This window comes from Oryctolagus cuniculus, chromosome X (assembly GCF_964237555.1).
Source record: "Oryctolagus cuniculus chromosome X, mOryCun1.1, whole genome shotgun sequence".
In the NCBI taxonomy this organism is placed as follows: Eukaryota; Metazoa; Chordata; class Mammalia; order Lagomorpha; family Leporidae; genus Oryctolagus; species Oryctolagus cuniculus.
In genome coordinates, this window is record NC_091453.1 from 91,977,581 (window position 1) to 92,120,499 (window position 142,919).

At 43.0% G+C, this 142,919-nt stretch overlaps 4 protein-coding genes across 7 annotated transcripts in view; 2 read left to right on the forward strand and 2 right to left on the reverse strand.

The window, feature by feature from the left end:
* Positions 1-4,639: 4,639 nt before the first annotated feature.
* SYTL4 (synaptotagmin like 4) lies at positions 4,640-65,007 on the forward strand. Of its 2 annotated transcripts, none has more exons than XM_002720353.5 (17): positions 4,640-4,786; positions 38,738-38,924; positions 39,177-39,392; positions 39,530-39,639; positions 39,878-39,977; positions 49,209-49,310; positions 50,060-50,135; positions 50,812-50,902; positions 51,019-51,122; positions 52,402-52,497; positions 53,632-53,810; positions 54,095-54,197; positions 54,679-54,840; positions 58,402-58,510; positions 60,346-60,445; positions 61,200-61,408; positions 63,374-65,007. In XM_002720353.5, the coding sequence occupies exons 2-17, from the start codon at positions 38,815-38,817 to the stop codon at positions 63,520-63,522; spliced, it is 2,016 nt and encodes a 671-aa protein (XP_002720399.1). In that variant the 5' UTR covers positions 4,640-4,786; positions 38,738-38,814; the 3' UTR covers positions 63,523-65,007. The 2 variants fall into 2 exon arrangements, with proteins under 2 accessions (XP_002720399.1, XP_069922454.1); XM_070066353.1 differs by having other exon boundaries at positions 4,655-4,786; positions 38,724-38,924.
* Positions 65,008-65,772: 765 nt separating this feature from the next.
* Positions 65,773-93,928, reverse strand: SRPX2 (sushi repeat containing protein X-linked 2). Of its 2 annotated transcripts, none has more exons than XM_008273146.4 (12): positions 93,559-93,928; positions 92,868-92,951; positions 91,710-91,919; positions 87,357-87,437; positions 78,903-79,094; positions 76,821-76,997; positions 76,383-76,509; positions 76,090-76,211; positions 74,747-74,926; positions 74,274-74,407; positions 70,712-70,833; positions 65,773-69,639 (listed from the first exon to the last, which is right to left on the reverse strand). In XM_008273146.4, the coding sequence occupies exons 3-12, from the start codon at positions 91,789-91,791 to the stop codon at positions 69,459-69,461; spliced, it is 1,398 nt and encodes a 465-aa protein (XP_008271368.1). In that variant the 5' UTR covers positions 91,792-91,919; positions 92,868-92,951; positions 93,559-93,928; the 3' UTR covers positions 65,773-69,458. The 2 variants fall into 2 exon arrangements, with proteins under 2 accessions (XP_008271368.1, XP_002720435.1); XM_002720389.5 differs by having other exon boundaries at positions 91,710-91,792; positions 93,559-93,915.
* A 5,997-nt stretch (positions 93,929-99,925) lies between these two features.
* On the forward strand, positions 99,926-105,496 carry TSPAN6 (tetraspanin 6). 2 transcript variants are annotated; one of them, XM_002720393.5, is made up of 8 exons: positions 99,926-100,418; positions 101,310-101,498; positions 101,774-101,848; positions 102,707-102,805; positions 103,177-103,311; positions 103,630-103,713; positions 103,805-103,912; positions 104,693-105,496. In XM_002720393.5, the coding sequence occupies exons 1-7, from the start codon at positions 100,332-100,334 to the stop codon at positions 103,871-103,873; spliced, it is 738 nt and encodes a 245-aa protein (XP_002720439.1). In that variant the 5' UTR covers positions 99,926-100,331; the 3' UTR covers positions 103,874-103,912; positions 104,693-105,496. The 2 variants fall into 2 exon arrangements, with proteins under 2 accessions (XP_002720439.1, XP_017205451.1); XM_017349962.3 differs by lacking the exon at positions 101,310-101,498 and having other exon boundaries at positions 100,133-100,418.
* Positions 105,497-133,317: 27,821 nt separating this feature from the next.
* The window catches only part of TNMD (tenomodulin), an 18,697-nt gene continuing 9,095 nt past the window's right edge, over positions 133,318-142,919 (reverse strand). Inside the window, 4 exon segments of the mRNA NM_001109818.1 lie at positions 133,318-133,527; positions 133,837-134,003; positions 135,345-135,498; positions 142,679-142,780. Coding sequence (NP_001103288.1) covers positions 133,318-133,527; positions 133,837-134,003; positions 135,345-135,498; positions 142,679-142,780 — 633 coding nt within the window.

The following is a 142,919-nucleotide window of genomic DNA, read 5'->3' on the forward strand; positions in this document are numbered from 1 at the left end:
ATCGGATCAACGTGGTGTGCCGGCCGCAGCACGCTGGCCACGGCGGCCATTGGAGGGTGAACCAACAGCAAAGGAAGACCTTTCTCTCTGTCTCTCTCTCTCACTGTCCACTCTGCCTGTCAAAAAAAAAAAAAAGTTGTATCTACCAATAAGGCTAGCTCTCATTAGCATAATGTTGAGTGAGGAAAGCAAACTGCAGAAGGTACAGAGTGACAATATTTACATAAGATACTACATATTATTTAGAGACAGACACTATGTAGTAAATGTAAATAGACATACATGGAAGTGATCAAGAACAAATTAAGATTGTACAAACCTTGTGATGGAGGAGTATGCAGAGGGCTTCAATTGTTTTGATGTCCTTACTAAACTGGGTAGTGGGAATATCCTGGTTGTTATATTATCATATACATGCCTATGTAGTTTTGTAATACTTCATACTTTTTTTTATTTGACAAGTAGAAATATAGACAGTGAGAGAGAAACAGAGAGAAAGGTCTTCCTTCCGCTGGTTCACTCCCCAAATGGCCGCTATGGCTAGCAGTGTGCCGATCCGAAGCCAGGAGCCAGGTGCTTCTTCCTGGTCTCCCATGCGGGTGCAGGAGCCCAAGCACTTGGTCCATCCTCCACTGCCTTCCCAGGCCACAGCAGAGAGCTGGACTGGAAGAGGAGCAACCAGGACTATAACTGGCGCCCATATGGGATGCCAGTGCCATAGGCACTGCAGATTAACCAAGTGAGCCACGGCGCCGGCCCCTCACACTTTTTAAAGAGTAATTACCCAATCCTGAGGCATCCTGTCACTGGTGCTGATGAAAATTCCCATGTTTTTAAGTTTGCACTAGTCAGAATTCTTTGAATGTGGCCAAGTTGAACAACTCATTGAATCTAGTCATTCAGTATGGGACAGTAGATTATTCACTATACATAGGATGATAATCCGTAAGTTCCTATTTACATTTATGTACAGGATATTGCTTGCATTGGACCTTTCACAATATTTTGTATAAGAATTTCAGCACAAAACCCTTGTGGCAAGCAAGTGGGATCAACAGAAATGGATCAGAGTTTGCAAAGCATAGGATATGTGCTATCACGCCATTGGCTCACTCTGCCTGGTTTCATTGTTTATGTTGGTCTGCCTCTATATTTGCAGCTGGGTCAGTGAGCCTTTCTTAGAGAGGAGGGGTCAGGCCCTCATATCCTCTTCAATGGGGTGGGCCTTGGAGAGGGAGCAGCTGTACATAAGGAAAGAAGTGAACGCTTACCATTTTGCCCCAGGAAGAAGGGGGTTGGACCAAATGTTTCCTGATGTTATTTCTGGCTGAAGGCATTTCCAGCTCTTGCCCAGAACTACCTGCAAAGAAGAAGGAGAACAGAGCTTGGTGTGACTTCTCATAGGTTAGATTTGGGGGGCTAGAACACATTCAAAGTCCGGAAATGAGTGATGGTCCCTGGGGCAGGGCTGAGTTGGAAAAGCTCGATAGAAGAAAAGGATTTCCTTTTTGAAGTGACTTCTTCACATTTCAGGGTAGAGGAGAGATATGAAAGGTTAAAGAATGGAAAAAACTCTGGGTTCTCCAGACTTAAGAGCCTGGGAGCTGAAGTTTTTACTGTTTTGTCTGCTAGGATTAAACTGATTTTTTCCCTTTGAAAGACCTTCAAAAATATTTTTATATTAACAAAGCCATATATACTCATTGTAAGAAAGCTGAAAAATACAGAAAAGCAGGAAGAAAACAAAATTCATTTAGTTCCACTATCTAGAGACATCTTTCCTTTTAATGTTTTTTCTATGCATATCCCATTTTCACATGTTGTTATTATCATTCTATATTGAATGTTGTATCCTACTTTCAGTTAATATTATGGCAAAACATTCCCTGTCATTATAAACTATGTGTAAATATCAGTAGGCTATATAATATTTCATTGTATGAATATACTATAATTTGCTTAACCATTGAGCCATTTTCCCCCTAGTATTTTTTTAAAGAGGATTAATTTTTCTCCTCCATTTTAATTCATACGCTCTTTTTTTTTTAAAAAAGATTTATTTATTTATTTGAAAGGCACAGTTACAGAGAGGCAGAGGCAGAGGCAGAGAGAGAGAGAAGTCTTCCATTTGCTGGTTCACTCCCCAGATGGCCACAATGTCAGGAGCTGCGCCAATCCAAAGCCAGGAGCCAGGAGCTTCTTCTGGGTCTCCCAGGTGGGTGTAGGGGCCCAAGGACCTGCGCCATCTTCCACTGCTTTCCCAGGCCATAGCAGAAAGCTGGATCAGAAGAGGAGCAGCTGGGACACGAACCAGAGCCCATATGAAATGCCCAGGCACTGCAGGCAGTGGCTTTAACCACTATGCCGCAGCACTGGCCCCTCCTCCCTAGTATTTTATTATTCTAAGTAATACCAGAGTTAACATAGTTGAACAAAAAATCTTTGTACATCTCTTTTTCCTTAGTACACATTCATTCATTATACAGATGTTACTGAGGGCCTACTGTATGCCATGTACTTGCTAGGTGCCATGTTTCTGCTTTGAGTGGCCTGTTGTTGTTTACTGATCTAGGAAACACTGGGGAAGGTGCAGCTTTGTATGTGTTGCATTTGAAAGACATTCCAGTGGAAATATCAAGAAAACAGAGTTCAGTGAAGTGGTCTGAGTAGAATTCTTGAATTACATTCGTGGCCATATATAGGTGGCAAAACCACGGGAGTGAAAGAGGTCATTTGGGGAGACAGTATATGTATCCTAGGCCTAAGAATGTGCATGTTTTAGTGTCAGTGAAAGAGTAAACTTATAAAGGAGACCGAAGAGAGGGCAAAGGAGTGGGAGGAAAAGCAAGAGAGCAATGTCTCCTCCAGAAGAATTTCTAGGAGGAGAAAATTGTTAACGCTGCTAAATGTAGGGGAGACGTCAAGGATGATAAGGACTGACAATATCCCATGTATTTATTTGAGGGATTTATTGACATGGAGGGCACTGGTTGGGTATTTTGGTGAGCACAATTTCAGTGGAGAAGGAAGCCAGATTGCTGAGGGTTCAGAAATGAATGAGAAGGGCTTGAAAATGGCAAATGTACTTGTAAGGTGCATTTTCAATGAATTTGCCCATCCAGAGGAGCTGGAAGGAATGTCATGAGTAGGCAGGACGCATTTTTTAAAAAAGATTTATTTACTTATTTGAAAGTCAGAGTTACAGAGAGGAAGGGAGATCTTCCATCTGCTGGTTCATTCCCTAGATTACTGTGATGGGACTGGCCCAGGCCAAAGCCTGAGAGCCAGGAGCTTCTTCTGGGTCTTCCATGTGAGTGGCAGAGCCCCAAGTACTGGAGTCATCTTGTGCTTTTTCCAGGCGCACTAACAGGGAGCTGGATTGGAAGCGGAGCAGCTGGAACTCCACCCAGCATCCATATGGGATGCCAGCGTGGCAGGCGGCAGTTTTACCTGCTATGCCACAGCACCAGTCCTGGCAGGATACGTTTTTTAAGATAGTAAAGAGCATGTTTAATTGCTGATGACAATTGAGAGAGACTTCAGCAAGTTTAATGGCTGATATGAAGAAGGGAGGGAGGAGGGCAAGGGGGCATCTGCAATTCTTAAACAGATATAAACATTTCAGAATCTATTGATATAGATTGTTCACATGGTTTCTAAAAGATTTTATTATTATTATTATTATTATTATTATTTTATTTGACATATGGAGTTAGTTAGAGAGAGAGAGACAGAGAGAAAGGTCTTCTTTCCATTGGTTCACCCCCGAAATGGCCGCTACGGCTGGAGCTGCGCCGATCTGAAGCCAGGAGCCAGATGCTTCCTCCTGGTCTCCCTTGCGGGTGCAGGGGCCAAAGCACTTGGGCCATCCTCCCCTGCCCTCTTGGGCTACAGCAGAGAGCTGGACTGGAAGAGGAGCGACTGGGACTAGAACCGGTGCCCAGATGGGATGCCGGCGCCATAGGCGGAGGATTAACCAAGTGAGCCTCGGCACCGGCCCCTCTAAAAGATTTTTAAACAACATACACTCCTACCAGCAATTATGAGAGAACTTGTTTGGTGGACACTTTGTCATCCTTAAGTGTTATTGAAAAAAATAAAAACCTCTTTGCTAAAGATTCTCATTATTGTTATAATTTACTCTTTGATTACCAGTGAGTCGATATTTTAACTGGTTGTGTTCTTTGAGTGTGCAGGTGTGAGTTAAGTCTGTGTCCTCTGCTCAAAACACTTCTGTTGTGGGTAAACACTGTTTTCTATAAAAAGTAAAAAGTCAAAGGATCAGAACAGTGTCATATGTTATCTTCCCAAATCACATAGTTTAGACTTCTTCTTGCAAGTACGTGACAGCTTGACAACTTTTGGCTCAGCTGAACAGAAGTAGGTGATTTTTACCATCTAAAGAGAGTGACCACAGATGGAAGTGAACGGCGCTGGGGACACGGGGTGTGTGTTGGCGGGATACATATACTCTTAGATCCCTATCCTCAGTCCCCAAATTCTCTTTTCTAACCTGGGAGGACATCCCTTCAGTGCGTTAAGGTTTTGGCTGCCGCAGCTCGCCTTTGGATTGGGCGACCCCTACTAAGGAGCTCAAGCGCTGTGCGGCCCCTTTAAGAGTCCAGCTCCTCCCCGCTCCAGGGAAAGTTGCAGCTTTTTCCGCCTGCCGGAGAGTGAGAAGGGCCGGCCGCAGAGTGGGCTTGAGATCTTCTCGGAGCCGGAGACCCCTCCCTGACTCTGGTCCTGGGACGTCTAGTCTTCTCGCGGCACCTGTTGCTGGTGACAGGTAGGGCCGCAGCTAGCGGCTGCCCGCCCTCTTGCTCTCGCTCTGGGACTCTTTTTGGTCCCATCCCCTTTTCACTGCTAAAGCGCTCCCACCCCCTTTTCGAGCACCTGCGCCCTTCCCTACCCCTTTTAGCTCTCCAGGTCTTTACTGCTGTCTCGCTGACGGTCAGTCCCCTTTCCTCTGCCTGCCTCTCTGGACCGCACCCCTACGCCTGGACGCCGTCTGCTTGGGGCGGTCCCTCCCTGCCACTTTTCTTTCTCCCGGGCTTCTTCTGGCCCGTTCCATGGCCCACGCGTCGTTAACGCGGACTGTGGCCATCTGGGCACTGTTCCCTCTCTGTCACCCCTCTTGCGGAGTCCCCAGCTTTTCCCGCCAGCCGGAGCCCAGGTTCCTCCAGAGAGCTGGCCCTGGGGGCGGGGGTGGGGCTGGGCTCCTAGCAGGGACGCACCCTCCGCGGCGGCCCGTCACGTTTCCGTCGGTTCCTCTCGCGCTGTCCCTTCACCTCGGACCTGGCGGCGTTGGCTGCCTTGGCCTGCCTGCCACAGTGAGGCCGGTTGGCCCAGAGTGCTGCCTCAGTGGGCTCCCCCTGCACTTGAGGCTGGGCTGCTTTCTTTGTGGCCCTTCAAGCAGGCCATGGGAGTTTACTCCTGCAGCAGGGTCCCCAGAGCGCTCAGAAGAGGCGCAGGATGCTTGTGTCTTCTGTGTTGGTTTGTAAAGGGACAAGAAAAAGTGTTCCTTTAGCCCTCAACATTGGATGGGATGGGGTTTTCGGGTTTGAAATCATTGGGTTAGAATTTTAGTGGCTTGAAAAAGTGGTGTTTTTATGAACCAACCAGTTTCCCCAAACCCTTGCTTTTTCAGGGCCAGAGGACCTTAGCATTCTCGAATAATGCTTTAGGCAGGGCTGACCTCGGAGACCTTGGACATGTGTGGCAGAAATTAGTCTTCAGTACATTTAGGACCTCCTGTTTTTAACTGGATTTTTTCTGCTCTTTCACCTCCCTACTCCCACCTCTCATAAATCCATTAATATCAAGAGGTTAATGACCTAAAATGTTTACCCTACTGTGGAGGGAACAGTGGTTTAATGCAGAGTTGTGGCCCTGATGGTGTTCTGGTTTTCTGTTTGGTTTTTTAATCATCAGCTGGAGATCCTAGTAGAAAAAGCCCATGAACTTGGCTTGGGTGACTTTTGTTTTGTTTTTGAGAGGTGACAGAATTTCAGGTATCTCTCTCTAGGTCAGAGCAGTGAAGTGGAGCTTTGAAGCCCTGTTCTGGGGTGAGTGGTGTGTGAGTGAATGAGACATTCTGCTTGATGCTCTCTGAGCTTTTCCCTTTAATGACTGCTACTAATAGTGGCTATTAAGAGTCTGCTGAGCTAGGCACTGTGATAAGTTCTTTGTGTAATTGTCTCATACAGTCCTCATGATAACTCTGTGCAGCACGCACTACACGTATAACCATGTTAGGATGAAAAGAAGACTCTGAGAGGGTAAGCGCCTTGGCCCAAATCACCCAACTGAGGGGGTCAGAGCTTGTGTTTCTATCCTATCACACCATATCTATTATCTCAGATGTTAGGAACACTAAATAGCTTGTACATGAGCACTAACTTATGAAGAACTTCCCTCCCAAGCTGAGACATAAGTTTGGATCCTTGATTTCACCTTAGATACACTGCATAGAATCTGGACCACTTTCCTCACTGATATCTTACCCACTTCATTTCCAACATGGGGCCAGCTGCCACGTTGCCACTATAAGCACCCCACTCCTGGAATGTACCCGGATGAAAGAAACCTCCTGGGCTGTTAGCTCAGGGCAGTTGTCCTGAAATTAGCAGAGAGTAACCCTGGAATCCAGGGGTATGTGCCAGACTACTTCTTCCCTACTGGCAAAAAGAGAGAATTGAGGACATGGTAAGTGATAAGGATTTCCCAACAGCCAGGCCAGAGAGCCTGAGGGTGATGGTGTGCTTTTTGTTATAGGATGGATGGAATATGTAGGCTGGGAGAGGGGGAGAAAATAAAAATCTCCTCTCTGATCCCACCTCTGGGACTTTGCTCAAATTGTCTCCCCCCCTTTTTTTTTCCTGAAAAGCCAACTTGCCACCCCTACCTGTTAATTCTTAGTCATCTGTCAACATTTAACTCTAAAGTCGCCTCCTTTGGAACAGCCTTACGTGCACTTTACTTTTGTCAAGAGGAATTACTAGTTATCCTGTGTCCTAAAGCACTTCTTGTTACACCTCAGTAAAGCCCTTACCATCACTCTTGCCTGTTTTTCCACCTGGAAGGTTGTAACCTCTCTAAGAGCAAGCTCTGGATCTTGGAGTTCCCTTTGTCTTAAACATAAAAGACTAACAAACATTCATTCTGGAAATGGAGGTAGTCATGCCTTTCAGGGGCTGAGGTCTGGTGATGGTGGAATGGAAGCACAGAATGTGATACAGTTTCCAGATCCGATCAGCAGGACTTCCTGATAAATTGAGTGTGAGGAGTAAAAGGGAGAAAACAAGGGTGACCCTTGTTTTTGGTCTGAGCAACTGAATGGCCGATGACATCATTTTACTGAGACAGGGGAGGTTGAGGAAAAACCTGAGGCATGCGAGAGTAGTCAGAAATCTCGTTTTGACCATGTTATATTTGAGATGTCTATTTGATAGACAAGTAGAAATGTGAAATGTCCCTGAATATATGAAGCTGTGGCTTAGAAGAAAGGCATAGATCAAAGACATAAATTTGGGAGTGATGAGTATCTAGACAGATGAAATTTAAAGCCATGGGGCTGGATGAGAGCCTCTAGGAAGATTCTAGGTGGAGAAAAGTCCACACTGAGCCGTAAGTCACTCTGATGTTCACAGTTGAGGAGATAAATTTAGAAGAGACTGAGACATTTTTTAAATACAAACTTGAGTTTTTAAAACAATGAATGTACACTAAATGGTAAGAATCTCGTACTTTTAAAAAAAGATTTATTTATTTACCCGAAAGGCAGAGTTACAGAGAGAGAGAGAGAGAGAAAGAGGTCTTCCATCGTTGGTTCACTCCCCAAATGGCCACAATGGCTGGAGCTGGGCCCATCTGGAACCAGGAGCTTTCTCTGGGTCCTCCATGTGGGTGCAAGGGCCCAAGCACTTGGGCCATCCTCTACTGCTTTCCCAGGCCATCAGCAGGGAGCTGTATTGGAAGTGGAACATTCAGGACTTAAATTGGAGCCCATATGGGATGCCTGTGCTGCAGGCGGGTGTGCTTAACCTGCTATACCACAGTGCTGGCCCCAATATCTACTACCTTAACAAGGGCCCAGGTCCTTCCAAGTCTGCCTTTAAATGGATTCTCGCCTTTTATTTCTTTCTGAACATTTCAAAACACATTGAAGTGGAATGACATTTTTTTGTTTTATGTCATATACTAGTTTTCTAATACTGCACAATCCTCCTGGTATCAAAGCAGTGCTCACATACGGCTCTTCCATAAATTTCACAAGCCAATAACTACCTCACACCTAAAAGGCTAAGGGTGACATGAGGCCAGATGCCTAATTGGTGGCATCTTTTATTCTTCTGAGCTGTTCACTTCCCTGTTGCACAGCAACTTTCTCCAGCCTCTGACTGAGCTTGCCAAATACCCAAGAGGCCTCAAGGCATCTGACAGTCCACACTCCTTCCCAGTGCAGCCCCCTTCCTACCACTAAGAAGCACAGCATCTTTGCAGTTCCCCTTCTAAACCTCAGAAGCTTCCATCCAAAGGGGGAGAGAGAGAGAGAGAGAGAGAGAGAGAGAGAGAAGGAGGGAGAGAGAGAATGTATTTCTAAAGGGCAAAGTTGTTATCAGAAATGTAATCTCAAAGCAAAACTCAGCAGACAGAAACCTCTGCAAAAACTGGCACTGGGGCAGCCTTACACCAGTAGGGCTACAAAGTGGATAGGCTTAGTTTAAGCTCCAGGAGAGCACAAAAGAGTGCCAATTCATACTTTGGGACTGTCAGTTTATTTATTTATTTAACAGATATGAGTATACCTATGACGTGCCAGTCTCAGGTCTGGGTCCTAGGGTCTACTGGTGAGTACAAAAGACAGCAATCTCTGTCCATACAGAGTTTATGTTGTGTTGGGGGCGAGGGTGAGCACAGGGTAGGGACAATAGACAATAAGCTAGAAAAATCTAGTAAGGTAGGGAAGAGGATGAAAGCTTACACTTGATTTTAGCCAAAAGGCCGAGAAGCGATGAGGATGAAAGTTTAAATAAAATGGTCAGAAAATGCCTGTACAAGATGACATTTAAGTCCAAACTCCTAGCTTTAGGATTTCATGTGCAATGAAGATCCTGGAACAATGCTTAAGCATCTACTTGAATATACACAAGTATTTCTGTGGCATAGTTTTTTTCTAGGAGAATTTCTGGGTCAGGGAGATGTTCATCAAAGAGTACAAAGTTTCAGTTAGGTTGGCGTAATAACTTTTAGCAATCCATTGCACTGCATGGTGACCACTGTTAATAAAAATGTATTGTGTATTTTAAAATTGCTCAAATACAGATTTTAAGCATTCTTACCACAAATATAGATATAAGTTGGTAGGGTTACATATAAGTTAATTAGCTTGATTGAGTCTTTTTAAAAAATTTATTTGACAGAATTATAGACAAAAAGAGAGACAGAGAGAAAGGTCTTCCTTCCGTTGGTTCACTCCCCAAATGGCCACTACAGACAGCGCTGTGCTGATCCGAAGCCAGGAGCCAGGTGCTTCTTCCTGGTTTCCCATGCGGGTGCAGGGCCTAAGCACTTGGGCCATCCTCCACTGCCTTCCCGGGCCACAGCAGAGAGCTGGACTGGAAGAGGAGCAACCAGGACTAGAACCAGCGCCCATATGGGATGCCGGCGCCGCAGGTGGAGGATTAATCAAGTGAGCTGCGGCGCCGGCCCCCTTGATTGGGTCTTTCTACAGTGTATACACAAATCAACATCATATCGTACATTATAAATATACACAATTCTCATTAATTAACAATACCAGATAAGGGGTATGCACATTAAAAAAAAATTGAATATGCGGGCCGGCACTATGGTGCAGCAGGTTAAAAACCTGGCCTGCAGTGCTGACATCCCATATGGGCACCAGTTCAAGTCCTGGCTGCTTCACTTCCAATCCAGCTCCCTGCTAATGCACCAGGGAAGGCAGTGGAGGATGGCCAAAAACCTTGGATCTCTGCACCCATGTGGGAGACCCAGAGGAAGCTCCTGGCTTTGGTGCGGCTCAGCTCCAGCCGTTGCAACCATTTGGGGAGTGAACTAGCACATGGAAGACCTCTCTCTCTCTCTCTCCCTCTCTCTCTCTCTCTCTGTAACTGTCTTTTCAAATAAATAAAAAATGTGAATATGCCAGGCCAAAGTGACATCCAAAGAGGTTTACACTTTCACCATTCAGAGTTTTTCCTCATGTCCATGCAGAGGACAGTCTATTCAATTTCTGCCAATCTGACAAGTAAAAAATAGTATTAAACTGATTTAATTTGGCATTTCTCTGATCACCAGTGAGGCTGAGTGACTTTTCTCATGTGTTGACTATTTTTGTTTTTTTTTTTTCTGAGATTTGTTCCTTCATATCCTTTGTACATTTTTCTTTTGGCTTATTTATTTATAAGAATATATGTTTATTATAGATATTTGCCCATTGCCTGCTATACAGTGCCATGGTTTTTTTTTTCTCTCTAGTCTGTCATATGTCATAATTTTGTTCATGGTGTGCACCCCTCTTGTAATCAGATAAACTCACTATAAAACGTTTTAAAAACATGTTCATTAGATTTGGCAATTAGGAGGTAAATGATGACATCAGTTCAGAAGGAGAGGAGGCAGATCATAAATCGTTGGGAACTGAAAACAGGACTGAAAACAGTACACACGTTGAAGAAGTTGTCTATGATGAGAAAGAGAGTATTTCTTATAGACAGTAGGGTACGGAGGGCCATATTAAATTGTTAGTTTTTTTTTATTTTTTTGTACCCAGACATATCTTTTTTTTTTTTGACAGGCAGAGTGGACAGTGAGAGAGAGAGTCAGAGAGAAAGGTCTTCCTTTTTCCGTTGGTTTACCCCCCAAGTGGCCGCCATGGCCAGCGTGTTGCGGCCGGCTGCGCCGATCCAAAGCCAGGAGCCAGGTGTTTCCTCCTGGTCTCCCATGCGGGTGCAGGGCCCAAGGACCTGGGCCATCCTCCACTGCCTTCCCGGGCCACAGCAGAGAGCTGGCCTGGAAGAGGGGCAACCGGGACAGAATCCAGTGCCCCGACTGGGACTAGAACCCAGGGTGCCAGCGCCGCAGGTGGAGGATTAGCCTAGTGAGCTGTGGCGCCGGCCAATTTTGTTTTAAATATAGGAGAAAGATGAGCACATTTGTGGGTAGATGGCATCAAGCTTGATGGTGCAAGATCCATGGAGAAGCTGGGGTACCAGAATGAAAGGGAGGGCGGTGAATATACTGACCTTAGAGATAGGGCAGTAGATAGGAGGCAAAGAGAGCAGGACTGCTGATGCTATGGAGATGAAAAGAGCTGTGGAAGGACAGGATTTTGAGGGAGGTAGCCCCTGACAAGACAGGGAAAAGCCCGGAATGGCATTTAAAATGATAGAGAAGTTCTTTATGATCTTATAATATTGTCCACATTATGCAGGTGTATATCAAAGAATCATGTTATAAACCACAAATATGTACAAGTGCACTTTGAGAAATTCATGAAGGGACTGGTGCTGTGGTAATGTGCGTAAAGCTGCCGCCTGCAGTGCCAACATCCTATATGGACACTGGTTCAAGTCCCCGCTGCTGTACTTCCAATCCAGCTCCCTGCTAATGCACCTGGGAAAGCAGCGGAAGATGGCCCAAGTGCTTGGACTTCTGTACCCATGCACGAAACCCCGAAGAAGCTCCCAGCTCCTGACTTTGGATCTGCTCAGCTCTGGCTGTTGCGGCCATTTGGGAATGAACCAGCAGATGGAAGAACTCCATCTCTGCCTCTGCCTCTCTGTAACTCTGCCTTTCAAATAAATAAATAAAGTTTTAAAAAATAAAAAAACTGAAAAGTAGAATTAAAAGCTAAATTTATTTTGGTGTAAAAAATGAAATTCATGCACATGAAGGATTTTTAAAAACTATGGAAAATGCATATTTTGGAAAAAAAACATACATGGCTTCCATTTTTTTGCATCAAAAAATAACCTTATCTTTTAATTCCATTTACCACAAACTTTTTAAAGTACCATTGCAGTCAACTATACTTCCATAAAGGTGGAGAAAAGTGAACCAAGAAAATAATAAGAGACAGGGCCAGCACTGTGGCGTAGCTGGTAAAGCCGCTGCCTGCAGGGCCAGCATCCCATATAGGTACCGATTCGAGTCCTGGCTGCTCCACTTCCTATCCCATTCTGTGCTATTGCCTGGGAAAGCAGTAGAAGATGGCTCAAGTCCTTGGGCCCTTGCACCTGTGTGGGAGACCTGAAAGAAACTCCTGGCTCCTGGCTCCTGGCTCCTAGCTTTGAATTGGCACAGCTCCAGCTGTTGTTGCCATCTGGGGAGTGAACCAGCAGATGCAGACCTTTCTCTCTCTCTCTCTCTCTCTCTCTCTCTCTCTGCCTCTGCCTCTGCTTCTCTGTAACTCTGCCTTTCAAATAAATAAATAAATAAATAAATCTTTAAAAAAATAATAAGAGGCTTGGATAACTTGAATTTGTGTCTGCCTCAAGTCACAGACCTCAGTATCCATTCTCTCCAGCAGCTCTCTTCAGCCCATGTATAGAAACAGAGTGTGAATGTTCTAGTTTGGAGGATTTTTCCTGGGGGGCTGTGACAGATATATGAGAGAGTGGGATGTTAGATGGTTCTGTCAGAAGAGTAGTTGAAATTAGGGACTATCGTGGCTTTCATATTTGTGATTAAACCTACCTTAAACTTGAATCTGTCAGTTTTCAGAGATGGAGAAATTTCATGGTATCTATGCTATTTCTATTTTTTAAAAAAGATTTATTTATTTGAAAGGGAGAAGAGAAGAGGGAGGGGGAGGGGGGAGAGGGGGAGAAGGAAGGGAGGGAGGGAGAGAGAGATTTTCCATCTGCTGGTTAACTCCCCACAATGGCTACAATAGCCAGGACTGGGCCAGGCAGGAGCCAGGACCTCCACCTGGGTTTGCCACATAGGTGCCAGGGCTCCAGACACTTGGGCCATCTTCCACTGCCTTTTCAGGCACATTAGCCAGATGCTGGATGGGAAGCAGAGCAATCAGGATTCAAATAAAACCAGCACTCAAATATGGGATGCTGACGTCACAAGTGGTGGCTTAACCTGCTGCCCCACACCAGCCACTGAAGTGCAATTTTCTAGGTATCAGACTGTCACATTGCTTTCTAACAGGTTTTTCCAGTTTACATTTTACCAACAAAGCATGAGAGCATCTCTTACATCCTCTTCTTAAAAAGTGAATGTTATTTTTCTAAAATTTGGCTGATTCAATAAGCAAACATAAAAAATCTTTATTGCCAGTAAGCGTGAAAATTGTTTTCTCATATATATTGGCCATTTAATTCTCTTCCTTTAAGAATGATCTGTTCATGGTCTCTATTGGATACTAATCTAACCTTGTTTTGAGTAGGTCTCTCTTTCCATGTTTGAAACCATTAACCACATTTTTCTCCCACCTCCCTTTGCCCTGGAGAACCTAAAAAGTTTTTTGCAAGTCCCTATGACCATTCCTATTTGATTTCTTTTAAACTTCTTTTTTACCTAGTTTGGAAATATTGGTGTGTTCAGGAATATAACTATATGTTTATTACTTGTCACAATAAAATTAACATATAAGTCTTCTGTTCTCTGCTTATCTCATTTCCCAGAAGTAACAATCTTAAATTTATATCTCTTTCCAGACATTTTTCCATGCTTATATATTTCCATCCATCCATCTATCCATCCAATCTGTTTACACTTACATGTAAAAAAATGTAAGTGGAATCATGTTTTGCAGGGTATTTTTGTTTACTTGATATGCTATGGCAAGCTGTCAGTCCCAGTATATCTAGAACTACCTCTCTCTATATTTTTAAAAATATTTATTTATTTGAAAAAGTTATACAGAGAAAGGAGAGGGAGAGGGGAGAGAGAGAGAGAGAGAGAGAGAGAGAGAGAGAGATCCTCCATCTGCTGGTTCACTCCCCAGATGGCCGCAACTGCAAGAGCTGCGCCAATCCGAAGCCAGGAGCCAGGAGCCTCCTCCAGGTCTCCCATGCAGGTGCAGGGGCCCAAGGACTTGGTCCATCTTCCACTGCTTTCCAAGGCCACAGCAGAGAGCCAGATCAGAAGTGAGGCAGCCGGGTCTCGGACCTGTGCCCATATGGGATGCCGGTGCCTCAGGCCAGGACATTAAACCGCTGTGCCACAGCACCAACCCCCACTCTCTATATTTTTTTAATTTTTTTTTTTGACAGGCAGAGTGGACAGTGAGAGAGAGAGAGACAGAGAGAAAGGTCTTCCTTTTTGCTGTTGGTTCACTCTCCAATGGCTGCCACGGCCGGCGTGCTGCGGCCGGCGCACCATGCTGATCCGATGGTAGGAGCCAGGTGCTTCTCCTGGTCTCCCATGGGGTGCAGGGCCCAAGCACCTGGGCCATCCTCCACTGCACTCCCTGGCCACAGTAGAGAGCTGGCCTGGAAGAGGGGCTACCGGGACAGAATCCGGCGCCCCGACCGGGACTAGAACCTGGCATGCCGGCGCTGCAAGGCGGAGGATTAGCCTAGTGAGCCGCGGTGCTGGCCCTATATATAATTTTTTTAAAGATTTATTTATTTATTTGAAATTCAGAGTTACACAGAGAATGGAGAGGCAGAGAGAGAGGTCTTCCATCTGCTGGTCCACTCCCCAGTTGGCCGCAATGGCTGGAGCTGCACTGATCCGAAACCAGGAGCCAGGAGCCTCCTCCGGGTCTCCCATGTGGATGCAGGGGCCCAAGGACTTGGGACATCTTCCACTGCTTTCCCAGGCAACAGCAGAGAGCTGGATCGGAAATAGAGCTGCTGGGACTCGAACTGGTGCCCAAATGGGATGCCGGCACTGCAGGCGGTGGCTTTACCCGCTATGCCACAGCGCCGGCCCCGAACTACTTCTATATATTTTTAAAAAGATTTATTTCTTTGAGACATAGAGTTACAGAGGGAAGGAGAGTGAGAAAGGTCTTCCATCTACTGGTTCACTCCCCAAATGGCCACACACAGATCTGAAGCCAGAGCCAGGAGCTTCTTCTGGGTCTCCAATACTGGTGCAAGGGCCCAAGCACTTGGCACATTTGCAGGGAGCTAGATCAGTAGAGGAGCAGCCGGGACAAGAACCAGTGACCATATGGGATGCTGCCGCTGCAGGCGGAGACTTAGTCTACTATGCCACAACGCTGGCCCCCAATATTAGTAACAGTAACACACTATTCCATTACATGTATAGACCATTAACTAATCCATTTCCTGTTGCTGTGTTCTTTAATTTCTTTTTTGCTTTTTCAGACATTGAGCATCTTCCTGATACATATTTGGAATCTACTTAAATATCAGTAGAATAAATTTTTCAAGATGGAATCAGTCCATCAACAAGTGGTCTGTGGTGCTAAAGACTCAGAGAGATCTGGGAAGATAAAGAACAAGAACTGCCCATTGGATTTAGGAGGTTCTTGGTGACCTTAGAGTGATTTAAGGGGATTGTGGCAGAAAGCTACACTATGGTAGATTGAGAAATGATTGGGGTGATGATGAAGTGAGGGAAGTGAATATGGACAATTCCTTAGATAAGTTTGTTCCTAAAGAGCAGAGAAAGAGTAGTATCCAGAGAAGGGTTGAAATCCAGGGAATATTTTTTTAATTCAGGAGGGACGTGAGTGTCTTTAAAAGCTGATAGGAAGGAGAGGATAATTGACAGAACACAGGCCTTATAGGGCAGAGTCCTTATGCCAGATGGGAGAGGATCCCGATGAGGAAGAGAGTTATCCTGAATAGGTATGGATGAAAATGGGTTTGTAGATTTGGCAGGAGGAACTTGTCTGATGTCATTTTTATTTCTCTGGTGTATGAGGTAAGGCCAGCCTCTAAGGCTAGGTTTGGATAGGATAAGGTTTGGGTTGGATATTTGAGGTATTTCAAAAAGATTTAAAGAGGTGTTATGGAGAACAGGAGAGCAAGCTAGGATCAGGGAAGCATAGTTGCAGTGCCAGGCAGTGTTGTAGTAAGCTTAGTGACCAAGAATTCATATGGATAATAATCTACCAGAATGTGATTTTTTTTTCTCTAGTAGATCTCAGAAGTCCTCGTGCAGGTATAAAGTGCAAGAGTTGGGCTTAGAAGGGTTACATTTTAAATCAGATATTTGCAATTAAATTACATATTGTGGAGGATATTGAGAAGAATCCAGTTGAAATAATACAATCCAACTGTCTAGGAAAGCAGTGAACACAGAAAGAAAATGACAAGGTGAAAGTAGCAGGCTCTACTGGAAACCCACTTACCGCTCATGAGATCAGAAACTAGATATGCAGCTGGGGAGATCATTGAGTGAACAGGCTAGAGGGATGGGAAGTTGTGGTCAGAAAGGAGGAGTGAATGAGTGATCTCAAAGGTGAAGTCCTGGATGATAAGTCCTTGGGCTTGACTGAATATGATTCATAATATTCTTCATGCCAGCTTATTCATTCAACAAATATTTATTGTATGCACGTTATGGGCCAGGCAGCATTCTAGGCACTGAAGTTTTAGAGATGAGCAAAAAAAAAAAAAAATCCTCTTCTCATACATCTGACAATCTAGTGGGGAATGTTATGTATTTTTATAAAATAAAAGATCATCTTCATTGATATGCTGATTCCTACTTATGTCATTCTATTTAGAAATAATAATACTTTCACGATCAAATATTTACTTATATGGTACTAGGAAAGTCCCTCTAGATGTTTTGAGTACTTTGCTTTTTTTTTAAGATTTTTTTATTTTTTTTTGAAAGAGTTACACAGAGAGAGGAGAGGCAGAGAGAGAGAGAGGTCTTCCATCTGCTGGTTCACTCCCCAGATGGCCACAACAGCCGGAACTGTGCCGATCTGAAGCCAGGAGCCAGGAGCTTCCTCTGGCTGGGCCAGAGGTGCAGGGGCAAGAGCCCAAAGACTTGGGCCATCTTCTATCACTTTCCCAGACCTAGCAGAGAGCTGGATCAGAAATGGAGCAGCCAGGACTAGAACCAGCACCCATATGGGATGCTGACTCTGTAGGTGGCGGCTTTACACACTACGCCACAGCACTGGCCCCAAGTACTTTGCTTTTTTAAAAAAACAATATTTATTTTATTTCAAAGGCAGAGTTACAGAGAGACAGACAGAGAGAGAGTGATCTTCTATCCACTGGTTTACTACCCAAATGGCCACAATGGCCGGGCCTGGGCCAGGCTGAATCCAGGAGCCAGGAACTTCGTCCAGGTCTCCCATGTAGGTGGCAGGAGCTCAAATACTTGGACCATCTTTTACTTCTTTCCCAGGTGCATCAGCAGGGAGCTGGATCAGAAGTGGAACAGCTGGGACTCAAACCTGTGCCTATATGGGATGCCAGTGGCTCACAGAACAGCTCAGCCTGCTATGCCACAATGCTGGGCTTGAGTACTTTCTTTTATGTTAAGTTATACTGAGTGAATTATGAGATTTCATACTCCTTTCCCCTTAGAACTTATTAAAATACGTTCATGAACTATGTCAGTGTTGAATATACACTTAATACAGATCTAATTTGAACATTTTAGTGGCTTTAATGTTTTATATTCTTTTTAAAAATATTAGGACACTGCTTCTAGCTGTAGACCAGATGTTGATAATACATGTACTAATTTTGCTCTAGGGATTTGATGTAATGTGTAAAGTAATTATGGTTAAGCAGTTAGGGAAAGGGGGCTTGCAGGAAGTTAATATTTTAAATTTATATCATCTTCAATTTATACTGCCTTTTATATATATATACACTGATATATATTTATTATTTTATTTGAAGGAAAATAGCATTTAACATCTCCTATGCCTTAAATAACACTTTGAAGTTATCTGCCACATAAACAGCTCAATTTAAGTTCAACTACAGGTTTTTTGATTGAGTTGAATGTTTCTGTGGCCATTGCTAGATCACAGCCTCCCTAAAATTAAAAAGAAACCAGATGCATGAAATCACGGTTATGTGTGAACCTGGGCCAGATTAGTCATGATACATCATGATTTCTCATTTAAGGGGACTGCATAGGTGATTTTTAGGTGATGTGGGCTGCAAGAAAGAGGCAGATGCTAGCTAGAGTTCAGTTTAGAAATCCCCACCATCTGTGGTCCTGGCAGGAGGAGCGGTCTTCTCTGCAGGGGGTGGTGCTTTATCAAAGCTTGTTGACTTAGGAGAGGTAATGGTGTTCTGTGTGGTAATGAGGCTTATTGAAAAACAACACCAGATTGGCTCTCAGAAGAGTTTTGAAAAATGTTTTACGCATATAATAGACCAATGTTTGTAAAGCATTCCATTCTTTGAGTTGTGGATTTTAGATCTTTTTAAGCTTTTGCCCTGTTAGGGAAAGGGACCTTTACAAAGAAGAAGATAAACTGGCCATCCTTCATCCATCAACCTCATGGGACTCTTGTAGCCTGCATGGTTAATGTAAAAGGAAGATTCTCATTTAGATTTTGAAAGGTGGAAAGCCAAATGGGATTTGTCTTAATATATGTATTTCCTTTGTTGTCAGGTAGAGTGTTTGGACACTTGGTCTCACTTTTGTGATATTTTATACTTCCATGTACCACATTTCTGGAAATCTGCCTCTGTGATTACTGACCTTAAGATTCTTGGAATTGGTAAAGAGCAGGAAAAAAGTGTGAAATTATGAAAATAATTAAACCATATTTTTATATATCCAAAACAACCATTCTGTAGGAGAAATGTATGAGGGAACTTTAAAAAGTTCATGGAGGGACTGGCGTTGTGGTGTAGCGGGATTTGTGTACAGAGACGAGACATCAAGGCCTTTAACAGGAAGTTATCTTTTATTGTGATTATGATTATAATTATGATTATGCTGGCATAAGACTCAATTGGATTCATATCCAAAAGACTGACCCTCGAACAAAGAGGGGTATTTTCTTAAAAATGGTTTTAGCTTCTTTGTCTCCCTTATATGGCTACATGCATACACTTGATTGGTTTGTCTAATGTTACATGGCAGCCACAGGAATTGATACAATACTGTGCATTTATACATAGTTACTGATGATTTTTTTTTTCTTACACACATACTGAACTTACTCTGTCCAGCAAAGCGTTAACACCATTGCTTGGTGCTAACAAGCAGGAACCCAAGCAGATAGTAACTTCACAGGCAAGCAGATAACAACTGCATTTCCTTCCTAGGACAGGTTCCTCCCATTTTCTTTTCTTTTTGTTTCCCTTCTGACCTTGGGAAGGCCTCTACCATGGTCTTCCTTTGCCATTGGTTCACCCTCCAATGGCCCCGCGGCCGGCCTGCGCGCTGCAGCCAGCGCACCGCGCTGATCCACTGCACTCCCGGGCCACAGCAGAGAGCTGGCCTGGAAGAGGGGCAACCGGGATAGAATCCGGCACCCCGACCGGGACTAGAACCCGGTGTGCCAGCGCTGCAAGGTGGAGGATTAGCCTAGTGAGCCACGGCGCCGGCCTCTACCATCACATTAATCTTGTTAGTTAGAAACAAGTTTAAAAGACAAACCCTTAGGGCCAGTGCAGTGGCGCAGTAGGCTGTGCCTCTGCCTGCAGCGCTGCCATCCCATATGGGTGCCGGTTCTAGTCCCGGCTGCTCCTCCTCCAATCCAGCTCTCTGCTTATGGCCTGGGAAAGCAGTGAAAGATGGCCCAAGTGCTTGGACCCCTGCCCCTACATGGGAGATCCATTGTGGCCATTTGGGGAGTGAACCAGCAGATGGAAGCCCTCTCTCTCTGTCTAACCCTCTCTCTGTCTGTAACTCTGCCTTTCAAATAAATAAATAAATAAATCTTTTTATAAAAAAGTTAATGGAAAGTGGGATGAAAAGGTATATTTATTTTGGCACAGAAGTTTTTGAAATCTGTGCATAGTTTTTTCTTAACTGATATTTTCCATTAACTTTTTAAACTGCCCGTGTATGTGTTAAGATATCCAGCTCCTTTCTGGTACTTATTTTGGAGAAATATATATTGTTTTAAGTGGGAATTTGTTTAAACCATTTATCAATTTTTATGGAATTCAAAGGTAATCATGAGGATTCCATCTAGAAGAAGTTGTCTCCACAGTGAGTCCAAGAGCCCAGTCACTCCCCTTTACTTTTTGCCGTTATGCTTCTGCAGTCCTTTGGAACGAGATGTCCAAAGGATGAGGAGAATGGGTCCTTTCTTGTGTGAAGAGAAGAAGGTCGGAGACTAGGAAAATAAACCGAAAAAAGGACTCTCAAACATTGACCTGTTCTTAGCTGAGTGTTAAAACAAACAACCCATCTCAAGTTCCTGAGGTTAAGATGTACCTTTTTCTAAATATTTCCATATAGGGCAAGATTGCTAGAATATGAAGAGATAGTATAGCATAATGAATAAGCTCAGAGTCCGGAGCTAGGCTGCCTGGGTTCCAAAATTAGACTCAGTTAGAGGGTGTGTGATCTTGGGCAACTTATTTGCTCAATCTCTGCCTTACTTTTCTCCTTTAGAAAGTGGACATAATATGGTACTTCTTTATAGTATGATTGTGAAGAGCAAATAACTATCATATGTAAAAAGTGCTTAGAAAAGTGCTGACTCCGTAGTAAGCATTATAGAAGGGTTAGCTATCATCATCATCTTCACTTCACTTTCACTTTTATTCGTTTGTGGGTATTTTAAATGGAGCTAAATCTGCAAAATGCCTCAGCACATATAAACCCCACTTTTGTTGAAGAAGATTGTAGAGTACCATAAGCTTAGTGCAAAACACAAATCAGAAGCTTGTAAAATCGGGAGTTACTTACAAATTTATTATTGTTAGAAAAAATAAATTACAGCTTTGCTACCCTAAAGATTTTGAGAATAGACCCAGTGAGCAACAGACATGCTTCATGGATGGGCTCATGGGGGTTAAGACCCCAGCTCACCACTGAGAAACCCCAGTTGCCCTTTGGTTTGGGAGCTTTGATTCTGACTCCTCCACTTTGTCTCCATTCTTGTTTTTTGTCTTTTTGATCCTATTTTTTTTTAAATTATGCTCTTCTGTTATGTTTTATGTATCTTTGTAAGTCACTTTAAATCCTGTCTGGAACAGTGTATAAATAAATATCTTTTAAACCGATCATATCTAATTACTAACATTGACTTAATATTTATGCTTGTCAGCCTACCTCCATGTGGAGAAGTGCAGCGACTTTCCATCTGGGCAAGAATACTGATTAGATTTCTCAAATTTCATAGAAAGATGTCAAAACAGCCATATGCTCATATATTTTTCCAAAGCATATGGTTAATAATTATGAAAATTAAATATCTACCAATATTGAGTTCTTCCTCTAGGCCAGGCACTATGCTCTGCCTTTTACTCATGCTGCGTAGTTGAATCCTCGTAGCCCTAGGCAAGAAATCCAATTGTTAATCACCGTTTGTTTTTGCAGATGGAGAACTGAGATTCAAAAACTGCCCCAAGTTCATACAGCTAAAAAGTAATGAAGCTGCATTTTGAATCCGCGAAACCTGACCCCAGATCCAGTTTTAAATACTATTCTATGCTATTCTGTCTTTAATTAGAAATCTGGTGCATCAGAACTCCATGTCCTAATAGAAGAGGCTGTTCCTGTGTTACATGAGTAGAACATTCACAGGTCCTGAAGATTTTACCTTAAAGTTACGTCTTCACTGTGTTCCTCTGCATCTCCTGACCTTGCCTTTTAGCTCTTGTCATCTTCCCCCTGGATTTATGCCACAGCCTCATCAAGTCTATATTGTGTTTAACTATCAGAATACTCTAACAAGTCCTTGCCTTACCTCAAACTTTTTGCTGGTTCCTTTTGTCACAAGCTAACTAGCCATGTTTCTGAGTATGGCATAGCAAGCTACTGCCTGCACTACATCATGTAATCCCCGCCTGCCTCTTCCACATCCTGCCTTAGCTTCTCTCTCAGCATCACTGCACTGCTTGCTCATAGCATGTTGCTTTATGCCTCCTGCTTTTTGTAAATGCTGTGCACTCTGCCTGGAAAGTGCTCTTTCTCCTGGTTAACTAACTGATATACACTAATCTGTAATCAGTTCACGTACTACTGCTGGATATCCTCTTTCTGGTTCCCTTTCTCCAAGCTGGATTAGATGCTTCTCCTTGGTAGTTTCATAATAATCTGTATGTGTATTTCTTTGCTTGCCATGTTCTTTTATGATTAACTACTTAAGTATCTCCTTCACTAGATTGTGAGCTCTTTGTGGGCATGGACTGTGTTTTATTTTATCCTTAAATAGCTAACACAGCACTTAGCACATAGTAGACTGTTGTAACTAGTGGAGAATTCTGTAAATAGTGCAGAATTTAGAGCTCCAGGCCAGGGAAAGAGGTAGGATTTTGAAGTCCTGAAACCATGCAAGCATTCAAAGATAACTACCACGACAGCGAGTGAGATCTCAAGAGGAAACTTGGGGGCCAGATACATTTTTATTACTTTATCCAGGAGCCCGATGGGCCTGGGTATGTGTGTGGGGGGCGATTATAGCGGTTTGTATCCAAAAGGAACTATGCAACTTCTGAGAAGGCAGACTTAGCAGCTTTGCAATTTGAGCTTATATTGAGACTGTTTTAGTAGCGTGGACTAGATATCTAAGATAACATTTTAATAAACATATTTCTAGTTTTCTAGGAAGAGCACCCTAAAATTGAAAAGGAAAATTGATGCAATAACCAACACAGCATTACAGTGCAAACATTTTATTGACTGTAAGCAATATTGCATGCTCACTCAGATGTTACCAATAAGATGTTATCGTCTACTGCCTTTGTGCATAGATGGCTGGATCCAGACAAGAGGGTTTCAGGAGGCCCTGCCTCCTGGGAAGCTTCCTTTCCTATGTGGAGGTTTATTTTTTCTTTAAATTCTGCAGACTCACTGCATAACCTGGACTTGGTCTCATTTTTTCATGTTCTAAAACTAACTCTCTTTTACCTTTAAGTTATCAAATAGCTGAAGTCCTCCTTCTCCCCGTGCCATGGGGTGGCTGCTGGATTTTGCTATCCTTTAGAGCTATGTTTTTTCACTTGTGTTTTGGAAACCCACACACATAATAGGTATTAATTCTGACAGTGCTTCAGATAGTGTCATTGTCTTAGTCACAAATAGATACTACAGTCCACTTTGGAATGTGCCTTATGACAGCATGAATCCTTATTCATTGTGCTGTACTACTCATATCTCAGGGGAACTGCTTTACAATCATCAGAAGGATTTATTCCTTCCTAATTAACATGTCATTTCTTTATGCAAGAACAATCATGAAAACATACAGCACTTTGTAAGAACAGTTTCCCTTGACACTCCTTTAAGCAAAGGGTTTCCCAACTTTTTTGATCACTTACCCTATCACCCAAAATTTGATCGCCTTTGCAATATGCATATTTATTTATAAGCTATATGGTTATCACTATAATATATTTGAAACTATTCACGAAAAATAGAGATTAGAAAGGATGAGAGGAAATGAACACTATTAAAATTAATTTTAGTATTTATTGATGGGGCAGTAATCTTTGCTCTCATTTTGATAAGAGCTGTGATGTTAAGTGTGTTTCACTTAAATAAAATTGTGATTTGTGCTACAGTTACTTAAGATTTTTTTTAACTTTTATTTAATGAATATAAATTTCCAAAGTACAGCTTATGGATTACAATGGCTTCCCCCCCATAACGTCCCTCCCACCCTCCCCTTTCCCACAACCTCTCCCCTTCCATTCACATCAAGATTCATTTTCGATTCTCTTTGTATACAGAAGATCAGTTTAGCATACATTAAGTAAAGATTTCAACAGTTTGCTGCCACACAGAAACATAAAGTGAAAAATACTGTTTGAGTACTAGTTATAGCATTAAATCTCAATGTACAGCACACTAAGGACAAAGATCCTACATGAGGAGTAAGTGCACAGTGACTCCTGTTGTTGACTTAACAAATTGACACTCTTGTTTATGGCATCAGTAATCACCCTAGGCTCTTGTCATGAGCTGCCAAGGCTATGGAAGCCCCCTGAGTTCACTGACTCTGATCATATTTAGACAAGGCGATGGTCAAAGTGGAAGTTCTCTCCTCCCTTCAGAGAAAGGTACCTCCTTCTTTGATGACCCGTTCTTTCCACTGGGATCTCACTCGCAGAGATCTTTCATTTAGGTTTTGTTGTTGTTGTGTGTGTGTGTGTGTGTTTTTTTTTTTTTTGTTTTTTTCCAGAGTGTCTTGGCTTTCCACGCCTGAAATACTCTCATGGGCTTTTCAGCCGGATCCGCATACCTTAAAGGCTGATTCTGAGGTCAGAGTGCTAAATAGGACATCTGCCATTCTATGGGTCTGCTGTGTATCTCACTTCCCATGTTGGATCTTTCTCTCCCTTTTTTATTCTATCAGCTAGTATTTGCAGACACTATTCTTGTTTATGTGATCCCTTTGGTTCTTAGTCCTATCATTATGATCAATTGTGAACAGAAATTGATCACTGGGACTAGTGAGATGGCATTGGTACATGCCACCTTCATGGGATTGAATTGGAATCCCCTGGTATGTTTCTAACTCTATCGTTTGAGGTAAGTCAGCTTGAGCATGTCCCGAATTGCACATCTCTTCCCTCTCTTATTCCCACTCTTATATTTAACAGCGATCACTTTTCAGTTAAGTTTCAGCACTTAAGAAGAATTGTGTATTGATTACAGTATTCAACCAAAAGTATTAACAAACAAACAAACAAAATACTAAGAGGGATAACATATCAAGTTGCTCATCAACAGTCAGGGTGAGAGCTGATCAAGTCACCGTTTCTCATAGTGTTCATTCACTTTAACAGGTTTCCTTTTTGGTGCTCAGTTAGTTGTCACCTATCAAGGAGAACAAGTGGTATTTGTCCCTTTGGGATTGGCTTATTTCACTCAGCATAATGTTTTCCAAATTCCTAACAGGGATCACTTTTCAGTTAAAATTTAAACACCTAAGAATAATTGTGTGTTAATTACAGAGTTCAACCAATGGTACTAGAGCAAAAAAAATACTAAAATGGATAAAGTATTACATTGTACATCAACCATCAGGACAAGAGCTGATCAAGTTACTTAAGATTTAATTCTAGTTTATTTTTATACTTGATTTTAATGATATATCTCAAATAGCTGAAGGATGTGCATTGTTAGATGCATTTATTAAATAATCATACTCAGGATAGTTCCAGGTATCAATTAGCAAACATTTTGTTGGTGTTTCATCTTTCCTGCTCTGAGCATATTGTTTGTTAGTTTTATACATTTTTTAAAAGTTTTATTTATTTATTAGAAAGGCAGAGTTACAGGGGTAGAGGGAGAGGGGGAGAGAGATCTTCCATCACTGGTTCACTCTCCAAATGGCCACAGGGTCTGGAGCTGGGCTGATCAGAAGCCAGGAGCCAGGGGCTTGTTCCGGGTCTCCCATGTGGGTGCAGGGTCCCAAGGACTTGAGCCATCCTCTGCTGCTTTCTCAGGTGCATTAGCAGGGAGCTGGGTAGGAGGTGGAGCATCTGGGACTCAAATCAGTGCTCATATGGGATGCTGGCACCACAGAACGTAGCTTTACCTGCTACACCATGCTATACCACATTGCTTTTTTTTTTTTTTTTTTTTTTACATTTTTAACAGTTGCACAATGCTGTGTAAAATTTTTCACTTGGAGGAATTGGATGGTAAAACGTATCTTTTAGGCAACAAAATTGTATAATAATGGAAACATTTCAAATTTACTTTGTATTGCTTGTTGTCTATTTAAAAAATTCATGACATAAAATATTTTACTGTTTCAATTGAGTTAAAGTTTTCTAGTGCCTTCTTAGTATTCTGGAATTATAAAATTTATGATTACAAGTAGAAAGTTTACTTGCCTTTAAACATAAAATTTTACCAAACAATTTTGTTGAGATAAAATTGTTACATAATAAAATATATGTATTTCAAATGTACAATTTAATAAATGTTGACATCTGTATATATGCATGAAATCATTGCCAAAATCAAGATAGTAAACATGTCCATTACTTCCTGCTATGGTTTAAATGTATCTGCTAAAGTTCATGTGTTTGAAACTTAATCCTCAATATGACAGTGTTAGGACTTCAGGCCTAATGGGAGGTGTTGGGAGTGGGTTTGTTATAAAAACAAAATAGGCTCTCTCGCTCTTACTCTATATTGGGATGACACAGCAAGAAGCTTCTCTCTAGATGTGGCCCCTAAGTCTTGTGGTTCCTGGTCTCTAGAGTCATAAGTCAAATCTCTGTTCTTTATCAGCTACCCAGTCTATGATATTTTGTTTTAGTAGTACTAAAGTACTAAGACACCTCAACAGTTTTCATGTACCGTGTTATAATCCTTCCTTCTTTCCCTTCTCTGTACTCTTTTTTAAAAAAAGATTTTTATTTATTTATTTGACAGGTAGAGATACAGACAGAGGGAAAGGTCTTCCTTCCATTGGTTCACTCCCCAAATGGCCGCTACGGCCGGAGCTGCGCTGATCCAAAGCCAGGAGCCAGGTGCCTCCTCCTGGTCTCCCATGCCAGTTTAGGGGCCCAAACACTTGGGCCATCCTCCACCACCCTCCCGGGCCACAGCAGAGAGCTGGACTGGAAGAGGAGCAGCCGGGACTAGAACCTGGTGCCCACATGGGATGCCGGCGCTGTAGGCAGAGGATTAACCTAGTGTGCTACCGCGCTGGCCCCCCTTCTCTGTACTCTTTCCCCTCCCCTATCTTCTGGTAACCACTGTCTATTTTCTGATACTATAGATTGATTTGCATTTCCTAGAGTTTTATACAAGTCAAATCATGCAATGTATGTTCTTTTTTACCTGGCTTATTTCAGTCAGCATAATTACTTTAAAATCCATCCATGTTGCTATGTATTCATTCCTTTCCATTGTGGAGTGGTATTCCATTTGTGGATATACCACGATTTATCAGTTCACATGTTAACGAACATTTGGATTTTTTTATAGGTCTTGCCTACTACAAATAATGCTTTTGTTAACATTCACATGCAATTCTTTGCATGGGCATATGCTTTTGCTTTTCTTGGGCAAATATGTAGAGGTGGAAAGGCTGAGTCATATAGGAAAGGTATGTTTAACTTTTGAAACTACTAAGCCATTTTCTAGTGCGGTTGCACCATTTTACATTCCCACTATAGTTTATGAGAGTTCCAGTTGTTTCAGTGCCTGGTCAACATTTGGCACATTTTTAATTTTAGCTATTCTGATAAGTGTAAAGTGATATCTCATTGTGGTTTTAGTCTGCATTTCCCTAATGATTAATGCTGATGAACTTTTTTTCATGTGGTTATTTGCTATTTGTATAAGTTCTTTGGTGATATGTTTGTTAATATATTTCGCCCATTTAAAATGTTTTCTTTTTTTAAAAGAGTTATTTATTTATTTGAAAGTTAGAGTTGCACACAGAGAAAAGGAGAGGCAGAGAGAGGGCGGCGGGGGGAGGTAGGTCTTCCATCTGCTGGTTCATTCCCCAATTGGCTGCAATGGCTGGAGCTGTGCCGATCTGGAGCCAGGAGCCAGGAGCTTCTTCCAGGTCTCCCATGTGGGTTCAGGGGCCCAAGGACTCAGGCCATCTTCTACTGCTTTCCCAGGCCAAATCAGAGAGCTGGATCAGAAGTGGATCAGCTGGGTCTCAAACAGGCACCCGTATGGGATGCTGGCACTGCAGGCAGGAGCTTAACCCGCTATGCCACAGCACCAGCCCCCAAAATTTGTTTTCCCTTGTGAAACAAACTATTTGCAAATATTTCTTCCATTATATGGCCCTTTTATTTTATTATTGTCTTTAAAAGAACAGAAGTTTCAAATGTTAATGAAGTCTAATTTATCAAATCTGGATCGTGTTTGAAGTGTCATATCAGAAACCTTTTCATTTTTACAATATCTAGTTTTTCCATCACTACTTGTGTTGCTTTCTCCAATGAACTCCCTGCCATGACTATAAAAATAAGGATTTATTGTTACATTCTCTATTCTGTTCTATTATGTATTTGTCTATCTTCATGCAAATATCACACTCACTTTGTTCTACATATGCTGAACCTCACAGTATATTGTTATTATTTTTCTTGAAATAATTATTTTACAGATATTTAAATAATAAGGAAAAAGTATCTTTACCATTTATGTTAACCATATAGTTAACATTACATGTGCTCTTCATTGTTTTTGTTAACCCATATCTCTATGTGGTGTTATTTTCCTTCTGCCTGAAGGACTTTTACCATTTTTTATAGAGTAGGTAGGTCTGCTTGTGATTAATTCTTTCAATTTTTGCATGTCTGAAAAACTATTTTACCTCTGTTTTTGAAAGATGTTTCCTTGGGTGTAGAATTCTATTATATCAGTATTTCTTTTTTTGTTTTCAGTATTTTAGAGATGTTGTTTACTGTCTTCACACTTGCATTGCATCAAATGATAAATTCATCATTATTCTTATTCATCTATATGTAACCTCTTCTTGCCTCCTTCTCTGTTTGCTTTTAAGGTATTCTCATTTCTGCTTTTAAGCAATTGATTATAGTGTGCCATATGATGTTTTTTTCTTTATGGTTCTTGTATTTGATGCTCATTGAGCTTTTTGGATCTGAGAGTTTGTAGTATTTGTCACATTTAGGCTATTATTTCTTTAAACAATTTTTAAGGGTTTCTACTTTATTTGATGACTGACTCCTCTCTGATCCACCACTGCAGCTTGAGCTTGAAGTTGTCCTGCAGCTCATTAATTCTATGTTCTTTGTTTTAATTATTTTCATCATTTTTTTCTTTTTGGAATTCATTTTGGATAGTTTCTTTTGCTATATCCTGCAAACTCACTAATCTTTTTTTATTCTAATGTCTAATCTACTATTAATTCCATCCAGTGTATTTTTCATATTAGACATTGTAATTTTATCTCTAGTTTTTTTGTCTTTGGTTTTGCTTTTTATTTATATAAAAGGAACAAATTTCATGTATTTCATATGTTTTAAGTTTTAAGAGCATAATGATACTTCCCACCCCCCCACCCTCCCTCCCTCTCTCCCATCCCCCCTCCTTCCCTCTCTCCCACCCCCCTCTTTCTTTTCTTATTTTTCTTTTAATTTTTACAATGACATACTTTCAGTTTACTTTATAATCAGAAGCTTAACCCTCCACTAAATAAATAATTCAACAAGTAGTACATAGAAAAGCCACTGTTCCTAAAGAGTATAGACAACAGCTATAAACAATAATCAATTCATAGGATATCAGTTTAACTCTTATACATTGCATTTTTTACTCTATATAATAGTTACCACAAATCAGGGAAAATGTATGATATTTGTCTTTTGGGGTCTGGCTTATTTCACTAAACACAATAGTCTCCAGTTGCATCTATTTTGTTGCAAAAGACAGGATTTCATTCTTTTTTATGGATGAATAATATTCCATTGTGTGTATATATCACAGTTTATCTAGTCATCAGTTGGTGGACATCTGGGTTGATTCTATATCTTAGCCATTATGAGTTGGGCTGCTATAAACATGGGGGTACAACATAATTTATATGCTGATTTCTTTTCTTTGGGTAAATTCCCAGGAGTGGGAGGGATAGCTGGGTCATATAGTAGATCTATTTTCAGATTTTTTGAGGAATCTCCATACTGTCTTCCATCATGGTTGTACTAGTTTACATCCTCGTGTCTCCATTAAGTTTGTGAACATTTGGAATGCAGTTACAATAACTGTTTTAATGAATGTTAATTCTAACATTTATGTCAGTTCTTGGGTCATTTTAAACTGATTTTTCTCTTTATTTTGGATCATAAATTCCTGCTCTTATTGATACGTAGCAACTTTGGGTGGGGGTACCAGACATTATGAACTTTACCTTGTTGGTGTTGCATATTTTTGTAATGCTGTAAATATTCTTCATCTCTTATTATGATGCATGTAAGTTACTTGGAAACAGATTTATCCTTTCAGACTTTGCTGTTTAAGTTTGTTAGATAGTACCACAACAATGAGCAGTCAAGGGCTAATTATTTCCCACTACTGAGGCAAAGACCTTCTGAGTACTGTAGCTAGAGTACCCTGTGAATCATGAGGTTTTGCGATTTGGCTATTGAGGATAGGCACTATTCCTGGCCCTGTGTGAGTGACAGGCAGTGTTCTTTTTCATTCTTTCAGGTGGTTCTTTCTTTGGCCTATAGTAGTTTTCTCACAGGTTTAGCATGCACTGATGTGTCATTCACTGATACTTAATGGAGATCGTCTGTAGGTCTCTGGAAGCTCTCTCAGGTTCTCTGCCCTCTGAACTCCAGGCACCAGAGTTTGCCCAGACTCTCAGCTCTGTCTCCTCAGCTCACCTGGCTCTGCCTAGATTCTTCCTTTTTGTGCCATGGCCTGGAAACTCTCAAACAGTAAGCTGGGAAAATCAAAGGGCTTACCTCATTTGTCTCTCATCTCTCAGAGATCATAGCTCTTTATTCCCCGATGTTCAGTGTCTTCAAACGACTGTTTCATATATTTTGTCTGTTTTTGTTTTTGTTTCAGGAAGGGTAGAGATTCATTCTTTGTTATTCTATATGTTGTCCTCTTTTTTAAAAAAGATTTATTTATTTGAAAGGCAGAGTTCACAGAGCGAGAGAAGGAAAGACAGAGAATCTTCCATCTGCTGGTTCACTCCCCCAAATGGCCACAATGGCTGGAACCTGGGCTGGTCCAAAACCAGGAACCAGGAGCTTCATCTGGGTCTCCTACGTGGGTGGCAGGGTCCCAAGGACTTGGGCCATCTTCTTCTGCCTTCTCAGGCACATTAGCAGGGAGCTGAAGCAGCTGGGACTTGAACCAGTGCCTATATGGGATGTTGGCATTGTAGGCAATGGCTTTACCTGCTATGCCACAGTGCTGGCCCCATGTCCACTGACATTTATCATCTCTGATTATTGCGATCAATTATAATTTGTAGTCCAATTTCAATTCTCATGTTTCAAGAATGTAAATACTGAGCCGGCGCCGTGGCTCAATAGGCTAATCCTCCACCTTGCGGCGCCGGCACACCGGGTTCTAGTCCCGGTTGGGGCGCCGGATTCTGTCCTGGTTGCCCCTCTTCCAGGCCAGCTCTCTGCTATGGCCAGGGAGTGCAGTGGAGGATGGCCCAGGTGCTTGGGCCCTGCACCCCATGGGAGACCAGGAAAAGCACCTGGCTCCTGGCTCCTGCCAGGATCAGCGCGGTGCGCCGGCTGCAGCGGCGGCCATTGGAGGGTGAACCAACGGCAAAAGGAAGACCTTTCTCTCTCTGTCTCTCTCTCTCACTGTCCACTCTGCCTGTCAAAAAAAAAAAAAAAAAGAAAAGAATGTAAATACTACCACATTCTTTGATATACCTAAATCAATTCTAAATATGTATGTTCAAAAGTATACAGAATTCTGCATGCAGCAGTGTAGCTATTACATTACTGATCAGTTTCTGTGAAAAACATAGTACCATTTGCTTAATAAGAGGAGTTTGATTCAGGATTTTTTTGGTTGAACTTTTATATATCCTTTGAGTGACTGGTTTACTTTTTCATATTCAGTGAGGTATAAGTTTTACTGACATTGTCTATTGTCCTTAGCCCAAGCAGTAAAATACTTTTGTCATATCACTTTGGTGAGATGTGACTAGTAAATCATTAGAATTCTTTGCAAATGCATCACATAATTACTACCTATAAGATTAGAAGAATAATTTAATACTTTTCTGCCTTTTAACCCTGAACATGGGTCAGTTTTGCAGAAATTCTTCTGTCATGTATCAGGTTGTCAGCATAGTCCTGCCCTTCACATTTTAAATGGTGTCTAGACACAGTTTAACTCACAATTCATCTATATTCCATAAAAGAAAATGAATGTCATTTTCTGAGACCACAGTGAAGTCTGAAAGCTTGAATACACATTTCCAAAGTTAAAATAGCAAACACTTGGAGAGCATTATCTATATTTGCATTACTTTAAGTCCTTTACATATTTAAAAGACTCATTTAATCTTTATAAAATAAACTCTAAAGGTAGGTATAATTATTACCTTCATTTTACAAATGAGAAAATTGAGACACTGAGAGGTTTAGTAGCTTGCTCAAGGTAACACAGTAAAGGTAAATTGAGATTCAGATTCAAGCAGTTTGTCTCCACAGTCCAAGCTTTTAACCACATCACACATACTGCCTCAGGGAAACATTTTTCTCTCAGTTCTGTTACCACTCGTCAGTTTCTGTGACCATAAGTTTAAATGTTTGTTTATTTTATTCGAAAAAGTTCAAGAGAGAGGGAAAGACAGGTCTTCCATCCACTGGCTCACTCCCCAAGTAGCCACAACAGCCAGGACTGAGTCAGGCCAAAACCAGGAGCTTCATCTCATCCAGTTCTCCCACATGAACTGCAGGGGCCCAAGTCCTTGGGCTGTTTTCCCCAGGCCATTAGCAGGGAACTAGATTGGAAGTGGAGCAGCTGGGACTTCAACTGATGCCCATGTGGGATGGCAGTGTCATAGGCAGGGGCTTTACCCACTAGGCCACAACACCAGCCCCTCTGTGGGCATAAGTTTAAACATATAAACACAAGTAGATTTCTGGGTGAAGGCATTCACTAAGCATTTATCAAACTCATCCTGTGTGTCAGACATTGTGCTAAGCTCCAGGGGGTATGAGGTTCAGTTATAGTACCTGCCCTCAAGGAGATCATATTTGGGAGAAATTTCTAGTTTGAACACAAGTATTATTATCTTCACATTTATATGTAGACTGCACATTTGGCAGAGAGAGGGATACCAGTGTGCTCAACAAATTTAACACAGCAAAATCTTTTTTTTGAAGATTTTATTTATGTATTTATTTGAGAGGTAGAGTTACAGATAATGAGAGGGAGAGACAGCCTTCCATCTGCTGGTTCACTTCCCAAATGTGTGCAATGGCCAGAGCTGAGCCAATCCAAAGCCAGGAGTCAGGAACCAGGAGCTTCTTACAGGTCTCCCACAAAGGTGTAGGAGCCCAAGTGCTTGGGCCATCTTCCACTGCTTTCTCAGGCCATAGCAGAGAGCTGGATGGGAAGAGGAGCAGCCAGGACTAGAACCGGCACTCATGGGATGCCGGAGCTGCACGCAGAGGATTAACCCACTGTGCCATAGCGACAGCCCCAAACTTTACTAGTGTTTTATCTGCTTGAATTATTAATTGCAACAGTAATTTAAAGAGATATTTACCTCTCATTTTAATGGTTGATTTTTTAATTTTTCTATTTATTTATTTTTATTTATTTTTTATTTTTTTATTTTTTGACAGGCGGAGTGGACAGTGAGAGAGAGAGAGAGAGACAGAGAGAAAGGTCTTCCTTTGCCGTTGGTTCACCCTCCAATGGCCGCCGTGGCCAGCGCGCTGTGGCCGGTGCACCACGCTGATCCGATGGCAGGAGCCAGGTACTTATCCTGGTCTCCCATGGGGTGCGGGGCCCAAGGACTTGGGCCATCCTCCACTGCACTCCCTGGCCACAGCAGAGAGCTGGCCTGGAAGAGGGGCAACCAGGACAGAATCCGGTGCCCTGACCGGGACTAGAACCCGGTGTGCTGGCGCCGCTAGGCGGAGGATTAGCCTAGTGAGCCGCGGCGCTGGCCTAATTTTTCTATTTAGTTACAGTTAACCTTCATTTATATAGGGGGTGTTTTATTAGTGAAAACAGGTTTATTATCTCTATGTAGTGATTTTCTCTATCCTTTATAATGCTTTTATTATCTTAATGTTTTAGATATTAATATAACTACCTCAACTTTCTTTTGGATAGCATTTACATGGTATATCTTTTTCCATCTTTTTTATATTCAATCTTTTCTTGAATTTATGTTTTATATGTGTCCCTTGTAAATGGAAAATAGCTATATTCTTTTCTTTTATCCAGTCTGTTCATCTGTATTTTAAAGGGTGAGTTTTGCTTGAATATGTGTTTTGTATTCATTGATATATAAAATAAACTTCTTTTTACTATCTTACCTTTCGTTTTTCCTTTGTCTCAGTTTTTTCTACACTTTGCTTTTCATCCTTGCCTTTTAATTTTTGTTTATATTCTGTTTTCTTCTCCCCACTACTGATTCTGTAAGATCCTATCTCAGTGGGCTGGCTGATAATAGATTTATTGTTGGAAACAGCAGTAGCCTGCAGAAGAAGGTGAGGGTGTGAGTGGAATATAGCTGGGCTGAAAGGAATCAGATTGTTAAGTGATGAGAGAGAGGAAGCAGGGAGCTGATAGCATTCATTGTTTGTATACTTAGAAATTGTTTTTATAAGTATGAGGTCTGATGATGGGGCTAGAGAGAAAGGAAGTGGGAATGTGAGATAATTGAAGGCTTAAAATAAAACCCTGGGATGAACATTGTGGCTCAGTGGGTTAAGCCACCCTTTGGGACGTCCATGTCATATTGGAGTGCATGGGGTTGAGTCCTGCCTCTGCTTCCAGTCCAACTTTCTGCTAATGTGCAACCTGGGAGGCAGCAGATTATGGCTCAACTGCTTGCGTCCCTGACACCCAAGTGGGAGACCTGGATGGAGTTCCAGATTCTTGCCTTTGACCTGGTCCAATCCTGGCTGTTGCGCACATTTTGGGAGTTAACCAGCAGACAGAAGACCTGTATCTCTTACTCTCACTCTTGCTCTCGCTCTGCCTTTCAAATACATAAAAATAAATAAAATTAAAAGAATAAAATAAAACCTGAAGGTACTATGTAAGGGAACTTAATAAATGCAAGTAACATGATTTATGGGTAACAACAAGAATCCAGTTGAGATTGTAGACCAAGAGTTGTGTAGCATTGGAGTATGGGAGCAAATGAGGCAGGCTATAGCATTGGCACAAGTTTGGGTTTACTTGAACAGTGTAGCAGAGTGATGAGGGCACGTGAATATGAAAGACACTAATGAGAATGGTTCAAATGTTGAGCCATCTGGAGTCCAGGATGAATAGGAAGACAAGATAAATCAGCAGGAAGTGAGTAGACCAAGAGAAAATGGAAAGCTCAGGAGACCGTGGTCTTGATGAAGTTGAAGAACAGGTATAGTGGGACTGAGTTGTGGTTGGAAAGTGGGGATTCTTGAATTTAAGATTTCAGGAGGGTACAGTTCTGCTTGGTCATGTACATGAATGAAAAATAAAGGAAAGGTGTATAATGTTAGCAGTTCCATTTTCTTATGATACTCTTCATTTCCCTGAAATATTCTTAGTTCCCTGGATTTTGATATTACTTAGTCTTATGATTGTGCCAATGTGCCTTTCTCATCACAGGACTCTGCTGCCTCTCTGTAAGAGCCAGTTTTCTAACAAATCTGGTGGTGGTCTCATTTGCTGTGTGCCTGTGCTCTGCTTGGTGTTTTGCTGCCAGGCAACTAGTTGTATCTCTTTTATATAGGAACTGCTGATTTTCCAGTGCTTCATCCATAATTATACATTTAGGAATTCATTTCCACAGTACTTTGATTATTTAATATTTTACAGCTGCCCTAGCCATGATCCTGCCTAGACAGAGTCAGTAGAGTACCAGCTCTAGAATCAGATTGCCTAGGCTTCCCTCCCAGCAACTTCTCTTAGTTGCTATTTCTTCCGTTACGTTAGGCTAACCTCTCCTGAATCCTCATCAATACAATGGGGATAGTAATAGTCACTCACCCTCAGTGTTGTTGGGAGGATTAAGTTAATCATTATATATATGCAAAGTACTTATTTAGCGTGTAGTAATATGTGGCACTGTTGGAATGGTGATGACAGTGATGGTGTTCATCTATATTGGCAGCATATGTGGCACCATTTGCCAGATAATGTGTGTTAGGTGCTGGGCCAGAGATGATATTGAAAAGGTCCTTGTTTCCGTTGCAAGTATACAAGGGTACATCAAAAAGATCACAGGAAATAGTTAAAAGATAAGTTTATTTTGTGGTAAAAATATTGAAATCTGGCCGGCGCTGCGACTCACTAGGCTAATCCTCCGCCTAGTGGCGCCGGCACACCGGGTTCTAGTCCCGGTTGGGGCGCCGGATTCTGTCCTGGTTGCCCCTCTTCCAGGCCAGCTCTCTGCTGTGGCCAGGGAGTGCAGTGGAGGATGGCCCAGGTGCTTGGGCCCTGCACCCCATGGGAGACCAGGAAAAGCACCTGGCTCCTGGCTCCTGGCTCCTGCCATCGGATCAGCGCGGTGCGCCGGCCGCAGCGCGCCAGCCACGGTGGCCATTGGAGGGTGAACCAACGGCAAAGGAAGACCTTTCTCTCTGTCTCTCTCTCTCACTGTCCACTCTGCCTGTCAAAAAATAAAAAAAAAATTGAAATCTATTCATAGTTTTTTCAGTAACATGCATTTTCATGAACTTTTTGCAGGACCCTTATATATTTTCCTTGAGGATAAGAACTAAGAAGATTTCCTGAAGATTATCTAATAAAGGACCTATGAAACATGATTACCTTCTTATAGTTCAATAAAGACCAAGAAATAGTCAAGTTGAGAACACACTGCAGTTTTAAGAACCTGGAATGCTTTGCTATCCTCTTTGTGCTCTTTATTGTCTTTCTTGTATTTAGTAAAACAAAATTAAAAAAAAACTGAAAGGATGTTGTTTAGTTTCAAGGTAGAACATGGAAGGGGAATACAATCCCTGTTTCCTTTCTCACTTTGTCTACCCTAGTCTCTTTGACACCCATGACTACCAAATCTCTGTCTTCAAATACAGTTTCTCTTCCTGAGGCCCAGCCCTGTGTTTCCAGCTACTCCCTGAGCCTAATTATCTGGCTATTCTGCATGCAACATAAACTCAATGTGGCTAAAATTAGACCCCTTGCCTGCTCTTAAGGCTAATTCTTCTCTTCTATTTCTTGTTCCTTTGAGGGCTAAACATCTTTGACTTCACCTCTTCATCTTCTCCACTCAGTCACTCCATTATGTCAATTTTACTTTTCAAACCTATTCTGTGTTTGGTTTTGCTGCCTTGGCTCACACCTTTATCATTTTAGCAGACACAAAAAGTATTTGTAATTCAAGCATGTGTTCCAGACATTGTGATTGGCCCTTTAACACACATTATTTTTCTTGACGACTTTGTGAGGTAGATCATTTTGAGGATGAGAAACCATAGGGAACAGAAATAAGATCACTCATCCAAGTGATTAGTGGCACAGGTAGTAATCTAGGTTGTTTGTTGCTTGGACGATTGCCATAATCTCCTTGTGTCCCTCGAAATGTATTTTTTTGAAATATAAAAGGAAGACGTGTAAAAACAAATCAGAACTATATAAAATAAAAAGTGAAAATTGCCCCATCCTAATTCTGCCCAAAGAGATACCAATGGTATATAATAGTTTTTTTCCTAGGCCTTTCTCTTTGCCTATACAAATGTTAAAATAAATACTTTATGAAATACGTCATTTGACATATCTATTTTTTAAAGATTTATGTATTTATTTGAAAGAGTTACAGAGAGAGGGAGAGAGAGAGGGAGGGGAGAGAGAGAGATCAATCGATCAATTGATCAATCTTCCATCCATTGGTTAACATCCTAAATGGTCACAATGGCAAGGATTGGGCAAGGATTGGGCAAGGCTGAAGCCAGGAACCAGGAATCCCATCCAGGTCTCCTAAATGGGTGGCAGGGGCCCAAGCTTGTGAGCCATCATGTACTGCTATTTCTGGCATTGCAGGTGGCAGCTTAACCTCTGAGCAATAACGCTGGCCCCTCTTAGATATTTTTAAAGATCTTTTGTTTATTTATTTAAAATGCAGAGCATCAGAGAGAGAGAGAGAGAGAGAGAGAATGAATATGAATCTTTCATCCTCCAGTTTACTCCCCAAACGGCTGTAACAGTCAGAACTGGGCCAGGCCAAAGTCAGGAGCCTTGAATTCCATCTGGGCCTACCATGTGAGTGGCAGGGGCCCAATCACTTGGGCCATCTTGTGATGCTTTCCTAGGGGCATTAACAGACTGCTGGACCAGAAATGGAGCATCCGGGACTTGAACTGGTGCTCATATGTGATGTCAGTGGCACAGGTGGTGGCCTAACCCACTGTGCTGGGAACTGTGTCTTAATAAGCTCTGTATTCAAAGAACTTTGCACAATACCTTTCATTTAATGGGGCTTGACAAATGTTTATGAAATGGGGCAGACTTTCTTGAGGTAGTGTGAGTGCAATAAAAACTTTGTGGCGCAGTAGGTGGTGAAAATTTTTGAAGTATAGTGGAAAGCTGACTGAATCCTGGGAGCATGGAAGCTGATCAGGAATGAGAAGTAGACCTAAATTGACAAGAGTTCTCCTGTGCTTTTCCCTTCTCCTACAGAGACCAGCTTCTTGATTATTTAGGTTAATAGACTTAGGAGTTGAGCATATTTAAAGAAATAAAAATTGGATGGTTGAGGATGCATTTAGTGGAGGGGGAGTTTGACTGAATTGTTCTTTGCTCTTTCCAGAATAAGATGCTTATAATGAAAGATCCAGTCCTTTCCCAGAGTCATAAATAGATTTTTTCTTCTTGAAAAATAAAAACCTTTTCATTTTCAGGGTATGATTCAAGTGAAGTCGGAATGCAAATACGTCTGATACTTCTAGTTTGTTTCTTTAGCCTATAGTCTACTGGAAGGTTCTAGGGCTGTGAGCCTGTTCTGGAGTAAGTCATTTGTGTGAAATTAGTTCTCTCGTTTCAGGCAACTCTGGTGCTCTCCCTGTCTGGTTGCTTTGAAGAAAGAAGAGTGAACAACAACAACAACAAACAGAATAAGTCATGTCAGAGATACTAGACCTGTCTTTTCTGTCTGAGATGGAAAGGGATTTGATCCTCAGTGTTCTACAGCGAGATGAGGAGCTCCGAAAAGCAGATGAGAAAAGGATTAGGTAAGAGTATCAGAAAAAGCATGGGGGCCTCAGGCCTTTCACCAATGATAGTTGGATTTTTCCTTACGCTACCCATCTGACTTTCAGAACCTGTATATACAACACTTACAACTCCTCATTGGGTCAGGTTGGAGCTCTGAGTTTGTTGCTTTAACAGAACCAAATAGTCTTACTCCGTTTACCCCTCAAACCCTACCCAGACAACCTGTGCAGATCCTGACCCACTTATGCTTCTCTTTTGGGTCTTGGCAGGCGACTGAAGAATGAGTTACTGGAGATAAAAAGGAAGGGGGCCAAGAGAGGCAGCCAACACTACAGTGATAGGACCTGCGCTCGGTGCCAGGAGAGCCTGGGCCGTTTGACTCCCAAGACCAACACTTGTCGGGGTTGTAATCACCTGGTGTGTCGGGACTGCCGCATCCAGGAAAGCAATGGTACCTGGAGGTGCAAGGTGTGCACCAAGGAAATGTGAGTGTCACGGATGGCTGACTAGAGATAGGACATGAGACCTCAGCTGTGATGAGAATTTCTCCCCTCAGCCTTTGTTGGTAGAATGACAAGAGCCATTCTTTATGCATTTGCTATTTTCTTTTATACCTTCCCAGCGAGCTGAAGAAAGCAACTGGAGACTGGTTTTATGACCAGAAAGTGAATCGTTTTGCTTACCGCACAGGCAGTGAGATAATCAGGATGTCCCTGCGTCGCAAACCTACAGGTACAAGGCCTGTCTAGAGATGGTTCCCAGCAGGGCTTAACCGTGATGCTGGATCCTCTGGTGTGGAATCTTAGTGTATCCCTGGGGGTGCCCTAACTCCATAGGCTCAGTGGCTCAAGGGGAATGTAAATGATTGTTTTACACATGTGTGGTGTGTCTCAGGGGAGATGTTATGAGGGTTGTTTCCCCTCCCTGCTGTCATCACCACCACCCCATCATGCTTTTGTTTCTGTTGAAGTGAATAAAAGAGAGACAGTGGAGCAGTCTGTCCATCAGACACAAATGAGTGATGTCTGGCCAGGAAGAAAGATCATTCAGGAGCAACAGAAGGAGCCCAGGTAAGAGCTGACTGTTTAAAGAAATGCCACTGCATCCTTTTAATTCTCTTATTATTGTTTTTACTTTCTTCTGTTTATAAAATGATAGATGTTCATTATGGAAAAACTTGAAAAGGACAGAAAGGAGTAAATAAGAATGAAACAGTTATTGCAAATCTCACTACCCACGTGTAAACTTTAACATTTTGGCTTATACTTGTTCTTTATAAGAATAATTTGAAGAGAAAGAAAAAGAACACAGACTCAATATTAAAACTTTGACCAATATAGGAAACAAGAAAGAAGAAAGCAACAAATCTCTAATTTCTACTGTTCCAGGTTTCACATGATATGAAAATCATTTCAGATGTCTGCTATGTGTATAAACAGAGAATGACTGGGTAGAGAGGCTGAAAAAATGTATATTGGTTTATAATATAATAAAAATCATTCTGTTAAATTTTGTTTTAATTTAACAAAGCACTGAAATAAAAAGGAAGAATTGCTAATCTTCAGAAAAATGTTTCTTTACTATCAAAGATACTAGTTATTAACATCCCTCTAAACATAAAAAAATTGAGTAGTTATTTTTAGGGTATTTTTTGGTAACAGCCTTATTGAGAGGTAATTCACATACCATACAGTTCATCCATTTGTGGTATAAAATGTAATGAGTGTTAGTGTATTCACAGAGTTGTATACTTACCACTTGTATTAATTTTAGAACATTTTCATCACCTTAGAAAGAAACCCTGTACCTTTTGGCAATCACTTTCTCCAAACCCTTTCACAACCCTAAGAAATCACTGATCTACTTATTTTCTTTTTTTTTTAAAGATTTATTTTATTTATTTGAAAGTCAGAGTTACACAGAGGAGAGGCAGAGAGAGAGAGAGAGAGAGGAAGAGAGAGAAAGAGAGAGAGGTCTTCCATCCGTTGGTTCACTCCCCAGATGGCCGCAATGGCTGGAGTTGCTCCAATCCGAAGCCAAGAGCCAAGAGCTTCTTCCAGGTCTCCCACGCAGGTGCAGGGGCCCAAGGACTTGGGCCATCTTCTGCTACCCCAGGCCATAGCAGAGAGCTGGATCAGAAGAGGAGCAGCTGGGATCAGAACCGGCGCCCATATGGGATGCCAGCACTTCAGGCGAGGGCTTTACCCCACTGCGCCACAGTGACAGCCCCTGATCTACTTATTTTCAAAAAGTTCATGAAAATGCATTTCATACTTTTTACAGCAAAATAAACTCATCTTTTATTTATTTTTTAAAGATTTATTTTATTTATTTGAAAGTCAGAGAGAAAGTTACACAGAGAGAGGAGAGAGAGAGAGAGGTCTTCCATCCGCTGGTTGGCCGCAACCAGCTGCCAATTGGCTGCAACAGCTGGACTGTGCAACAGCAGAGAGCTGGATTGGAGGTGGAACAGCCGGGACTCGAACTGGAGCCCATATGGGATGCTGGCACTGCAGGCAGCAGCTTAACCTGCTACACCACAGCGCCGGCCCCAAACTTATATTTTAATTCCATCATTTCATGGACTTTTTGAAGTATTTTTGTATTTGCCTATCCTAGATATTTCATGTAAACAGAACATGCGATGTATGGTCCTCTGTGATTGGCTTCTTTCACCTAGCATAATGTTTTCAAGGTTTATCTTTTTTATTAAAGATTTATTTATTTGAAAGGCAGAGTGAGAGTGAGGGGAGAGGTAGAGTGCCACAATGCCTGCCCCAGTTAGTCAGTTTTTAAACTATCAGTATTAAACATTATCAGTGGACTGTGCTACGAAAGAGGAAGTGGTTAGCTTTTTTATACTTTATCCCACTCCTTTTTCCCTATTCATAATATTTGCTACTCAAATTTATTTTATGAAGGTTCATAACATTTACATTCTGTTATATAACTGTAAATGATCAACTTTTTTTTAACCTGTGTAGTTTTGGTTGCATGTTTAAAAGGATTAGAAATTTACAACCAGACCTTGTACCATGGCTTCTCTACTCCTGAATTCTTAGATTTATTTCTCTGTTGTGTGTATTTCACCACTGAGAAGTTCTTTCAAGAATGGCTTGCAATATGCATTGCATTCTTTCATTTTAGGAACATCTGCCAAGTGCCTTTTTATACTTGAACAGTATCTTGGCTGCATATTATATTCTTGGGTCACATTTTCTTTCTTTCAGAATGTTGTAGACATTGCTCCATTGTCCTCTGCCACTGAGTGTAACTGTGAATATGTCTGAGGCCAGTTTGACTCCTGTTTTTCTCTCTTGTAGGTAATTTTGAGTGAGAGTGAGTGTGTGTGTGTGTGTGTGTGTGTGAGAGAGAGAGAGAGAGAGAGAGAGAGAGAGAGAATTTGCCTGAAAAATTCCTTTTCTTTTTCTTTGAAGTTTAGTAGCTTAACAAGAATATAATTCAGTGGTGATCATTCTGTATCATTCTGTATCGGTTTTTTTTTTCTGATATATGGGTTACCCCTGATGAATTCTTTCCTCATTGCTAGAAAACTTTCCTATATCATATCTGTGAATTATTTTTTCCCCATTAGTTAAGCTCTCTACCTCAGGGATATTGGATTTCCTTATCCTCTATTTCTGTCCTTTTCTTTTACTGTTTAATGCAATAGAAAAAGAGAACGATGATTGAACTTAACAATGATTAGCACAACCTGTTCCTCTGTGTAGCTAGTTTGGTTTTAGCCATTTTCTTTCTTTCTCTGCCCCCACTTCTCACCCTTTCTCCCTTCCTTTTTACTATTTCTGATTTAATTATTTGAATGAATTATCTTTTTCAGTTATAACTTTTTCTTTGTTCTCAGTCTTGCTTTTTTCTCTTATTGTTTTATCATCTAATGTTGAAGGTCTTGTCATTTATCAAATTTATATTCTTATTAAGTTCCCTTGTAGTATAAAGCATTCACAAGAAAGCCACTTACTTCTAAGGTTATATTCTTTTCCAGAATGGGTTCTTTGTCCTTTTTTTTTTTTTTTTTTTTTTTTTTTTTTTTTTTTTTTGACAGGCAGAGTGGACAGTGAGAGAGAGAGACAGAGAGAAAGGTCTTCCTTTGCCGTTGGTTCACCCTCCAATGGCTGCCGCGGCCGGCGCACCGCGCTGATCCGATGGCAGGAGCCAGGAGCCAGGTGCTTTTCCTGGTCTCCCATGGGGTGCAGGGCCCAAGCACCTGGGCCATCCTCCACTGCACTCCCTGGCCACAGCAGAGGGCTGGCCTGGAAGAGGGGCAACCGGGACAGAATCCGGCGCCCCAACCGGGACTAGAACCCGGTGTGCCGGCGCCGCTAGGCGGAGGATTAGCCTAGTGAGCCGCGGCGCCGGCCTCTTTGTCCATCTTGCAAGTTGTTTCCATCTTTCCGCGCTCTGTGTCTGCATATATATATATATATACATATATATATATATCAGTCAGACTATTTCATTTGATTTTGCTGATGTTAAATGTGGGAAGTTTGTCTATATCTTTTGTTTGCTATAAAGTAATATGGATGAGTTCTTCTGGACAGACTTCTCACTTCAAACTTGAAACAATTTCCTTCTTCCCCACACTCAGCTATATTTGACTTTAAAGACTACTTTAAAGACTATAAAAATAAAACTTTAAAAACACCTCAATGATATGGATAATCCCATAGAAAATGGGTAAAAAGATTTTAGCATGTTTCACTGAAGACAATATGCAGATGTCAAATAAGCACATGAAAAGATATTCAACCTCACTTACCATTAGATAAATGCAAATGAAAAAATCCCAATAATATACTACTGTATTCCCATTAGAATGGCTAAAATGAAAAAGACTGACCTCATCAATTGCTGGTGAGGATTTAGAACAACTAGAATTCTCATACACGTCTGATGGTGATATACAGTGGTGCATCCACTTTGAAAAATAAGTCAGTAGTATCTTGAAAAGTTCAGTGTGCATCTACCTTGTAGCCATTCTGTTCCTAGAGATTTACTCTATAGTTGTGAAATTACATGTCTGTACAAAGACAGATTGACTGTTCATGGAAGCTTTATTTGTAATAGCCTGAGCTTCTTCTGGGTCTCCCACGTGGGTGCAGGGGCCCAAGGACTTAGACCATCTTCTACTGCTATCCCAGGTCATAGCAGAGAGCTGGATCGGAAGAGGAGCAGCCAGGTCTTGAACTGGCACCCATAAGGGATGCTGGTGCTTCAGGTCAGGGCTTTAACCCACTGTGCCACAGTGCTGGCCCCCAGAAACCGAATTTTAAAAAACCAGTATTAGTCTGTATAGATACGTTCATTAACTTAATTGTGGTGATGGTTTCATGGATGTGTACGTATGTCAAGATTCATCAAGTTGTGCACTAAAACACATGCAGCTTATTTTTATCAGTTACAACTCAAAGTATAAGAAACAAATTGTGGGGAAAATATAATGTGAACACCTTTCCGTGTGAGCACCAAGGGTCTACTTCACTTTTGCTCTCTGTATGGTGTTTCATTGAATGTATGTACTGTGATTTTATGCACACAGCTTTGAGTGGGTGACTCATCTGTTCCAGGTGATGAGGCCCCCTTTTTCCTTTGTGGATAAGGATGGATTTTATTTGCTGAACCTGATTAACACATCTGACATCATGAGTCAAATGTAATTTCTGAAACGCACTGCTTCTGGCTGTCAGTGGCCTCTTGTTTCATTGGACCCAGAGGACTCTTATTTATCCTAAACATGAAAAGAGATTGGGTGAACATAAATTATCTTTCCCATAAAATTATGGGGCCTCAGAGATAATCTAATTCACCTTCTTTATTTTCAGAGAAAAGAAAGCAGGGTAAGTGATTTACCTGAGATCATACAGATAGTTAAAACCCAGAACTCCCATATCTTAGTCTCTTTTTTATTGCACAGATGTCAAATAATTGCTTTTTTGCCCTAGGGTTGTTTGTATCATCCCTGGATCAGCACGTATTAATCTTTAGGAAAAAATACAAGCATAAAACACTCTCCATGGGCCATCGTGAAACCACCTCTCTAGAGGAATGGTTCCACTTGGGGTTTATTTTTCTTTGGAGCAAAGGGGAAAACAGAATGACTGTAAAGTAAAAAAAATGAAATCAAGCTGCTTGCTGTGTCTTGTACCATAAAGCTAATACATCTCTCAAGGGAACACTTGATTTTTCACCTCTTTAGGCACTCTAAGATTTCAACTGCTGCTGTCTATTTTCACGAACTGTCTCAGCATCATGTGACCACTTGGAAAGTTTATTCTTTACTGGCTAAGGCACTATAGATTTTGATTACCTTATTCTTTGTTCATTTATTAACTTGTTGGTTTGCTTGACGAATATCTATGAATGCCAACTCTGTGCCAGGCACTGTTTTAGGCACTGGCATACACTGATGAATATACAAGGATTTGTTGCTTGTGGAACTTAGATTTGGGGAGTGGCAGACACAGAAAACAATCCAGTGAACATGTAGTATCAAATGTTGACAAGTGTAATGGAGAAAATTAAGTAGGCTAAAGGAATAGGGAGTGCCAGGAATGCATGTGTATACATACGCTGTTTTCTTTAGGATAGCCAGGCCAGTTCTTAATAATAAGGTGACATTTGAGAAAAGACATGAAGCAAATAAGAGAGCAAGCCCTGAGGGTATCCAACGGAAAATCATTGTAAGCAGAGAAAGCAGCCCGTGTAAAGAGTGTGTGCTTGGTGCTTTTGAGTAATCTGGAACTGAATGAGCGGGGGTGGGGGGCATGGGAGGAGATGATGCAAGACTTTGTTGACAGTTGTAAGGACTGTCTTGTACTCTGGGAAAGATAACTCTGATCAATGTGATCTTTTTTTTTTTCTTTTTTACAAATGAGATAAAATTCACATAATATAAAACTATCATTAAAAAATTTAAAGTGTATGATTTTTTAACATTCTTTTTAAGGTTTTTATTTAATGAATACAAAATTTCATATGTACAGCTTTTAGGAATATAGTGTTTCTTCCCCCCATTCCCGCCCTCCCACCCCCACTCCCATCCCACCTGCTGCTCCCTCCACCATTACATTTTTCATTAAGATTCATTTTTAATTCACCTTATATACAGAAGACCAACTCTATACTAAGTAGAGATTTCCACTGTTAGCACACAGAGAGACACACAAAGTATAAAGTACTATTTGAAGACAGGTTTTACCGTTAATTCTCATAGTACACCTCATTAAGGACAGAGGTCCAACATGGGGAGTAAGTGCAATGACTCCTGTTGTTGATTTAACAATTAACACTCTTGTTTATGACGTCAGTGACCACCTAAGGCTCTTGATGTGAGCTGCCAAGGCTATGGAAGCCTTTTGAGTCCACAAACTCCATTGGTATTTAGACAGGGCCATATGCAAAGTGGAAGTTCTCTCATCCCTTCAGAGAAAAGTACATCCTTCTTTGGTAACCTCTTCTTTCCACTGTGATCTCATAGAGATCCTTCATGTAGAACATTTTTGCCACAGTGTCTTGGCTTTCCATGCCTGAAATGCTCTCCTGGGCTTTTCAGCCAGATCCAAATGCTTTAAGGGCTGATTCTGAGGTCAGAGTGCTATTTAGGGTATTTGTCATTCTATGAGTCTGCTATGTGGCCTGCTTCCCATGTTGGATCATTTTCTCTTTTTCAATTCTATCTACTGTTATTACCAGACACTTGGTCTTATTTATGTGATCCTTTGACACTTAATCCTATATATATGATCAGTTATACACTTAATATGATTATAAAGTATACGATTTTGTGGCTGTTAATGCTCTCCGAATGTTATGCACTCATCACTACTATCTAATGCCAAAATATTTTCACCCTCAAAAGAAATTTCATACCCATGAAACAGTCAATACCAATTTCCCCAACACCATAATCTTCTTTCAGTTTCTGTGGATTTGCCTTTTCAGGACATGTCATATCAATGGGGTCAGATAAAATGTGGCATTCGTAACTGACTTTTTCACTTAGCATATTGTTTTTAAGATTTATCCATGAAAAAAGAAAGATTCATCCATGTTGTGGCACACATCAGAACTTCATTCCCTTATATGGATAGATAATTTTCCATTGTATAGGTATATACCCATTTTATCAGTCATCCACTGATAGACATTTGAGTTGTTTCTACCTTTTGGCTGTTACAAATAATGCTGTGAACATTCATTTGAAACTCTTATGTAAACACATGTTTTCAGTATATACCTAAAAGTGGAATTGCTGTGTCATTGGGTCATTTTCAGGTCTGAGTTATATTTTGAAAGCTCATTTTGTCTGTTACTAGATTGTATCTAAGAAACAAGGAAAGAAGCAGGAAGAGTTGTTGCTAGATGATGGTGATTTAGATCAGAGTAATGGCAATGGAGGCAGTGAGAACTGATTAGATGGCAGATATACATTAAAGACGATAGCCAAGAGGATTTGCTGACAGATTTGATTTTAAAGAAAGAGAAAGGGGGAAGGGAGGAAGAGAGGAGAGGGAGGGACAGAGTGAGAGGGAGGGAAGGTGAGGGTTAGGGAGGGAGAGAAAGGGAAGCCAAAGATGGTCCTTGAGATGGTTGGCTTGAGAAATAAAAAGGGTGCTGCCATTTGACAAGATTGAGGGAAAAGCTGGTTTGGGGGAGGATTAGGGCTTAGGTCTTAGACTTTTCTGTGTTTGAGATGTCCAACTGGAGATGTTGAGTAGAACATTGGAAAAATAAGGCTGGAGTTTGAATAAGAGATAAATATGAGTTACTAGTTTACAGAGGATATTTAAAGCCATGAGACTAGCTGAGATCATTTAGGGAGAATTCTATATAGAGAAGAGCAACAGCCCAAGGGAGAAACCTGGACATAGTCCAAAGATTAGCAGATTGGGAGAGCAGGTGAGAGCAGCAAAGGGAGACTGAAAAGGGGCTGCCAGTGAAGTTGGAGGAGGAAACCAGGAGAGTGTGGTGTCCTGGGAGTCAAGGAAAGTTACTTGAGATACTTGAGGGAGAATTTTTTTTCTCTCTCCCTGCTGCTCTCATTAATTCTTTGGGGTAAGGGGCCCAGGAACTGCGTCCTTCCCTTTAGAGATGAGGACTGCTGCTTTGAATGCTCAGGGTCCATCCTCACTGATGTTATTAAGATGCAAAAGATTCTGGTCTTCTGAATGCTATCTTTATGACATACTGCTAATCCGTGGATAAACCTAAGCCCCACTGAGGGTATTTGTTTATTATTCATTTTTTAAAGATGTATTTATTTATTTGAAAGGCAGAGTTACAGAGAGAGGGACACACACACACACAGAGAGAGAGAGAAATATTGAGATCTGTTGGTTCATCTCCCAAATGTCTGTAATGACTGGGGCTGGGCCACACCAAAGCCAGGAGTCTGGAATTCCATCCAGGTCCCTGACATGGGTGCAGGGTCCCAAGTAGTTGGACCATCTTCTACTGCTTTCCAGGGCATATTAGCAGGGTGCCAGATCAGAAGAGGGATGCTGGTGTCACAGGTGACAGCTTAACCCCCACCCCACAAAAGAACACCAGCCCCGTACTGAGGATATTAAATCAGGAATCAGGCCATAAAATCTTTGAATACCTACTCTACACTAGTCTCTCTTCTATGGATTGGGAACATAGCCCTGAACATAATGTGTGGTCACTGATATCTTAGGGTTTAGTCTAATGGAGAAGAAAGACATTAAATAGATTATTTGTTTAAATTACTGAACAAATTATTTGTATAAACGACATAGTCTAATAATTACATATGTAATTACTGGTACCGAGAAATCTGGGTGCTGCAGGAGCCACATAGGAAGGTTACTCATCTAGAGTTGGGGTGAGAGTGTGCTCAGAGAAATGGGAGGAATCAACATATAACAAAAGAGTTGAAGACAAAACAATTAGGGAGGTGAAGAAGGACGATCATTGTGACAAGAATATCCCATGCAGGGAAAACAGGGAAAGGGAGAGCTTGGGGATATTCAGGGAGTCAAAAGAACTTATCTTTGTGCAATATAAAGTGTGAGGAGGAATGGAGTGTCAAGGATGGGGCTGGAGAGGTGAACAGGGACGAACCGTAAGGACTATCATGCGAAGGAATTTGAACTCAATCTCAGTAGCAGTGAGGAGCTACTGGAGAGTTGTAAACGTGTACTCAGCTTTATTTTAGAAAGATCACTTGGGCTCACATTGTGACTGGGCTAGAAGGAGCCCAGAGTAGAGGCAGGAGACCTGCTTCCTCAAGCATTGGTTCTTGGTTTTTATTTCAGTGTGCCGCTTGAAGTGCCAAAGGCGAAAAGTGGGAAGAGTGCACTGGAGGCTGAGAGTGAGAGCCTGGATAGCTACACAGCTGACTCGGATAGCACCTCCAGGTGAGATTCTTTGATTTCCCCCACCTCTGTTCAACCCCAGAGTTCCCACTTTGTTCTCTAGCCTCAGGATGCACGGTTCCTTTGCTTCTGTGCTCCAGCTTTCTGTCCTCAGGAAACCAAATGAAGTAAGTATTTTCTCTGATCTCACCAGACGTGTTTCAGCAACACTTCTACTGATTTAGCTCTGGACACAGCTTCCTGGAGTAGGTTAATTTCCCCAGTCTGGAGCAGGGCTCTGGTGCAGTGGCTAAGATGCTCACATCTCTCAAAAAAGTGCCTGGGTTTGATTTCCTGCACCAGATGCTTACTCCAGGTTCCTGCTAATGTATACTCTGGGTGGCAGCAGTGGTGGCTCAAGTCAGTGGGTCCCTGCCATCCACACAGGAGTCAAATTGAGTTCCTGGTCCCTCACTTCGGCCTGCTCCAGCCTTGGCTGTTGTGATGAATGAATCAGCAGATGGGAGATCTCCATCTGTTTAATAAATTCAAAAAAATTTTAACATGATTCCAGGCTGCATAGCCCCAGCAGCAGCTGATTCTTTAGCATTTGTGGGCATGAATGTTTGTGTTTGAGAAAAATTGCCTATTTGATCTTTTGCGTTTTTTTTTTTTTTCAAGGAAATTAGAAGTGAAGTGGACCTTCTGGATTTGACCCCAAGCCAGTGCTCTCCCTCCATAGAATTTTGGGCCCCGGGTAGAAGGGGAAGGAGAAGGTGTAACTTAGTTATAACTTCTCAATCTATCTCCAGGACCGACTCTCTGGATAAATCTGGCCTCTTTCCAGAATGGAAGAAGATGTCTTCCCCCAGATCTCAAGTAGAAAAGGTAAGCCTCAGGTTACTGGCCTGCCTGCTTGCATGCCTCTTTCCTTCACTCCTTTCCCTCCCCCCCTTCTCTCTTTTCTTTTTTTTTAAGATTTTTTATTTATTTATTTGAGAGGTAGAGTTACAGACAGAGAGGGAGAGACAGAGAGAAAGGTCTCCCATCTTCTGGTTTACTTCCCAAATGGCCACAACGGCTGATCTGAAGCCAGGAGCCAGGAGCTTCTTCCAGGTCTCCCACGCGGGTGCAGGGCCCAAGGACTTGGGCCATCTTCTACTGCTTTCCCAGGCCACAGCAGACAGCTGGATTGGAAGAGGAGCAGCTTGGACTTGAACTGGTGCCCACATGGGATATTGGCACTGCAGGCAGAGGCTTAGCCTACAACACTATAGCACTGGCCTCCCTTTCTCTCTTTTCTCGGGCAGAATTTAAGTCAGGAAGTTCAAATAAACAAATTTCAGTTCAGATGCACTTGGAAACATTTTCTAAGGTTTTGGTTGAAATGTGAGAAAATAAGTTTTGTGCTGCTTCCAGGCATTTAATCTTTAAGTTTGTCATGGTTTAGCAAAAGACTGAGCCCAATTCTTCCTAAGGCTATCCTTCCTTACTCACTCCTTCTATCTGCCTCACTGTCTGCCCAATTGTCCTTTTCCATTTCCTTGCCCTTATTGCTTCCTAGGAAACTCAGCCTGGGGGTCAAAATGTGCTATCTGTTGATGAGAGTGAAATGATATTCAAGAAGAACACCAGAAAAATCCTCAGGCCTTCAGGTAGCTGCTTTCCCTTCATGTCCCTTTGGGGCAAAAGTTTTGAGTACCCTTGTTGTTATTTTGGTGTGAAGAAGAGTAGTTTCTCTTTTGATTTGAGTTTTTGGTCTTCCACTCAGAATACACTAAATCTGTGATAGATCTTCGCCCAGAAGATGTGGGGAATGAAAGTGGCTCCTTAGGAGACAGAAGCAAATCTGTCCCAGGCCTTAGTATGGATTTGGTAAGTGCCCTTGCATTTCACTTGGTCACTGTACGAAATTTAACTTATCTAGATAATGTCTTCCTCTTTTTCTTCTTCCTCTTCCTACAATAATATAGATACTTTCAATCAACTTGTTTAACTCTTTAGAAAAAGGCACCATTAATCTTAATTCCCCCAAACTTGTAAGGAAAATTCAGTTCCTTATTTGCTTAAAGGGGGGAACTATTGTTGCTGTCCCATTTACATCCTAATACATTGCTGGATATATGAAAGTACTTCAAGAAGTTCATAGAAAGTGGGATTAAAAGATAGGTTTGTTTTGGTGCAAAAATTTTTGAAATCTACTTTTCACAATGTACAATTTCTATGAGCTTTCTTTTTTATAAATTTTTATTTATTTGAGAGGTAGAATTACAGACAGAGAGAGAGAGAGACACAGAAAGGTCCTCCATCTGCTGGTTCACTCTCCAAATGGCCACAATGGCTGATCCAAAGCCAGGAGCCAGGAGCATCTTCCAGGTCTCTCATGTGAGTGCAGGGGCCCAAGCACTTGGGCCATCCTCCACTGCTTTCCCAGACCATAAACAGAGAGCTGGATCAGAAGAGGAGCAGCTGGGATACAAACTGGTGCCCATATGGGATGCTGGCATCACAAGTGGAGGCTTAGCCTACTGTGTCACAGCGCTGACCCCATCTGTGAACTTTCTCAATACCCCGTGTAAGCGTGGATTTCAAAACTTTGCACCAAAAATAAATTTGTCTTTTTAATTCCATTAAAAACTTTTATTTATTTACTTTTATTTATTTGAAAGGCAGACAGACAGACAGAGACCTTCTGCCCACCAGTTCACTCCCCAAATACACACAACAACCTGAGCTGGGCCAGACTGAAGCCAGGAGCCTGGAACTCAGTCTGGTTCTCCCATGTGGGTGGCAGGGATGCAAGTACTTGAGCCATCATTTTCTGCCTTCCAGGGTGTGTGTTAGCAAGAAAGTGGATTGGAAGCCGAGAAGCTGGGATTTGAACTAGGCACTATGACATGGGATGTGGGTGTCAAGTGGCATGTTAACCACTGCACCAAATGCCCACCCCTGTTTTATTCTTTTGAGATATGAGAAAGATGGTTGGAACAGAGCTGAGAAGCTGGAAATGGAGAGATATATAAAAAGGATATGTGCATACATGTACACGTGACACCTCAGAGCTTTGCAATAATTATGTTTCCCACTAGAGGAGAGCCATTAGTCTTTGAACTTTTTAACAGTTTTTATTGATTCTGAATCTATATTATTCCAGGAAGAGGAAGAAGAAGAAGAGGAAGACATCGACCACCTGGTGAAGTTGCATCGCCAGAAACTAGCCCGGAGCAGCATGCAAAGTGGCTCCTCCATGGTAAGTTTCTTTAGTTCTGTGATTATAGACATGGCGAGGCAAGAGGAAGCAAAGAAGCGCCTCTCTAGAGCAGACTCAATACTTGGGGACAGCATGCCAGTCACCCTTCTCAGGTAAGCCAGAGGCATTTGCTTCTTCTACCCTCACTTTAGAAACCTCAGTGCTCAGTGTATATCGAAGTAACTTCCTAGGCCACTGTCCTCGAGATTGTTACATTAGGTAACTGGGGCTAGCGACAGTTGTCATTGCAGCTTTGTGGATTTGTGGACAGTAAGAATAATTTCTCCACTTTAGAGGGACCCTGGCCATGACGTGAGCAAGATCAGGTTTCTTCATCATAGCCAGCTTCAAATTCTCCTATTAAAGGGAACTGAGTACCACTAGCTCTGGCAGAGTTAATTAGCATCCAGGTAGGGTGGAGGTCAATAACACCAGGGAAGCTCATGAAGTTAAAGGGACATTTTCTTCCCTTGTTCCTGACTCTGTTTCCCCTAGGTATCAATCTGCATACTTAGGACATTAGTCAGGCTCACATACTGATCATTACCAGTGAGGAAAGTGCCTCTGCACCACTGGTGGTGTTTTCTCTCCACCCTACCCCCAGTTATAGCCCAATCTCTTTTTGCTGTAGGTCTTGATAGAGATCAGGTGACTAAAGAAATGTACAGATAAGAAAGATACATTGTCTTAACTAGTAACTAACCCCTTCTTGCCAACATTCTAGCATCAAAGGGGGGCTCCAAAAGGTACATGGAAAATTTGCGTTACCTTTTCATTTCATTTTTCCACAAATTTTTTGGAGGCCTCTGATAGAAAATATAGCAACAATGGACTTAGCTGCACCTTACCTCTCCTCCTTGCCCACCTTCTGCGGTAGGTGAAAATGAACAATAAAATGTGTACAAACAGGGGGAAATGAGAAGCTAAGAGTCTTGATGAGCTGTGAGTTGATTTATGAACCCGGGCAATTGTGAGTGTCTTGCTGGCTCTGTCTTATCCTTTGGGTCAAGGACTGTTGGCAGTGCTGGCTCAGTGCAGGGGTTTCCCAAGTGTTTGCTTTGTTCAGTGACTCTGGCTTTCTGCTGAGGGAAGATGCAAGCAATGCCCGGATGTTTGTGGGTGCTTTCTCTTCAGAGTACGATCGGCAGCATGATGAGCATCTATAGTGAAGCTGGTGATTTCGGGAACGTCTTTGTGACTGGCAAGATTGCCTTTTCCCTGAAGTATGAGCAACACACACAGACTCTGGTCATCCACGTGAAGGAGTGCCACCAGCTGGCCTTTGCTGATGAAGCCAAGAAGCGCTCTAACCCGTGAGTGCTTCCGGAGCCTGACCGGGGCTCTGGGACGAGACCAGACCCTGGCATCTGTCTGGGTGCTCTGGAGCAAGCTTATCACTTCCTGGGCGCACAGGGAGGTGTGATGCAGGAGGGGAGCCAGGATTGGGAAACAGCAAGAATGGCATGTCTCAGAGGGCTTGATGCGGCACTTTTGACATGGCATTTCATCATGGTACATTTTTAGGGAAAGCAAAGGGAAGTGAAGAATGGGCTGGAGACAGGACAGCGAATGACTCAGTGCCCTCTTTGGTTTCTAGATATGTGAAGACTTACCTTCTGCCTGACAAGTCCCGCCAAGGCAAAAGGAAAACCAGCATCAAGCGGGACACCGTCAATCCACTCTATGATGAACTCCTCCGGGTAAGTATGGAGACGCCGAGGGCAGGAGAACTCACTCTGTCTTGCCCCTGAGCTGGAGCTATTCCTCTGCACCCTGGCCAGTTGACATGGCTTGCAGCAGATCGCGTCTGTGTCTGAGGATTGGTCTGGGCACCTGATCACATCCTGACCTCCCCGAGAAGAACGAAGGTGATCTCTCAAATATCCTTGTGAAGCTGGACAGTCACGTGGCCAAAAGTCTCTTCTTAAAAAGTCATGTGGGATACGGAGTCTCCTTGGCAGTTCTTTTGGGATGTCCCAGTGTTTTCTCACTTACTTAAGGAAAAAAATAATTAAATTTCTAGGTCCTCTCATGGTAAGTTTCTGCAAAATGAGGTTCATTGAAGCTTTGAGTGAGGAGAGTCAAAGTGCTTAGAACTCTGGGTTGGTTAGGATTTGGAATCAGCATTTCTGTGAATTGCCACTAACTAATCATCCCCGGCTTCCACTTTTCCCTTCACAGTATGAGATCCCAGAGTCTCTCCTGGCCCAGAGGACTTTGCAGTTCTCGGTTTGGCATCACGGTCGTTTTGGCAGAAACACTTTCCTTGGAGAGGCAGAGGTCCAGATGGATTCCTGGAAGCTCGATAAGAGACTGGATCATTGCCTCCCTTTACACGGAAAGGTAGTCAGCTTTTTAACAATTCCTTCCGCAGGGCGATCAGAGGTAGAATTATCTGCAGCGACCTCTGCTGGTCAGTGTTGTTAGCAGCTTTGTATGTAGTCTTATGTGGAGTTCTAGCGCACCCTGCTGGCACTTCTGAGTTTGACATCAATTTTAGAGGCACTTGGTGTGTTAAGCGTGAATGCTCTCTTCCGCATAAGCCGGGCAAAGTGTGAAGCCTTGGTTTGCATTGAAAAGTCTTTAATATGTGTGTCAAGCTTTGCCTCCTAACCTTTCATAGCCTGAGTGTTTCCTAACGTCCTAACTTGCATCTCTTTTCCAAGTTAACCCTCTGGGTGTATCCTAATCTGTGCCTGTTTTCCAAGCTAACTTTCTTGCTGAGGAAGTGGGAAGTAAAGCAGTTCATGAAACTCCATTGCTGTGTTCCTCGTTACACGGGCGAGAGAAATTTACTCTGGAGATGGCATCTCAGGTGAGAGTGCAGCAGTGCGGCATGACCGTGCCTGGCATCTGAGTGCAGGCCTGCACTGAATCCTGGTTCTGGCCCTTGTCCGCTAGGTGAGTCACCTAACTCATGAAGTAGCTTAGGAAAGTCACCCAAAGCTCTAGGAGCCTCAGCTTCTTGTTTAAAGATGGACAAACAATAAAACAATAATGTGCCTCTTTTTCAGGATTATATACAAAGTACCAGTCAGAGCCTGGCACATAGGGAGCGTTCAACAATCCTGGTTAAGTTGAAATTGCTAAAACAGGACTCAGCAACTTCTTGATCATCAGAACTATGCAATGACAAAGTTCCTCTTTAAAATTGTTTTATATTAGCATCTTAAATGTTTAAGATAATCCATGATGCATAGAATATTTTTGGAAAGTTATGAAAGAAATTAGTATTGATGGCTGCCTCTAGGGAGGGAGACTGAAACAGAAGGGGGCTTTCGGCTGCTTTATATGCCCCTTTTGAACGTTTGAACTTTTTGCAATGTTAAGAAAATTAAGCATTAGAGGACATACATGCATGTGGTTCAGAACTAAACCAATAGAAAGTGTTTTTTAAAAGAGGAAGTAGATTTCATTCCCCAGAAATAACCATTGTAAACAGCTGGTTGGATATCATTCTAGAAATCTTGTATCAAGCAGCACAGATATACATCTACACATTATACACACACACACACACACACACAAACACACTTTTGCACAAATGGGCTCACGTGAACCTCGTTGTTTCTCTTGATTATGGTAATTTTACAATTTATCATGGGCATCCTTAGGCCACTGCTTACAGATCTATCATTTTCTTTTCTCATAGCCTTCTGCCATGTCCCTGGATGCTAACTTACTTACCACTCCATCACTAATGGGCATTTAATTGTTCACATGTTTACTTTCTCTTAAAACCATGCTCTAGTATATCTTGGGCTTCTATAACTGTCAGAGGGATTCCTGGTGGTGGAATTGCTGAGTCAAAAGAAACGCATAACTCATAATTTGATAGCTGTTGCCCTCCAAAAATAATGACAATGGCAAATTTGTCCCCTTTAAATACTAATAAGAGCAGGAAAGCAATTATTAGAACCTAGAATTTTTCAAGCATCTGACATAGAAGTCATCCTCTTGGGTCTACTCGTGATATGATTGTACTGGACATGTCACAAGCTACTGCCAATTAAAATGTCTTACATAAAGAGAAGCATCTGCATTAAAATGGGGTATTTATTCTTTGCAAAGAATTTTAAGCCAGAATTGAAATGTGTTGCTGAAACAAATATGCCAGTGTCTAACTAATGCTAAACTCCATTTTTTTTAAAAATCTACTGAAGTTCATAACCTAGAAATTAATAAATTGCATGGACTTTCATAAATGACAAAATTCTACTCTCATATTAAATATTTTATCTGAAAGCATTCTACATTTGTTCTTTCTGGTTTTTCTTACTTGTCTCTAGAAATCCATTTGCTCCCTTTGGTTTTCACTTAGTAGCATCCACCTCTTGCTTCTTCTGCGTCTGTCCCCTGTACTAAACTTTGTGTTGTCTGGGGATGTGCTACCTGACCCAGACCTATGGGGATTATGCCTGTCTAATGTCAGTGTGTTCAGAGTAAGGACCAAGGTTACAGGACCCTAGTGAACACAGGCATGTAAACGGGCACCTCTAGTCTACCCCAGCCCAAGCTCTGGATACCAAATCATAAAGAACAGAGTCAAACCAGAAAGACCCAATAGAGTGAAGCAATTCTACCACTCAAAGCAAAAGATGGTGGGCCACGCACTGCTCATCCCAGATACCGATTCAACTACTCTTATGCTCATTATGTTAATATCTGTGGAGTGTCTACTGTGTGCTCATATTTTGCTACGTGTTCAACGTACTAGGATGAACAAAAATAGACTTGATTCTTATCCTCCTGGCACTTAGATTCTGGTGGTAGAGACAGACACTACTCAAACATAATGTGAGTAACTGTAAAATTGAGAATTGTGCCATATTCAAATCCTTGTAAGAGTTCCATCTAGCCCTCAAATCTTTGCAAGCCGTTTCAACAAACATACTTTCTATCTTTAGAAACAACACTAGTGATATGTGCCATTCTCATTTTAAAAGACACTGTAGCTGCCGTTATTACAGAGGAAGAAGGGAAAGCCCTTTAATCCCTAGTCTTTTCTCCTCCCTAGTGGAAACAAGTGTTAACTTTGCATCCTTCTAGGGTTTTCTACGCAGTGTAATACTCTGGCTAAAAGCATGTACTCTGCCTGCATTTGAATCCTGTATCTTCCAGTTACTAATTGTGTGATCTTGGGAAAGTTACTTAATGTCTCTGTTCCTCTGTTTCATAGCTTGTAAGACAGGGATAATAATACCTGTCTCATAAGGAGTATCTTGAGGATTAAACAAAACAATGTATTTAATGTACTTAAAACAATACTTGGCACATAGTAAGTGCTGCATAGAAGTGGTCATGATACCACTTACTATTTACATATATATATATTCACATAGACAAATATGAATATATTTTAACGTGAGATATTTTCTCTGCACATTGCTTTGTTGGCTTAACAGAATGTCTTAGACATCTTTCCATGTCAGCATGGACAGATTCCCTGCATTCTCATTGATGACTGCCTGCCACATGCCATAGGAAGATATTGAAATCACTTCCTATATTGATTGATATTTAGGCTGTTTCCACTTTCTGGCTATTACTAACAACCCTGGCAGCAAGATTCTTTGTCATGGTGTCAATCCTTTGTGAGTTGTGTGGCAAGCTTGCTGGAAGACCTTTGAGTGTTTGCAGTCTACTAACTGTGTCCCCACGGTGCCATAGTAGTGGGGATTGCGGAAGGCTCTTGGTTGTTGCCACTACTAGGCTCCTCCTGGAGACTGCCTTGAAAACCTGTGGCAGCCATGGCCTGAGGACCCTGGGTTGTATTCATAAGGAGCTAGGAGCCTCTTTTGCTGAGAAGCTGTTCTTGGGGGATACTGTTTAGGACGCCCTCAGGGAATGATCCCAACTGCCTGAGCAGCCTGGCTTGACGTGATGGGTTTCCCTGTGTTTCAGGTCAGTGCTGAGTCCCTGACTGGCTTGCCATCACACAAAGGCGAGTTGGTGGTTTCATTGAAATACATCCCAGCCTCCAAACTCCCTGTTGGAGGTGACCGGAAAAAGAGTGAGTTTTCTCTGGGGCCCTGGCTTTAGCCCTTAGTCTTCTGCACAGGATCTGTGCGAGGCTGCTGCTGGCTCTGGGTTGCACAGGTAGAGAGCCCAGATTGGGATGCTCCCTGGGTCAGGGAAGACTCTGTTACTAAGGAAGCCTTTTCTGTACTTTTCAATCAAAAGGGAGCACCTTAGGGTTGACATTCCTTTTTTCTAAATACTATTAACCTGACATGGTCTCAGTCCATCTATGGCAGGCTATGATGAGGACAGAAGAGAACAGAAACATTGGGGCTGCGAAGGGCAGTTAGCAGGAGTGGTCAAATCAAGTTTGAGGAGTAGGAAACCGAAGGCTGAGGGAGAATAATTCAGCATGCCAGGCACTGTGCTAGTGACTATGGATATGTAGGTGATGCACGGGAGGAAGATGTGATATTTGACCTCCTTTGAGGAATGAATTAAACCAAAACAGTCATGTGCTAAAGGGACACAGGTCCAGGAGTCATGAATTCTGTCTGGTTACATTTGGGAGCGCTAGGAGAAGGTAATGTTGAAACTGGACACTAGGACTTTAATAGGCAAAAAGGAAGAGGATGTGGAGAGAGGAGTATTTCCAGAAGACAGGATTGCACATGCCAAGGTTTTAACAGGCATGGGAAATGTGAGGTTATATGTGAGGGTGGGGGAGTGACCCCTTATTTCAGTGGACTGCAGTGTTGGTACACATGTGTGGCAGGGGGCTGGAATAGGGGCTTAACTGAATAGAGCCTGGCCACAGTGGTAAGGAGTTTAGCTTGATCCATCAGCCGTGGGAAGGCAAAGTTCTTCCAAAACAGATCTTCAGCCAGGTCTAATCGAGAAGATTTGGGGCATCAGTGAAATCCCCAAGGAGGGTGTGTTGAATATTTAGAGAAGTGATAGAACCATGGGGAAAAGCAACAGTGAAGGATAAAGAGGGAAAGAAGTGGCAGTGAAAGAGAGGGACACCAGGCGAGAGAAATGCCAGGAGAGCTTCGGAAAAAAGGCAAAGGAGGGCATGGGCCAGGCCAGCTGAGGACTGAGCAGACTCGCCTCACTGGCATTGCACTGTATTTTCAGTGCATTAGTTGAGGCAGCAACCAGATTTCACTAGAAACTAGACTGAGTGAACCAGGCAAAGCAGTAGAGCCAGTGAGTGTGGATTTCTTTTTCAGGGTAGTTGATGGTGAACGAAAGGAGACAGACACATCAAGAATAACCTGAAGGAGAGAGAAGCTTGAAGGGAGATATTCTTTTCAAAGGATGTTTTCTTTCTTCCTTCCTTCCTTCCTTCCTTCCTTCCTTCCTTCCTTCCTTCCTTTCTTTCTTTCTTTCTTTTTGAAAGAACCAGTGAGATTAGCACATATGTAGACTGAGAAACAAATCTTACAAATGGGAGGTGAGGGTCGAAGTTGGTGCTACCTGATGAGTCCTGTGAAGTGAGGACTGGAGCAAGAACTCAAGTGGAGGAGTTCCCTTTTTAATCATTCAACAAGTATCAGGAACTTTATTTCTCTAAGCCTCAGTTTCTTCATCTATCAAATGAGGACAAAAATAGTGTATATCTCGGAGGGTTGTTTTGAGAATGAAATGCTTAAGGTAGTCTCTGGCGCATAGCCCATTCCCATTTGCAGTTACTATTTATTGCTGTTGTAGTGGGATTAACTGAGCACCTATGGCTTACAGTCAGGTACTGGGCTAGGTACTGAGGATACAGGTGAAGTCTGCCTCAGGTTGTTACAGAGCAAGAGAAGGGAGTGCTGCATAGCTAGAGCTTAGGACAAATCCAGAGTGTAGCAGCTCACTTGCTATGGCTGACGTCCCTTACAGGTAAAGGTGGGGAAGGGGGAGAGCTCCAGGTGTGGATCAAAGAAGCCAAGAACCTGACGGCTGCCAAATCAGGAGGGACTTCAGACAGCTTTGTCAAGGGGTGAGTCCCTGGACCAGTGCCAAACTAACTAACCAGTTCCAGGACGTGAGAGCCAAGGGAGGAACCCAATTTAACCCTTCCCTGTGGATGCTGTCCTTATGTGTCCTCCCAAGCTCCAGCTTTGTTTGCCTTGTTCCTGAAATTCCATAATGGTAACACCTCCACCACCACTTGTGTACTGGTCTGAGCCCAGGTTGGACTGGGCTGTAGCATTGCTATGCAAAGAGTAGGAAGGTACTCAGATATAGTCTGGCTGTTCTCCCACCCCTGCTCTGAAGTAGTCCTGGATGAAAACCCATGGCCCCTGACTGTGTGGATTTGGGAACTCGGGGCTTTGTTTCCTGTGATTTTTAAGCAATGCTTGCTATCCCCAGATTATAGATCACCCAAGGATGGACATTCGTTACCAACACTTGTTTGGCTGAGCCTACAGATGCTGCCGTTGGTTTTATTTAAAGAGAACCTTACCAAGTAGCAGTGGGACCACATATTTAAAACCTAGTTTTGGTGGAGCACAGATAGCAACTTCGCTAATATATTCATTTCCTCTCCAGGTAACAGGAATTGGATCAGGTGCATGATCTAGTGGAGGTAGTAGGACGTCTGCTTCAGCAGATTCAGAGGAGGGCTGTGTGTACTAGGTTCTGGGTGTTGATGTACCTTGCTGGGCCAGGCCTGTGGTCAAAAAAAGGGGACTTTAGACAGATGTTGCTGGCTTTGAGTAGGCTGCTGACTACTCCCCACCCTCTGCCAGATACCTCCTGCCCATGAGGACCAAGGCCAGTAAGCGTAAAACTCCCGTGGTGAAGAAGACCCTGAATCCCCACTACAACCATACATTTGTCTACAATGGTGTGAGGCTGGAAGATCTACAACACATGTGCCTGGAACTGACTGTGTGGGACCGGGAAGCCCTGGCCAGCAATGACTTCCTGGGAGGGGTCAGACTGGGTGTTGGCACTGGTGAGAGCCTCTCCCCCATCCTCACTTGTTTCAAAGGCCTCTTGCCTATTTCAATCCCAGTACCTCCCTTTCCCCCCTCCTCCCCCCCACCCTCGGTGCTCCTGCACACACAAAACTCCTCTATGACAACAGTTACCTTCTTTCTTTTCAGTTAACATCCAGCAAACACTTACTGAGTGCCTACTATGTGCCAGGCCGAGGGGAAGGCTGAACTTACACACTGTTATGTGTATAGATAAATGTGACCTTGATTGCAAGGAATGCCATACTCTTCCCACCTGTAACTCTACAAGCCTGCTTAGTATCTGTACCTGTAATTTCCACCTCATGTCTTGTTAAAATGGGACGAGTCTTTGCTAGTGAAGGCCAAGCTCTCTCCGAGTATCTGGACCACCCCACCACCCCAGCCCACTGACCTCACCTGTGTAATCTCCATCTGTCCTGGGTGATCCGTTTCATCCTCCTTCTCTGGAAGAGGTGAATACAGGTGTGCCCTAGTATTTCCACTCTTACTGAACAACCACCACCACAACAAAAAACTCCCTTCACTACCCTGCTGCCCTCTCTTCTTAAAACAAATGGCCTCTATTTTCTTCTCTCTCCTTTAGTTCTCAACCCATCGGGATCTGGCTTCTGTGCCACCACTCTGCAGAGCAGTTGGTCATGCCACAATATGATTTTCATCTTCCTGGAATTTGCAGCACTGTTGAACCCTGCACACCACTCCCCTTTTCTTGAAATACTTAGCTTCTAACGACATTATGCTTTTTGATTTCAAGTCACTACTTCACTCCTCAGTTTTCTCTATAGGTTCCTCATTCTCTATTCAGACTCTAAATGTTTTGGTCCCTCTCAGAGCTTGGTCTTGGACCTCTTTATTTCTCTCTCCACAGTCTGCATTCTCATGGCCTTAACTACCACTTGTATATTGACAACTCACACAATTAACGCACAGTGCCCGGAGTTATATTTGTACACAGGTAAGCCTGGGCCCCCTGCTTAAAACCCTGCAGTGGCTTCCTACTGTATGTGAAAAACAACCTGAAGTTTGTACTAGGCCTGCAGGCCCCTATCTTGTCTGAAAGCTCCCTTCTTTCTGAGTCATCTGAAATCTCTCTAACGTGTGCTCATCAGGCTCCAATCACGGCGACTTTCTTTCCACTATCCTAATTTACCCAGCTCATCCACACTTCAGAATCTTTGCGATTATTGTTGCTGCTGCCTGCAAACGCTGGCTCCTTCCCATCTTCAGGTCTTATCTCAAATACCTCCTTCTCAGTCCACCTGGCTACGCCATCTTCCGTGGGTCCTAATCCAGGCACTACCAGTCACCTGCTTATTTACTTTATACTGTGAATCACACTATCCCAAATGCTCTTGCTGGTTTGCTCGTATGTTTTTTGTCTTCCCTGGTCAAATGTAAGCTGCCTGAGGACAGGGGCTTTTTTCTTCTGCTTTCTTAACCATGGCGTCTCCAGAGCTGAGAAGAGTACCTGGCATAGAGTAGATGCTCAAGAAATGTTTGCTGAGTGAATGAATGCACAAAAGAACAGGAATGAGGCCACCTCCCGTGCTAACTTTTGGCCTGGATCATACAGCTAGGGAAAAGGGTGTTCAGTGGCTGTGCTTTGTTGTGTTTCTGTTATCTCAAGTTGCAATAACAGAAGGGTAGGAGCCCTGACATGAGGGGCAGACATGAGAGCTCTGTCACAGTCCCAGAATAAGAAGTCTTTGGTGACTATGTACCATTTGGAGCCCCATTTTAGAAACCTGGAGTCACTGATGGGTTCTCAAGGGCAACAATCTGTGCGGGATCGACCGGGAGCACTTCCCAGACTTCTGTCCCCATCAGCCCATCTCCATAGCACACTGTCTGTTATGGGGTGGCCTTGCTGTGTAACCCATCCTGCCTGGTGGGCTGAGGATTGGAGCCCCTGTTCAGCCTCCTCTGGTGTTTCTCCTCAGGGATCAGTAATGGGGAAGTGGTGGACTGGATGGACTCGACTGGGGAAGAAGTGAGCCTGTGGCAGAAGATGCGCCAGTACCCAGGGTCGTGGGCGGAAGGGACTCTGCAGCTCCGTTCCTCGATGGCCAAGCAGAAGCTGTGTTTATGAGTCCTTGCCCTCCTCTGCAGGTGCAGCCCTGGCCAGGGCAAGTCAGAGGAAGTGAAGAAACCAAGAGTGAAAAGTTATAATTTAATGTGTGTGTGTGTGTCGTGTGTGTGTGTGTGTGTGTGTATAGAAACGTGTTTTTGCGAATCTCACTGTGCTAGCTAGAGTGATGTAGATGTGCTCCTCTTTTTAAAGCAGGCACAAGAGTAAGGGTCTCTTTGAAAAGTTTTTATTTGTGCATAATCTAGTATGTTTTCAAGAGTCCATTCTTGCTTATATCTTTATGAGGTTTAATTAACTTAAAAAATCTTTTTAAACAACCTTTTTAATCTTCTGTCTAGCTGTCCTTGTCCCTACATGCCCTGGGAGTCCTGGCTATCTTTGGGCATTAGTATCATTCTGTAGGTTAAGCTGTGCCTGATCTGAGGCCAAGGCTCTAGAAAGCAGAGTGGGGTTACTAAAGACAGGGGAGTGTGGAAGACAGGGGAGTAGGTCTTCTTCTTCCTCTCCAAGATATGCTTTTAACTCATTTATACCCTGACAAATTTCTCAATGTCCACTTTTAACTTTTCCCCTGTTTCTAAGCAGTGTCTGCCTTGTTTGCATCTAATGGTTTTCTTTGAAATACTAAGAAAATTCCCCAGCTCTTTCCAGTTCTATCCCCTTTTCCTAGACCTGGGGTGGGGGGAACCCTTAGAATGGAGCTGCTTTAGAAAACCACTTTAATGAGTCGATGGCCTTTTGACTGAGTCATGAACATGCCCAGTGAGAGCTTCTAGATGATCCCAGAGGACTCCAGTGACCTGAGAGTGTCACAGCCCATACCAAATTCTTAGCACTTTTTAACACTGATGCAGCAGCAGTTGTTGGAGACATCTTCTCTCTCATGTAACACAGCCTTCTTCATGTTTGTGTCTGGGTGTTTGACTCACAAAACATGGTCTACCTACCACTGTGTCTGCCTGAAGAGTCAAATACTGTCTAAACGTTCTCCAGGCTGGGGACTGTTGGTGCTCCAAGAGAATGTAGACAGAGAATTCTCTCCTTTCTGCAGACTTCTTACCTGAAGTGGTTTCCCTTCTCAATGTTGCTGTTTCCTAAACTTGACCGCCATGTATGGGTGTGTTGAGGCTTTTCCAAGAAGGGTCTGGTGAGCTGTTTCATTTTTTGGTCTTCACTGTCCCAACCTGACCTTTTGGTTCTTAGGAGTGTATCTGCAGTAAGTTGTGTGTGGGAGGAGTCTGTACCAGAAAAGAATCCCTTTCCATTCAGTCTACAGCTAGCTGACTCTCTGAAAAGGCTACAGGAGTGAGGGTGGCTCCAGGGGTTTCTGTTGTATGTGGGAACTGAATGAAGGAATGATTTGTTTGGTGTGGGGTGATATTGTAATGGAAGGCATAACTTGGGATCCTGGGCTGTAACTTGCTCCTTTGTTTCCCACCCCCTGACATGTATGTGTGCTTCAATAAAGCTTTCTCACTTATCAAATGTTTGCATTTGGTAGTTCTATAGATGCTTTTGTCTCTGATGTCCTGACTTACTGCTGTTGGTTTTTCACATGGCTTGAAGGGTAAGCACCAGAGTGAAAAATGCCCTTTCCCTAACCCTCCTGTGCTACTTTGAAGAAAATTGACCTTTCCCCAGATTGCTGCCTCATATTTCCACTGAGCTCTGATCCCCTTACCCTTTGTGTTTGGTATCTAAGGAGAGCAACGAGAACCCATCTGAAAAGTGGCATTGCTTTGCTCTCCTTCAGGGGAGAGAGTCCTACAGGGAACTCTTCCTGTAGCTTCATAGACACCCCTGTGCTGGAGGAAGGGGAGGGAGGTTCACGCAGGAAGTGAGGGAAGATATTCCATGCTGTAAGTGATTCTTTTTGGATCCTTCAGTGTTTTTTGCAGGTGATGACTTTTTCCTTCACACCTACTTCCATTATTTAGTTTTGAGAGAGAAGTAACACAGATGCAGAGTAACCCATACCAGAAATAAAGCCCTGGTTTGTAGGTAGAACCCAAGCAATTCTTGGCCTCTTATGCAAAAGGGTATTACTACATATTGAATGCCTTGTGTGTACAAGGCTGTATGTAGATCTTCTTTAATTTCTCCAAGCACGTTGTGAAATAGGAAATCTTCACTGTCACGTAACAGAGTCGGGATTTGAATCAAGGTCAGACCCTATCATGCCATGCCACCTCCTGTGAGAATGACATGTGTGTTAAGTGTGAAAAATCAAAGGAAGGGATGACTCATCTCTTCCAAAATATCTTAAGGAAATAAGTTTAATTTACAAAGCACAACAATCAGAATGCTTTGGACATTACATAGCCAGCTTAGTAACTTTATATCTTGGGTGTTTGTGTTCGAGGTAGCAGGGGCAGGGGCGGGCCGTGGAGGAGAGAGAGAGAGGGAAAAGGAGGGAAGGGAGGAGAGAAAAGAATAGAGTGAGGACTGGGTGGGGGAGAAGTGAGAACAGAGAAAGGGGAGCGGGAGTAAAGGGTTGAGAGCAGGCTAGCCCGTTTGGGTTTGGCTGTGGCCCTGATTCTGCTACTGTCTCTTTCCCCTACTTAATGGAGTTGGGGTCTCTTCAGTCATAGTCTACAAGACTACAAAAGAAGTTAGAGTGAAACTTCACCTGAAGAAAGTAACACTGACTTGCCTTGACTGCTCAAAATGAAACAAAAGCTCTACAATTCTTTTAAGCTAGAGGAGCAATTACAAAGAAGACTTCACAAGTTCATGGAGGGGCCAGGCACTCAGCCTAATGGCTAAGAAACCTGCATCCCATGATGGAATGCCCTGGTTCGATGCCTTGCTGCGGCTCCTGGTAACAGCTTCCTGTTAATGCAGATGTTGGCATGCAGCAGATGGCTCAAGTAATTGGGTGCAGGCATTTGGGGAACCAACCATGGGAGCTCTAGCTCTATATATCTCTCTGCCTCTCAAATAAAAAAAAATTAAACACCCATGGAAAAATGGAATTTAAAAATGAGTTTATTCTGGTGCAAAAAATTTGAAATCCCAGCATACAAGCAGTCTCCAAAACCTTCATGAAAAGTGTATTAGAAAAAAACTTTCCTAGATTTTAAAGTTGTTTTTTTGCAACAAAATGATCTTGTATTCTCATTTCCCACAAATCTTTTGAAATGTCTTTGGATAGGCAAGAGTCGGGCCCAGGTGGGAACTCTGTTCAGGAGGTAGTGGGCCTCCTCTGAGTTACTGTTCGGTCCTTTGACCTGCTTAGCATGTCCTGGCTTGTCACTGGAAGTGTTAAATGATAAGGACAAGGAAGGACATTCATCTTGCCCAGTGCAATGTGCAGTCATTGCCTTTGGGACCACAGACCTTGTCTGACCATAGATTTCCCACAGGAACTCATTTCTTTTTGCCTTCTGCCTCTAACTTGCTTCCTGCCTCTCATAGCTCCTGTATTTCCTCGTTACATTCCACTCAGCAACTGCCTTTTTATTTTGCATTGTAAAAATGAGACTCTCACTAAAACCCCAGAGGAAATGGCTATTCTCTGACTCATGGCTGAACCCGTATGTTCTAGGCTCGTGATTTATGTCCCACCACTTTGCTTTTATTGTTTTTTATTTTGTTTCTGCTCCTTTTTAAAAAAGATTTATTTATTTATTTGAAAGGCAGAGTTACAAAGCTAAAGGGATTGATAGAGATCTTCCATCTTCTGGCTCACTCCCCAACTGGCTACAGTAGCCAGGGCCAGATGAGGCCGAAGCCAGGAGTTTCATTTGGGTCTCCCATGTGGGTTCAGGGGCCCAAGAAGTTGGGCCATCTTTCACTGCTTTCCCAGGCATGTTGGCAGGGAGCTGGATCAGAAACAGAGCAGCCACGAATTGAACTGGTATCCATGTGGGATGCCAGTATCGCAGGTGACAGCCTAACCACTCTGTTTTCAAGAGCCAATTTCTTTGGGTTGAGAGCCTTGCATTTCCCCCATTCCTCTGGGGCCCACTCTAAGCCTTACATCTGAGTAGGATTAGGGAAGATGGACTCTTTCTCCTTTTATCTGTCTTTAAATGGAAAGTAGGAAAAGAAATAGAGGCAGGATGGCATCATGGCTGAGAACACTGCTCTGGAGCCAGGCTGCCAGTGTTGAAATCCTGGCCCTGCCACTTACTAGCAGTCCAATCTTGGGCAAACTGCCTAACTTTTCTGAGCTTCAGTTCCCTCCTCTGTAAAGGGCTAATAACAGACTTTAATCAATGCAGTATGAAGAATGATACCTGGTACACAGTGAGTGCTCCAGCATTCTTATCTCTGCGTACCTAAACAACCTGCCTGCTTCTTACCTTTAGTTTTCTTTTTTTTTAAGATTTATTTATTTATATGACAGGCAGAGTGAGAGAGAGAGAAAAGGGAAGAGAGTGAAAGTGAGCTTCTATCTGCTGGTCCTCTCCCTAAGTGGCTGTAACTGCCAGAGCTGGCCCAAGGCCAGATCCAGGAGCCAGGAGTTTCATCCAAGTCTGTGATGTGGGTGAAGGGTCCCAATAACTTGGGCCATCTTCTGCTGCTTTCCCAGCTACAATATCAGGGAGCTGGATTGGAAGTAGAGGAGCTAGGATTCAAAGCAGTACTCCAATATGGGATGCCAGTGTTGCAGGAGGTGGCTTAACCCGCTGTGCCACAATGTGAGATCCCCCCTCTAGTTTTCTACTGATGACTCCCTGCATAAAGCTAAAGGAGAAAGGCTTCTGAGTCTTATCTATGACTCTGGGTCCCATGAGTATATAAACTACACTGCTCAGTGGCAAGGGGTGGGACTGCAAGTCAGGGTAGGCATGTGTGTTTTGACAAGGCCCTACCTCAAATTCCTTTTCATTCCTGGTTCACAGGGTTTGACTTTGTGCTGCTGCAACTCTCACCTGTTCTGTGCTCATCTCTTAAAAGTGGTTATCTGGGGTGGGTGTTTAGCTTAGCTGTTAAGACACCTGTGTCCCATATAGGAGTGCCTGTGTTCAACCACCCACATGGGAGACCTGGATTGAGTTCCCAGCACCTACTTTGGCCTGGCCCATCCTCAGCTGCTGCAGGCATTTGGGGTGTGAACTAGTGGAAGAGAGCTCTTATTCTTTCTCTCTTTCTCTTTCCCTCTCTCCCTCCAGCTCTTCTTAAATAAATAAAAATATTAAGTGGATATCTTATGAAGTCAGTACACAAGGCTGAGTCTGTGTTTTCTCTTACTTTCCCTACTACCTGCAGTAGTGCTTTTGAGATTTCCTATATCACAGAAGGTGGGGGCTCCTCTGAGGAAGGGATAGCATCGTCAGCCTTTTGCTGTGGGAATTAGAAATCTCAGTAAGAAGAGGTTCTTGTCCATGAGCAGCTGGAGGGGCCAGCAGAGAGCATCCCGAGTCAATGGTTCATAGAACATTTTTAGCCCAATGCCCTAGAAAAGGAAATGACAAGCAAGTTCAAGAATGTTTTGTAGCTGCCTGCTCCCCAAGCCATGATGTAGTTATTCTGTTGCTGTGAGGAAAATCCAGCTACACTTGCCTAAAGTGTCTTCCTTGTCTGTTGAGATGGTGCTGCCCTCTGCTGTCACCTTCGAGTAGAAGACCCATTTAAAACAGTGAATGAATTTAGGATTTACTATGTCAAAGACTTTGGAGAGCTGGGAAGAGACCCAGGTTAAAAAAGAAACATCTTCTACTTCAATCCACTTCTCAGGGCCTGTCCTTAGTCCCTACCTAGCTTCTTATGCTCCTCTATTGCTACCTGAAGCAGAGACTTACTTAGGGAAACTATTACACAACCCTGAAAAGGGTGCCTGGAAATGTTGCAGGATCGATGAACCTCAGCCACCTCAGAGTCCTATCCCTAGAACTGTGAGAAACAACCATGTCCTCATTTCATTAGGCCCCCATCTTAGTTAACCAGGGAAGCTTGTCCCTTCAGCTCCACCATGCCCTGGCTCAAGTTCACTCGCACACATCCCTTTGCTCCCGGCGCTGGGTCAGCTCCTGGTTGCTCAGCAGGTAGTCATCAATGAATGTGAAGATTTCCTCAGGGGTGACAGGTTCCATGTAGCGTTCCCTGTCCATACCCTGCTTGTCAATCAACACCATGTTGAAGTAGGAACGAGTGAGGTGCTGAAATTGCCTAGAGAGAACATCCAGGAAGATGTGAGACCTTAGCTAGGTATCCATCCCACTGTCTCCATTACTCTGTGGCCTCTCCCAGCTCCATCGATGGGCTGATTCCTCTCCCACCCCACTCCTGTCTCCATATCCTCCATTACCTGTCTCACAAGCCCTGTTGCTTTCTTCCACTCAGCCTCTAGTCTTGCTGTCCTCATGCATTAAGCTCTGCTAAGCCACCTCATCCCAACTGGGGCAGCCGTGTGATTACCAGGCTGTGCACTGGTTGCAGGCCCTTGTAAGCGGGTCTACTGTGCATGGCTCCATAGGCTGTGTGGAGTGACTCCAGGGATACCTAGCACAGGCCCTGTGAAGTGTATGCACATCATGCATGGCAGCCCTGGGGTTGAGAACTACCGCTTGGCTAACTTCTTCTGTACCTGCAAGTCTGCAGGCTCCTAACTCTGATGGTTTCCTAGTCTCTCCCCTAACATGAACTGAGTCTTTCTGCCCCCACTGAGACTGGATCCTTCTATAGGCAAGTAATGTTTCTAGAACAGAGAGCAGTGATCTCTGTATTGGCCATAAGTATTTGTGGAAGCATTAGAAGGGTGATAAGGGATAGATAATGAGAAAACTCAACTCAACTACCCCCTGTCCCTTACATGGCCTTCTCCTTTCTCAGATGCTGGTATGTATGTTAGGTTTCAGTGCCTAGAGATGGCTTTTGCTCCTTTGGATACTGAAGGCAAAGAGATGAGGCCATGAGGCAACAGGATCAGAGACTTATCTGAGTCAAGTTGAGGTCTGCCTCAGTCCTAGCTTTGCCTCAGGGTCAGTTTTTATAAAGGTGCCTTTATAAAAACATATTCCTGAGATGGTCTGGGGTGGGGCCTAGTAATCTATATTTTAAGCTTCCATTTGATTCCAGAATTAAAAAACACACTGGTCTTACCTAATGCATCCATAAAGGTTCAAACACAAGTGCACCCAAGAGAGTTTTGTCTGCCAATTCTCCCACACCACCCTGTTGCCAGCATCCCACCTAGGGTTTCTACCCACCCCTGCCTGCAGCCTCCCATCCCAGCCTGGACCTGAGCTCCTCGATGATGTTGGCTGACAGCTGTTGCTCCCGGATGCGCCCCACCTCCTGAGGTGGCTGCCCCACCAGCTCGATGATGGTCACGTGCCTCAAGTCCAGTCCACAGGTGGATTGCTGGGAGGGGAGAGAACATTTTGTGTAACAGGCCTTTGCTTTCAAATTGTAGGCTACTTGGCTGATTCCTCCTGGGACCACATGAGACAGTGAAGGAAAGGAGGGGCTTCCCCTGAAAGCCCTTGGGGTCCACAACAATCATTTTCCTTTGTCACTCCTAAAGTACTTATTCCCAAAGTGTTTTCTTTGTTCTACCAAAGTGGATGGAATTGGTGACATGATGTAGGGTAGAAAAGAGAAGTAAAATGACTCAATTGCAGAAACATAATCATTGCTTAACTTTGCATAGGGTTTGAACTGCATTGCCTTTTAATAAATGGCTCTTGTAATATAATTGTTGCTATTGTTTTGTAAAAATATTTGTTTGAGAGACAGAGAGAGAACTTATCTATAATTCACTCCTCAGATGCTGGCAACAGCCAGGAGTTGGGAACTCGGTCCAGGTCTCCCACATGGGCGGCAGGAACCCAATTACTTGAACCATCAGTACTGCCTCCCAGGATCTATGTTAGAAGAAGCTGGATTCAGGAGGCAGAGGCAAGTGTTGAACCCAGGTACTCAGATGTAGGACACAGGCATCCTCACCTGTGTCTTGACCATTACGCTAAACACCTACCCCATGGTACTTGTTTATTGGGCACACATTTCTAACACTTGGGAAAAATCCTCATAACATGCTCCTAACAAGCCAGGTGGTACCATTCTAAAGAGGAGAAAAGTAACTTGCTCAGATTTGCAGGAAAATAAGAACTGAACTGAGGACTGATTCTACCTGCCAAAATGTATGTGCTTACCACCAGGCTATATTGCCAGGGCCCTCTCTCAGTCTCTAGGATTTGTCCAAAATAAATAGCCCAGTGTTCTTTTCATTACCCCTTGTTGCCATCCTCACCCTGGCAGCACACCCTGGAACTCTATGTTGGCTCTTTGTCTTGCCTTGTCCTGAAAGGTTGCCTATTACACACTGAGGTTTAAGGAGGCATTTAACACTCCCTGGTACCCCATGCCCGTTTCATCTTTGGGCTCCTCTAATCCTGCCACTAGCAGGTACCTGTTCTTATGTCCTGTTCCAACTGAGCTGTTTGCCTTTCTCTGCCTGTTTTGGATCCCTAGAGGGTTGAGATCCTCTTTGGTCTAGACCTGCAGGTTCATCCTTTCAGTAAAACTGGTTCCATCATGGGCCTTCAAGTGTCACCTTGGCAACTTCTCAGATTCAACCTTCCAAACCCCCTAAGTAGGAGTGGGTGTTTGTATAGTAGTTAAGACATCAGTGTCCCACATCAGAGGGTTTGGGTTGGATTATTGGCTCTGGCACCTGACTCCAGCTTCCTGCTGATGCAGATCCTGGGAGGCAGCAGTAATGGCTCCAGTATTTGGGATCCCATCACCCATGTGGGAGCTGTGGATTGTATTGGTGGTCTGCTTGGACCAGCCTCAGCCATTGTGGGCATTTGGGAAGAGAACCAATGGATTGTAGCTCTTTGTCTCTCTATGCCTCTCAAATAAATAAACTTTTTTTTTTAAAAAAGATGTATTTGTTTATTTGCAAGTCAGAATTACACAGAGAGAGGAGAGGTGGAGAGAGAGAGAGAGAGAGGTCTTCCATCCGATGGTTCACTCCCCAATTGGCCCTAGTGGCCGGAGCTACGCCGATACAAAGCCAGGAGCCAGGAGCTTCCTCTGGGTCTCCCACGTGGGTGCAGGGGCCCAAGCACCTGGGCCATCTTCTACTGCTTTCCCAGGCCACATTAGGGATCTGGACTGGAAGTGGAGCAGCTGGGTCTCAAACCGGCACCCATATGGGATGCCGGCGCTTCAGGCCAGGGCATTAACCCATTGTGCCACTGTGCTGGCCCCATAAATAAACTTTTTAAAAAGATGAAATTTACAGTAAACACTCATAAAAAATGAACCTCCTAATTGGCTTCTTCTCTTCCCTTGTTTGAGGCTCCTCAGAGCTGCTTCTCTTAGTCTTGGCAGCACACCCTAAATTCTCTTCTGCAACCCAGTATATTCTTTGTATAAGTCCCCACAATGATATCTGTTCGGTCTTATCTCCCTCTCCCACTAGTGGCTTTGGCGAGGTATCTTTTAGTATGTTAGCCATTGTCATGCAACTCCTTCATTTTACATTGAGGTGTCACAATACTTTCCCTTCTCTTCAACTATTGTGGTTAAAGAGCACAGGTCCTGCAGACAGACTGCCTGGGTTTGATCCCAGCTCTACCACTCACTAGCTAGTGACCTTGAGCAAATAGTCTCTCTGTGCCTCAGTTTGCTTACCTATTAACTAGGTATCATAATAGTACCTACCTCATAAGGGTTGTTGTGAGAATTCGATGAGTATATGCGAAGCAGTAAACATATAAATGTTAGTGCTATTATTCCTCGAAAACATATAGCTAACTCCCAGCATTTGCATTTGATTAAGCTGTCTTCCAAGTCTCTCCAGAATGCTTTGCCACACTCTTCTCCCATCCTTCACCCAGCTCCCTGCAAGTCACAGCTACCATTCCAATGCTATCATTGCCATTTCAGTACAAATGTAACAGTGTTTAACAATGTACAAAGGGGTGAACATTTAGCCTAGTGGCTAAGAGACCAAATAGGGGGAGCTGACATTGTGAAGCAGCAGTGTAAGCCACTGCTTGGGACACCCGCATTCCATATTGGGGTGCTGGTTTGAGTCGCAGCTGCTCTACTTCTGATCCAGCTTCCTGCTGGTGAGCCTAGGAAGGCAGCAAATGGCGGCCCAAGTGCTTGGGTCCCTGCTCCCCTTGTGGGAGAATGTGATGGAGTTCTGGGTTCCTGGCTTCAGCCTGGCCCTGCTCTGGCTGTTGCAGGCACTTGGGGAATAAACTAGTGGATGTAGGATCGATCTCTCTCTCTCTCTCTCTCCCTCCCTCCCTCCCCCTCCTTCCCTGTCATTTTGCTTCAAATAAATAAAATCTTTTTTTTTTTTCAAAGCACCAGTTAGGATGTTTGTATCCCACATCAGAATGCCTGGGTTCAATGCCCAGCTCTGACTCCTGACTCCAGCTTCCTACCCATGAAGACCTTGAGAGGTAGGGGTAATGGCTCAAGTAACGAAGTTCCCTCCACTCATTTGGCAGTTTCTGGTTCCAGGTTTCACTTCAGCCCAGCCCTGGCCATTATAGGCGTTTGAGGAGTGAACCAATGGATGGGAGCTCCCTCTGTATTTCTGTCTCTATCTTTCTCTGTCTTTCAGATAAATCAATTTTTTTTAATTTTAAAAATATTTAAAAACCAATGTGCTAAATGCTAAGCTGATCAAATATTACCCACAAAATGTGAAAAAGTAGGGTTTGTGCTGTGGCAACAACTCTCTTTTAAAAAAGTTTATTTATTCTAAGCAACTCTTTGATTTGGAAAAGGTGATGGGGTAAAGGCATAAGCTCTCATTAGGGGAGCGGTCTCACCTGAAGCATGGCGATTTGCATTTTATAATATCGATTGGAGGGGTCAGGAGCTGAGATGATGAGGAGTCGCCGTTTCTCATAGAACTGATCCAGCAGGCCAGCAGCTGAGTTGACGTTGACATTAATTTTCATGGCTAAGGCAGAAGCAGGTGGCCAGTCAGAGTATGGCTGCCCTTCTGCTGCACCCCAGCTTGGATGACTGAACATCCTCAGAGTTCCAGTCTTTCACATGGTTTCTCCATTCCCTGGGAGGGACATTCTGAAAGAACACTTAGGGATTTTAAACCCTTCTTCTTGGTGTAATGCATGCTGGGGAGAGAACCTTGGCCCTAAAAACAGACACATCTCAGAACCCTCCAGTTTTATATCAAACACATTGCCATTGGACCCATGATCCTAGAGGGGGCCCTCAAAAGCACCACTCCCCCATCGTAAGCATATATCTACTCTCTCCATTCCCTGCCTTCACTCACGAGTACAGATAGGCGGTGATCCTGACCACTGGCGACTGGACTGGCAGACTCGGGATGGAGTGCCCTGGCGCTCATAACCACCATCACAGTGGTATTCACAGGTGGCACCATAGTTGTCCCCTGCGGAGGTGCAGCTGAGGTAGCCATGCTGTGGTGGTTTCAGAATTGGGCATCGTCTCACTGTCAGGGAGGAATTCGAGGGGTGGGTTATTGTATCACTTTTTAGGAAGGAAGGAAGGGATAAAAGGGGCCCTAACTGGGCTTTCTAGACCAGGAGGCAGGATGATCAAAGTTAATGGCTTTCCTATGTTTCTTATTTTTTTAAAGATTTATTTATTTATTTGAAAGGTAGAGTTAGAGAAAGGAGAGATAGAGAGACACAGAGAGAGAGATTGATCTTCCATCTGCTGGTTCAATCCCCCAAATGGCTACAACAACTGGGGCAGGGCCAGGCTGAAGCCAGGAGCTTCATCCTGGTCTCCCACATGAGTAGCAGGGGCCCAAGCACTTGAGCCATTTTCTGCTACTTTCCCGGCCATTAGCAGGGAGCTGAATCGGAGGTGAAGCAGCTGGGAACAAACCAGTGCCCATATGGGATACTGGTGCTGCAGGCCACGGCTTAACGTGCTGCACCACAGCACCAGCCCCTCTATGTTTCTAATAGCCAGGAGCTAGAATTTTCCTTTCTAAAGGAATTAACTATGAAATACAGACAAAAAGTTCACAAAATCTGGACGTGCAGACGAATGGACATGTTGCCACATCACAAGACAATCAATCCGTAAAAGAAAATATGGCCATCTATTTCCAGACTTAATGGACACCCTGTGTACAGGTGACCACCTTGCAATTGGTTCTCTAGATGGGGTAATAGGTTTCTCCCCTTTATATATTTCTTTATTTTTTAAATGTTCAACAATAAGCATGAATCATTTTACAATGAGAAAAGCAAAACAAAACAGCACAACACAAAGCAAAGAGTAAGAATCAGACAGCCAACACCAATTTCAGCAGCAGTGAATGGTGAATGCCTTGAGAATGAAGCTTGATTGGATTTGATCATTTTAAAAGTCAAGAGAAGAAACAGAGTTTCTTTGTGAATTTTATCTAGTTTTAGGAGCATGAGGAGGTATTTTTGGGGAGTCAAGGTTTCTAAAACATGTATGTGTGCATATAATGTAGGCTTCCTGAATGAGCCTGTTGGCTGAACTTGTCTTTTCCCTCTCCAGGGGTAAATGAAGTATGTCTGTTTAAGGCATAGAGAGGAAAAGATTGTGGTGGGACTTGTAGAAGGTCAGGGTAGAACAGGAACAAGGAACAATGTGGGAAGAATTCTTTCTGACCTTGTACTTTCACAATGAACTTGCAGCTGGCCCGGTTGTAGGCTTGGTCATAGGCAGTGTAACGAATCACATGCTCTCCTTCAGGAAAGTGAGAGCCAGGTTCAGGGCCCCGAAGTGTTACCCTGCATGGGACAGGGTGAAAGAGCTAGTGAGGAAAGAGACTCTTAAAATTGAGATCGGAGGCACATCACCACTGTAGCCTCTGCCTCTGCCTGTGCCGCTTCAGTGTGAGCAGCCTGAAGGAGTGGAGAAGCTGCTGGGAAGCATAGGGGACATGTGTAACCCAAGCTCACCTGGTGATGGTACCATCAGCAGAATCTTTCACCAAAGGTGGGTCCCAGTATACTCGAGCAGTCAGTTTCTCCGGCTCTGCCATCTTCTCACGTGAATGGGGACAGCGAATCTTGGGGGGATCTATGTCTGTGGAGGTCAAAAATCAAGTGCTGACTCATTGTTTCGCTGCCTTCGCTGGAGAGAACCCATCCAAGCTATATATACACCACTGAAGAGGTTACAAACAAAAGGTACTCAAGGAAATGGGAAGGAAACCCGAACTGGGGGCAAGGGCCAGGGGTGGGGGTGGGGAAAACCATTTCATTAAGCATTCACCCAGGGTGCCACCTTCCTGACAAATAGGAATGGCTTCTGTAGTGGGAATTCCATATCTTTTAGGGGCTCTAATGCTAGCATGACTCTTTGCAGCAGGACAACAGGGAGCATCTAGCATTTACCTACACATACAGGCTGGCCTCCACTCCAGCGCCCATCTTCCATGCAGATTCGGCTGCGGTCACCTTCCAGGTGGTAGCCACTGGAACAGCTGTAGTCACAGCGGGAGTCAAGAAGCACCCCATTTGTGCAGGTGTAGGTGCCACTAGTGATGAATGGCAATGTGTGGCATCTTATTTCTAAGAGAGAACCAAGTGGCAAGCTCAGTGGCCTGTGGGACTACCTGGAGGCAATGCCTGGGAATCTAGTATGGGGACAACCATATCAAAAACAGCAGAAAATAGAGAAACTATTCCCAAACTGCCCTCACATTTTTGTGCCTAACTGCCTCCCCCGTCCCCTAATTTTCTCTTTCTCTTCATACTATAAAGTACATCAGCACCTTCTGTGGTGAGATGGCCTGACAGAAGTGAATTGCTTATCAAAATGTGTAGACATCAGAATCAGACTCAAGTTCATATCCCAGACTCACCTCTTACTGAGGCTCAGTGTTTTCATACATGACATGTGAATACCTCATAGAATTGTGCAGATTAAGAGAATGCCTATTAATTTATAGGTTCATTTAGGGCCTCAGCAGCTATTAGTTTCCATTTCTTGTTCCTCCAATGCTAGATGCCCTTGAGCAATTCAGAACTCTCCTTTGAATATAATTTTGGCACTGGCACAGACACTCCTCAGCTGAAACTCCCTTATATGACGAAGCGGGCCTGCCCTCTGTCTGGGTGGCAGTACAAGTCAGACCAGTACCTGGAGGGCCAAGCATGGTAGTGGTTGACAAAAGAAGAAACTGTATCTTAGAAACCACAAGTACCAAAGATTGCCACTATAAATTCATTATGAGCCTGTGCTTGCCAAAGTCTTTTTTGAGATATTTGATACTTGACAGCAGTAGGCCATATATTGTTTTACATTGTCTAATTCTGCCTAAGTTCAGTTATTAGAGCTTTGCATAAAGTTCTACATAAGCTATGTTCATTTTGCTTCTTGTTCAAACTAGATTAGAAGATTTTTGCCTTTTCTGTTTTCCAATATCCCTTTTGTAAAGAATTCTGCAAAAAAAAAGACCCTCTTGAAATTAAGACCAATAAAAAAGATTTGCATCCTTAGAAGAATTTGCTTAGTATTGTATGAGAGTGAACAACAGATCCAAAGTATTCATTCCTTTGTCTCTTATGAGGAAGGTCAAAGCTAGATTCAGTGCTCAAATGTAGTAATCAACTCATTCTAGGTACCTGGAAATACCTGTAATATATTCTTTTAACTGGTTTTTGTAATACAGCCTTATTTTTTTCAATTTTGTCAGGACAATTCAAATTTATTTTGGAAATAATGAGGACTAAGTCCTAAATCAACCTAATTACAGTCACCTAGAGGGGTGTAGTAACTGACTTCTTTCTGTCAGGATTCTCATCTCCTCCACAACATCTTCCTGGACACAAGTGTCCTATAAATGGTGTTCATTGATGGACATCTGGACAGACAAAACTGAGCTGCTAAAAGGGGAGTGGAAAAGCTGTAGAACTTGAATAAGAGGGAGGGATGTAGAAGCTGAAGGAGGACATGGTTTGGGATATGTATGCATTAGGATCCCCACATTCTAGCCTCAGGGATTCTTCTTGACTTTGAGAAGAAAAAGAACAGCAGATGTTTCATAGCTTTACTGGCAAGGTCTTCTAAGGCTAAAAGCCAGGAAGTACAGCAGTTGGCCACATGTAGAAAAGAGTTAGACACCATACATCCTTGGGAGCTCCAGAAGAAGGCTCAAATCCCCATCAGGCCTCAGGCCCAAAGCTTAGCCCCTGCATATGCTCCTGGGCTACCTGAGTCAGAAGGGCTAGTTGCTACTTAAATGTCCACATTGCTTGGGTTACTGATTGAGTGTTTGGAGGAGGAAAGAGCCTCTTGGAACCCATGGAAAATTTCCAATTTGTACTTGGGAGGACATATTAACACCTCCAGGTATATACCGTCTGTGTATGGCTATGTGGCTTCCCTCACCTATACAAGCCAGCTTACACATGTCAGCCTATGCATGGGTACACACACACACACACACACACACACATACATGTACAACTTACGCCTGCAGTAGGCAGTTCCAGACCAACGGCGACTTGGCAAGCATTGCACCGACCTCTGTCCTATCAGTCGAAAGCCCCGGTCACAGGAGAGCTCACAACGCGTGCCCAGGCTGCTGTGATAATTTCCTCCCCGTGGTGAGTAGCACGTCGCTTCTCCATCCTGAATATTTAATGTATAACACCATCGAGGGACTGTAGCAGAAGAAAAGTAAACAAGAAGTACGGTAATCAAGATACTGTGGTGTTGGTGAAAAGACAGACACATAAATCAATGGAACAGAATAGCCCAGAAATGACCCACATAAGTATGCAGAAATGATAAAGATGCAAAAGATAGCCTTTCAAACAAATGGTGTTCGAGCAATTGGGCATCCATATGCAAAAAGTAAAAAAAACCTTGACCTAAGTCTCACAGCTGATTAAAAAAATGAACTTTAACTGGATCACACACTTAAATGTAAAGAGGTAAATTATAGTACTTTTAGAAAAAGCATAGGAGAAAAATCTCTGGGATCTAGGGCTAGGAAAAGGGTCTTAGACATGACACCTAAAACACAATTCATAAAAGAAAATTCAATAAATTGGACCTGATCAAAATTAAAAATTGTTACTCTACAAACGGTATTATTAAGAGATCAAAGACAAACCTCAAACTCTGAGAAAATATTTGCAAGTCACGTATCTAACAAGGGACTAGTACCTGGAATATACAAAGAACTCTAAAATGCAGCAGTAAAAAAAAAAAAAAAATCCAACAATCCAGTTATAACACGGGCAAAGGGTAAGAACAGACATGTCATCAAAGATGTGGCAAATAAGCACATGAAAAGATGTTCAGTGCCATTAGCCATTAGAGAAGTGCAAATTAAACCACAATGAGATACTGTTAATATACCCACTAGAATGTCTAAACTAAAACATCTAAAAAGAAATAAAACCCTGGCAATACCAAGTATTGGATGAAAATGGAGGAAAGAAACTGGAACTGTCTTACATTGCTTGTGGAAATGCAAAAATGCAGTCACTTTGGAAAATATTTCGGTAGTTTCTTATAAAAGTAACATCATATCTTCTTATAAAGAAAGGTATAATTACTGTACATCTCTGTAATCCAACATTAAGATATTGACCCAAGTGAAATGGAAATCTGTGTTCACACAGAATTATATGCACAAATGTTTAAAGTAGTTATATTCATAATTGCCAAAAGCTGGAGAAAACTCAAATGTCTTTCTATGGGTGAATGGTTAAACTAACTATGGTTTATTCATACAAAAGAATGAAGTGCTGATACATGGATAAAGCTCAAATGAGTTTTTTGAAGTGAAAATCTCAAAAGGACTCCATTTATATGACAAATATATAGGGACATATATAGGCAAAAATACAGGGATGGCTGAGACAGGCATTTGGCACAACAGTTAAGACCCCATTTGGGATGCCTGCATCCCATATTGGAGTGCCTAGGTTGGAGTACTGGCTCTATTTCTGATTCCAACTTCCTGACGATGTGTGTCCTGGGAGGCAGCAGGTGATGGCTCAAATAAATGGGTCCCTGTCACTCATGTGGGAGACCTGGATTGAGTTCCCTGCTCTTGTCTTCAGCCTGACCCAGTGCTGGCTGTTGCAGGTATTTGAGGAGTCAAGTAGTAGATAGGTATACACATCCCCATCCCTTCTTGCCTTCCTCCCTCCCTTTCAAATAAATAAAAATTTAAGAAAGTCTATAGGGATGGAATACAGATCAGAAGTTGCCAGGGGATCAGGGGTAGAGATAGGGGATAATCCCAAAGAGGTAGCCCTTGGCAAGTTTTTGAGGTGATGGAACTGTTTTGTACTATGGTAGTGGTTACCTCACTCTATACATTTGTCAAAAGTCACAGAACTGTACATCAAAAAGAGTGAATTTTCCTGTAGGTAAATTTAAATTTTTATAAAGTAACACGAAAATATGAACTAGAGAAAGGCAGTTAATGTGACATCAAAGAAGGCTGCGTGGGAATGAAAGTTCAATTCCAGTTCAGCAGTGAACACAAAAGGTTATGGAGCTGTTAAATCGTCAAGGCATCATAAAGACGCCTCATTAGCTATACAAAATAGATGACTGGTGGGTTCATATTTTAAAGGGACAGAAATAAAAAAGGGGAGGGCCACCTGCCTGAGGCTGTATACACACAGCATGGCACTAATCTGTTCTGCTAGGGTTGAGAAGGCTAAAGTCTTACATGAGCTGATTCAGTTCCCAAATGCTAAGGGACAAAAAAGGAAAGAGGGGACTTTGGGGAAAAAAGCACATCAGGAGCTAAAGGAACAAACAAAGGCGAGAGCCCCTGCTTGAGCCCAGCTGGAGAACGAAGACAGATGACAGTGAGAAAACTGTTCAGCCAACACTGTGCTTGGGGCTTCCAGCATAGTTTCCAGCCCATGACAGTGACACACAGCTGCCATCTGGAGACAGCATCTCCAAATGACAGAAAATCTGCTAAGCACTACAGGTGCAGAGCTGTAGATGATAAGGCTACAACAACTATCACAACGAGCTTACACAGGAGGCTGGGACCTCAACAAGTCACTCCCATTCTGTTTCTCTCCCATATTCAGTCATGGAAAATACACATCGGGTAGAGCTAGCAAGAATAGTAAAGGGAAATATAAAGCTCAGGCTAAATGCTGAGACTGTAAGAGAAGGCACAGCTATTATAAATACATTCCAATTTGCTGGCCCAGGAGAAGCCTGGCAGAAAAACAGAATGCTGCAAGGCAAAAAACACAATCCCACTTTTCATAGAAGGAAGAAGGTGGCCTCTGGGAACTAGAGTCCAGTGACTCTGTCAGCATTGATAGCATCATGTTCTAGAATATTCAAATGTAAGGCTTTGAGCAAGTAGAGAGATGATGATCTCTTATCGGCCTCAAGAACAAGCAATTCCAGACTGACCCCATTTTCTTTTTGGGTAGGGCCACCAGACTGGTAGAGCAAGGAAAATGGGTACAGTACGTGCAAGTAAATGAGGCATGTGACAATGCTTTGCATGCTGTTTGATGTGGATGAGATGAAGAAATACAGGAGAGGTGACCGAAAGGTGAAAGAGTTTGCTAACTGGCTGGGCAGCTATATGCAAAGAATGCTGTGGAGAATCTGAAACTAAGAATATGGTTAAATACTGCAAGGTGAAAATGTCTGCTGGGAAGTATGCTGGGTTTTTTCGAGTATCTACTGTGTACCCTGCCCTATGCTGTATATTTTCCTTTGCACATACATCATCTCATATGGTTCTCCCGGCAGCCCAGTGCCATAGGTGGGTGTTTATCCTTGTTTAGCAGATGAGGATGTAACTTGCACAAGGTCCCTCAGCATGCAAGGGACAGAGCTGGAATTTAAACAGAAGCCTTGTCTCCTCCAAAACCCACATTCTTTCTAACCACAGCATCTGCCAGCAGCAGCTTCATCCACTACTATTTTGAAGTAAACATTGACCTTTTTATATCCCAAAGTATAAAAAGTTACACGGTAAAATGTCTCCCTCCTACCCCCAGCCCCACCTAGTTTCCCCTCATAAAGAAGCACTGTTAAGAGTGCTTCTTGTCCTGGCTACTCCATCTCTGATCCAGCTCCCTGCTAATGGCCTGGGAAAGCAGCAGAAAATGTCCCAAGTGCTTGAGCCCCTGCACCCATTTGGGGGACCTGAAGGAAGCTCCTGGCTTCAGCCTGGCCCAGCCTTGGGTGTTGTAGCCATTTGGGGGATTGAACCAGCAAATGGATGATTCATTCATTCTCTCTCTCTCTCTCTCTCTCTCTCTCTCTCTCTGTGTGTGTGTGTGTAACTCAGCTCTGACTTTCAAATAAATAAATCTTTTTTCAAAAAAGTTTCTTTAGCCATATAAAGCAAATGCTGGTATGGATTCTTATTTTTCCCTCCTTTTTAAACACATAGAGTAGCATATTATGCTCACTGTCCCCACCATTGCTCTTTAAAAAACTTTTTATTTACTTATCTGAGAGGCAGAGAGATAGACAGTGCCCATCTGCCAATCTACCCCCTAAATGCCCACAGTAACCTCTGACTGAAGTTGAGGCTATGAGCTAAGAACTCAATCCAGGTGGCAGGGTGGCAGGGACCCAACCACTTTAGCCATCACTGTTTTCTCCCAGTGTCTGCATTAGCAGCAAGCTGGAATCAGGAGTGGAGCTGGGTGTCAAATCCAGGCACTTTGACATGGAATGCAAGTATCTTAGTTGCTAGGCCAAACACCCACCCCTGCCCACCATTGATTTTCAATTAATTTAACAATGTGTTTCAGAGATCTTTCTCTATTGCTCTATAGCCACCTGCAGTTTATTTAAATGAAATAACATTTATAAAACACATACTGGCACATAATAGGTGTGTGTCCAGGCCCAAGAGCTGGGAGGGCTCTCTTGTGTAATAACAGGGTTGAAAGGGCCCTCTCCAAGATTATCTTTACATAACCCAGACAGAAGACAAGTTTGCCTAGGGCTAACAAAGCGGCACCTCAGAGAAGGGTTTCTGACTCCAACTTGAGAGTCATGAGAAGGGAATGACAGAAAGTACAAGATTAGTGAAAATGGAACCAAACTACATGAACAGTTTGCTCTAAAATAATGATGTGCATTTTCCTGGCTACCTCTTTCTTTTTATCTTTCCTTTGGAACAGTGAATTAAATTTGTAATGAAAAAGTAGAATGAATGTGGCTTTGGATTTAGGCCTAGGTTTAAATTCCTGCTCTGCCACCTCTAAGCTCTCTGACTCTTTAAATTCAGCTTCCCTGAGCTTGGTTCCCTGATCTGTAAAAATGGAGGTTATGAAACCAGTTCCATAGAGCTGCAGTGGGAATTGAATGGCATTGCCTGTGTGAAATACCTACCCCTATGAATGATAGTCCCTAAATCAGTGCCTGTGTTGGAGCTACTGTCTTATCCCTCTCAAGCAACAACAAGCAGTAGCTTCCAGTGGCGGTGGGGGGTTTCAGCATATGGCTATGACATATGACTGTCATATGGAGATACCATGTCCAAATTACAGAAGATTACTAAGCACTATAGTTGCTGAGTTTTTGATTATAAGATCATGGATTCTTTCTAAGGGATGATGGAACCTCAGGTTGTACTTTTCCTAGCCTTCCACTCATATTAATAACTTCACTCAAATTGTTTTGTACCCTGAGATTAAGTTCCAAAGAGACTTTTTTGACACTAAACCCCAAGACCAAAGGCTGCTATGAGGCTTATATTTTCTAAAATGGCTTTATGCTCATTTAAAAATAACAATAAGGAAGGTTAATATTAACCACAGGGCTGCCAGACGCCTCAAGAGTACCTTCTACATCTGTTGCTTCTCACTATCCACTCCTGCCCTCTGGTCCCAAGGTGCCAGCAGTCAGCATCTGCCTGTTACATGGCTCTGTGGGAGTGACATACTTGGCTCCTCCTGTTAAACAGATGACTATTATGTTGAGGGTAATAAAAAATAAAGAGGCAGTACATACTGGGCATTCTAGGCGCCAGATATTTATTTCAGAAGAGGTACATAGTATGTACTCAATAAATATTAAATGAACAAATGAATTGGTGAGGGAAAGATCAGTCTGGACCCATGTAGTCTGGGAGCAGACTAGAGCAACCTGAATAAAGCACAGATTTAGTGTGGGGAGAAGGGGTAAGGAGTTGTCAGGCCTGGAAGATAGATGTCAGATTCTAATTAAAAATGGTCATTGAGGGCCACCGGGTTTAGAGGGTAGAGAATCATGAGGCAGAAAATGCCATTAGAAGGCAACTGCCATTATCCATGTGTGAGGTGGTGAAGGTTTTAATCTCATGCATTAATAAAGAAATGGCCAGTCTTGGTAAGTGACTGGTGCAAAGCGATGAGGAAAAGTTGCTGGGGCTGCTTGGAGGGAACATAGAGATAGTCTGAAGTTCAATAATGGAATCATGGTATCATTTTCAGAAGTATGAAGGTCGGCTGGTAGAACCTTTCTCAGGTAAGAGGAAAGGAGCTCATTTTAGATATCTACACATGGAAGCGTCCAGCTGCAGCTGGAGGAAGCCAGGACAGCGGTCAGGGTTGCCCAAAGTTCACCTGCCAGCCTCATTCTTTCTTTTGTCACTACCAGAGAGCGATCCCCTCTCAGTTTCTGCTATTTGTCACGGAGCCCAAGGAAGTGGGGGCAGCCTAGAAGAAAGGGCTATGCTCACGGTTGCCGCAGAGACCCAGGAGACTGCCACACTAGAAAGGGCCACATGATTTGGTCACTTGGAGAAAACTGTGATCTTCAAGAGTGGTCCTTTCTGCTCGGAGATTTGTGGGTGGGTAGGAAACAGATTGTAGGAAGTTGAGGAGTTGGTGGGTGCTGGGACAGGGAGGCAGTGGAAGTGCAGCATTTGGCAGTGAGAAGAAGTTAAGTGAAGGCAGCTACAAGAGCACATAGAGGAGCCCAAAGCTCTGATCATTTCTCTGTTGAAACTGTTTTTTCAAAGGTCACCGTTTAGCTCTTGTGAAATAGTGTTCCCGCTACCCTCCATTTGATCCCTTTGCCATATTTGACACCGCTGATCTCTTATCCTTTCCCTTTTCTTAAAGGCCCCACGTTCTAGGGACAGACCCTTCTCAAGAGAGGCAGAAGGACTCTGAGGAAGGCTGATTAGTGATTCTTGTATTAGAATGAAACTTAGGTCAGGTCATATCTAATAGCTCTGCTATTGCTGATTCTTTCTATACTTTCCTTAAAAGTCTTCTCCTGTGGCTTCTGTAATCTGATAAATGCTCCCCTGATCTTCTCCAGCATGGCAGATCGCTAACTCTCACTTTCTGGCTTTTCTCCTACTCTTATCTATAGATGTCTTCTAAGGCTCTGACCTAAGCCTGGCCCTCTGCTTCCTCAGGCAGGCCATCGATCTAAGCTGGTGACTCACAAAGCTCCAACTTTGCTCTTCCAGCTGCCTGTAGGGCATCTATATGAAGCTAGTTTTCTTTCTGAGAGGAATCTTACAGTTCTCCCAGGTGTTCACACTGGATGCTTTCAGGCATTCATTTCTTTCTTAGCCTGTTGGTACATCTGATCCATACCAAGTCCCATCATCTCTTTCCTGGAAACATGTCTTGGATTCATCCTTTACTCTGCATTTCTTTGCCTCTCAGTCATCTCCAGTCAACATTACTATAACTAATTCCTAGAGAGTCCTGACTCAGGCCCTGCTCCTTCTGAACCCCTTCTTTCTGTTACAGGTTAATGATCTCAAATTGCCATTCACTGTCACTCCCCTGCACAGAAACCTAGAACAGCTCCTTATCGCTCCCAGTACAACATTTAAACTCTTCTGTGTAGCTTTCAAAGCATAGAAGCAGAGAATTATCCATGGCAGGAATATTAGATAACACCTGGCAGGTTAAGTCACTGCCTGCAATGCTGGCATCCCACCTAAGAGCCAGTTCAAGTCCTGGCTGCTCTACTTCCAATCCATCTCCCTGCTAATGCGTCTAGGAAAGCAGCAGAAGCTGGCCCAAGTGCTTAGGCCCCTGCCATCCATGTGGGAGACCTGGATTGAGTTCCAGGCTCCTGGCTTTGGCCTGGCTCAGCCCTGGCCATTGCAGCCATTTGGTAGTAAACCAACAGATGGAAGATATCCCTCTCTAATTCTGCCTTCCAAATAAATGAATACATCTTTAAAAAAATTTTTTTAAAATAAAGATAGCACCTGGCCTAAGTTTCTTTCTAATGCAGGAATCACTAGACAGCATTTTTCAGAGAGTCCTTCTGCCTCTACTGAGATGGGTCCCTGGCATATGGAGGCTTTCCTAACTTAGATTTATATTCAACTTTATTTTCTACTACACCCTCCACATGCCATCTCCTTCAGTCAGGCTGGTATCTTCTTAGCTCCTTCCTTTACCAACTTTGTTCTTACTCCCATAACTTTGGACCTCTGCTTTGCCAAATGATTCCCTCCCCTTTCCAGTTCTCAAAGTCCCACCCATCATTCCAGGGCCAGCCTAAATGTCGTCCTTCATGATCCATTTCCTGATTTAACCCCTACTGCATTTACTGCTACCACACAGTTTCACTCTGGCTTGCCCTGCATGTGCTCATTTGAACCCCCTTCACTCTAACAGGATGCAAGCTCTTTGTGGGGGAGAAAACCCTATCTTAGACTTTGTACCACTCACAGGCTTGCCTTGCACAGGATTACGCATGGAGTAAGTACTCAGTCAATACCTGATAATTAATAATAGGTGAGCAACCTTCAAGCTAGAGAAGTGAAGTCACATAGCAAGACAATAACCAAGTTCATGATTAGAAATCAAAGCCCCTAGTTCCTTTGTGCTGTAGTTTTATCATGTATGAGCCAAGCCTGGATGAGGATGCTTCAGGGAAGGGCCTAGGCCTTAGGCCAGCAGAGCCCCTTCCTGACCCTGGGAAGCAGCGAGGCTTACCTCGGTAGTCTAGGGCACGGGCCCATGGGACCTCTTCAGTGTATACTTCATTGTAGCTTTCATCTGGATAATAGCCTGAACCTAGAATGAAGAAGACAGTATCATGGTGGCATGTTGGTTTCTCACTCCCGTCTTTTCTAGCTTCCCCTTACCCCATCCATTTTTGTCTCTTCCATGGGTGAGGAGTCAGGTGGATATTTATAGTGGGAAAAATTCTACCTTGTAAAGCAGAACTACTGTGGGCAGATCTCAGCACTTCAATGCATGCGGGCAAGCTCATGGTCAGGGGGCCTCCCTGGTAGCACTGTGTGACTTTAATCAAGAAAAAACATTGAACTTCTTGACCATTCATCAATCTGGACTATAAAAGACCCATTCCCTTGATGCAACACATGAGTCTTTGTGAGACAGTGATGACCTAAGCTCGGAGGATGGACTATTGTCCTAGGTGGCAGGAAAAAAATAGAGTCCCAGTGTCTTGACCCTCATGATAGGCTTGCTCACAGTCCTCAGAGGGAAGCAACGACCTCCAGTGCCCCTAGCTCACAGGGCACAGGCCCTTTTGCCACCCGGTTGCTGTTGCCGGAAGGTGGCATGCCAAAGCACAGAAGGATGGCTCAAAAGGCAAGGGGAATGGGAACAGTTTCCTGAGTGCTTAGTCCTGGTTTCAAGAAAAGAGGAGGCAGAGTCCTTTGGATAAATTTCCTGTTCCTCTCATCAGCAGGAGCTTTAGCAGACAGTTGCTGAGCTGTGGAACAGTCCTGCTCTACCTCCAAACAGCCCAGTCCCTGGTGGAGGCAGGTCTGCGGCTGTCTGGGAGACTAAACACTATGTTCCACCAGACGGCAGGAAATCGGCCATGAATAGGAACTAATTGGAAAACAACTTGGTCCTTTCCGGAGCAGAGTTTCCGGAAGCCTTCCTTCCAGCGGCCCTGAGCCCTAATGCACGCACAGGAATAGGGCAGGCGGCCTTGCTGGAGGCAGGAGACAATTCTGCATTTCCAGGACAGGGCTGGGTTTAAGCGCTGGAGCCCTTGGGCCTGTGTAAACACTCAGACCGCAAGTTCGCCTGCTCTTCTCTGAGAGGAGGCACGGGCCCTGCACTAAAGGGTGGGGCAGAGGCCCAGATGCTGAAGTTCCTCCACTCCCCACAAGCCCAGGCAGGGGGGAGGGGGGCTGCTGGGAAACCAGTCCAACTTGGTGAACAAGAGAATGAATCAAATGGAAAGCTTGCCTTATGAAATCATGTCCTTGTTGGTTTGCCCTCATTCCACAGGGAAGAGTTCATTTTTTTCTCTTTCCCTGCCTTTATTTCTTTTTTTTTTTTCATTCTGTTTTCCCATTTTGTTTCTTCTGGCTTCTGTTAATTTCTCCTTAGGTCTCATCTCCCTTTGCCCACCTGGGAGGTTTCTTTGTAGGGGGAGGGCACATGGGATTATTGTCAGCTGTTTAAATTTAGCATTAGCCTCAAAGCCTTACAGCTCCTGTAAACAGGAGGCCAGATGTATGGGATTCCCTAGAGCCCCCCCCCCCCCCTTGTTACAGAGCCAGCCTGGGAAGCAATGTTCAGCAGGCAGCAAACAGCCTTTTAGCAGGAGAGAAAACAGGAGTGTCAGGGGGCCCGGGCTGGATAACAACAACACCCACAACAATGAGTGCTAACATCGCTCAGTTCCAACTCTGTGTTAAGCACATTACTCGAGGTCTCCATGTCCAACCCCACAGCAGCTCAGTGGGGAAGTCACTAGTAACAGTCCAATGTACGCAGGAAAAGGCAGACTCAGAGGGATAGAGGGAGTTGCCAGAGGTCTCCCAGCCAGTAGGTAGCACAGTGACCATCCCAGTCCAGGCCTATCAGACCCCTGGATACCAAACTAACTAGCAGACACCCCACTAACCATGGAACCTGAGGAGAGCTTTTGACAATGTCCAAAAGAGATCAAAGACCAAAATCTTGCTTGCAAACCAGATTTTTTTTTTTTTTACTCTGTGTGTGGGATCGAAGGCCACCAAGCATTTTACATCATTCCAGAATTACAGGGGATGTGGGAAAACTGAGAGGGCTCAATGACATAATTACAGTCTCCGCTAAAGTGTAGAGGGAGCCAGACCAGGGCCAGGTTTGTGTTGTGCTGGAAGCGGGCTTGGGCCACCTCGCCATGTTAAACCTTGTCATCGCCACCCCCTGCCCCTCACCTCTCTTGGAGTATTTTTTTTTTTGCAAATGGGATACTGAGATGGAGTATAAGAATGAAACCAGGAGGGAGCATTCCCCACATTATTTTGTCTGCCTGTCCCTCTTCAGCCCTTGTGGGGAAGGTCTTGGCAGCATGCCTCAGTTCCTTTGAATCAATCAGTTCACTCTGTGGTCTGTTTCTGGGTTCCTCCATCTTCCATAGCTTGTGCAGACCCTCTAAGCACTTCCCTTCACAGAGGTATGGCTGGCAGTGGAATTGGTAATGGAAGACATTAGTGCTTGGCTTATGACAAACACAAGTCTGACTTCCTGAACTGCACAGATACACCAACACACACTTGTACTCCCACACTCTGCTTTACTTACGTTCTTAACTTTTCCTAACCCCTGCTGATGATTCCCAGATCCTTTCTCTGATTAGCCCTGAATTAACACTTGGCTGCTTTCCTTGTGCCATTCCCATTTGAGGACAAGGTTAAAGGAGGGAACGAAACCATCCTGGATGCATAAACAGTGCTCAGTAAATATTTGTGGAGTGGATAGATGAACAAATGAGTGGAGGCAAGGCCAGCGGCGGAGCTAGCAATGTAGAGGAGGCTCATGGGACTCCACATCTTGTGTCACATAAGCCTCCTACCACTGGAAGAGGGCAGAATGAGTCGGTTTTCAGGACGGTCAGAGAACTCCCCAGCCTGAGTTCCTCAGGAAGGAGAGGTGGTCCTGGAGACTCACATGAAAGTGGGAAGTGCGAGCTTTGCAAACAGTCCTGTGAGACCTCAAATGAACCTAATTTTTACAAAACCATCCTGTCCTCAGGACTCCCAACAGCTCCGGCTTCCCTCCCGCGATCCGGGGAAAGGCAAAGGCCTTCGCAGGGCATGAGGTTTCACACAGGTGTTCCCACTGGGCTTTGCGCCATCTAATCTTCACTCCCTTAGCCCTGTGGTCTTGGGCAGGATTTTGGTCCTCCGTGCTTGCACTGCAGCTAGTGAGGGGCTGGGGAGGACAGCTGCATATTTGTCTCCTGGAGACTTGGGGCTCCTTTAACCCCAAGCAGTGTTTGCTCTGCCAAAGGCTTGACTTGAATTCCTTCATCTCAATGTCAGCCCTTGTGCTTCACCCCCTACAAAGCCAGGTTAAGCCAAACAGGGGATGAAGTTTGCATATTTGATGCAGCTGTTCCAGACAAACAGCACTACTGCCAAAGGCCTCCATCAGGAGCTAAGGGCATGTGGAAAATTTTAGCTGAAGTGACTGTGGCTGTGATGGGAGCAGTTTGTTATTTACTCATCCCTGGATATTTTCCTAACCCCACTGGCTGGGTCTGTCTCATTCCCCCACCCCCCAAAGCCCCTGTGAGGGCAGACACTACAGGCCACAGCATATTCTTAGCACTTGGAATGCCAGCTGGGCCCCATCAAAAAAACCTCTGTATGTCAGCTCATTATCCTTCCCTCATCCTGCTCCCCTCCCACTCCCTCTCCTCACTGAGGCTGTTCTTTTCAGTTCCCTATGTCTCCAGGGGTGAAGGGTGAAACGTTCAGGAATCCAGAAACCTCCATCCCTTCGGAAGTGAGGAACAAGCTAGAAGAAACTGGGGAATTCCTGAATAAGTGAATGTCATCTGGATTGCCATTAACAACTTTGGCAGAAAAGTATTAAGAGAATCTCATGTTATAAATAAGATCTGAAGAGGAGGGGAGAGAAAGGAGGGAGGGAGGGGGGAAGGGAAGTCTGACTGATTCTTGTTTCCTTTGAATAAATGGCCTGTCCCCCTTACTTTTTTCAAAAAAGATATGTGGTGTAAGGCCTATTTTGGGGGGGTCTTCACAAGAGTATTTGACTCATAAGGGAATTAGCATTAATAAAGATTTGACTCATGAAGACGTTAATATTTGAAAATGGTTTTCAGGAAGCTAGATGCAAAAGATAAGAGTCTCAAAGGCCATGTTATCTTTCTCACTTCTGTACTGGTGTAGCATATTTTCAGTAGCTCTTGGTAGGATGTGTCTTTAACCATCCTCATTGTCCATTAATGACTCATCTCTGTATCTAACAATCTCTCTAATTGTGGTCCTATACCTTCCCTCCAAGTCTTGAGCTAGGCTCTGCCCTAGCTCAGTGGAAATAAAGACAGCAGCTGCTGGAACTTACCTGCATACCACGTTGGTGTCACTGCTGGAGTGAGGAAGAGCAGCAGAGAGAAAGCTCCTCTTCGAGTTAATTGACCAGTCATCCTTGAAAGGTAGAGTTAGGGAGAGAAGAAGAGGTATGTGGCCGGTAGTACCAGGGTAAAGGAAAGTAATTTTCAGAAGTTAGCCATCAGTAACCTTCCAAAAGTGAAAGGGAACACAATTATGGGATCTGTGAGGAAGGAGAGAGATTTGAAAATTAATGAATGCCTGTTATATCACCTGCCCCCATACAGATTTTCCATTACAGTACATTTTCTTCAAAGGAGAAGGAGGAGGACATGAAACAATCTTCAACTGACCCTGCTTGGGTCACATGCAAATATCCCATGGTTCATTTGGGTACCAAATGGTACACGGTTCAGTGAGGGACAATGATGTACCAATACTAGGAAAAGGCCAATAAAAAGTCACATAGAATCAAGAGGGAATCTGGCAATTGAAAGCTGCCAGTCATGGCTCTGTACATTCTAGTAGTATTCCCTAACCACTAATCAGGGAAAGTATTAGAGTATATGGTCTGAGAGCCTAACTGTGAAGTTATACACAGATCTGGATGTGAATCCAATTTTGTCATCCATTAGCAACCAGACCTTGGATAAATTCCATAACTTCTTTGGGCCTCCGTTTCTTCATCTATAAAATGGGGATAATAAAAGTATACACCTTACAGAATAGATCATTGCCTGGCACATAAGGAAGCAATCTATCCAGCTATCACTAATTATTGGACATTATTACTACCAACTTCATTTTGGACAGGGCTGGATGTTTCCTTTTTCTAGTGTCCCAGGCAGTAAACTCTATTCTGTTCTTAGCTTTGGGCTTTGAGGCTTAGTGGTTTGGTGGTGGCTTGTGGCATTCAAGTCTAGCCTAACTTTCTAGTTTTACCCTGCTGAGCCAGCAGGAAGTCAGCGAGGTTAGGGAGCCCCCACTGAGGTCCATGAGGAGAGAGTGAGCAGGTTCCAATTGCCCTCTCACTTCCTGCCCTGCCCTCACTCTAATGGCATGAGAGTTTTGTGGTTCCCAGTGGGCAAATACTTCATAAAGTACAGTATTACAACTTGCTGCCCATTGGCATAAAAGGGCTACTGATTTCAGCAAGCACCCGTTCACCTACCTGCGATCAATGAGATACCTCACTCGGAGCAGGAGGTGGTCCCAGAAACGGAGGAATAAAATGATGGCAGATTCTGGCCAGTCCCTAAGGGACAAGTGAAGTTAAATAAAGGAAAAAAGTTCCCCCTCTGATTCATTGCTACTTGGCTCCAGATTTTATCTAGAGAGCAAGGAAGCAGGAGAGAGAAGTTGAGAGCCAGTGAGGGAGGCAAGGAAAGTGGAAAGATGTGGAAAGGATATTAGAAAAGAAAGAGAATCTGACAGAGCTAAAAGGAAAGAGCTGGAGAAAAGCAGAAAGAGGCAACAAAAGGAGGAGAAAGGGGCTTAACAGAGATGCAGGCAAATGCAGAGCTAGGTAACTAATGGCTGGCCCCTGTCCCACACCCAGCCTCACTCCAGTTCCTCTGTTGTGGTGTAGGGGTATGCCTTTTTCAGATACAATATTCGGAGTCTGTGACCTCTGCTCTGCCCACATCCTCCCTAATCTCAGCCTGGAAACTTGACTCACTGGAGTCAGCTATCCCTCTGCAGCCAGGTCACGGCCCAGACGACAAGCACATATCACTCTGTTTCATCAAAGAACTTCTCCCCCTGCCACCCCGAGTCATGTTGCCCAAGTCCTGGGTCCTTTATCCCCTCCATAGCTGCAAAATAGGGCAGTGTAGCATGAAGGGAGTAATTGCAGATCTTACCTCTTTTATGTTTTTGTGGTTCGTTTTCTCTCTCTTCCTTTTTCTCCTTCCTCTGCTCCTCTCATCAGCCGGAAAAAAAAAATATCCCTTCTACTTTAACATTCCTAGAACGAGCGGCTCCTGGTCCGTCTGGGCCTCCGGGATTCTGTTAACACTGCCCAGATGTTAGGACGTCCGCATCAGCCAAAAGTTCCCTTAAAGCTATATTATCCCCAAAGCTATAGCTCTTCCTCCCTCAGAGAAGGGTTTTAGAGCGAAGAGGGAGTAGAGGGATTGGAGGAACTGCGTCCGTCTGCTGCAGGACAGAGAGAAGTGTGAATGGCACTGGCCCTAAGCCCATGAGTATAGCGATGACTAACAGACCCTGGCTAAAGAGCCTCCAGAGATGTGTCGCACTGAGGAGTGTTTCTTTTTGTGACTCAGCATGACATCAGGATTGAATGAAAGGGGATTACACAAACCCCAAGGAGAGGGAAAGAGTGAAATTGACTTTGCTGTTCCTTGGAGATTTCTCCTGTGCTTCCTCAGTGTTTTCCTCACTGTTGCCCTTGAACCCATGACCTGACTTCTCTAGGCTTCAATTTCTGATAAGATTATATTGTTGACAGAGAGAACCGTGTGCTTCTTGCTTCAATGGTCAAGATGGGCCGGCGCCGCGGCTCACTAGGCTAATCCTCCACCTAGCGGCGCCAGCACACCGGGTTCTAGTCCCAGGGCGCCGGATTCTTTCCTGGTTGCTCCTCTTCCAGGCCAGCTCTCTGCTGTGGCCCGGGCAGGCAGTGGAGGATGGCCCAAGTGCTTGGGCCCTGCATCCATGGGAGACCAGGAGAAGCACCTGACTCCTGCCTTTGGATCAGCGGGGTGTGCCGGCCGCAGCGCACCAGCTGTGGCAGCCATTGGAGGGTGAACCAACGGCAAAAGGAAGACCTTTCTCTCTGTCTTTCTCTCTCACTATCCACTCTGCCTGTCAAAAAAAAAAAAAAAAAAAAAAGTCAAGATGGATTGCCAGTACAGACCAGCTCTTGGCATCCTCCCTCCCCTCCCTGTTTCTGTCTCTTGAAACATCAGTGGTTGGGGAAGAGAACGTTTGTAGCTATTGTAGAAAGAGTTTCTCCCTGTTTTGTGCAAGCAAATTGGTAACCCTTCTCAGTCATGAGAAACCTGTGTTTATGATAATACCAAGTTCAGTAGCAGGCCTGAATCTGCTTCACTTCTAAGTCACCAATCATGAATAGGTATCACCTAACTACTGTGTGTTCAAAACCATGAAGAAGCAGAAGTCATGATCTCAGCTTCACCCATTCAATGGCTTAACAGGCAGCTGCTGTGTCAAGGATGGTGGACATAGCGGTAAAGACTGCAGACAAAATCCCCGACATCCTATTCCATAATTCAGCCATTATTTGTTGAACAGCTTTTATGTGCCACACATTGCTCTAGATACTTGAGAGACACCAGTGAATAGACAAAAATCTCTGTTTTCATGGAATGGACGAGACAGATTAGGGAATCTTAACTGGTCATCTCCTGTAAGCTCAGCATTGGGGATTCAGTGGAGAGCAGGAAATGTGTGACCCTAGACCACCTGGAGCTTAGCCCCTTAGCTCCAAGAGAGTTTATGTTTAGTAGGGGAGACAAGGGGAACACAATTAGAAATCCGTGCAACAACATAAAGCAGTAAAGTACCAAAAGCTACGATGGACACCTAGGACTCTAGGAGGAAGCCAGAGGAAGGGAGTACCTGGGAAGAGGAGGCCTTTGGCCTGATCTCAGGCAAAGGAAGTGACATAAACAAGAGCTCACTGTTAGGTCAGAGCGGGAGGGGCTGGCTGGTAAAGATGGCTCAGGAGAGTGATGGGAAACAAAGTGTAGTAAAGTAGGGCCAAAAGAACAGATACAGAAGTTTATTCCAAACGCGTGTGTTACGGAAACAGTGAATACATTAAATATCGTGTGTGTGTGTGTGTGTGTGTGTGTGAAAGAGAGAGAGGGAGGGAGAGAAAAATGAGCAAAGAAAGTAATGAATTCACCCATGGTTGTATTAATTGCTAATGCCCCCCTCCACTGGCTCCCTCTTGGCCTAAAGTACAGTCCAAGCTCCATATCATGACATCCCATACTCTTCACAAGCAAACCCCACCGATGTCCTCAGCCCAGTTTGAATATTCACCCCCATACCTCCTCATTCTGGACGTAATGAGCTTCTTTCTATTTCTTGGATGCCCAGCTGCCTTTACACAAAGTTACTCTACCCTGGATGCCATCCTTTCTTCTGTGTTGAAACTGTATCTATCCTTGCTGCTGGGAGCCTTCCGCCGGCCAGCCCAGTCAGAGGTGGGCCTTTCTCTCCTTTAACAGCACACTATACATGCCTCAGTTCCAGAACTTACCCACTTATTGTCATTGTTCTTATCTCTGAACCCTTGTAGACTCTGAGGGTCCAGAGGGCAAGAACCCTGTCTTGGTCTTCTTTGTATCCCCAGCACCCAACACAGAGCCTGACTCATGTCGGGGTGGGGATCCTGTGTAAAGCCTCACTGCCACTTACATCTGGAAGGAGTGAGACAACAGGGAGGCAGAGAGAGGGTAAAGAAAGCGAAGGGGAACCCTATGGAGACACTAGGGTGTTAAGAGTAAGGGGACAAGTTGGGGGAGAGGGACAGGTTCCTGTAACACACTGGGGTGAGTGGTATGAAGACAGTAACTAAAAAAAAAAAAAACACACACTTATGTAGCACCTACTATGTATGGAAAACACTATTAGACACTGTAGGGGTATAAAGTTAAATAAAACATCCTCCATATGGTTTGGTTGGGAAGAAAAGCCAAAAACATACAGAGACTGACAACAGCCATACATATTGAATCTCTTAAAAGTTCAGTACCATTTTCAGGGTTAAAGCTTTCAATATGAAGCCCTTCAGCAGTCAATAAGGAACTATTTTCAGAAATATTTGGTAGGGAAACTGACTTAACTGAGATCTCATCAAAGCTTAATAAGGATAGACTAGATACAACTTTCCAAGAAAACAGACATGAAATTGTGAGTTCCAACACCATTCAAAAATCTTTCTCATTTCTATCTGCTCCAAAACTAAAGATTAGGAGCTTTTTTGAAGAAGACAAGATCAGCAATAGGAGTAGATGGAAAGTGAGTAAATGAAAAATAGGCACAGAAAAGAATTTCAGAGAAGGAATAATGGATAACACAAAAGATAGTAGGAATAAGAACATGTCTCTATTCAGGAAACTAACGCTGTAGATATGAATAAGCTGATTAAATTATGAGGTACTGGTGGCTATACATAAAACATGAGATCTTAAGAAGACAAGGACGTTCTTTTAAATTTCATAATAGGTACTTAGCCACAGGTAAATTGAAGCGATACTGGAAAAGAGATTAGAAAACTAAAGTGGTAAGGTTACTATGTGAATAAGAGTTGAATGAATGGTTATTGTGTCATTACTGGTTCCTAAGAAAGAGAGAAGGAAGTCCTTAAGACATTAAGTAGCGATCAACTTCATTTTTCTGTTTTATGACAGTATGATACTGAAATAGCTTGGATATTTAGTTTTTTAATTAATTAAACCAATCATTTGATAACTGCTATGCAGTTACCCCTAGACATCAATTATGACCTCAGAGCAATGAACTTGACAGGGATTGGCTGAGCACCAAATGAGCTCATCAATTGAGCATTATGTCCTAGGGGACTGGGGAGAGTATAAAAGGGGGTGCAGGGGCCCTGCAAAACTGGCTCTTCAGTAGTTTCTGAACATCTAGTTGGCAGGATGTAACATAGGTAAGTAGAAATGCAAAGCAGGTAATGTAATTGAGTAAGGCTCTGGGTTAATGTGAGTGTGTGGTTAGACTGAGCACCAATGTTAGAGAAAGAAGTGGGGTGGAAGAGGGGGATGCCCTCATTGAGTTGGGGTTGAGTTGCATGTTGAGTAGGGGCTGGAAGTTTGAATGAGTTGGAGAGTGGAGAGGGTATAGGAAGCAGACATTGCGTCTTAGGGAAATAATCCTACTGGCTGGTGTGGAGCAGAAAATTCATATTGGAAAAGTAGTAGGAAATATGAGGGTATACTTCAAACAGTTCATGGACGATGGGATTAAAAGATAAATTTATTTTGGTACCAAAAATTTTGAAATCCAGTCACCCAAGGCGTCCTTATAAAGTTCATGGAAAATGGTATTTCATGAAAAATGCTTGAAATCCACACATAGTTTTTTTTTTTTTCATGTTATACCATTTTCCATTAACTTTTTGAAGACCCCTTGTGTGAATGGATTTCAAAATTTTGGTACCAAAATCTCTTTTAATACCATCTTCCATGAACTGTTTAAAGTATACCCTTATATGTGTAGATGGTATTGAGGAGGGAGGGTTGATGGTTGGTTGAAGGGGTTGGGTTGGCACAGGGAGGTCTGACTTAACAGTGGGCTCTTGTTTATGTCATTTCCTTTGCCTGATGTCTGCCAAAGAAAGATATTTAAACCTAATCATGAAGGTTACAGGCAGTTAGCAGGGAAGGGACACAAATCCCTACTAAATGTTAAATAAAAAACAACTAGCAATGATACTTAAAGTATTTTCCTACATTTTCAACATGAAATGTGGTTTTGTGCTCAGAAAGAGGGAGCAATTAAGAGATGGAACCTGAAAAGGTGCTGATTTTTCCACCTCACCACTCTGGGACAGGCAGGGTTACTTCGTAGGTGATTGGGCTATTGGAGTCAAGGCAAAAGTAAAACAACCAAAAAACCGAAGTGTGGGGCTGCGAAGAGCCTTTGTTGAAGGCAAAATGTCTGCACAACAGCAGTCTTTGCTCAGATTATTCTGAGCTGAGACAGCTGTTTTTTACGATAGCCATGTCTCCTCTCAGAGTGGGCCGTGTTTCTGATGAGGGAAAGCAAAGTAGGGCAGGCTTAGCCCTAGCCACATTGAACTTGTTTTTTTGTATGTAAAATGAGGCCACTAGTAGTGTCTACCTCACAATAGGGCCTTTGTGATGTGTCCATGACCTAACATGTATCAAGTCCTTAGCAACAGTAGTTGGTACATAGTTGATACTAGGGTACTGGTTATTAATACTCTAAAGAATGAATTTATCTTGTGACTTGGGAAGCACTTCAACTGCCTTACATGGGATTAGATGCCCCTTTGGTATGGGTTTGGACCCAAACCTAGGCCTAGGTTAGAATTAAATTGAACTTCTGGGATTGGTGTGTGGAGGGTTGGGGGGTAGGGGTCAGGATGGGAGTGGTTATAGCAGGATAGGTGGCAGTGGTGCAATGTGTTGTGGCCATAGGAGCATTAATTTCCATGTCAGCCTTTGGTTTTATTTGGCACTGACTGTTGTTCAAACAAAGCAGTGTTGTGAGTGGCAGAGGAAGAGAGAGGAGGAAAGTCAACACATTCTTGGAAATAAGATGGGACTTTTGCTGTAACTATTTTGGTTTTTCTTCAGCCACAGAAACATTTCTTTGCTGTCGGTGCATAATGAAAATCCCTTCTTTGATATGGCTGGTACAAACCTAAGCTTCAGGGGGAAACTTCTAGTTGGATGACAAGGAGTTACTCGATACTTGTTTTAGTACAAGGATCGCTCAGATGGGGTCGTTTACTGTAGGGAGAAAGCTTTGCATATGCTCGGAGCCATCTCACACCTCATCTCCCCGGGCTCTGGCGTATGTACTGCTTTACAAGTTGGATGTCTGCTCTGTTTCCTGTTGACTTTGCCGCAGCGTTCATAGGCTTATATCATGTCTATAGACGTATCATTTACCCATTCTCTTCACGTGCTTGTGTGTTAGGACTTTCCGATTTTAGGAGAGAAGTTTGGTGTAAAGCCTAGCAGTGCAATAATTCATCCTCCAACAGTTGTTGCTGTGGACCCCAGACGCCTAGCAGGATGTTATAGGAACTGGTCCTAGGTCAATATTTGAAGCACAAGGAAGCTCTGTATGACCAAGTCAATGGAACTTTCCTGTTTTCTGGTTCTGTGGTATACGTTTAAAGCAGGGCCTCAAGCAGAAAAGTTGGGTTGCCTCTCCTCCCCCAAATTAGGATTTTTTGCAAAGACAATACAGTAAATGGCCCCTTTGTGATGTTATGCTTGTCTCAGCCACGATGCCCCTCAATTGAAGGGGAAAGAAATCAGCCTAATTCCACCACTCAGGTGAATTTCACTTGTCCTTTCAGTTTTGATCTAAACCCTCGTGACTGCGTATTGCTTGGCGATGTGCTTTTTGTTTGTTTGTTTCTCTTTGGAACTCTAGTTCTTGTGGGTAGTCCCCCCATGTCACAACAGGTTCTTTGGTCACTTCTAACCTCTTTTTCATTCTTTCCCTTCCTTCTAGGGTGCCAGGGGCCAAGGAGGCCGAAAATCAGAGCGCTGCTGGCGCTGCTGGTGATAGCAACAATATGATGAAGTTATAAGGGCGGGGGAGGGAGGGGGGCGGGAAAGATTCTCTGGAAGACAAAAGCATGAAGAAAAGCTCCACTTGAAGACCTATGAAATTTCCGACACTAGAACCTTTGTATATAGTTTTCAGTAACCTTCGGCAGGGGGCGCTCGGAAGTGGTCGCCACTTTCCGGACAGCCTCTGGGACTTTACCCTTTAGAAAACTGTACAGTGTTTCCGGCTCTTCTCACTTGTAGACGCTCGTAAGTGTTCGGCAGGTTCCGGCGAGACTCGGCAACTCCGCGTCTCGCTCGCTCTGCTCCGATCGTCCGGTGCGGTGGTGCAGGGTCCCGGGCAAGTCATGGCGTCCCCGTCTCGGAGGCTTCAGACTAAACCCGTCATTACTTGTTTCAAGAGCGTCCTTCTGATCTACACGTTCATCTTCTGGGTGAGAGACGGCGCTGCCCGGGAAGGCAGGGACAATCCCGGGTTTCGGCGGGGGGTGGGGGTGTGGGGGTGTGTGTTACTCTGAACGGAGAGAGCTCAGGTCGGGGGTGGGGTGGGATTTGAGCAGCCGGCGCTGCAGGGACCCCAGCTCGGAGCTTGGGCACCGCGCGGGCTCGGGGCCTCGGGTGCGGGCCGAAAGCAGCCGTCAGGTTGAGCGCGGACCCTGATGTGCTAGGCGTTGGAGTTCGAGGCGGGAGGCGAGGAAGGGACTTAAAACCCGAGAGGTGTCCCAGAACCGTTGGAGAGGCAAGGTTTGCGCGGCCCCTTTGAGGGCTCCCTTGCAAAATAGTGTCTTTCTTTTCTCTGCTTCGTAAGAGGGGAGTGTTTCGCAGGTAAGTATAATGTGGCTCCACTCCCGCCAATCTAGCCTTAGGTTTGCCTTTGTGTTCTATCCCTTTGTATCCTGTGTTCATCCCTAAATTGCGAGGGGAGGGGGGTGGGGGGTAATGGAAGACGTTTCTGGAACGCAAAGAAATGCTTCCCTCCCCCACTTCCAGGAAAGGCGGGAGTAAAACAGTTATGGAAGTTTTGATCCCTAGGCCAAAATAGCTATCCATGACTTTCTCTCTCTCTCTCTCTCTCTCACACACACACACACACACACACGATGAGTTTTAAGAATTTTGATAAAAATGCCGAGCTTACTCTTGTGTACGGATCCCCTTCCCATCCCCCTCCACTGTCCCCTCTTGTTTGCCATATCCCACTGCTCTGTGGCCACCAGACTACTAAATCGATTCTTGCACCTATTGTGTCTTAAACGCCTGCTGGTTTGTGATTCCAAGATGCTGGCTATACACTGGGTAACTGTATTCTCTGATTTCCCACCTAGATCACTGGTGTTATCCTTCTTGCTGTTGGCATTTGGGGCAAGGTGAGCCTGGAGAATTATTTTTCACTTTTAAATGAGAAGGCCACCAATGTCCCCTTTGTGCTCATTGGCACGGGCACTGTCATTATTCTTTTGGGCACCTTCGGTTGTTTCGCTACCTGCCGAGCTTCTGCATGGATGCTGAAACTGGTGAGTCCGTGTTTTCCTATTTTGTAGGCTTTGTTTCTTGGAACCGGCTGTGGCCCTGTACAATGTTTCCTGTTCCTTATGAAACTTTCCAAGTAACAGCTCAGCTGCCAATTTCCACTTTTAAAATAGACATTTTACTATTGCTTTCCCTGCCCTTTTCAATAGAAACATACTGAGCTGATGGAGCAGAGGTTTTGTCCCCCTTGCCTTTGGCTTCTGTTGCAGCAGTGCTATATCTTACTTATGCTGACTCGGACTTTCTTTTTATCCCACAGTATGCAATGTTTCTGACTCTCATTTTTTTGGTCGAATTGGTCGCTGCCATCGTAGGATTTGTTTTCAGACATGAGGTAAGCCTGAATCAAGGGGTCCTTAATATGATAAAATTGATTTTCTAAGAGGTTAAAATGGATTAATTTAAGTTGGCAGAGTTAGACAAGTTATAATAGTTTAAAAATTAGAGCTGTATTTAAGACTTCCTTTTTTTTTTAAACCTATAGCTGACAACAATGGCTTTCTTGTAAAAAGCCTGGCCCACTTATAACATAAAAGAAAATTTAGAAAATTTTAGGCTGACAAGTACCAGAAGAAAATAAAAGGTACCTATAATTACATATATTTCTACTTATATTTCTGTATATAAGTACCGATTAAAATGGCACTAGTACAATTTATAACCTTACTAATTGGAAACATTTTAAAGCACAAAATTGGTAACACAAAATTGATAATCTTTTCCACTTAGGCCATACATTTTTAAGAGACTGATTAGACTTAATCCAAATCATCATAAGTTTAATATTGAATTCGGAATCAGGTAAACCTACGGTTGTTAGGAAATGATTCAGTGAGTAAGTATCAGCTCCTCAGTGAGAATGTTTCACAAAGTGCCAGTGCAGGTTTCCCAAAGTAAGGTTTTATAGCTTCAAAATTCCATAGACATCAGATTTGTATGAAGAGGAGAAAGATGGGGGGAGTGGCATGGAATAGAGCAGTATATAGTTGTCGCTTAGATAAATACATGTTCCCCCAGCGGCGTTTTGCTGAGTAGTCCTCTCTAAACTGTATCTCTTAGAGTACAGAATTGGACCACAGAAGTTAGTTGCTGTATATGTTGTCACTGTCACAACCATTGGTTAGATGGAAAAAGCTCTTATTTGACCAAGAAAAGAATATGTAGTTATTGGCCTTGTGTTTCCTTTCTGTAGATTAAGAACAGCTTTAAGAACAATTATGAGAAAGCATTGAAGCAGTACAACTCTACAGGAGATTATAGAAGTGATGCAGTAGACAGGATCCAAAATACGGTAAGTGGTTCCCTTTTGCCTCACAGGAAGGAGTAGAGCCTGGCAAGTGTATGTTGTCCACTTAGTATGCTGGACCCTAAGTGATACTATCCACATTGTCTTCTAATTCTCTTCATGTGCACCTGTTCTCTTCTCACCCCATTTAGGTCATAGGGCAAGTACAGTTCATAGCAACTGCAGTAGGGAAGGCAGGCCAGTCCAAAGCTGTCAACATTTGATGCTAGAACCAAGGGCTAGTCTCTTGAATCAATTGAGGAGAGAGATTACTGAGTAAATACATACTGTTTTGAGCAACAGAAGGAGATGTTGGGGTAAATATTTGACTGCAAAGTTGTAATATGAACTATAAATGCTTCTCTTGGATTTTTCAGTTGCATTGTTGTGGTGTCACCAACTATAGGGATTGGGAAGATACGAATTACTACTCAGATAAAGGATTTCCAAAGAGTTGCTGTAAAACTGAAGACTGTTCTCCACAGAGAGATGCAAATAAAGTAAACAATGAAGTAAGGAGACTTTCAGAACTTTTTATTTGACAGTGTTTGAGGACAGAGTTGACTCTATATTTTTACTCACAATAATGCACACGGTGTGTATTAAAGCAGGACTTAGGTTCCCATGACTAGCAAGTACCACTTGTAAATGCATAATCCAAAAGATGGGAATAACAATTTGTCCTATTGAGAGCATGTGAAAGAGAATGGATTTCAATAAAATGATTATCAAAGGTTAATGGTAGCTGAAGCTCCAGGTATTTATTATATGAAGAAAAGCACAGATTGCTTGTGTTGTACTTAATGTTTTTTTTTAATGCTCCCAATTAGGGTTGTTTCATAAAGGTAATGACCATTATTGAGTCAGAAATGGGAGTCGTCGCAGGAATTTCATTTGGAGTTGCTTGCTTCCAGGTAAGCCCCTGTTGTTCCTTAGGAAATGTCTTACCCCCCTTGTAGTTGCAAGCGAGACGATTTTTAAATTTTGTTCATGTTTTATTTCCAGCTGGTAGGAATCTTTCTAGCCTACTGCCTTTCTCGTGCCATCACAAATAACCAGTATGAGATAGTGTAACCAGCATATCTGCGAGGCTTACTCCTCTCCAACTTTAAGGTGCGTTCCCTTTAATCCTCAGCTGTGTTAGTGTGATGCCTGGACTGATTGTGCCAAGAAGGTCTTGTCCCGGAACATACTCAGATCTTAGTGCTCAGAAGCCCTTCATGGGCAGGTCAGGTCTCTGTACACAGTGAATGGCCAGAAAGCAATTACTTCAGCCACAGCTTGTCTGTGCACGCTTTCTCCATTTACGCAACAGAAAAGCCCCTCGAGGTTTACATTTAAAAATTTTTTTCATTTGAGAGGCAGAGAGAGAAGCAGAGAAGACACAGAGAGCAAACATCTGCTGGTTCGCTCCCTTAATGCCTGCAAGTGGCTCCTGGCTGAAGCCAAAGCCCGGAACCGGGAACTCAATCCAGCTGTTCCACATGGGTGACAGGAGCCCAACCACTTGGGCCCTCACTGTTGCGGGTCTGTTCCTGCTAATGAAGACTGCCCAGGTGTTCCTAGTCACTGGCTCAGTTGAAATGACAGGGGTGCCCTAGGGGTGAATTCAGCCACCAACAGATTTTACATTCAAATGCTGAAGTTATTGAAACACACGTTTCCTTCAAAAGTAGGCCAGATGAGTTTATGGCTCTAACAACAATCCTCCAGAAATATCTTTTTACCAAGAAAGCAACACTGTCACCCACTGATGAGGACTGTGGTAGACGCAAAGCAGACAAAGCACTAGGGAAGTGCCAGTTACTGGTCAAGGGCAGAGTTGAGAGGGTACTTCAAAGTTCTTGGAACTGGGGTGACAAGCAAATTAATTTTTTCTTTTTTATGTTTTAGGACACTTAGGTTCCCCCCTGTGAAATATAAGAATGCCTGGATGGAACGCTGAAGACACTACTTACCAGTAGATTGAAAGGCTACATCAATTGACCGAGTCAATCAACATAGTTGCTCAATATGTTCTAAGTCCACCTTACAGTCCCATTCTTATTAGATCATTGAAACCCTCTATCCCTCCGAAACACTGGAAGAGCTAGTAAAATGTAAATGAAATATTGTGTTCCTTGTATTTTTCTCAGTCTGGAGCCTTTGAAAGGCACTGTGAGTTTGCTGTTTTGATGCAGATGGAACTTGACCCCTCTGAATTTGCTATTGATATAATGTGATAGACAGTTGACCTCTCTGAACTCTGACCCCTTCCCAGCCAAGGTTATCTGATTTGATTGTGTCATTTGCACCAAGAAGTTAACATGCTTTACTAGTCTCTGTTCTCCAGATGGGCAGAGAATCACATGGCACCCATTGTCAGAGTTGCCAGGTGGTGGTACTGGTCTAAAGACCCAAGACTACAAGGCACCACCAGTGTTCGGTGATGCATCAGGTTTCAGCACACAATTTAACATTTCTTTGCCTCTGAATTGAGGCATTTATACAGTTTATATTTTCCCTATTGTTTGAAAGGTTCTAATTATTACTTCAACTGTGTCGGAATTATTGTACTTTCCTTAGGAATTTAATGGAACTTATCTTCATTAGCTTTCACTGGTATTTCCTTATCATATTAATAGTCTTAGCTTTGGTTTGTGTCTTTGGTGAATACATATATGTCTTTCACACAATAAATATTGTTTTTCTCTAAAAGAGTTGTGCTTAAATTAACCTTTAGAAAATATATTGGGTTGGTTCTCCACTGACAAAGCTAAGCCTCTTTTCTACTTGGAGTATGTTATTTTTTTTCTTTTAATTTTATTTTTTTCTAATTTTGTTACTTGAATTTCCCATAGCACCTTGGCAATTGGAATATGGTTTTAAGATAGGAAACATAAAGCTGAGGCCTTGAGTAATTAAAATAATAATAATAATGTCCCTGTATAAAAAGCTATTCCCATGAAAGGATTGCATTCCATATAAAAAAAGCTTATGCTTGGCCTCAGCCTAAAGATCAGACTTGATTGTACAGTTTGCATTAAAACCACCTGTAGGGAGGGGGGTAGCCTGTATTTTGGGGATAACACAGAAGTTATTATTGAGATTTAAATGGTAGAATTGTTTCTTTGATTTTGGGTCTCTCTATACTTCTATGAATGGGACATAATTCATCTTTGCCACACAGCCTGTGAATTGATGGTAAGGGGGAGTCAACTGCAGTTAAAATGGATAAAAACTAGTTGAGTAAGAATAACAGATTTTGGGTGCGTGTTTTAAAATGGAGTTACTGCAGGAAAATGATATACTTCATTAGAACATTTGGTGGTTCGTTTTGGCATAAAAAGTGATAAGAAAGAGTTGATAAACAGTGACTCTGAATGCAATAAATCAGATATTTGCCTATTGTGATCAGTGATGGTGAAAAAGCAACTATTTAAAGGACTATTAGAGAAATTTCCAAACATATGTTCTCTTTCGTTTTTTTTTTTTTTTTTTTTTTTTTTTTATTCATTTGAAAGGCAAGGAGACACAGATAATCTTCCATCCACTGAGTCATTCCCCAACGCTGTAACGGCCAGGGCTGGGGCAAGCCGAAGCCAGGAGCCTGGAACTCTATCCAGGTCTCCCATGTGGGTGGCAGGTGTCCAAGTACATGGGCCACCCTTTGGGGCTTTCCCAGACACATTAGTATGGAGCTGGAGCTGGATTGGAGGTGGAACATCCAGGACTTGAACCTGTACTCATGGGATGCCCGTGTCACAAGTGGCAGCTTAAAACACTGTGCTACGGGGCTGACCCTGTGGTGCAGCAGGTTTACGCCCTGGACTGAAACACCGGCATCCCATATGGGCGCTGGTTCGAGACCTGGCTGCTCCACTTTGGTCCAGCTCTCTGCTACAGCCTGGGAAAGCAGTGGAGGATGGCCCAAGTCCTTAGGCCCCTGCATCCACGTGGGAAACCCGGAGGAAGCTCTTGGCTCCTGGCTTTGGATAGGCGCAGCTCCGGCCATTGCGGCCAATTGGGGAGTGAACCAGCGGATGGAAGACCTCTATCTCTCTCTGCCTTTCCTTTTCTCTCTGTGTTACTCTTTCAAATAAGTAAATCTTTAAAAAAAAAAACTGTTCTACAATGTTCTACAATTTTTTAAAAAAAAATACCTAACCATTAAGAGGAAAAAAGTAGTAGAAAATTAAAATATGGAAAGTAGAGAAAAGCCACCACATATCACAGTTCAGGTACATTTGTTTATTTTTAAGGTGACCTTGTTTTATATGGCCAGGTATAAAAGCCCCTTAGAGCTGATGTGCACATGGAATGTTGACCTTACTCCTTTTTTACATACAGCAATGTGTTCTGTGTCTTTTAAAAATATTTCTTTCTTTGAAAGGCAGAGTTAAAGCATGCGAGAGAAATCCCCATCTGCTGGTTCACTCCCCAAGGCTGAAGCCAGGAGCCAGGAGCCTGGAACTCCAACTAGGTCTCCCACATGCGTATCGGGAGCCCAAGTACCTGGGCCATCTTCTGCTGCTTTCCCAGACACATTAGCAGGGAGCCGGACTGGAACAGCCAGGTCTGGAACCTGCACTCATATGGAATGCCCACGTTGGCAGATGGTGGCTTACCCCACTGTGCTACAATGGTGGGCCCCTTCTTTTGTTTTTTAAAAAAGCTTTCCCTAATCACTAAAAAAGAAAAAGTAAATATTGAGATAAGTAGAGAAAAGCACCACACATCACACTTCAGGTGGACTTGTTTTGGATGGCCAGGTACAAAAGTCCCTTATAGCTGATGTGCACATGTGCATAATGGATTAGAGACCTTAATTCTTTTTTTTTTTTTTTTTAAGCAGCGATGTGCTGTGTTTTTATTTATTTGAAAGGCAGAGAGGAGACAGAGCGAAAGCGAGCGAGAGCGCGAGCGCCCTCTTCTGGTTCACCCTCCCCAAAAAGGCCACAAAGGCTGGGGCTGGTCCAGGGCCAGGCAGAAGCCGGGAGCTAAACCTCCACCTGGGTCTCCCACATGGGTGGCAGAGACTTAAATATTTGGGCCATCTTCCTCTACTTCCCCAGGCACATTAGCAGGGAGCTGCATTGGAAGCGGGGCAGCCGCAGTTAAACCTGCACCTCATACGGGACGATGGTGTCGCAGGTGGCAGCTTCATCCGCTGTGACGCAATGCCAACCAGCCCCAGCCATTAATTATTGACAGTGATGAGGCCTGGCCTGTAGTTTCACCTGCTTACAACTGGTAAAGAGAAAGGTTTGCGTGTCTGGGTAGGGAGAGTGGAATGCAGCCACAGAAGCGGAGCCTAAGCAGTTCCCGCTGCGGACAATCGTAGACCCGAGCTTTCGGTAGCCACGCCCCTCATGGGAGTGGGGAGAGGATGTGGCGTCTCCCCGGCGCAGGCCTCAGCTTTCTAACCAAGTTCTTTAGTTTTGTTGTTTTGTTTCATAAAACACATCTTGTGAATTTTATAGTTTACTTCACAATATACCCGTTTTTAAGTTTAAAATTATGCTCCATTAACAAATTTAAAGCAAAATTATTTGAGAGGCAGAGACCGCTTCCGTTCACTGTTCCGCTCCCCACAATGCCTGCAATGGCCAGGCCTGGGGCAGGTGAAAGAAGCTGGGCACTCCATCCGGGTCTCCCAGGTGGGTGGCAGGAACTCGGAAGCCGGGTACTCCAGTGCGGGAGGCCAGTGTCTTCCCCGGACTTGGGAAAGGCCTGCGCCATCCTCCTGGACCTGATGTTCCAGATGGTTCCAGGGGGTTGTCGGATTTCCAGGCACTGGGTTGCTCACTTGCAGGGCAGCTTTGAGGCACTTTGAGAAGCAGAGATCTGTAGGGATATTTGCTAAAAAATGTTTCCGTGGCCTACTCCAATGGATTGTTGGCAGAAATGAATAGCTAATACAAGGTCTAAATGCCACGTCTGTTTTTCCTCAGAACTCACACACGAGTCTTTGAGACCTGAGGTTTTTCGCCTCCTGTCAGAATCCACGGTGATACATTGCCAGTTAACGGGGGCCAACAAACCTGTTAAATCATGAGACGCGAGGCAATGTAAGCTGTTTTTGTGTGTGTTACCTGAGGAAACTTTGGTTCCTTTGGACGGTTTTGTATGGGCTTTTGTGTTTGTAGGGGAAAAAAATAACACAAGAGAAAGACGCTCTTTCTGCTTTGCCTCACGACATCATAAGCTACTTTGACATTTGATTTTTGTAAAAAAAAAAAAAAAGCTTGCTGTCCTGCTAGGTTAACAAAAGGAAAACAAACGGTTAATAATAGATCAGAAAAGGATACAGAAGGAGCCAGCTACAGAGAAATGAGGCTTTCATTTTTAAATCGGCACTTTCAAACTTCCCCCAGATTGCTTGCGAGAGAGGAGCGTTGTGGTTTAATTATGGCTTTTCTATTTGGTGCCCCTCACCCCACGGAGCCTGGTAGAGTTAGGCACTTGCAAGAGCACAGTAATTGCCAGTGGGCTAAATGAATGAATAGTGAGTCTAATTATAACGCCCTACACCTTCTGTGTAAAATAGGATGTTGATCTAAAATTATCTTATTCTCTTTAAGCCACTGTTTATGTAATAGTAACCACCTGCCCAGGCAGAAACCACTTAACCTTAGAAACCACGGCTAACTTCCTCCTGGTCAAATCACTTTTTGCTGCTTCTCTTTCTAGAACTCTGTGCTGTATTTGATGCCCCTGCTGAACATGGTTTTTCTTCTATGTTGACCTTGTCATAGCCCGATTTTCTTTCTTTCTGATTTCTCGTTTTACTTTACTGTTGTGAATTTCGTCCTCCTCTTCAAGTGTGGCCGCCCCCAAGGGCTCGTTTTTGGCTTTCAGTTCTTAGATTATGCTGACCTTACTTTGAGGAGTTAATGCCAAGGTGGTGCAGTTTAGTTGTGTGCAGGTCCCAGTAGCTTGCTTGTAGTCCCCTCCCCCTCTAACGCCTAAAACCTTAGCACTCTGAACATGTAAGAAAGGTAAAAAGCATTCCTCCTGGAAGACTTGGCACAAGGTCAGTGCCGTGTGCAGGTGAACATGGATGCTTTGGGTAAGATGGTCATACTTGATACAGTGGCGCTCTCATTACCACATCCTCAGAGTTTTTATTAGAAATAGCAGTTTGTCAGTGGTGACTTGGGAAAGGCTTTTCTCTATTCCCACAGAAGTTTCTTACCACCTTTTCTGGGAAAATATAAGCCCAGTAGCAAAATCCTCAAAGCAAATCAAGCTGGCATGTCTCTTGCCTGAACAGAGACAATTCACAAATACAAGGGATCTTCCAAAAGTTTGTGGAAAATGCGTATTAAGAAAAAAAAAATCTACGCATGGATTTCAAAATGTTTACAGTAAATGTATCATTTATTTAAAAATGTTTATTTACTTATTTAAAAGCCAGAGAGACAGAGACACAGACACACAGACATAGAGGCAGAGAGAATGCTTGCATTTGCTGCTTTACTCCTCAAGGGCCTGAAGCACACTAGGCTGAGCCAGGCTGAAGCCAGGAGCCAGGAACTCCATCCAGGTCTCTGGAGTGCATGGCAGGAACTCAAGTACTTGAGTGATCATCTGCTGCTTCCCAGGGTGCACCTCAGCAGCACTTAGAATCAGGAGCGGAGCTGGGACTCAAAACTCAGGCACTGTGATAGGGGACGCGGGTGTCCCTTTAAGTGCTGCACCAAATTCTGCTCCTAAACTTATAATTTCATGGTCCACAAACTCTTTGAAGGCCACTCATAGGTGTATACGGTGTTGAGTAGGTGCTACAACTACTCAGAATCGTCGCTGGAAAGGTAGAGTAGCTATAGCGTAAGAGATTCTGAGGTGAGAGAAGGCATGCACACACTTTCACCATGTCAGGAGAGGTCAGGTACTTCTGTAGCAGGAACCCGGCATGTTAGGAAAGGTAGCTCATGTGCACCAAGACTTTTTTTTCCTGCTCAGTTTCTTCTCCCCCAGAGGAGAGGAAAGAGAACTATTAATCATACTGAACATTTACTAATTTGCGTCAGTCAACCACTGTGTGCTAGGAAGTAGAGCTGTGTCCGTTTTTTAGAAAAACAAGAACAAAAAAACAGCTGAAGGATTAGGTTAAATATCTTGCCCAAGGTCAGACAGCTGGTAAGTGGCAGATCTGGGACTCGAACTCAAGTTTGACTCTGAAGCCCACACTTCCTTCATTTGATTTTGCTGCGTCTTACTAGCAAAAGGGATCATGTGACATTAACCCTTAGCTAGAAAATCAAAGAAAAAAGTATCATCTCCTTGAAGTATCTTTTAATCAGTCTGTTGAATGTGAAATCTTTAAAAAGAAAACTTTCATGAAACAGTATTCTATTTTTTCACATTATACCCTGATATGGGGTTAGTATACCATGAATTGATATTAAAAACCAACCAACCCACCCCATTGTTATTCCTTGCCCCCCCCCCCCCCAAGGTTATTGTGTCAGGGAAGAAGAGGCAGACCATGAAGCCGAAGCCAGAGCAGGTTTGTTCAGAAGAATAAAGCCTGGGAGGGGCTCACGCCCAGGTGGACACGGCCGAGAGGGAGTGCCTTCCCTCACAGACTAGCACAGACCAGCGGTTTTCCAAGTACAAAGTGGCCGGGAGAGGCGTGGGGGCCTGAGCGAAAGCCGGGCTGTGAGACAGAGGTAGAGCCTGGGCTACTTCTAAAGGCCCTGCGAGAGTGCAGTGTGAGCTGGGAGGGGCTGAGGCTGGGGCTGGACGCTGGGGCTGAGGCTGAGGCTGAGGCTGGGGGGAAGAGCTTGGGAAGAGCTGGGAGAGCCTGAGGGCTGACAGCTGGACTCTTCAGGTAGTGCTGTGTCCTGCAGTCCAGGCAGGGCGGGGCTGCTCAAGGCAGGGCAGAGAAACGGGGGCCTGCTTGCTGTTATCTAGGCGAGAGGTCAACATGGATCCAAGGCTTTTTGTCCTTGTTCCATCATATTGAACCAAAGAAATGATCACGAAGACTTACTCGCAGTCTAAACATTAACCACTTGCATTTTCGTTTAAATACAATCTAATGCTTCCTCAAGGTTATAAACTTAATATTTCCTACATTAGTAAAGATACTCCATAACACATAGTTGTTTTTGTAACATATCCTTTTGTAAATAGCTTTAATAAGTAAAATAAAAATAAAAAATCAACAACAGCAAAGCTCCGTTGCACGGATGCACATATGCTGGTGTTAGAATCACTCTCACCCTGCACACATGTGCAGATAATCTATCCCCCTCCAGGACAGCAGCGGTTTCTAAGGCAGGCAGCCTTCCCCCCACCAAACCCCCGTGCCCCTGGGGGATCCAGAGAGTTCACTGCCCAGCACAGCTCAGTGCAGCCTTGAATCCAGCCCAATCACATTCTCACCCAAGCAGAGCAAGGAACACAGGCCCTTCTTTCATGAAGTCTCCCTCTGCTCCCCCACCCTACCCTTCTTGGGCCCCTGACATTGGCAGGAGGAAATGTAGCAAAACACACGTCATGGTAATTATTTGAGAGCTTGGCTCAAACACATACCCCAAAGAATTCTGAGAATAGAAAAAAGTTCAGGGAAAATGAAAAATGTATAATCTAACAAATCAAAGATAACCAATGTCTTGATTTAAAAATAGATGTTTCTTATCTACAAAATGACTCCGAATTCAAAGAGGTATAAAGTAATACGTGGAAAGGTCCTTCTCTTGCCCTCTCTCATTTCCCACTCCACAGAGGGGATCCCTGATTAAAGTGCCTTGTGATTTCTTCCACACATTGCCACATGTGAGTACATCTGTATATTGTTTCTGTTCTTCTACCAATAGAAGCCATGGCTAAGGTCACAGATCATGCAGCCAGGCTGACTGGGTTCAGATCCCATTTTTACTTACTGGCTGTGTGCTCTGCAGCTACTTAGCTGATCGCTCTGTGCCTCAGTTTCCTCATTTATGAAAGGGGGATAAATAATAGCATCTATTTCAGAGGGCTGTTAGGAGGATTAAATGAGTTGCTGTATGCTAAGCATTTAAAACACTGGCACATGCTAAATGTTATATAAATGTCAGCTCTAATTTTAAAAAGGACTTTGTTGAAATTTTACATATAAAATCCACCCATTTCAAGTGTACAATTGAAGCATTTTTAGTAACATTACTGAGTGGTGCAATCATCCCCATAAATCAATTTTAGAACATTTTCACCGCCCCCACTCCCATAATAAGATCCCTCATTCTCATTAATCCCTGTTCCTACCCCAACCTTAGGCAACCATTCATCTATTTTCTACCTCTTTTCTAGACATTTCATATACATTGTGTACAATATGTGGTCTCTTGTGCTTGTCTTAGCTTTCTTCACAATATATTTTTTTAAAGAATTATTTATTTATTTGAAAGGCAGAGTCAGAGAGAGGCAGAGGCAGAGGCAGAGGCAAAGAGAGAGGTCCTCCATCCACTGGTTCACTCCCCAGATGGCCACAATGGCTGGATCTGGGCCAGTCTGAAACCAGGAGTCAAGAGCTTCTTCTCGGTTCCCCACATGGGTGCAGGGGCCCAAGCACTTGAGCCATCCTCCACTTCTCTCCCAGGCCGTAGTAGAGTGGAGCAGCTGGGACTCGCTCAAACTGGCACCCATATGGGATGCCGGCATTGCATGCGGCAGCCTTACCTGCTACACCATAGCACTGGCCCCCCACAATATGATTTTGAGATGCATCCATGACATATGTAGCATGTGTTAGTAGTCTGTTACATTTTATTGCTAAATAGTATTCAATTTTATGGCTACCCCACATTTGTCTATACCAGTTGATAGACATTTAGGTTGTCTCCAGTTTTTAGCAGTTGTGGATAATTCTATGAGCATTTCCAAGTCTTTGGGTATGTTTTCATTTCATTTTTCTTAGTTACTTTTTTGCCACTATAATTCAGTACCCAAGATGAATGAACTTACGAAGGAAGGAAGTTTATTTTGGCTGATAGTTTTGGAGGTTCACAGTTCAAGGATGGGTAGGCCCCACTGGTTTGGCTGTCTAGGGAGGGTGGAGGATTGCAATGGCAGGATGTGTGCAGAAAATGACCACATGGTGAACCAGGAAGCAGAGAGAGAGCGAGAGAGAGCATGAGTGAGCATATTTGTTGTCTGTGTAAATGTGGTCTCTACTTATAAAGCCACATATGACTTTGGGGGACCAAGCCCTTAATGTTTTGGCCTTTGGGGCATAAGCCACACTGAGCATGGATAGCTACCTAAAAGTTCAATATTTTGAATAACTGCCAAACTGCTTGCAGTGGCTGTACATATTTATATTCCTATCAACATTCTTTGAGTATTGCTGTTTCTGCCCATTCTTTTTTTATTTTTTTAACTTTTATTTAGTAAATATAAATTTCCAAAGTACAGTTAATGGATTACAACGGCTCCCCCCCCCATAACTTCCCTCCCACTCACACCCCTCTCATCTCCCGCTCCCTCTCCCATTCCATTCACATCAAGATTCATTTTCAATTATTTTTACATACAGAAGATCGATTTAGTATATATTAAGTAAAGATTTCATCAGTTTGCACCCACACAGAAACACAGAGTGTAAAATACTGTTTCAGTACTAGTTATAGCATTACTTCACATTGGACAACACACTAAGGACAGATCCCACATGAGGAGTAAGTACACAGTGACTCCTGTTGTTGACTTAACAATTTGACACTCTTGTTTATGGCGTCAGTAATCTCCCTAGGCTCTAGTCATGAGTTGCCAAGGCTATGGAAGCCTTTTGAGTTCACCGACTTCGATCTTATTCAGACAGGGTCATAGTCAAAGTGGAAGTTCTCTCCTCCCTTCAGAGAAAGGTACCTCCTTCTTTGATGACCTGTTCTTTCCACTGGGATCTCACTCGCAGAGGTCTTTCATTTAGGTTGTTGTTTGTTTGTTTGTTTGTTTTCCAGAGTGTCTTGGCTTTTCATGCCTAAAATACTCTCCTGGGATCTTCAGCCAGATCCAAATGCCTGAAGGGCTGATTCTGAGGCCAGAGTTCTGCCCATTCTCAATAGCATTTTTTGTCATATATCCATTCTCCTGGGACAAAATTATTTCTCATTGTGGTTTTAATTTGTATTTCCCTAATGACTGATGGTGTGAAACATTTTATTCATACACTTATTAGCCATTCATTTATCTTCTTTGCTGAAAAATCTGCTCATAACTTTTGTCCACTTTTAAAAACGGGTTATTTGTCTTCTTATTATAAAATTTTAAGAGTTGTATATCTTGGATACAAGTCCTTTACTGTATATGTGTTTGCAAATATTTTGTCCCAGTCTGTTGCTTTTCTTTTTGTTCTCTTAGTAATGTTTTTTTGAAATTCAAAAGTTCTGAATTTCAATAAATTCTAATTTATCATTTATTTTTCTTTTGTAGGCTTTTGGTGTTGTAGCTAAGAAATCTTAACCTAATCTAAGGTCTGATATGTGTCTTCCTATGTTTTTTTCTAGAAGTTTCATTGTTTTTAGCTCTTACATTTAAGTCTATGAAAAATGTATGTGTATATCAGTTGTCCCAGCATCATTTGTTGAACATTCTTTTCCCTAATGAGTTGTTTTCAAACCTTTGTAAAAAAAAAACTGATGGGTGGGCATCTGGCCTAGTGTGTTTTTTGTAAAAACTTTTTTTTAAGATTTATTTATTTATTTGAAAGTCAGAGTTACACAGAGAGAGGAGAGGCAGGCAAGAGAGAGAGGTCTTCCATCAGCTGGTTCACTCCCCAATTGGCTGCAACGGCTGGAGCTGCACTGATCTGAAGGCAGGAGCCAGGAGCCTCCTCTGGGTCTCTCACACAGGTGCAGGGGCCTAAGGACTTGGGCCATCTTCTACTGCTTTCCCAGGCCATAGCAGAGAGCTGGATCAGAAGTAGAGCAGCCGGGTGGTCTTGAACTGGCGCCCATATGGGATGCTGGCACTTAAGGCCAGGGCGTTCAACTGCTGCGCCACAGCGCTAGCTACTGGCCTAGTGTTTAAGATACCTGTTTCTCATATTGGAGTGCCTGGGTTTAATTCCTGTCTCTGACTGCTGATTCTAGCTTCCTGCCAATGCAGACTGTGGGAGGAAGCGGGTTATGTTCAAGCAGTTGCATCCCTGCTATCCATGTGAGAGACCTGGTTTGAGTTCCCAGCTCCTGACTTCAGCCTGGCTCAGTTCTGGCTGTTGCGGGTGTGTAGTGAACCGGAAGATGGGAGTGTGCTCTCTCGCTCTCCCCCTCCCTTTCTTTATGAATAACTTTTAAAAATTAATTGACCTTAAGTATTAGGATTTATTTCTGAACTCTCAATTCTGTTACATTGATCATTATATATGTTCTTAGGCCAGTACCACATTATCTTGATAATTGTACCTTTGTGGTAACTTTTGTAGTTGGGAAAAGAATGAGCATCCTTCAACTTTTTATTTTATGATTGTTTTAGCTATTTTAAATACCTTGCATTTCCACACAAACTTAGAGATCTCATTGACAATATTTGAAAAAGAAATTGTGCTGAAATTTTGTCAGTGATTGTGTTCAAGGTACACATCCATTTGGGGAGAATTACCATCTTAACAATATTGTCTTCCAACCCAGTAAGCAGAGTGCCTCTCCACTTATGTATATCTTTCTTAAGTTCTTGCAAATGTGCTAATATTGATCTTTGCTAAAATCACTCCTAGTTATTTTATTCTGTTGATGCTACTATAAATTAAATTATATTCTTAATTTGATTTTTGAATGGTTCATTGCTTATGTAAGGAATACAGTTTGATTTTTGTGCATTGATCTTATATCCTGTGGCCTTGATGTGTTTCTCACAGTTTTTTGTTTTCTTTTGTGGATTCCTTAGAATTTTCTATATACAAGATGATGACATATTCAAATAGGGTAGTTGTACTTCTACCTTTCCAGTCTGAATGACTTTTATTTCTTTTTCTTACCTAATTCTCCTGGATAGAACCTCCAGTATCTTGTTGCATAAAAGTAGTGAGAACACATAATTTTGAATTGTTCCTGATATGAGGGGAAAACTTTCAGTCTTTACAATTAGGTATGATGTTAGCTGTGGATTTTTCAGAAATGCCCTTTTATCTGGTTGAGGAAATTTTCTTCTTAATTTGTTTCATTTTGTTTTTATCATTAAAGGGTTGTATTATGTAAAAAAATTCAGTGTCTACTGAAAACATTTATGTGGTTTTTATCTTTTTCAAATATTTTCATTAATAATTTTAGGTATGTTATTACATTGATTTCAAATATTGAGCAAAACTTGCATTCTTTAGGATAAATCTCACTTGTTCATGGTATGTAAACTTTATTTTACTGGATTTGGTTTGTCGTATTTTGTTGAGGATTTTTGTCCCTATATTCACTTGGGATATTAGTTTTCTTGTAGTGTCTGACTCTGGTATTAGGGTAATACTGGCTTCATAGAATGAGTTGTGAAATGTTCTCTCTCATCCTAAATTTTGGAAGAGTTTGCAAAGGATCGCTATTAATTCTTCTTAAAATGTTTTATAGAATTAGCTAGTAACTCCTTCTGAACCCGAGTTTTTCTATGTGTAAAGTTTATTGATTTCTAATTCAATCTCTTGTTAGTAGCCTATACAGATTTTCTATTTCTTTCTGAGTCAGTTTTGGTAGTTTGTGTCATTCTAGTAATTTGTTTATTTCATGTGGGTTATCTAATTTGGTGACTCATACTTGTCTATAATATTCCCTTATAATTCTTTTATATTTCTGAAGTGGGTAGTGGTGTCCTTTCTTTCATGATTTTAGTACCTTGAGTCTTTCTTTCTTTCTTGGTTAGTCTAGTTAAAGTTTTATACATTCTGTGGATTTTTTCAAAGAACCAAATTTGGTTTTATTGATTTCATTTATTGTTTTTCTATTCTCTGAGGCAGTTAGTTACAATTAATCTTTGTTATATCCTTCTTCTGTTTGCATTGTGTTTAATTTGCCCTTCATTTTCTAGTATCTTAAGCTAGAAGTTGAGATTATTGATTGAAAATATTTCTTTTTTTAAGTAATTAAAAGTACCAACTTCCCTTTAAGTAATACTTTTGCTATAAATTTTCATTTGTGTTTATATTTTAATCTAAAAGTACTTTCTAGTTTCCTTTGAAATTTCTTTTACCTATAAGGTTTTTAGAAATATGTTGTTCCATCTCTAAATACTTATAGATTTTCTCTTTTTTTGTTTATTTCTAATTTAACACCATTTTGGTCACAGAGTAGATTTCATATAATTTCACTCCTTTTAAATTTATTAATACTTGTTTGGTGGCCTATCATAAGTCTATCCTAGACAATTTTCTATGTACACTTAAAAATGTGCATTCAACTGCTGTTAGGTAGGGTGTTCTATCAGTTTTTGTTGGATTAATTTGGTAGAGAGCATCATTCATGTTTTTCTATGTCCTTGTTGATCTTCTGCCTAGCTTTTCTGCCCATAATTGAATGTGGGATATTAAAGTATGCAGCCATTATTGTTGCATTGTCTCCTTCTCTCTTCAGTTATGTCAGTTTTAATCTTGTGTATTCTAAGGCTCCTTTGTTAGGTGCATATTTGTTAAAAACTAACTATTCTTACTGAGTTGAACCTATTATCATTATAAAATGCACCTCTGACTCTAATGAGAGTTTTTGTCTTAAAGTTTATTTTTTCCACTATTAATATAACTACTTCAATCTTTTTTTTTGGTTAGTTTGCATATCTTGTTGTGTATACTATTTGTGTATTTTCTCCATTCTTTGATTTTCAATTTATTTGAGTCTTTTAATATAAAGTATGTCTCTTGCTGACAATATATAGTTGAGCTATGTTTGATTTTATCCATTCTGTCACTTTTTGTCTTATTTGAAGTGTTTACTCCATTTACATTTACTGTGATTACTGATGAGGAAGGACTGGCTTTTGCCATTTTGCTTTCTGTTTCCTGTATGTCTTATATATATATATATATATTTGTTAGGCCGGCGCCGCAGCTCACTAGGCTAATCCTCCACCCAGCGGCGCCGGCACACCGGGTTCTAGTCCCGGTCGGGGTGCCGGATTCTGTCCCGGTTGCCCCTCTTCCAGGCCAGCTCTCTGCTGTGGCCAGGGAGTGCAGTGGAGGATGGCCCAGGTGCTTGGGCCCTGCACCCCATGGGAGACCAGGAAAAGCACCTGGCTCCTGGCTCCTGCCATCGGATCAGCACGGTGCGCCGGCTGCAGCGGCGGCCATTGGAGGGTGAACCAACGGCAAAGGAAGACCTTTCTCTCTGTCTCTCTCTCTCAGTTTCCACTCTGCCTGTCAAAAAAAAAAAAAATATATATATATATATTTGTATTTCTATTCTGTCATTACCACCTTATTTTGTGATAATTAGGTATTTTCTAATTGCTTTGTTGTTTGTTTTTCAGTACACGTCTTTCAACTTATTTGCTTAGTGGTTGCTCTATGTATTGTATTACAATTACCATCTTAAAGCAACCTAGTTCATGGGGCCGGTGCTGTGGCTCAGCAGGTTAACACCCTGTCCTGAAGTGCTGGCATCCCATATGGGCGCCGGTTCTAGTGCCAGCTGCTTCTCTTCTGATCCAGTTCTCCACTGTGTCCTGGGAAAGCAGTAGAAGATGGCCCAACTGCTTGGGCCCCTGTACCCATGCGGGAGACCGGGAAGAAGCTCCTGGCTCCTGGCTTCGGATTGGCCATTGCGGCCATCTGGGGAGTGAACCATCAGATGGAAGACACCTCTCTCTCTCTCTCTCTCTCTCTCTCTCTGTGTGTGTGTGTGTGTAACTCTGACTTTCAAATAAATAAATAAATAAATCCTTAAAAAAAAGGAACAGCCCTGTGAACATTGGTATGGGCAATAATTTAAAAAAAAAAAGCAATCTGGTTCAGATTAATACTATCTTAATTTCTATAGTATACAGACTATTTGCTTCAGTGTACCTCCATTCCCTCCTCATTCCTTTGTGCTAGTATTGTCATAGAAATTACACGTTTACTCATTATTAGTCCATGTACATAATTTTGTAATTATTTATTATGCAATTGTACTTTTAAAAAAGTAGGATAAGACAAAAGTTATCAAAAATACATTTGTACTGTCATTTCTCTGCCTTAACATTGGCTCTGCTTGCCCAGAGCCTTAAGGTTAGCCAGAAATGAGAGGCTAGTTAGACATATGTCAGAGCTCCTTAAACCCTACTGTGGACATCTCTCTCTAAATCTTTCTTTTCAGTTTTTGGCTAGGCTGTTGCTTGCCCACACTGGTCTAATCAACAGGCTGCTGTGATGTTAAACAGTTGCAGCTGATTGTTTCTGATGACTGTACTACAGATAGAACTTAATCTCATGGAGCAAACTGAGATCAAATAATGAAAACCCTCTATAAATGGGACTTTCCCAGGGAGCTGCGACATAAGTCAAAGAGTGACAATGTTCTGTGCATGGGACTTTTAAAGGAGCTCCAAGTCCAATCTGCCCCCTCTTGTGGCTGCATGACTGCTGTTTTTTTTTTTTTTTGTAGGTTTTTTTATTATTATTATTTTTAGCATCTACTGGTTCTTAGTCTGCTGATTTTCAAGGTGACTGGAGTTCTGGAGATGGACAAGGGAGTGGGCCAAGTTAAATATGTCATAAAGTGTTCTTACGGAGAGGTGCAACAGTTTTTCTTGAATAATTGCTCCTCAGATTGCTTTAGGCCTTTAGTTAATTTCCAGATTCCTGAAAAAGTTTATTTTTATAATTTTACTAGTATTTTCATTGCTTTTATGGAGGAATGGATTTACAGAGGTGCTCACTCTGCCATTTCGGAAGTCCCACCTGGTTAGTTTTTATTTTATTATACATGCTATTTCTTAGCTTGCTTTTCTCCATGCTTAATAATATCCCTTGAAGATTTTTCTACACCAAGTCATGCAGATCTCTGTAGTGTTGCAGCTTAATGATGAAACAGAATTTATTTAACTATGTTCTGTTGCTGAATCATTTAGTTTTTTCCCAGTTTTTTTTCTATCCCAATCAATGCAATGCATACTTTTTTAAATTATCTTTTACATGTATTACAAGCATATAGGTTTGGTTCCTAAAGTGTATGTGTAGTTTTAATTTTGATTGATATTGCCAAATTTCTCTCAAAATAATTGCACTAATTATATTCCTACTAATATATCCAAGTGCCTTTCTTTACATAACCTTGCCAACATGGAGAATCTTCTTAATTTTTGCTAATTTAGTAATTCAGAAAATGGTGCCTCATTCCATCAGTTCATTTATTTACCTTTGTGTAAAATTTTCTATTCAGGACCGGCACTGTGGCGTAATGGGTAAAGCCACTGCCTGCAGTGCCGGCATCTCATATGGGTGTGGTTCAAGTCCCAGCTGCTCCACTTCTGATCCAGCTCTCTGCTATGGTGTGAGAAAGCAATAGAAGATGGCCCAAGTCCTTGGGCCCCTGTACCTGTGTGAGAGACCCGGAGGAAGCTCCTGGCTCCCACCTTTGGATTGATGCAGCTTCAGCCATTGTGGCCATCTGGGAAGTGAACCAGTGGGTAGAAGACCTCTCTCTGTCTCTCTCTCTGCCTCTGCCTCTGCCTCTCTGTAACTCTGCCTTTCAAATAAATAAATAAATAAATCTTTTTAAAAACTATTCAACTCACACATGGTCTGGAAGGTCTTTTGCATGGAGACTTTGTTGAAGCAAGAGGAGAAGCAAAAGCCATTTTAGCATTTTAGATGTGGGGAATATCACAGAGCATGCCCTATTACCAATTCCTAATGGTTTGGGAAATCAGTCTGGGCATAATCCCTGCTGTTACCGTTGCTTCATGGATTTGGGTAACTGTACACTATCACTGTTCATGCTGATTATTGGGAAAATGGAGTTGTATATTCTGGAATTTGACACAATGCCTCAGGATGTAAATGTAGCCCCCTCATATACGAATTACTCTGGGGCACTGATAAACCTTGACTAACTTACAGTTATTCACAAACATTTTATCTTATTTAAAAAATTTTTTTATTTGAAAGGCAGAGTTACAGAGAGAAGGAGGAGCAGAGAGAGGATTTTTTAATCTCTTGGTTTACTCTCCCAGTTGGCTGCAAATGGTCAGAGATGGGTCAGGCCAGGTCTCTCACATGGGTGGCAGGGAGCCAAGTACTTGGGTTACCATCTGCTAACTTCCCAGGCACATTATCAGGGAGCTGGACCAGACGTGGAGCAGTCAGGACTCCAAACAGCCCTCACATGGGATGCTGGCATTGCAGGTAACTGCTTAACCTGCTGTGCTATGATGTCTGCTCCTCACATTTAGCTAGCTACTGGAATCCTTTTTCTTTCACATTTGCACCTAGAAAGACTTGCAAATGCTCTGGGCTTATGGATTGTTAGGTAGAGGGCATGAGAAAATACTGTGGGTCCAGGTTGTTTTAAAAGTATTTTATGAGTGAAGCAAACAGTGATGTTCAAAGGGAAGTTTTTAGACAGGGAAGAACTTACAGGTCTACAGTTGAAGACCTGATATAACTAAATGCCAGACAAAGTTCAGTTATATTTATTATGACAGCTTTAAAGAAGACACCTCTCCTGTCTAGACTGATGTCTTCAACTGTGTGTGTTGTCTTTTGGGTGCTAGCATGGTTTCCAAAAGCTATGCCAAGTTTGCATAACACTCTGTTCTTTTATATCCCTATACATGGAAACTCACAGGCTGTGGATATTATCCTCCTCAAATCAAAGCCAGTATATAAAGGAGTTGAGTAGAAACCCAGGGATTGGGGTGCTGGGGCAGCTTGGAGGATGAGCAGAGGTTTTAGTATTCTGCTGCCATGGACTCGTTGTTAACCTTGGAAAAGTTGCTTACTTAATGCCTCAGCTTCTAAATCTCTAAAGTGAGGCAATGAATTAGCTGGGAACACAGAGGCCATTATAAAAGCATTACAGTGAGTCTTACTGTGATCACACTATTCAGGGAAACTGAACTTGATCAAAGAAGCCACTGGTAAAGGGCTATAACTTTTAAATCATTTTCACTTCTCACAATAATTTTATAATGCAGTGAGTGAAATAAAAATTATATAGTCACCAAGAAAAAAAACCAAATATATTCCCTTTGAAGTACAGATAATATAGCCTAGTGGTTAAGTGCATGTGTTTTGGAGCCAGACTGCCTGCCTTCATATCTTGGCTCTGCCACTTACTAGGGTGTGTGACCTTGGGAATGTCTCCATTTCTTTATTTGTAAAATGAGAGCAATAATAGTTCCTACTTTATCCTCAAGATTGCTATAATGATTGAATTAGTTAATGTAAGAAAAGTACTGGGCAAATAGTAAGCATGCAATAAATGTTAGCCATTATTATTGTTATTATTCATTGAAAATGCTCTCTTTCTCTCAGATACTGAACAGGAGCCAGTAAGACAGGTAGAGATGGCTGGTATGAGGACAAGGACACCAATAAGAACAGGAGGCTTTCCTCCAGTCCCAGCAGGTTCAGCAGAGTTCTGATGGTGTTGCTGGCATAATAGTAATTGTTCTGATCATACTTATCAGTGTGTTTTGTGAAAATGTATCAATGTTATGCAACATGTATTTGTTGGACTGCTTGCAACACAATCACCAGGGCAGGGAAGAATTGATAAAATGCTAATTCCTGAGCTTCATTCGAAAGCTACAGAATCAGAATTTCTGGACTTTGGAGTTGAGACTGTATGCTGTTAACCAGCATACCAGGAGCTTCTGATGGAAACTAAAACTTGCAAACCCCTGGACTAAGGTATATTTAGATATGGTATGGCCAGAACACATTAAGCAGCGAGTAACACTGACAATGATATCAAATATTAAGCCATATTCAGTTTGGGCCTGAAGCTCCATTGCCTTCGCTTGCTTCTGCTCTCAGGCTATAATCTTGTGTTGTAATTTTTGAACTCAAACGACAAGATATCCTGTTTCCTGGCACAGTAAACACATTTTTAATTCCTAGTTCTGTGAGGCCTTTGTCGAATACATTTTTGATGCTGGCTGTAGCTCTTGATTTTACCAGTAGAGAGCACAGTCAGTCTATTGATCTTAAGCTTTTTATAACAAAGAAGGCTGAGATGGTTTTTCTCTCTTTTAGTATGGAAATCTTATCCTCCTCGTTGGATAGTAAGACACAAGGGCCACTTCTGTGTGGGGTAGGAATGTGACCCTCAGGGTGGGATTGCTCATTTTTCAAAGATGACATAGAAGGAAACCCATCTCAACCTTTTATATCTGAAAAATGTGGTCTCCTGGACACAGCACTCCGTGAGATGAAACAGGGCCCTTTTTTCCCAAGCAATGTGTACTCCAATCGAGTGCTTTGGAATAGGGTGTGAAAAGTAGGGAAATGTTGTAGGAAAAATTATGTGATGTTGAATTGCTCTATTTTGAAAACAATGTGCTTTGGCATGTAGAATTGGACACCTGGAGGGAAATGCTTGAACACCTGATGAAAGATAAATTTCAGTTTTCTGCAGGTATGAGAGATTTTCTTTCTCAGCTCCAGCAGGCCAGTTATTATCATCCAAAAGGAAACTGGAAGGGCAAGGGTTTGGGGGCTTCGGGGGAAAGCTAAACTTACATCAGTTTTCCCTACTACTCAACTATCAAAATATCTGAGACTATAACAGTAATACTCTCAAATGAAAGTCTTTCTCAGTGTTTTCTGTACTACTTTCTGTACTACTTTTTATAAACTCAAAGAGAAGGGTTAGCTCATTAATAAAATGTAGACACTGGGAAAACAGGTTTCAGAATAAAAAATTTAGACTGAGTATCGGATCAGCATGGTGCGCCAGCCACAGTGTGGCGGCCATTGGAGGGTGAACCAACAGCAAAGGAAGACCTTTCTCTCTGTCTCTCTCTCTCACTGTCCATTCTGCCTGTCCAAAAAAAAAAAAATTCTGTGAAGCAGTTTCTCAGTCCTTGAAGTGAGCTTCATTCTCAAGATGCCTAAATGTAAACCTGGTCACTGGGGAATGTTGGTTAATATTTATTGAGTGTCCACAATGGATGTGCTGTAGGGAATCAGCTTGTGTGGGCTGGCCTGAAGACTGTGAACAAGTTTCAAATGCTTATAGTTTTTTCTTTATTTTTTTTCTCTGGTGGCTTAAATAGTCATCATAGTTTCTCTGAATATAAAGGTTTATAGTCTTAGGATTGGTCTGTAAATTGGTTACAGCATTTTGTATCTCCAAAGCTGTGTTCATTGGGATGACGGATGAGATCCACGGATGGTAAAAAATAAAAATGAAGATTTAAAAAAATAAGTGGATTACTGGCTACTTGAAAGAAAAGGGAAATTTCCCTGGGTGACAGCAAAATAGAACTTGTTTTTTCTGGCCTTAAGAGTCTCACATCTGCTCTGTGCATGTGTCGTGAAATGTACTTTGCTCTGCTGGGCACATTTTGATTACCCATAATGTAGAAGATGAACTTTCTCTAGTCCATTTGAATCTGTCAAAACAAAACCTCTTTAATGAATAACATTAATTTGATAAAGGTCTTACTCCAAAAACTAATGGAGATTTTTGGAAAGAAAAACCTGTCTCTGTGCTTTTCTTCAAAATGGTGCTCTATTTTGATTCAAGAGCAAGAGCTGTGGTTATTTGAAAAAAAACTTTCTCTCTCCTTTTTCTATGCAGTTCTCAATACCTTAGCAGCATTTTCTCCCTTTGCTGGTAAAACTGAAAAACAAATGAATGCCTTGAAAAAGGTGATGGGCCTGCGCCGCGGCTCACTAAGCTAATCCTCCGCCTTGCGGCACCGGCACACCGGGTTCTAGTCCCGGTCGGGGCTCCGGATTCTGTCCCGGTTGCCCCTCTTCCAGGCCAGCTCTCTGCTGTGGCCCGGGAGTGCAGTGGAGGATGGCCCAAGTGCTTGGGCCCTGCACCCCATGGGAGACCAGGATAAGTACCTGGCTCCTGCCATTGGATCAGCGCGGTGCGCTGGCCGCAGTGGCCATTGGAGGGTGAACCAACGGCAAAAGGAAGACCTTTCTCTCTGTCTCTCTCTCTCTCACTGCCCACTCTGCCTGTCAAAAAAAAAAAAGGTGATAGTAAATGGAATTGTTTGACTTGTGAGATACTACCTTTGATATGATATATAGACTACAGCAAGTTCATACGATTGTATCAACTTATATATAAGAAGTCAATATGCTGCAAAATTGTGAAGTAAGCAAAGTTAGTTTTGTTTCCTTCTCTGTCCTCAGTTTTTGAACAGGAGTGCCTTGAATTCATGGGGTTCCGTAGATACTTTCCCTAAAGAGAATTTTTGATTCTCTTTACTTATGACCTCATTCTTCACAGAAAAAAATTGTCATAAACTGATTTGTTGTCATATGAGCACTTAATATGTTTGTTTAATTGTTACTGTTTTACCACATTCTGAGTGACATATTTGCATTTAACAGGAATTTGGAGAGATGGCAACTTAGTACAAAAGGGTAGCTTTTCATTTATTTGTTTATATTTTAACTGACACATTAAAAATATACATATTTATAGTATACAGTGTGACTTTTTAAAAAGATTAATTTATTTAAAGGCAGAATTAGAGAAAGAGAGAGAGAAGAGAGAAAGAGAAATGGAGATATCTTCCATCCACTGGTTCACTCCCCAGATGGCTACAATTGTCTGGGCTGAGCCAGGCCAAATCCAGGAACCAGAAGCCAGGAACTTCTTACTTGGGCCATCTTGTGCTGCTTTCCTAGGCACATTATCAAGGAGTTGGATCATAAGTAGAGCATCCAGGACTTGAACCGGTGCCCGTATGGGATACCAGTGCTATAGGCAGTGGCTTAACCCACTGCACCATAGTGTCAGCCACATGAGGGTAACTGTTAAACAGGGACTCTAGATCCTCTGACAAATTACTGAATGTTGCCAAGATTTCCAGTTAGCCTCTGCAGTAAGTCTTCTCACCTTCTTCCTTAGTAACAGAATTTTTATTTCATTTGTGGTGATGCTGCACCCAGAAACAAGACTATTACTAGTCTCCTCTCAATCTGCATTTAACCACGTGACTCAGTTCAGGCTTATGACATGTAAGTGGGAGTCTCCTTGAAGGATAAGGGCATGGCCTTCTATGCTACCTGGATGTAATGGCTAAACTAGAGGTATTGTAGGTTATACTGTGACCTTGAAGATGGAAAACACATACTGAGGATGGAAAACAGATGGTGCTTGGGTCAGTTGATTGGACAACCTGGACTACCTACACTTCTACTTTGTTTAAATTACATATTTTGGGATTTTTCTTGTATATACAGCTGAACTTGATCCTAAAGATAGAGTAAGACACATATCTTTGGGAAATCATGGCTTTACAGATCTCTCAGCATAATTGGTAGGCTGATTCTGAAAAAAAACGTCACAGTTTGTTTTTGCGAGAAAGAAGTTTGGGAAGTTCTTGTTCTCTTGAATCCTTCTTAAAAGGTTCTGTCTTATGCTTATTTTTTTTTGACAGGCAGAGTGGACAGTGAGAAAGAGAGACAGAGAGAAAGGTCCTCCCTTGCTGTTGGTTCACCCTCCAATGGCCGCCGTGGCCGGCGTGCAGCAACCGCCGCGCAGCAACCGGCGCATGGCGCTGATCCGAAGCCAGGAGCCAGGTGCTTCTCCTGGTCTCCCATGGGGTGCAGGGCCCAAGCACTTGGGCCATCCTCCACTGCCTGCCCGGGCCACAGCAGAGAGCTGGCCTGGAAGAGGGGCAACCGGGACAGAATCTGGAGCCCCGACCGGGACTAGAACCCCGTGTGCCGGCGCCACTAGGTGGAGGATTAGCCTAGTGAGCCGCGGCGCCGGCCGCTTAATTGTTTATAAGGCATAGATGCTATCATGTCAAATATGTTGTGAATGACTAGGCAACAAAGAACATAACCCATGTCCTATCTGCCTTGCCACAGTGTCTACCAGGGTGCTTATCTTGTTGATTATATTAGTGTGTAACAGTTACCTTAGATTGACATGCCCTGGTAGGAAGAAACTCTCAAAGAGAAAAGTAATTTGGAGGAACAGGAAATGTAAAAGGTCAACCACAAACCATTCTGATTTCAGCATGATATGATTTAGCATAACCAAACAGCAAAAGCTATTATTGGGAGCATGAGGAATTTACATCACAGTGGTTTGCCAGATACACAAGGCTAGAGCACCATTGCTCTTTGAACAGGCACTCCCCCACCCTCAAGAAAGGATACCTGTGGATACAGTGAATTTGTGAGTAGGCAGGCCACCTGAGCCCCTTTGCAAAACAAACAAGCTCAAATCCCTGTGTTCTGTTTCTAGAGAGCCACACTACTGCTTTTCCACTGCAGTGCTCAGCTGTGCCTAGGGCCTACATCCAAAATCTCCTGCCATTGGTAGGTGTCTTGCTCTTGGCTCACTGATGACGACAAGGGTGTGAGCTTGAAATATGTTTTAGTAGCCAACATCTCTCTAAGTCTAGCAGAAATACTGCTGTTTATGGAGAAGTCAGCATGGCAAATGGTAGCATTAGCAGGGAATGATAAAATATAAACAATATGTTAATATCATTGTCAGAGATCATTTCAACACTGTGGAGGTGCTGGGTGTTTTTTGTTGTTGTTGTTGCTTGAAGAATTTATTGAGGCTTGGGCCCTTGTTCAATCTGTCTCTGTGAGCCACTTTAGTAAGGATAATAGGACTGAATGTGAAGTAAAAGAAAGAAGAGAAAGATAGGCAAATGGAATCCAAATCTCAAAGCAGCAAGTAGAAAAGTGACTATTCACTTACTGGGCTACAAATGCCAGAATTGAGTATTGATATAAATAAATTGTCAAGGCAGTTATTGGGTAAGTAGCTTTCATGCAAATTGATTTAACATACTCAAAGAGACTTAGGAGCAGGCCTTTGGAATGCCAGGGATAATATATTTTGTGTGTACATTCATACCTGATTTTTTTTTTTTTTTTTTTTTTTTTATCTTTTATTTAATGAATACAAATTTCCAAAGTACGACTCATGGGTTACAATGGCTTCCCCCCCCCATACCGTCCCTCCCACCAACAACCCTCCCCTTTCCCACTCCCTCTCCCCTTCCATTCACATCAAGATTCATTTTCGATTATCTTAATATACAGAAGATCAGCTTAGTATACCTTAAGTAAGTATTTCAACAGTTTGCTCCCTCATACCTGATTTTTAATATGGAACCACTTTTCTTTCTTGTTAGAGAACAGCATGCTGTCAGCAAAATTAAGCCCCAGAATGAAACTTCTTCATAAAAGGAAAGCCAAAATGAAATCATTTTTAAGGGTATAAATAAAATAGATCCACGCGTTTCCTGACAGCCTGAATGAGAAGGTCCATATTTATCTCAGTAAGCTTTCAGCGTTAGACTTTAGGAGCCAAAGTGACAGTTTTGGACTCAGCCAGACAGTGAGCCTTATATATAAAGATTCAAAATAGATTTCCTTTGCCCCTGGTCCTGCCAGAGATCCATTTTAGGTGTGCAGGAAGGCTCTGAGCACACTAATGCATAGTGTTCTTATGCTGAGTAGGAGCAATGGATGCCTTTGCCACACCTAACATACCTTGCTTGGAATTTAGATCCCCAAAGAATCTGAAAGGTAATATGATATTTCTTGTGATTTCACAGCAAATGTGCTTTTTGCCTTTTTTTTCTCTTTTATACAAAGAATCATTGAAAATTGAGATGAAAATGCAAAAAGCTTGCATTGTATAATCGAAATAGATCATTAAGCTGTGGGCAACCATGGATACTTCTCATTATTCTGGTATTACAGGAATTCCTCATTCTTGTAGAAATTGTTAAAAGATGAGGAATACAAAAATGGACTTAAGTAAGATTTTTCCTCTCAAAGCCAACTTTTTGTAATAATAGTCTGAAGAACTTTGTAGCTGTGCTCTTTTATAGCTTCTTCGTTTTCTTCTAGCTTCGTTCCCTGTTTCTTTCTCACTGCTTTTGATCAAGAAAAGATTTAGGGGTGGGTGTTTTGTGCAGCAGGTAAGATGCCGCTTGTGATGCTCACTCTCCATATCGGAGTGCTTGGGTTCGAATCCCAGCTTTGCTTCCTATTCCAGCTTCCTGCTTATGTGCATTTTGGGAGGTAGCAGGTGATGGCTCAAGCCCTTGGGCTCCTGTCACCCAATTAGGAGACTTGGATATAGTTCTAAGCTCCTGGCTTCAGCCTGGTCCAGCCCTGGCTGCTGTGGGCATTTGGGCAGTAAGTCAACAGATGTAAGATCTCTGTCTCTCCACCTTCCTTTATTTATTATAAATAAATAACATGGAAAACAAAATAGTTATTAAAAACGTTTAAAGGCTACCAATATATATTAGCTATTGTACTGGCTCCTATAAGGGGCAAAATAGAGAATATGGGCACTCTGCCTTATTAACTTGCACGTTAAAATCATACATAAAGGGTCTGTGCATTGAGCAATATGTTAACTTATATGGACAAAGGATGAAGCGAAGAGGATTGAAAGTTTCATACTTAAGTAAGAGGGAAATGGGCTTTAAGAATATGCTCAAATTAGCAAAACACAACTCCACAAAGGAGATGGGATGACTAGGGAAATGGAGCTATAAGTTAAAGTGCTCAAGAAAAAACCCAGGGGGTGGGTAAGGCAGTAGGAAGAGAAAAGGGATGTGACGTGGAAGTTTAGAGTGGTTCTGAGTGAGGATATTTTGAATGAATGCAAGTGAGGACTGATTCTTATTGCAGTATATAGCTATTACAGACTCTCAGGAAAGGAAATGACAACAATAACATCTATAAGTGAAAAATAAACTTTGCGTAAAAGCATTTATGTTAGCTTCAGTCTAAAATCTGGGAACTTAAGCAGGGAGGAAATTGCAACAGCTGAGCTAAGAAATAACCTGTGGCTTGGACCATAAGCACGATTGAGGGATGGTTTAGGAGGGAGAGTTGTGAGTATTTGGCAAGAGACTGAAGTGGAGGGCAAGGATATATGAAAATTACTTCAAGGTTTCTGGCTTAGGAGGTCAGAGTTACTTTGATGTAGTTCCTTGGGAGGGCAGAAGGAAGAGAGGCTGTTCTAGGATCACTGAGGTTGAGCTGAGGGGAGTATGAGGCTTGCTACAGAGTCTCCACACAGGACTCAAACCTAGGGCAAAAAAGTTATGGCAGGAGAGAGATACTTTTCTCCTTTCCAACCTGGCCTGGGCCTAAGTTGAAGTGACAGATGAGTGTGTTCGGATTTGTTGATTTGTGTTATTGTTTCCCCTACCATGGGATGGTTTGAATGATTCTTTAAGCACGTCTTTGTATTTTTGTTTGAATTCAAGGTCTGCCTCATTATTAATAAGATCACACTTTGTGAAAGCATTTGAGATTAAAGTATTTCATTTGAAAAAAACGTTTCCTGAATTAAAAGAATATGATTATGGGGGCCGGCGCCGTGGCTCTCTTGGTTAATCCTCCGCCTGCAGCGCTGGCATCCCATATGAGCACCGGGTTCTAGTCCCGGTTGCTCCTCTTCCAGTCTAGCTCTTTGCTGTGGCCTGGGAGGGCAGTGGAGGATGGCCCAAGTGCTTGGGCCCTGCACCTGCACGGGAGACCAGGAGGAAGCACCTGGCTCCTGGCTTCAGATCTGTGCAGCATGCCGGCCTTAGCGGCCATTTGGGGGGTGAACCAGTGAAGGAAGGCCTTTCTCTCTCTCCCTCTCACTGTCTAGCTCTGCCTGTCAAATAAAAAAAAGAATATGATTAGGAACTCTGAGCCTGAAAATGTATTAGGAAATCATCTGTACCTGTGTGTGTGTGTGTGTATGTATGTATGTATGTAGGGGGTTCATGCATATGGATATAGCACATACAACTGTAGTTAGATATGTAAAAGTGCCTATATTTGGGCTTATATATTTAGGGAGCATTATCTTTTCATTGGAAATAGCTTTTCCTTCATTAGCGGCCCTCCCACCCCCAGAGTGTTGCATATATGATATACCAAAGACTACAAGGATTTGAATGTTTCAAGAATTTAAAGTTATTATCTGGTCTTTTTTTAAAAAAACGCTGTTAAAATGAATAATTTATCTTTAAAAATGATAGACTATCACAAAGTCCATATAACCTTAAATTAATTTAATAACTTTCTATTCAGCTGTAAATTAATGCCTGCTGTGATAAGCAAAGCACTCCAAAATGATAAGATGTTTTCTAAGTTATCAATAAAAAAGAAAATATTTTCAGTGATGTGCATTATTAGATATATTTTCTTCTCTCATTCTGTGAAAATTGATAACCCAAGTGTGGCATGTATACTAATTATTAATTAATGGCTGGCTAAGCTTAACTCAGTCTTAGGTATAATCCTGTCCATTATTTTCTCAACTGTTATGTAGGGGGAAATGACTTCTGACCTACAGGCATTTTGGTCAAGATTTTATTTGAAAATACTTTTCTGACAGAAGGTTCCAGACAGATATTTTTATGACACAATAATTTTGAAGTCAAGCAATGAATGAAGGATGATATGTTCAAATGAAACTAGAAGGGGTGACGGATTAGTAGAGTATGAATTTTGAAACTTTAACTGGCTGGAACATCAAGATGACCATTACTCTCTAACCATGTGTTTTCCTTTCCCCTCTGCTCCCTTCCTCTTCTCTTTCCCCTTTCTTAAGCAAAGTCTGGGGTGACTAGGAACTTGGCCTTAACCTTCCTTTGAGAAAGTGGCATACTGCTAGTTCCCTGTGATTTGGAAAGGAAAATCCCATTTGATTCCTCTCCTCAGTCATTTCCTATGAAGCCTGTTCTGTGAATATTTATTATTCCTGTTTTTGCCTTGGAACATTATATAACCAGACAATGATTTAAAGAGAAGTCAAACGTGAAGGTTATAAAATGTTAAATTTGTCCAAAGTTGAGTTTCTGTTCACAGAAGGAGAGCCCAGGACCCTTTTTGCTAAGTTAGCTTCCTCTTTTGCTGAGTGTATGTACTTGGAATATTTCAGTGGTGGCCTGCTGTGACTCACCTCCTGTCCAGTGGCTTAGTAGATCCTTAAGCAAGTTCGCAATATGTCTTTCAGATAATTAAACATTGAAGCTCTGCATAGAATGATATGCTTTTTATGCACCAGTTATGGGAACATTTTATCATCAGCTACTTATTTCTATTTTCTCTGTACAGCAGAGTAAACTATAAGATTTGAAAATCATTATGCTTTGCATTTTCCTACTCCCAAACCTGATGATGAAGTATAAACTTCTGTTCTTGTCATCTAAGTGAGACAGGTCTGCTCCATGTCACTTGTTGGGAATATTCTTAGAAAACACTTACCCAGTATGTTCAGCAGCAATCAGGCCATTGGTGATGATGTAGAAGTTTATTAGAACATGAAGAGAGGAATTACCTACAAGTAATTCTGGAATATTGGCTACTAGGAGCCAAATGCCTCATAGGCAGAAATTCATTGAATAGCATGCATGTATTATATATTGGCTGCCAGAAGTTGAAGCATTTGAGCTCAAACTTCCTATTAGACCCTCCCCAGCATGCGGGCCACCCACCAGTTGCAAGGCATGATGACACGACAGATGACCCGTCCTCCTTGGTAGCAGTATGGATACGGGTAGTAACCTAGCAAAGGTTCGCAGACACGGCGGCAGTAGCGATTGCCTCGACGGCAGTAAATACAACAATAACCTCTCTCATCCAGCATGGGGTCAAATTCTATTCCATTTTCAGTCTGAAAGAAGAAGAAGCCAGTGTTGGAGGGGGAAAGTTCACCAGGAAGAGTTCCCACCAAGCAGGGGAGGATTACAAGACTCTATGAATTCGGTGCTGGAGAGAAATTAAACTCCCTAGCCTGATCATGGAAATATAGCAAATAGGGATCAAAATTGGTTTTGAGTGAGTCTCGCAGAAATTCCACGTTTCTTAAGCACCTTTTCTAAAACCATGATCATTTTCCTTCCAGAACTGTGATCTGAGGGGTTGGAAGTTATGTGAGGATTTCGTTTCTCCTGTCCCAAGAGCTAACATGAACGTAACTCACATAGTCATTTATTGGAAGTTCTTCCTCACTTGCTTGTCTGGCGTGACGGGTCTTCTCCACCTTCACTTGAGGGACCACCCACTGCTCATTTTGTTCAATCCCTTTTTTCTCATTGGTAGGAAAGTGAAGATCTTCACCGTCTTCTTCAAAGTCTTGTAACTCGGAAACTAAGATAATAAATACAAAGTTGTGATGCAACAGCTTTGCAAGTATTTCTGAAGGAAGTGCTGGGAAACAGCAGTTGTGGGTAGAGCTTTTCATCACATTTTCTGACTGGCATCATTTAGGAATGAACCACTTTTCCAAGCTCATTCAGATGATATTTTAAGAGTATTAAAAAAAAAAACCTGCCCATTCCGCTGCACCCATACTTCTTTGCTTGTTTGGCATCATATGTTTACTGCTGTGTCTTATTAGGATACTAAATTAAAAACTGGAGGCAATGGATTTCTTGGTTCCACACAGTGACTTTACCAATGGCAGGTACTCAATAAATATTTTCTGGTTGCCTTATTTGGTGTCCTCTGTCCTCCTCCCTCTTCCTTTCTCTTGTCATCTTAGAATTTTAAGACTTTTTATTGAGAAATCATTTTGGATATATGGAACAATTACAGTAAAGAGTTTCCATATACCCTTCACCCAGTTTCCTCTAATGTTATCTCAGATATCCATGACATAATGATCAGAACTGAGTAGTTAACTTTGGTATAATACTATTAATTCAAGTATAGACTTTACTCATTTTTCATTAGTATTTCCACTGATGTCCTGTTTCTGTTCTAGCACACATTGCAGGGTACCACATTGCATTTACTCATATTTATTTTAAGTACCCAGAATACCAAAAGGTGTTTGCATGAGTGAGAGTTTCCTTTCCTGGGTCATATAGTAATCGGTGCTGTTCAGAGTGAGGGAGGCTGCCACTGTGTTAACTAGACAAAATATGACGTCCTGGGACTTTTGCTTTCTCTGTGGGCTGACTGGAAGTTGGGGGCTGGACTCTTCTACTCTGGACCTCTACCTCTCCATTGCTTCTTACAGCAATTCCTAAAACAGCCACAGAGAAATGTGTACTGTCCCATCTGCTGGGAGAATGCCACCATTTGTCATAGAGAATCCTTCTTAAGATGACAGTGTGTCATTTTAGCTCTTCTCTTCTCTGTTCTTGGGTTGGATCCACAGTGGTTTGAGCAACAGTCTGGTATCCATCCCTACTGCCATGAATATAGATGTACAAAGAAAGACAGATTAGCTTTTTGCTATCGCTAGTCACATTAGGGTGATGCTACCTTTGCTGGGATATTTAAAAGCCTGTCAGCATTAATTTATCTGATTTATAACTTGGCTGTGAAAAATTCCCTCCTCACTGGCAGTCAGCATATACAGTCTCCTCCAAGAAGATATAAGCTGATCATTTGTTTTCCTAGAAATGTAGTCTCTGAATGTTGGAAACATTAATCTGTTACCATCTTTGGAGAAGGAGGGAGATGAGAATGAGGTTGGCATACCTGCTATTAGAGTGGGATTGATCCAATACATGGTCACATTATCACAAATCTCCAAAATTTTGGAGTTTTTAAGAAAATCTCGGTTTTCAATAGGCTTTTCTGCTGGGACCCAAATCACTGACTGTTCAAAGAAAGTTGTGGTAATTTCTTCATTCTGAAAGAAGAATGTAGTTCAGGGTGTAATTGGCAGAGAAATTAATAAAATGAGTAAGACGTTATGGAATACTGGAAAACAATATGTCCTGAGTCTGAATAACAATTCTAATTCTAGGCTGCTGCTGAACTCACTCTGTGCTAGGTATACTATAGTTATCCTTGAGGGTGTTAATAACTGATCCCTTGTCGCTCCCCGTCTTCATGGGGGAACGACACTAAGCCCTGCCTAGGCTTCATATCCGAGTCACGGCACCATTATGTCGCTCCCCCTCTTCGTGGAGGAGCAACACAGAACCCTGCCTAGGCTTCATATCCGAGTCACGGCACCATTATGTCGCTCCCCCTCTTCGTGGAGGAGCAACACAGGACCCTGCGCTGTTCTTTCGTCTGCTCGGCCCTCCCCGGGATTGCTGCTGGTTCTTCCCGGGTTGGCTACTATCCCTTCCACCTCCGTGGAAGGGCAGTTCCCCCTGGCCGCATTCCCCACTTCCGCAGGGGAGCGGCACACCGCCAGCCGGCTCTCTGGGGGGCTGCACAGGTGTTCCTTCAGCTAGATGTTCCCCATAGATGTTCCCGGTGCATGCCGTCTCTCTCCTCCTTTATAGTCCTCCTCAGCCAATCCTAACTCGGCTGCCCACACGCCGAGTACGCTGCTCTCCTCCAATCAGGAGCAAGTCCTACAGTTTATTAGTTGAACTGGAGGCAGCTGTGCGGAAGCTGTTTACTTCTCTCCCAGCGCCACACTGTGGGAGAGCAGATGCACAGAACAAGTCCCAATTCGAGTAACTCAGTCTAGTCTGGATTGCTCCCCACAGATCCCCCTTTCTTTTTATTTTTGGCGTTGATACGCGCCTGTCTTCGGTGTCCCGCGGCACACACTCTGCTCTACTTGCTAGAGTTGCCACAGGCTCTTACAAGTCCTATCAATCAGGAAAACCGAATCTGGGTCCTCTCTTCGCCATTGTGAGGAGGTTTTTAGGCGCTGATGCGTGCCTGTGTTCGGTGCCCTGCAGCGCATGCTCTGCTCTGCCCGCAGGGGACTTACAAGACCTATCAGGCAAACCGAATCCAAGCCTTCTCATTGCCTTATTGTGGGGGAGACTTATTAGTGTTGGTTCGTGCCTATCTTCGGTGACCTGCAGCTCATACTCTGGTCGAGCTGCTTGCTGGCGCTTACCGCCTTAATCAGGCAGACCGAATCCAAGCCTTCTAATTGCGGTATTGTGGGGAAGCCTTACTGATGTTAATTCGTGCCTGTCTTCGGTGACCTGCGGCGCATAAGCTGCTAGCCGCCCAGGTGCTCATCGCCTCACTTAATCAGGCAGACCGAATCCAAGCTCTCACAGTGCAGTGTTGTAGGGAGGCCTTTCTATTTCTCTATTTCTCTATCTCCGGGCATTCCTATTTCTCCCATTTTACTTCTATCTTCCAGCATTCCTATTTCTCTTACTTTGCTTCTAAAACTTCTGTTTCTCTTATCCCTGCAGCTTCCTGCTGCCCGCCCCGAGGCTACTTCTCGGCGGTTTCCCAGCTGAGCTGCTTCAGCCCGCGCCTCTTTCATCTGCGCAGCTTCCCGGCTTTGCGCGGCTTGGCTTCGCGCGCTCCGCGGTCTCCACGCCCTTCGCGTCTGCACCACGGCCTACGCCAGCCCCGTTCCCTATCTATTCACGCCCCGTGCTCTCTCTGCACGCGGCGGCTTCCGCGAGTAACACAGCGTAGCTTGCGTCTCCGCCATTAGCATTCAATCTAAGTTCCCCGGGCTAGCCTGGCGAATTCAACCCAGCGTACGTCTCCGCCCCACGGTTTGGCTTCCCGTCCTTTGCTCCCCGGGCTAATCAGACGGATCCCAACCTGGCTCACGTTTCAGCTTCTGGTTTCAACTTTTCGCCCCCTATTCCCGGGCTAACTTGAGAACCCCAAAGTGGCTTCCGTTTCCGCCTCGGCCTGCCCCCCGCGGCTTCAATTTCCCTAACATTTTTCTCTACCCGGTATGTTTCCCCAAGCTTTCCTCCAACGATACTCCTCCCTCATTTCTCCTGGCCTCTCCCCACAGTCCGCGTCCGAGTCTGTTTGTTCTAGCGTTCACTTTCACTTTTGACCTTAGAGATTTCTCCCAGCTTCCCCCCGTAGTCCGTATCCGAATCTATGCCTAGGCTTTCAATAGCTTCTTCCGGCTCCTTTTTCGTCCGGCTTTTCCCTAGGCTGTTTGCTAGTCTCTCTCTCCGATATTTTCCCAATTCTTCCCGTTTCTTTCCCTCCTAGGTTTCCTATCCGAGTCACGGCACCATTATGTCGCTCCCCGTCTTCATGGGGGAACGACACTAAGCCCTGCCTAGGCTTCATATCCGAGTCACGGCACCATTATGTCGCTCCCCCTCTTCGTGGAGGAGCAACACAGAACCCTGCCTAGGCTTCATATCCGAGTCACGGCACCATTATGTCGCTCCCCCTCTTCGTGGAGGAGCAACACAGGACCCTGCGCTGTTCTTTCGTCTGCTCGGCCCTCCCCGGGATTGCTGCTGGTTCTTCCCGGGTTGGCTACTATCCCTTCCACCTCCGTGGAAGGGCAGTTCCCCCTGGCCGCATTCCCCACTTCCGCAGGGGAGCGGCACACCGCCAGCCGGCTCTCTGGGGGGCTGCACAGGTGTTCCTTCAGCTAGATGTTCCCCATAGATGTTCCCGGTGCATGCCGTCTCTCTCCTCCTTTATAGTCCTCCTCAGCCAATCCTAACTCGGCTGCCCACACGCCAAGTACGCTGCTCTCCTCCAATCAGGAGCAAGTCCTACAGTTTATTAGTTGAACTGGAGGCAGCTGTGCGGAAGCTGTTTACTTCTCTCCCAGCGCCACACTGTGGGAGAGCAGATGCACAGAACAAGTCCCAATTCGAGTAACTCAGTCTAGTCCGGATTGCTCCCCACAATCCCTCCCTCCTGGGTTTAAGAGCAAGACTACTCACTGATACAGGAGCCTTCTTTGCTGTCCCTTCACTTAAAGTCTGAAAGGCTCTCTCCATAATTTTCTGGGTGCCCCCTGGGCCATGTATGTTTGAATTTGAGCTTCTGGAACCTTCGATGATTTCCATTTGTTTTCTCACTTTTAAATGCGTGTTGTGAGTGCCTCCCTAGTTTTAGACTTGCAGTTAGGGTTGCAAGCAGTATTTGATCTCAAGCCAAAAAAAAAAAAAATTCTGCAATTCAAACTGCTGAGATATAAATTTCAAGTGAACCTGGTATTTTAGATTTATAGGATCTGTTGATGGTCATTAGCTGTAGTACAGAAGATAAGTCTTTTTATGTTTTAAAGTTGTTTCCAGCTTCTGACTTTACTGACCTTACTACTATTATATTCCTCATAGAGTGTTTTTGCTTTACAGAGCCTTTCTTATATCATTATTTAAAAATTTTTTATTTATGAGAGAAAAAGAGAAAGTGAGAGAGAAATCTTCCATCTGCCAGTTCACTCCCCAAATGCCCACAACAGGCAGGGCTGGACCAGGCTGAAGTCGGGAACCAGGAACTCCATCCAGGTCTCCCACGTGGGTTGTAGCGACCCAGGTACTTGAGCCATCATCCCCTGTCTACCAGGGTATACATTAGCAGGAAGCTAGAATTGGAAGCAAAGCTGGAACTTGAGTCCAGGCACTTCAAAATGAATGCAGCCTTCCCAAGGGGCATTTTAACCACTGCACCAAACACCTGCCCCACTGCTGCCTTCTTTTCAACTTCTGGTATTGGAAGTAGTTGTCTTGCAGATATAGTTCTTACTTAATTGTCACTGGGGCTTCATTTTTCCTCCTATTTTTTATGTCAACAAGAGGAATCTCTCTTTTTTTTAAGTTTATTATAATCTACTTGAAAGAGAAATGGAGGGAAAGAGGGAGGATGAGAGAAATCTTCCATCCACTGATTCACCCTCTAAATGCCTGTAACAGCCAGGGCTGGGCCAGGCCAAAACCAGGAGCCAGGAACTTTATCTGGATCTCCCATGTGAGTGGCAGGGGCCCAAGTGCTTGAACCATCACCCCTTGTCTCTCAGGAAGCATTAGCAGGGAGCTGGAACAGAATCAGAGCAGCCAGGACTCAAACTGGCATTCCAGTAGTCATAAGTGGCTGTTAAACTTGCTGGAGGAAATCACTATGATTTCCTACTATTCTTTTTTTTAAAGATTTATTTATGTATTTGAAATGCAGAATGACAGGGTGTTGGAAGAAAAGGAGGGAGGAAGGGAGGGAGAGAGGGAGGAAGGGAGGGAGATAGAGATCGAGATTGAGATCTTTCATCTACCGGTTCATTCCCCCAAATGGCTGCAATGACTGCGGCTGGGCCAGGTCCAAAGCCAGAAGCCTGAAACTCCATCCAGGTCTCCCATGTGGGTGACAGGGGCCCAAGTACTTGATCCGTCATCTGCTGCTTTCCCAGGCACATTGACAGGGAGCTGGATCAGAAGCAGCAGGTGGTACTTAAAAACTGCTGAGCCAAAACACCAGTTCCTTCCTCCTGTTCTTAAAGTTTTTTTTTCCTTTTCTCTTCTATTTCTTTCTAGCTTTGCAATTTCAGTGTTTTAATTTGTTTTCTTAAGTATGCCTTTGTATGACTTTTCCCTCTTTTGCCCTTGAGTCTGTAAAGACCTTGAGATGCATTGAAAGAGATGGTATAAAATGTGGCTGGTATGCTGACTAGCTTTGTTAGCAAAATCAGGGCTATTTATATACCTGCTCTGCATGTTTAACATGCACATGTCATGGATATAGTGGTGAAGGAAGTACAGAATAAGAAGATTTTTGCCATTCAAGACCCCAATTTGTCTCATAAAAAATCTGTAGTGTGAATATAAGACATTGAATTTGCTTGAAGGTACAGTAATTTACTATCATGAGACAAATATTTGTGTTATTTTAAAGATTCAGTGAAGTCAACTGAAGAATTAATTAGGGTCAAATTGAGTCATTATGGGTCTTTGTCTTTATCTCTTTTTGAAAAATAAATCCTGTTGGGGGCCAGCGATATGGCGCAGCGGGTTAACGCCCTGGCCTGAAGCGCCGGCATCCCATATGGGCGCTGTTTCTAGTCCTGGCTGCTCCTCTTCCGATCCAGCTCTCTGCTGTGGGCTGGGAAAGCAGTAGAAGATGGCCCAAGTCCTTGGGCCCCTGCACCCATTTGGGAGATCTGGAAGAAGCTCCTGGCTCCTGGCTTCGGATCAGCACAGCTCTAGCCGTTGTGGCCAATTGGGGAGTGGACCAGCAGATAGGAGACCTCTCTGTCTCTACCTCTCCCTGTAACTCTGTCTTTCAAATAAATAAAATAAATCTTAAAAAAATAAATCCTGTTATATTACTTTGGGCTCTCATCAATGACTAGCTCTATGTGAATGCTTACCTCATTTTGTAAAAGTCAGCATATGTTATTACATATAGTAATATGTATCTCATAAATACAACATTAGGAACATAGTAATTCTTCCCAGGGTACCCACCCTCCCAACCACTGTCCCCTTCTTCTTCCTCCCTCTTCTGTTTAGTCCGAGAAAGAAAAAGAAAAAGAAGAAAAAAAAGTGGAATAAAAAAACTATGAGAACTGTTCCTCAACAGTCACATATAGTAACTTTTTAATCCTATTGATTCTCCTTTCATCTTATCACTGCCTCCTATAGTTGTTCCTAATGTCCTGGAAGTTGATCTGTTACTCAGATGTATCTAACTTGGTTTTTAAAAATAAACAAAAAAGGGGCTGGCATTGTGGCATAGTGAGTTAAGCAGTTTGTGTCCTGTATGCCTCACTTCTGATCCAGCTCCCTGCTAATGTGCCTGGGAAAACAGCAGAAGATGGTCCAAAATCTTGAGCCACTGCCACCCATGTGGGAGACCCAGAAGAAACTCCTGGCTCCTGGCTTTGGCCTGGTCAAGCCCCAGCCATTGAGGCCATTAGGGGAGTGAACCAGAGAATGGAGGGTCTTTTTCTGTTCATTTCTCCCTCTTTGTAACTCTGCCTTTCAAATAAATAAATCAAAAACAAAATCTCTAAAATTTGTTGCTAACATAGACCCTGGGAGCACAGCATCATGTTTGGGGAAATTTTTTTCTTTTGCTTGGAACGAGCAACAAGTAACAAGAGTTTGTAACTTTTACAGCATGAGAGAGTAATGCAGTAGCCAATGACAGCTCTGAGACTTGGGATAAGGAAAGAGAAAAAGAACTCCCCACCTCCCTCTTCCCCCAAAAAGAAAAGAAAAATAAATAGATAAATGGACAGGTGAGAATTTAGATGAAAGAGTTGAGTGGGAGAAAAGTGAAAAGGAACAGGGGAGAGAGAGACAAAAGAGAAAGAAGTTTTTATGCATATAGAGAGGCTACTGTGCCATTGTGATAACCCCAGACTAAACCAAACCAAACACATGGGGTGTACTGTCATAATATGGCCTTATTTGAGGTCCCCCTTCTGTTCCCACTGACAACTACAAACTGTAATTATAGACAGAATACCAGAAAAAAAAAAACCCTGTAAAGAACCTCAAGGACTTTACTGATGGTTGTATTTTAGGGAATGATAAATCTCCCACTCAGCTTTCAGTGACCATTCAGTGAATGCACTGGTATTACAGGTTGCCTCACCCTGGCCTAACTGTGTTTCCAGAGAGTTCATATTACATTGCAGTTCTCACCTTCTTTGCTTTTGCCTTTCCTAGTGAGGTTAAATGTACATTATTCCGCTAGCAGTCCAGCACAAAGTAGGTGAAGGTTGCAGTATGACAAAAGTGGCAAGGACTTCAGGTGGCCATGGGACTTTACAAAGTTTTCTTTAGGACTTTATCTTGGACATGATTGATTTTGTTCCTCTGGCTCTCGTCTTTCCTAGAAGTCTTTGGTTTGGCAGCAAAGGTATATAATGTTAATGGGCACCCAGGTATAAAAGTATAGTGTTGCACCTAAAAGCATCAACTTCAGTTTTTTTTTGAAAGGCCTTGAGTTCAAGACTCGACTCTGCTTCTCACTAGCTGCGTGACTTGGTTAAGTGACTTTTTGCTTCTGAGTCTCGGTTTCCTCATCTGAAAATGGAAATGATAACAGTACCGAGCTGTGGGGTCGTTTGAGGACAAGATGAGAATAAAGTGGTTAGTATATTGTTTGGTACATAGTTAACACCCAGCTGTAATAGCACCACTATTCTTCTTCTTACATACCTCATCTATTTCCTCTTCTGGTTCAGAAAATTCAGGAATCACTTTGATCTGAGTTTTGATAAAGCATTTTTGAAGACCTACAAAGTAGATGCCAGTATATCCCTATAAAACAGAGAAAACAATGATAAAACTTCCTGAAATAGCTACGATTAATGAAGGCTATTATCTAAGACCCCAGAGTGGCAAAATCTGAATTCAAAGGGAAAGCTTTGTCTTATAAATTAAATGGAGATTAAAGGCT

What these genes read in the sequence shown, in the direction of transcription:
- SYTL4 (XM_002720353.5), top strand. Translation starts at nt 38,815, where the DNA reads ATGTCAGAGATACTAGACCTGTCTTTTCTGTCTGAGATGGAAAGGGAT. An exon ending in GAGCAACAGAAGGAGCCCAG is followed by an intron (nt 39,978 to 49,208) that starts GTAAGAGCTGAC and finishes TTTTTATTTCAG; the next exon opens with TGTGCCGCTTGAAGTGCCAA. An exon ending in TGGAGGTGACCGGAAAAAGA is followed by an intron (nt 58,511 to 60,345) that starts GTGAGTTTTCTC and finishes CGTCCCTTACAG; the next exon opens with GTAAAGGTGGGGAAGGGGGA.
- SRPX2 (XM_008273146.4), bottom strand. Translation starts at nt 91,791, where the DNA reads ATGACTGGTCAATTAACTCGAAGAGGAGCTTTCTCTCTGCTGCTCTTC. An exon ending in CCGTGCCCTAGACTACCGAG is followed by an intron (nt 79,095 to 87,356) that starts GTAAGCCTCGCT and finishes CTTCTGCTACAG; the next exon opens with TCCCTCGATGGTGTTATACA. An exon ending in ATCACCGCCTATCTGTACTC is followed by an intron (nt 74,408 to 74,746) that starts GTGAGTGAAGGC and finishes CTTCTGCCTTAG; the next exon opens with CCATGAAAATTAATGTCAAC.
- TSPAN6 (XM_002720393.5), top strand. Translation starts at nt 100,332, where the DNA reads ATGGCGTCCCCGTCTCGGAGGCTTCAGACTAAACCCGTCATTACTTGT. An exon ending in TAGACAGGATCCAAAATACG is followed by an intron (nt 102,806 to 103,176) that starts GTAAGTGGTTCC and finishes TGGATTTTTCAG; the next exon opens with TTGCATTGTTGTGGTGTCAC. An exon ending in TTGGAGTTGCTTGCTTCCAG is followed by an intron (nt 103,714 to 103,804) that starts GTAAGCCCCTGT and finishes TTTTATTTCCAG; the next exon opens with CTGGTAGGAATCTTTCTAGC.